The 144,179-nt window shown below is 36.6% G+C and overlaps 4 protein-coding genes and 2 pseudogenes across 4 annotated transcripts; 4 read left to right on the plus strand and 2 right to left on the minus strand.

Moving 5' to 3' along the window:
- The first annotated feature begins 3,917 nt into the window (after positions 1 to 3,917).
- Positions 3,918 to 117,716, plus strand: LOC131073067 (light-independent protochlorophyllide reductase subunit N-like; annotated as a pseudogene).
- Positions 117,717 to 117,786: 70 nt separating this feature from the next.
- Positions 117,787 to 118,665, plus strand: LOC131073069 (photosystem I P700 chlorophyll a apoprotein A1-like). The gene has a single exon (XM_058009429.2). The coding sequence runs from the start codon at positions 117,787 to 117,789 to the stop codon at positions 118,663 to 118,665; it is 879 nt and encodes a 292-aa protein (XP_057865412.2).
- A 25-nt stretch (positions 118,666 to 118,690) lies between these two features.
- LOC131073061 (photosystem I P700 chlorophyll a apoprotein A2-like) lies at positions 118,691 to 120,325 on the plus strand. Its single transcript, XM_058009423.2, has one exon. It carries the CDS (start codon positions 118,691 to 118,693, stop codon positions 120,323 to 120,325), a length of 1,635 nt encoding a protein of 544 aa, XP_057865406.2.
- A 2,874-nt stretch (positions 120,326 to 123,199) lies between these two features.
- LOC131874272 (DNA-directed RNA polymerase subunit beta'-like) lies at positions 123,200 to 123,954 on the minus strand (annotated as a pseudogene).
- A 544-nt stretch (positions 123,955 to 124,498) lies between these two features.
- On the plus strand, positions 124,499 to 125,540 carry LOC131073062 (ATP synthase subunit a, chloroplastic-like). Its single transcript, XM_058009424.2, has one exon. It carries the CDS (start codon positions 124,794 to 124,796, stop codon positions 125,538 to 125,540), a length of 747 nt encoding a protein of 248 aa, XP_057865407.1. The 5' UTR covers positions 124,499 to 124,793.
- Positions 125,541 to 134,470: 8,930 nt separating this feature from the next.
- On the minus strand, positions 134,471 to 134,887 carry LOC131073063 (ribulose bisphosphate carboxylase large chain-like). Its single transcript, XM_058009425.1, has one exon. The coding sequence runs from the start codon at positions 134,885 to 134,887 to the stop codon at positions 134,471 to 134,473; it is 417 nt and encodes a 138-aa protein (XP_057865408.1).
- Positions 134,888 to 144,179: the final 9,292 nt, after the last annotated feature.

Below are 144,179 nucleotides of genomic sequence, written 5' to 3' on the forward strand. Positions count from 1 at the left end.
CAGGGAGCTCTAGGCACTAATTCTTTTGCTTTTGATGCCTAAATAGTTGACAACGTCAACTGTTCAAGAAAATCATCATAGATGGCTCTTTCCAGATAATTGACTTTCCCAGAAAATTCTCTCTTAGGTGCCATTTTGAAAACGTAAGAAATGAATATTGGCCCCAAATAATTTTGTGACAAATCAATATCTTATCTAAAACACACCACACAGAAATTGCTACATGAGAGTACGAGAAAACCTATTCTTAACTCGAAGGAATTTGCTCTACAACTGAATTGACTTGCTCTATATCTGAAGAAAATAGCTCTATATCTGCTCCTCTGCAATAATTCTTAAGAAAGATACTTTCATCTGGTTGATAGGAAATCATATATTGTACCCAAGGTCTTAACTGCAACATTGATTCTGCATGCTTCGGCCGTCCTTTCAAAATTGAATTCATGGGAGAATTCATATTTTTTGCTCCAACGGGCCACAACGTTCCTGCAACTCTTTCCTTTCACTCTTTCACAACTTCGTGAAGCATAACCATCAGGTAATTTGGTCTTGTGAAATAGCGCCAACTGTCTGATCAAAAGAAACTTGATTGGGTGTTACACTAACTAACAGCCTTGGCTCCGCTCTGGGTCCCACTTCTTTATTGGCTACGTGCTACCACGTGGCACTCAACCACTAGGTTTGAAAAACCTTTTGCATTCAACTCAACGTCGGTCGTGTGTCTTTCCTTTATACTGCCGGTTCCACCTTCGCGGGCCCATGACTTCTTCTAAAACCATGTGCCCATGGACACGTTATCATCTATCATGACACATGGACGGTCCCCTTTTACTTTTTCTATTTCACAAGGTGTAAAGCATGAGCATCTTACCCTTGCAAAATCATGCAAGCCATCAGATCATTTTTTAGTTGCCCGACGCTTAACCATCTGAATAGACTCTGGGAGGTGTGGGCCCTCTGACTCAACTTTGAACACCTGGCGTCTAGTCACCTTCAGAGCTGACATGATAGTTTTTCATTTGCTGAGAGAAAGCACTGGACTTTGATTAATTCTTGACACCTGTATCTGCTAGGTCATCTCCTTCTTGCGACCTGACTCACCTCTGGGACCCACCTTTTAACCTTTAATCCCAGCTTGCTGACTATTGTAGCTTATGCTACGTGCTGCCACTCTATTTGCCTTCTTGACCAGCTAGACCATCTAGTTGACATGCCATGTCATTTTCACAACTTCGCTAGTTTTAAACTACGTGCAACTTCACCTAGCAAAATAGCAAAAGGCATAGATCCATCCACAAGATGCGCACTACTTACCAGGCCCGACAACTTTAGGAGGAATACACATAAGGCATAAACTTTTGCGATTAATTCACATGACTGCCTAGGTAAAAAAAAAAAAGAAGGGGGGGACACTTCCCACGATCCCACGACCCATTACTTAAGTGGATAAAGTAACAAAAGAATAGAAACCAGAGGGTTTTTATCAGACATTAGATGATTTAAAATTAAAAAAAACCCTAAACCCCTAAGACCTAACATAGAGCTGAAGTAATTGAAAATGCGCCTTACTCAAGACTTCAAAATCATAGCCAATTATGGGAAAGGAAAAGCCCATTTTTAATCAGTGATAACACAAGCAACTTAAGGTATTTTTCAAATGGCTTCCTCTTCTACTCTAGAATTTATTGAAAACCCTACTATTATGGAAGTTGTAAAATGCCCTAGGCTCATTTTCAAAATCATTCCTGAAATAGCTAAGCAAGATGATTCCATAGGTGCATTTTCAAAAATTCCTAAAGGTGTAGCTTATGTTGAAGACCCTAGAATTTACATTCACTACAATATTAAGGAATTAGGTTCTGAGGAAGTATTGAAGATGTTTAGAACCATTGTCTGTGATGAAAATGGCAATGTCAAACCTAAGCACAAAATTATTGAGACCTTAGGTTTTATGGAAATCTTGGACATCCCTGAATTTCCTAAGGAGGTAGTGAGAATTGTCCTTAGTAGGGTACATGAAGAATTTATTTGGCTAGATTCAGTTTGCAAACTCACCAAGGAAGCAATTAGGGTAGTGATAGGTTTACCCTCCACCAGTAGTATGCCAGACAAGACAAAGAAGGTACCTAACAACACAGTCATGACCTTAACAAGAGCAACATCTGATTGTAGATCCCTAAGAGTAAATGACATCAAGGATATAAATGTCAGATTCATCAGTTTGATCTTAGGTTACAAAACCACACATGCAAACTGATTCAATTCAGTTTGTAGTCTTTGCATTAAAAGTGCTTATGATATGGTAAATAATGATTCAAAAATATATGTGTGTGAGTGGCTAAATGATGAATTAATAGACAACCTGAAAAAGATAAAAGGTGATAAGAAAGGAACATTTCATTTTGGTAATCTTTTGGTATGTCTTATGTTGTATTTCTCAAAAGAAGTTCCCGGTATTGGGAAGAAAGATTTTGGATATGACATACCGGTAGGCAAACAGTTACAAGAAGCCTTCATCAGCATAGATAGTGATAAGGAAAACAATATAACTGAGTATTTCAAAACCTTCCAAACCAAAATGAAAACAAGAGAGAGACTACCACAAAGTATACTAGACAAATATGATAAGGAAACCTTCTTTGTGATTAAAAAGGATGAAATGTGGATGGAAGTAGTTCTTCCTAAAACTGTATGGGTAACTAAAGTGGGGTATGAGGCTAATGCAAATATTATTGAGACTTATGCTAAAGCCCTATTAGAAGCACCTAAAGAACCCACATAATAAGTTTTTGGTAATGCAGAAACAATTGAAAGTAGTGTACAGACATTGAAACAACAAAAGAAAAGAGAAAAGTACATAAGGAGTGCAACAAAACAAGTAAAGGAAATCAAAGAAAACATCATGAACATTACTGGAATAAAGGAAAGTGAACTAGAAGGATTACAACCGGGGGCACATATCTCACCTATTGGTACATCATCTGAATGTGAAATACCTGTTGAGTTCAAGAGAGTTGATAGGAAGAGAAAACCCTCACCGGTACCCTCTCCTTCACCAAAGAAAATAAGAAAGAAGCAATAGGCGGTAAGACTACCAACAAAGAAGTTGACACCCAAGAAGAAACAAAAATAGGTTATACCACCTTTGGATAACTTATTGAGTAAAATCACTGATGAAGGAAACTTGGCAAATGTGCTTAAACCGTATAATACATTCACTGATTCTAAGAAGGAAAGTATTGAGAACAACATAATTCTACATCTAGACATTTACAAGAAAGTGTTAACAGAAGTTGTAGATGATTTTCCAAATGAATTGTATAGAAGGTTATATGCAAAGAGGATTGCAGTTATGGAGTTAGATAAGAAACTTAAGATTGAAAAACTACTAGCTGTACATTCAGTTAACTCTAAAGAAGAGATTGATGAACTAATTAGTGAAGCTAACAAATCAACTTTTGCAAGAGGTCATTGACATGTGAGCCTAATGGCTAGAAGAGCCAATGAAATTACAAAGGAAACAATAGATAAATGGGATCTTTTTTGTAGAAAATGAAAAATAGGAAGAATTGAACAAACCCAAGAAAACCTTCAAGGTATATCAAAAGGATAGAGACAAAGGAAAAGGTAAGGTTGGTGTAATACCAAACATAAAAATAACTGACAACCTACCACCACCCTTGGCTACTTCACCGATAAACAGTGATGATATACTGGCTACTGAAAACATTGACACAACACATGAGGACACTAACCCTAAATTAGAAATTCTATTCACAATGAATATTGATACTCAAGAAGTAAACATTATTGTGGATAAGGATAGCACAGAGGTGAAGAATGATAATACTAGAAACATTGCTAAGCAACCAGCATAAAATATTGAGGTTGGAATACAAACAAAGAAAGTAGAGAAAATGGAGCAAACAGTGCATACAAAGCAACCTTTGGATAGTGGAATAAATATTGGTAGTGTAGATACTGACACAGAGAAACTGACAAAGACAAAGATACCGATAGTGGATAACACAGAGAAATTGGTAGAGGCACAGGTATATGTTGAGATAGAAAAACCGATAATCACTAAGAAACCCTAACCATTTCTAGTAGAAATGCAAACTCAGACTGATCCATCGAAGGTTGATACAAGCAAATTGGTTACTAATACTACAAGTATTGAGATAGTAAAAGTAGTTGGTCAGACATCAGGTACTTCACTAAGTGAATTCAAACCTACAAATGTGACTGAAGTACTTTTGGACTCAATCAAAAAGATAACTGATTGTAATGCTTTGGCCTACAAGGCAATTGATGATACTATATCTATTCTTAAGATGATTGCACCAAAATGCAATATAGATAACATAAAGGATTCTTTAAGTCAGTTAGACACATTGTCTAAATTCATTACTGGAAATGTAATAACATTTGATCAAATAAATGAGGAAACATTCAAAGAAAAGATAGAAAAAGAAAAATAAAAATTCTTTGAGGAAACAATAAAGAATTGCATGTAACACATTAACACACTTTTACCAGCACTAAATACAACAATTTTGGAGTATAAGGAATTGTATAGAGAAACATGCAAGCCACATCTATTGACCCAGGACATTGAGAAAGAAATAAGAAGAGTACAAAATGAAATTAATGATATAGCTGATATCATCATTGGTTCATCCGAACCTATATCAGTTATAGAGAAAGAGATAGCAAGATTTGAGGAAAAGTTGGAGAAATTGGAGAAAGAAAAAGAAAGGATAAAGGCAAATACCAGAGAGCTGAAGTATAAACTCAGTCCTAAATTGGATAACCTTATCTCTCTCTAAGGAATGAGATCTTTAAGGCATTAATTCAAGGGGAAAGGTCACTGGAGGAGCATATGCATCATCTCCCCAATACAATCCAAAGAACTGAGGCAACCATGAATGATAGCGATAGATTCATGCAAAGTTTAAACTTGGTTTTGGCTGATATATTTCAGATTGTAACCAACCGGTTACAAACCTTAAGGTGAAATTTTGCACTCATTTGACAATTTTTGACAACCTTTGTCATTGGTGTCAAAGGGGGAGTAGTGGATAGAGAAAAATGGCTAATAAGAGGAAATCATCTACTCAGGGGGAGCACACATTTTTGGTAAATTTTTGGACTTCATTTTTGGAACATTTTTTTATTTTTCTCATGAGTGTTGTCATCAATGCCAAAGGGGGAGATTGTTGGCATTCTACACTCTAGTCAGAAATGATGGTGTTGTCATTGATGGAAACCTACTGGCAACCTTGTGGAAACCTTCAGGCAACCTTGCGGGATTCATCTGGTAAACCACCGGCAAGCACTTCACCGACAGCCGCAACAATGCATACCGACACTCCAGCCAATAGGAACAAACTTTTGTTTATTGTATTTAATTGTAAATATCTTTTTGTAAAGCCGACATGGCATATTGTAATAGACTCATATATGTATGAGATCTTTTAAATCATTTTGATATGAGAGACATTAGAGAGGATATAGGAGATGAGATATATACAAATGCATATGATAGGTTTTGTATAAGGTTTATGGTTATAGTGTGAGCTTAAACTGGTACTGAACCTGACATAGAAGATGTTGATTTGAAGTAGTACATTGTATTGGATTCTCATAATCCATTTTGTAAGTCAGTGAGACTTCTATTTTGTAGATTGAGTAGTGAGCTCTAGGCAGTTGGCCTTCCTGCATGTGCACCACATTGTAAGTAATATCCATTCATTGGCCAATGAGTGAATATTGTGGATCACAATTCCCACCAAGGTTTTTCCCACACTGGGTATCTTGTGTTATGGTGTGTTTTCTATGTTCTTTATTGTTCCTATTTACTGCATTAATTCTTATTTACCGTTACACTGTTTTGGAATGCAAAATACTTAATAAGTCAAATATTCAGAAAACTAGTTAGATACTGATTCCCCCCCCCCTCTCAGTATCTTTGGGACTGTCATCAATCCTAACATGTTGTAACATAGAAATTCTTACAACTAATATAGATAGAAGATTAAAGGATTTATATGATAAGATAGCTAAAATTGCTAACTCTTTAGATGGATTGATTGCACTGACCACATCTATTGATGGATAAATTTTTTCCTTGGAGAACCAAATTTTTTCTTTTGATAAGGAGAGAGATAAAATAATGCAAAGAGAAAGAAGTCTTAAAGGAATGGTAAGTCCTAGATTAGATTCATTGGGTGTTCATAAGAGAGAGTGCATGGAAATGATATCTAAACCCACACCAACATATGTCCAAGAGAAGGAAACTCATGCCCACTTACTAAGTGGACTAGCATCCATTTATGATACTTTTAAAACCATCCGGGATACATATCTTAAGTTATTGCAAAAGGCATACCCATAAATCTTGAAGATGATTAAGCTCTAGTGAAACTAACAATATTCATTTATTCTTTTGTTATGAAATTATTTCAATTCTTTCACCAGTCTTTGGAATTAATGTCAAAGGGGGAGTATGCATATATGTGAAAAATATCAAAGAATACTAGATAAAAACACATGGGAAGGATATTAGGATATCAGATGGAATGTATTTCTCAGGGGGAGCATACCGGCAAGGAATCCATTTTTTACATGAGTGTTTCCATCAATGCCAAAGGGGGAGATTGTTGGTAATTGACACTCATTGGATTAATTTTATTGTCATTGATGGCAACAAGATCGGATGGAAGTCATATATTAGCACTAGGAGGCATATACCAACAGATACTAACTTTCAAGCATTTAGGGCTACACCGACACCAACACTGACATTGGCATCAATACTTCATTGGAAGCTGACATCAAGGATGATTTACTTAATGAATCATTCTTGCATGATCTCCACTATTGAGCCTAGAATTGATAAGGAAGAATTTGGAGATGATCATTGGGTCAAAGATATGGAGGAGGAGCTTGATCAAATTGAGAAGAACAATACATGGACCCTAGTACCCAGACCGGTGAATAAAAATGTGATAGGTATTGAGTGGGTATTTAGGAACAAGATGAATGAAGATGGTCTAGTAGTCTGAAAAAAGCTAGATTGGTTTGAAAAGGTTATGCACAAGAAGAAGGAAAAGATTATGGTGAGACTTTGGCACCAGTGGCTAGACTGGAAGGTGTCTGAACTTTACTTGTATTTTCAGCACATAAAGGATTCAAAGTATATTAGATGGATGTGCAGTCAACATTTTTTAATGGAATACTAGAAGAAGAATTATACATTAAGTAGCCAGATGGTTATGCTCTGAATGATGAAAAAGACATGGTATGCAAATTGCACAAGGAATTATATGGATTAAAGAAAGCACCGAGAGCATGGTATGAAAGGATTCATTCACACTTGATGAAGATAGGTTTTTCAGAGAACCAATGAAGATGGAAACATATATCTCAATTCTGAAGGAGATAAGATACTAGTTAGTGAAGTGTTTATAGATGATATCATATTTGCAAGAAATGATGACATGAGAAATGACTTTGCAAATGAAATGAAAAGTGAGTTTGAAATGTCTCTAGATGGAGAGATAAAAAATTTCATAGGCTTGCAAATTCGGCAAATGAAGAGTGGTATTTTCATCACATAGTCTAAGTATGTGAAAGAGGTATTAAAGACATTTGGTATGAGTGACTGTAAACTAGTTGGGACACCAATGGTTACATGATGCAAATTGTCTAAGGAAGATGAAGCCACATTTGCTGATGAAAAGTAGTATAGGTCAATGATTGGGAAATTGCACTATGTTCGTCATAGTAGATCAAATATAGCTCATGTAGTTAGTCTAGTTGCTATATTTCAGAAGAATCCTAAGGAAACATATTTGATAGCAACCAAGAGGATATTTATATATTTTAAAGGCACTATTGACTATGGATTATGGTATCCATATGAAGGTAACTTTGACTTGAAGGTGTATACAGATGCAGACTGGGTAGGTGATGTTGATAATAGGAAAAACACAACTGATGGAGCATTATTTCTTGGAGAAAGACTTGTTTCATGGAGTAGCAAGAACTAGAGTTGTATATCACAATCTTTTGCTGAAGCTAAGTATGTTACAGCTTATATGAATTGTACCCAGGCTATCCAGATAAGGCACATTTTGGAGGGTTTCAAGATATAGTTTACAAAAACTATAAAGATCTTATGTGACAATGCCAGTGCCATAAATATTTCCAAGAACCCTATTTTGCATGCACAAACCAAGCATATTGATTTGAAGTATCATTTCTTGAGGGAAAAAGTATAGAGTAAAGATGTGATCTTGGAGCATGTTTCTACCAAGGAGAAGCTTGTAGATATCTTTACTAAACCTCTACCTAAGACTACTTTTGAGTATCTTAAAAGTCAGCTAGGGGGTGTACCCCTTCTTGAAGTGAATTGAGAATGATGTAGAGTACATTAGTCCTGGAGCTCCTTGTAGAATTTTATAGTAGGATTGATGTAGGAGTGGAGTTATTCCATAGGGGGAGCACCAAGTTGCAGGTTGTTGATGTTGAATAGTTAAGTTTGACATTTCATGTTTTACTTTTACTTTGGTATTGTTGTCAAAGGGGGAGAAGAAATATGTGGTTATGGGGAGAAAAATTGTATGATTGGCAAAGAGAAGATCTATAGCCAGCTACCAGTTGAAGACAAGGAGAGTACATGGAAAAATATAAACCAAGATTCTTATTCACAATCATAGCAATCAATGGTATTGATATTTGTATTGCCATCAATTCCAAAGGGAGAGATTGTTGTCATGTGTGTGAAGATTACATTAATGAAATGTTTTGTTGTCATTGATGTCAATTAACCAGTAATGATATTGTTATAATGTTGTTTTGTAACCGGTAGGAAGAGCTAATGAAGGAAACTATAATCGGTAGGTGAGTTTGTGGAGTGAACTGGTATTGCTAAGTATTTGAGAGATGAACCGATAAACCCTACCTATTGATTTGATAAACCCTAACCGATTAAGTTTGGTGAATTGGTTGTATTTTTTTATGATCTGATGATGAGCGGTAATGATTATGATATGTATGCATATTGTATGAAGAGAGTTTCAAAGTGTGTTTGGTGGATTGAGATTATGGTTTTTGTCTAGGGAATGAGAAAGTATATTGCATGTAATGCAAAGCACGTGATGAGTTACTGAGTTTGATGAAGTTGTGATCAAGGAGTGGTCAAGGCTTTCTTGAATAATGTATAGAGATTATTATGTAATCCAACGGTCATACTGATGGGGTTTACCTAGCCTGCTCAACACTTCCTTAGTTGATGTTGCTCAATTCCACCAACTCACCAAACCTAGTTTCTCTCTATTCCTCCAAGTCCCTCTCACTCTCTTCTAGGGTTTGGTTCTTGTCCATTCTAGGGTGTTTGCTTTAGGTGTTTTGGTTAGGAATCCTATCAATTCACTATGCTTCTTTAGTGCTCAATTTTAGCCTCTTAGCCTCATCTTGTCATTTTGACCCCCAATTAACACGAGATGTTGCAGAGGTGCATTAGGGTCTTTTAACATGTTTTTGATGCATATGGATTCCTTTGGTAGTTTGCAATCTTAAGATTTCCTACCGGTTTCACAATCTTGCCCAGAAAAGGGCTACAAGGAATTAGACCTAATTGGTCCTCCTAGACTGGTTTTTTAGGGCTTGGAGGAAATTGACTCAAAGAACCCCCAAACAAGTTTTTCTTTCCCTTATTGATATACCAAGCCCAATATATTTTTGTGGTTTTAGGCTCTAGTCTGACCGTACAAGGTATGAACCCTAAAATTGAGGGTTTGTAGGGTTTTCAAGGGCTTACACCAGCAGTGAGTAGGCAATTTGAGGTTTTTCTATGAGATGGAATATTTAAGGCTCCTCCTTGTTGATAAAATTCTGTCCCAACTCCATGAACTCCTCCAAATTTAGAAATGGTGCTTTTCCTTTCACCTATGTATTAGTCAACACTTCTTCACCTCTTCTTTCCTAACCGGGTTGCCCCGGGACTTGCCTAGGAAGAGGTGTCAGTCATGATCAAACACTTCAAAAACACTTGAACCTACATATTTACACTATATAGAAGGTTGCCAACCATACCTCAACTAGCCATGATGGCAGCACGTGTGGGATTCATGGGGCAACCATATTTACAAAGAAAAGACTATTTACAAGCCAAAACTAGCTATTTGTGAATCAAATCACTTCAATAGTAGTAAAAAGTAATTACAATTATTGAAAATGAAAAGCCTACTATGAAACACACTATTAAATCTCAATCCCTCCTTGGATTCATGGATTCAATCCATTAAGCTTTCACAAGAACGCAAAATTGACAAAAACAATGTAAAAGTGTAGTCCAAAATCTTGTATTTTGATTATTGCTTTCAAAATCCAAGTACACCAACCTTGAAAAACATGTAGGAGGAGGTCTATATATTTTTTCCACATGTGGAATCCTTCCATGGCATTGAGCAATCCTGAAATCCACCACTAACCAACTTCAAAGCAAAAGTTGTCATGACAACATTTTGCAACTTTTTGCAACTTTGTGTTTTTGACACTTTTGATCTCTCCAACCTAAGAGACCTATACCTAGTCATCAGATATGACATCTTAAACATTTCTAAGGCTTACTTAACCCCCTCTAAGGCTTTTGTCAAATTTTGACACTTTTGATGAACCAAAAAGGTCAAAACTACTCAAAACACACTAACTACACAAAAATGCAAACCTAGATAAAATGAACTCCACCTAGACCCACATTTCCAAAATACTCACTCTTGGACCCTCCTAGAGTCCTTATTCACCACTGAATTGGCTAAGGTTAGTACAAGCCAAAATTTGCAAAAATAAGGAAATTAGGACCTAGGTGCTCCTACACCACATACTTGAACCAACTTGTTTGTAATCTCTATGAGAGCATTGGGTTTTTGTTGTGTTACCGACCTATTGATTTGTTGATAAGGTCGATGAGTTGTTTATTTTCAGAGTTGGAAAATTTTTAGTTGAGTGTGTGGTTGTTGAACTGGATGATGTATCTACAGTTTTTGTAAAGGCAGATATGAGCATGAAAAAGGATCTGAACAAGCAAGTGTAGTGCTATTCAAATAGATCAGCAAACCCCTATTATTTTCTAACAATTATAGCAGTTGAAATCCCCTAGCCGAGTAAGATCTAACAAGCTTAGTGTTATTCAAATACTCTAACTAGGTGGTCCATTAGCTTGGATTGCAAATCCTCTAACAAGGTTACTCCTCACAGGGTATTGCTTCTAATAGGGCATTATAGTCAATCCCTTAATTAGGTGGTCCCTAATAGGATTTGTTCTTAATTGGAATTTTTGTAAATCTTTAACAGGCTTGGCTCCTAATAGGGCGAACTTTAGAAGAGTTCAAATAGTTATCTTGTGAGTCTCATCTCACCCTGGTTTTTCCCATTTGGGTTTCCACGTCAAAATATTGTGTCAAGTGGTGAATGTTTTTGTGGTTATGTTTTCTATGTTTTATTTCCTTAACTACTTAATCCACCTTGATATGTTATGATAACCAACAACAATATGAAATAAGTTTTTACTTATATCAGTAAAAGTATTTGGATGCTTATGAGTTTAAAGTTGTTTACTGTTAATCTATTGTAATAGTCAACCGGTTGAACCTGACAGTGATATTGCATTTATAGTTAGATGGTTTAATTTGTAATTTAATATTTGGTTTTGAGAGGTTGATTATGAGATTGGTGAAAGTTAATATCAGTTTTTCTATCTCCTGATTCACTCCCCCCCCCTCTCAGTAGTTGACAAGACCCTTTTTCTTTCATCATACCATTAGAGAGAGGAGGGAGTGAGGAATAAAATAAGGGAAAGATGTGAGAGAGGGAATTAGATGGGTGTAATGATAGAGAGGGAGATAGCTTGAGGGATATGAGAATAAGGGAATAGTGAGAGATAGAGAGGGGGGGATAAATAAGAGTATGTATCTATAAGAATGAAGAGAGAGAAGAGGTAAGGGGAGAGAGATAATATGAGATCTAGTTCATAGAGAGAGATGGAAATACAAGGGAAGGGAGATAAATATGGGCCAACCTAGGGAGATTTAACTATTGAGATAGATTTTGAGATGTGAGAAACCTAGAGGAGTGAAATGGGCATTTAAGGATAGTGGGGGGGATATAGAGGTAAACATTCAAAGGGACTAAGAGACTTGGTGATAAAGGGCATATATGGGAAGGGAGTTGAGAGGTATAGAAGGGAGAGATAGGTATTGAAGTTTAAGGAGGGTGGAGGGTATACATAGGTAAATATGAAGGGAACGAGAGACTTGGGGATAAAGGACATAGAGGGGAAGGGAGGTCAAAAGCATAGAAGGGAGAGAGAGGTGAGGTGGGAGTTTGAGAAGGGTGGGGGGATAGAGAGGTGAGGTGGGAGCTTGAGGAGGGTGGGGGGATGGAGATGTAAACATGAAGGAAAAGACATATTTGTGGATGAAGAAAATAGACAAGAAGAGAGGTGAGAGGCATAGATGAGAGATTAAGGAGGATGAGGGGGATACATAGGTAAACATGAAGGGAATAAGATACTTGGGGATAAAGGACATAGAGGGGAAGGGAGGTGAGAGGCTAGAGGGGAGAGAGAGATGTGGGAGATGGGGATAAAGAACATAGAGGGGAAGGGAGGTGGGAGGCGTAGAGGGGAGGGAGAGGAGAGATGAGGGTTTAAGGAGGGTAGGGGTGATAGAGAGATATACATGAATGGAAATAGATACTTAGGGATAAAGGACATAGAGGGGAAGGGAGGTAAGAAGATCAAAGGGTAGAGAGAGGTGAAATGGGGGTTTAAGGAGGGTGGGGGGGATAGAGAGGTAAACGTGAAGAAAGTGGGGGAGAGATTGAGGGAAAGAGGTGAGAGAGGGAATGAGATGGGTGTAAGGATGGAGAGGGAGATACAACGGGATAGGGGAATAAGGGAATTTTGAGAGTTAGAGAGGGGAGGGACAAATAAGAGTAGTGATATAAGAATGAAGGGTTATAAGAGGCAAGGGGAGAGAGAATAAGAGATCTAGCTCATAGAGAGATATGGAACTACGAGTGAAGAGAGATAAAGGTTGGGAATGGGATATCTAGTTCATAGAGGAGGGTTATTGGACAAGGATGAATATGGAAAAATTGAGAGCTCAATTTGATATGGATAGAGGTGGATACCTTGACAGGTGGAGAGAGAGGAGAGAGAGACCATAATTAAGAGAGGGGAGTCAGATATAAAATGAGAGACAAAGGAACAAAGAGAAAGAGGGAAGGAGGGGTAGATGGTGATTTTTTGAGATACTTAGAGATGGTAAAGGTAGATATAGGTGAGGGGGAGGGTTCACAAAGAAAGAAAGAGGGGCAAGTACCTGTAGGGTGAGAATTAAAGAGGGAGAGAAAAATATACAAAAGGGAAATAGAGGTGATTTACTTAGAGCCTAAGGAGGGATTGATAAGAGACACAATAGGTACAAATAGATATAAAAGGAGAGAGATAGCTAATGGGATAAGAAGGGATATGTATTGAGGTGAAGAGGCAAGGAAATATGGGTATATATGGGGAGAGAGGGTGGGAGGAATACATAATGATTAAGAGAATCAATGTTAGAGTGGGGTGAGGGTAGATATGGGGCTAAGAAGAGAAAGTGAGGTAGATAGGACAAGAAAGAGAGTTTGAGTGTAGATAAAGTTCCAAAAATTCAACTAAACATTGTTTCTATGTACACATTTGGTCCTCTCCCTATTTGGCATGCGCTAAATATGAAATATGGACCACAATTGGCATGTGCCAAATGGGAAAACACATTGATCACATTTGGCCTACACCAAATTGGGAGACTGCCATATTTGGCATGCACCAAATGGCCCGCTTTGGGAAACACCAAACCTATGGGTTGGATTTGCCTTTGGAATCCAACCCAAAGGTTTGGACAACCATTTCAGGCTAGAGATAGATTTTTATTAGAATATTGAAAATTTTGACATATTTTTGGTCGTGCTCTCCGTCAGGTTTGCATGTGTTTCAATGAAGTTAAAAATAAATATCGTGCTAAACTTGAGCTCTGTCTTAGCTATCCAACAATGTAATTTATTTCAAATTTTGATTTCATTAAGTCTTTCATCTATAATTTCTTTTGTCAGTGTGTTTGTTTTTTGTCAAAAACCAACATGCACTATTTTGGGTATAGATTTTTACACGTTCATTAGATTTTGAAAAAACTTATATTTTTAGAAAGTAGACTCCATTGTACACAATTTTAAAAAAAGTTATGATTTTTTATTAGATTTCAATGATTTTAGGGGGTAGCACGCTCAAATTTCTATTTTTCAAGATGTGTCCACTTCGAAAATTAGTAAAAAATTATATATCATTAAAAAATTAGCTGAAAATCTGGCATAAACTACAAGGTGTTAGCTAATTTTTCACTGAAGTGATTTTAAAAATTAAAAAAAAAAGTTAACATTTTAGGGGGGCCACAATAGATGCTATGTTATGTTTTTTGCATAAAAATAGGACCACTTTTTGTGGCCCCCCTTTTTAAAGCCCTTAATCTCCACCATTTTCAAAATAAATTAGTAGTTTAGAAAGTAGACTCGAAGCACTCCAACTCTTGTTCTTATTGCATCTTCAAATTTGGAGTGTAATTATGTTCAATTTGTCATTGAAAATCAAACTTTGTTGATTTTAGAAAACAAGTGGCATCTTAAGACCCCCTTTTGATACCACAACTTGGCACATATACCTAGTAGAGTTGAAAGATGTTGGCCATTTGGAGGAATTGATTGTGTTGCATTGATGTTTTGTCATTGATGTCAACAGTAGCTATTTTGGCTACTTTACCGGTATCCTTCTGGTCCCAGTAGGGTGTTTTTATTGTAGTTGGATTATGATTCGCTATGTTCTGGTATTTGATCTTTTGGGTTGTAGCGTCCTAAAATTGCGACACTTGCAATTTCGACTGCATTTTGGTCTTCACGATGGCGACGCAACACGCAACCTGAATGGAGACCCCAAAACTTGCTCACGACACCAAAAACTGCATTTTTCAAGCACCATTGGCCTGAACCTCCTTGCACCCCGCTGTCCCGGAGGTGGGACCAGAGCGCCCAGCGCCCTGGTCCCTCAGGACCAGGGCGCCCAGCGCCCTGGTCCCTGGGTCCTATTTTGGGCCCGGTTTCCTAAGTGATATCGGGTCTTTTTGATTGCAATTTGGAAATATACTTCCCTGGTCGGCCTAAGGTCGGGAAAATCAGTCTATCAGCCCTAATTGACAAGTATATAAACTACATTTTTCTCTCTCATTTGGGAGAGAACATATACATGACGGAAAAAGCGTGGAAACTATACTCAAGCATTCAAGCATTCAAGCAATCAATCATTTCAAGTCTCCATTCAAGGCTAAGTGTTGCATTCAAGACAAGGATTCAACCATTGAAGAGGAGATCACTTACTTCATGCTACAACATACAACATACAACATCTAAACCTTCGCACATAAGGATACCAACATCCTTAGAACAAGGTATTAGTACTTGTTTTACATACATTTACATTTACAGCTCTTGCTCATTTCTTGGTTAATTCCAAAACCGGGGTTTGACCTAAAGGCAAACCCCTAATCCCTAACCCCCCAATCGTCTTCGCTTTTCTATGTGTAGGTTGCAGGTACGCGGCTGAGATTGAAGATCTGGAATCCTTGTGCAGAGACGAACCGATCCCCCTTTGTTTGACGGATTTTTCGGAGGACCATGGCGCCGGGCGCCATCGTCCCGACAACTTTTGCTCAAATTTGCAGGACAGTGCCGTATCGGCATTTTACTGCTAATTCCAGGTCCGCAGCTTCATCCTATAACCTAAACTCAGTTTATAAGTGAATCTTTATGACTTTCTATGCATTCTTAGCTTAATTCCCTTAATCAACATTCTTTACAAAAGAGGGTAGCCTTGCTTTCCTAACCCTTGAAGTTCATTTAGCATCCAATCTTACATTGTGTGGGATTGAATCTTATGAGTTTCAACCCCTCTTTTGAATGTAAAGTCTTCCCCCTAAGTGAAAACCCATCGAATCCTAGCGAACCTCCCTTCTCTCTCCTCAGAGTTAGAAGAGGGGAGAACAACTAGGGTTCGACCGCGATTTTCCGCTTTACATGGGTTATGATATTAAAGTTTTAATTGCTTAAGGTCTCAGTAATTTGAGACAACTGATTCACCCCCACTCTTAGTTGTCTTCCAATTATTTAAACTATCTAACAATTGGTATCAGAGCTTTGGTCCTCTCTGTAGAAGCTTAACCACTTGAGGAAAATCCTATGGTGACTGACAGTTCAGGTTCATCTAGTTCATCTACTGCTATATTTCGGAGAGATATTCCTAGGATTATTGGAACAAATTACAGAGTATGGAAGATTTAGATGGAGAATCATCTAAGATGTCTTGGCAAGAAGATTTTTGGAAATCACAGAGAATGGTGTTACACCTTATCATCCGACATCTGGAAATCCTCCTTTGGAAAACTTGGATAAGGAACTTGAGAATGATTGTAGAGCAAGAGAATCCCTCTTGTGTGCACTTTTTGATCGGCAAATAATGAGATTAACTGAAAAATCATCTTCAAAGGCTATAGGGGACAACCTGGAGACTCTTAATGAAGGTGACCCTATTGTGAAGATTGCTAAAATTGATGGTTGTTGGGTGAGATATGAAAACTTGAAGATGGAAGAAGATGGAAGGATTACTTCATTCATGGAAAGGGTAAATGCGATTGTTTTAGGAATTCAATGTTGTGGTGGAACTCTGAGTGAAGATGAAATAGTTTCTAAAGTTTTGAGATCTTTACCACTGACTTAAAAGATGAAGGCTACTACAATTAATGAATTGAGAACAATGGCTAATACTTCTATCAATAGAGATACCTTGGTTGGGAAATTATCTGCTTTTGAGCTTGAAGAATTTGGTCCTTCTGGAGCTATGAAGACTGAACCTTCTTTTCATGCATCTGCATCATCAACCAGCAAGAAAAAATGGAAATATTTCTATGCAAAGGAATTGGATGATATGTAGAGAGAAGATGATGAATTTGAGCAACTTGAAGCCCTATTTGCTAGAAGAGTACCTAAAGGATCGGTAAGAAGTAAGTATGAAGGAAAAACACCTTTTAAATGTTTTGCATGTAATAAGATAGGTCATTTTGCATCTAGATGTACTGAAAGGAATTCAAGATTTGAAGAGAGAGATAGAAGATATTTTAAGCCTAATCATGGTTATCAAAACAAGTATAAGTATGAGAAAAACATAGATAAATAATGCTACATAGTGGATGAGGAAGGTGTGAGTGATTTTGATGATAAACCGACACTTGACTCTGCTAGTGGTTCCTGCAATGGAAAGGAATGGGTCTTCTTGGCTATCAAGGAAGATGTTCTAGCACTAGAAGAGAAATGTATCTGAAGAGAAGGCACTTGCTGGTAAAATTGAAGATAAGGATGAATGGGTAATTAATAGTGGATGTTCACATCATATGACTGGACATAGAAGGAAGTTTCTATCTTTGCAAGAATTTGATGGTGGTCTGGTTAGATTTGGAGATGACAAAGCATGCATGATCAAAGGAAAAGGAACAATATCATTGGATGGTAAGCACAATACTAATAGTGTTTATTATGTTGAAGGGTTGATGCATAATATTTTGAGTGTACGACAATTGGTGGATAAGGGATTTCAATTATAGTTCAAGGATGGAAATTTTGGCTATTGACACTCAATTGGTTGGTTTCACTATGTTGTCATTGATGGCAACATGGTATTTTGTTTTGGCTTCATGTTTTGGTTTAGTTGTGTACTAGTGGGAACTTCATTGACACTACACCGACACTGATATGATAGAAGGATTTCTTTGGTTACCGACAATAAAGGATGACATGGTTTAGAATATGGTTATCGGTATTGGAGGCTGACATCTCTTGGATCTGAATTGGCAATTTTTTTGATATTCATGTATTTATGTTATCTAGATGACATGTAATTGATATTGTAATAATCTTTGTAAGCTGACATAAGGCATGATAAGTTGTATAGGATATATAGGTCAGTTGGACTAGATCATTTTGATATGGATAAGGTATTGTAATGATAATGCAGATGTGGATGTAATATGATGTGGATGTAATATGATGTGAAATATATCAAAGAGATTATGTATCTGAGGATATTTATGTAAGGGATATTCTAGTAAAGGGTTTAGGTTTTTAGACCAGAATAGACCGAGCTTAATTGGAACTATATTTTGGCATGCAAGATGCTATCAGTTGCAATTCAACACTTCTCTAGATTGTAGTCTTGATTTATATGTAGTCAGTGAGGCTCCTTTTGTGATTGAGCAGTGTGCTCTAGGTTGTAAGCCTTCCTGCAAGTGTACGCCACTTATATTTTGTAATATCTCTTCATATGGCGAGTGGATTGATATTGTGGGTCACAAATCCCACTGTGGTTTTTATTATTTGAGGTTTTCCATGTATAATTATGTGTGTTATGGTTCTCATTTATGTGATTGGCTTATTGGTTGCTTTACTTCTTTCAATTTTTTATGTACCGGTATACTGGTTGGTATATGCAAATTTTAATAAGGCTAAAATTGAACTTTCTGGTATAGCATTGTTTCACCCCCCTCTTAGTGTTATTGGATTCCAACAATTGGTATCAGTAACTTGTGTCTTGGAGGAAGTTTAATAGCTTGAGGAAGATCTTGAATCTGGAATCCATGGACATGGGTTTGGAGAAGCAACTTGAGATGGCACTTGAAGATTATGATGTTGAAAGGTTTAAGAACTTAAAGCTACAAGATGAATTGAATTATGTTAGGGAATACATTCTTTTCCTAGAGGAGAGACTATCATTTGTTCAAGCTAGGAGGAAGGAACTTTTGCAAAATTAGGATGATGAAGAGAAAGATGTGCTTAAGGAAAAATATCAAAAATTGAGTCAGGAGAACATGGTTATGAGAAATGAAATGCAAGCTATAACTATGAGAATGTCTAAGGAAATTGAGGACCGGAAGAAAAAGGAAGAAAATCTTGCTGTATCCCAAAAGAACAAATTTGAAGAATATGGTAGGCTGGTTCATGAGAATGATATGTTGAGAACCAATTTAGTACAATCCCAGAGTAATGAACAAGAGCTTGAGAGACAAATGATAATTTTGAGAGAAGATCTAACTACAACAAGTGAGTATATAGAAAAATCCAAGATTAGTTTAGCACAACTAGATGAGTTGTTGAAGAGACAAAGGTAGATTGGAGACTCCAATGGACTTGGATTTGAGCAAGGACATAGTTCTTGTATTGCTAATGAAGATCAAAACTAGAACACATCGGTAAGGCAATTTAATGCTTATAAATTTAATGGTAGATGTTTTGTTTGCAATAGATTTGGTCACATGGCTAGGCAATGTAGAAACAAAGCAAATCAAAACCCTAATTCTACTCCCAGTAAATGTTCTAAATGCAATAAGTATGGTCATAAGATAGAAGATTGCAGAATGAATGTTAAATGCTATGCATGTGGAAAGTTTTGATATATGGCTAATCAATGCAAGTCGATCAATTTCACCGATTTTAGCAAAGCAATTCAAAAGAACAATGTTACATGTTATGCATGTAATCAGGTTGGACATATTGCTAAATTATGTAGAAGTAGAAATCCACTGGTTGGCAATGGAGGATCAAATGAGAAAGGGAAAGAAAAGGTCAATGAAATCCGGCAAGATCATACTTAGAGATGGGTCAATAAAACTTAAGAACAATTAGGAGATGGAAATTCACCGATTACTTATCTAGCAGAGATGGTTTCTCTTGCACCGATAGGTAGCTCATCTGGTAACTAAGGCAGATGCCTTAGGGATAGGAAAAATTCATGAAGATACTGCATATAACCTAGTAAGAGGTTCTGGAAGATGTTCCATACATTGGAGATTCTTATCCGGCATGGATATGTTCTTTTTGAGATCTGGTATCTTTCACCGATATTCATTGATGTCAATGAAAGATTAGGGTTTTTCTTGGAGGGTAAAAAGTTGAATTCACTTCATTTTTAATCACCTTACATTCAAAGTGATTTCAATGTGATTAAGAGCAATTCAGAGTGATCAAATACATTTCAGAGCAATCAAATTTCTTCTTGAGTGATTTCACTAGTGACTAGAAGAGTTTGTTAAGGGTTTCACTAGAAGCGATTAACAGGTATTTTTTTTAATTATGGAAGTGGGATCATCATCTATTCCTATCTTTGTTGCCAATCTGACTATAGTAAAAGTCAAGGATCTCCCCAAGAAAATTTTCAAGCAGTATCCACTTGTGGCTACCCTGAAAGATTTAGTTGGAGCATTTTTTTGTGTTCCAGAGGGAGTTGTTTATGTTGAATATGTTAGGGTATACATACATTGTCACATTGAGTATTTAGGGACATCTGATATAAAGAGCATGTACATGAGTTAGCTTATTGGAGATTATAGAAAAATTAAACTGGCATACAAGAACATTCAAGACTTAGGGTTTACCGACATTCTGGACATTCTGAAATTTGAAGATGAAATAATTAGGTATGTTTTGAGAAGAGTACATGAGGAGTTTATCTAGTTAGATAGACCTTACAAGATCACCAAGGAAGCCATCACGGCAATCACTGGTTTACCACAGGTTGGGAAATGCCCAAATAAGAAGGTTTCAAATGATTATGTCAACAAAACCACCAGCATGACATCTATCAAAAGATCTATGAGAATAAGCACTATTACCGACACGAACATCAGATTTGGTAGCATGATCATCGATTATAAGGTAACTCAGTCAAACCAGCTGAATTCTGTTTCTAGCTCCTACATTTTTGCAGCTTACAAAATGATGAGAGAAAATGAAAAACTGGATCTATGCAGTTTGATGTTAGATGAGTTATTAATAAGCCTAAGAAAGATTAAACATGAAAAGAAAGGGAATTTTCAGTATGGAAACATAATTCTCTGTTTAATGTTATTTTTCATGAATGACACTCCAAGTTTTGGGAAGAGGCAATGGGCATTTGATATCCCTATAGGGAGACAATTGAAATAGTCAATTGCTACTTTAGGCAGTCAGAGAGATGATAAAGTATGGGTATATTTTAAGGGATTCTAGAAGTCTATGAAATATAGGGAAAGAGTTCCTAAGCATATTGTTGAGAAATATTCAACTGACATATGCTTCATAATGAAGAAAGTTGAAACACTTATGGAAGTGGTTAAGCCCCAAAATATTTAGATTGAGGAAATGGGCTATGAAGTTGATGCAGAGATCCTTGATGCTTATGCAAAAATATTGATTGATGCACCTGTTGATGATTCATAGAAGCCCTATGGTACTATAAATTAGAAAACACAAGAGGTTGAAATAGAGTTCAACCAGAAGAAGAGAGAGAAGCACGAAGGAAAACAAAGAAAGTTTGTAGAGAAGGTTTCACAAGACACTAAAGAATTAATTGATGTTGTCCCAGAGAAAGGAAGGAAGAGGAAAGAACTAGAAGTGTTCACTGAGTCTATTACAACTGAGTCCAAATCTGAGGATGACACACCCCTGGCATTCAAGGGGGTTGTAAGAAAGAAAACTGAGGAAACAAAAGTAGAGGATAAAAGGCAACCAGTTAGGAAAGTTACATTCAAGTAACGAGCAAAGAAGCAAGCACCAAAAGAAACACCATCAGCTCCATCCGTTATTGCAAAAAGGAAGAAGAAGAATGACATTGATGCAGCTATTCAATTTGGTAATGTAGCTATCATTCCATGAAAAACTTGTGTAGAATTAGTTGATGAAATAACTAAGGATGGCATGTTAAAGAATGTACAATTTTATTATGAACATTTAGATGATGATGAAAAAAGAGAGGTAGAGGAAGCAATATTATTATATTTGGATATTTATAAGAAAGCCTTAATAGAAATTGAAGATCAAATACTGGCAGAATTATATGATATGTTAGATGCTAGGAGACTGTCAACAATGCAAGAAGACAAACACATAAAAATTCAAGAATTGTTATCTATTTGTGTTTCTATTACTCTCAAGGAAATGGAAAGGACACTTGAGGTGGCAGATAGAAAAGTATTTAACAAAAAACATAGAATAACCAATCTAATGCTAGGAAGTATAAATGGGATAATAAAGGAGACCCAAAAGGCATGGGTTAAGTTCTTAGGAGATAATAGAGGTTTCTTTACTTCATCAGAATCAAAGATAGACACTGCAGACTGTTGGCATTTTTAGATTGTTGGCATTTTGTATATAGATTGCATTAATGATATGTTGTCATTAATGTCAATTGAACCGGTGAATGATATTCATGATATTGTTGATGTTATTGTTGTTATTGCTATTGTCTTGTAACCGATATGATAAAATTTAAGGAAGATGTTGTAAACTGGTATATGGTAGTTTGTAAGTTGAACCGATGTAAAGGGTTAAACCTTTCTATGTTATGTAACCTATAAACCCTACAGGTTGTTTTCTATTAAACCCTAACCAATCAAGTTTATTGGTTTAAGATATAATATTGAGTGGTAATGATGGAGACACATGTGACCATTGTATGAGGATTAGTTCAGATTGATTTGGTGCATTTGTTTGTTATCTTGGAAAGGAGCAAAGTGGATTGCATCTAATGCATAGCGTGTGATGAGTTACAAAGTCTGATGAAGTGGTTGGAATTTTCTTGAAGAATGTGAAGAGATTGTTATGATTTCTAACAGTCAAGATTGTACCAACTTGTTTGTAATCTCAATGATGAGAATTAGGTTTTTGTTGTGTTTCCAACCTAGTTGATTTGTATTTAAGGCTGATGATCTTGTTTTTTTAAGTGTTTGGAAAAGTTGACAAGATTGGCAGAAACTAGTTGAGTGTGTGGTTGCCTAACCGACAGATGGATTTACAGTTTGAGTAAAGGAAAATTGAAGCTTAAGAAGGATCTGATCAAGAAGATGTAGTGTTATTCAAACAAATCTTGAAAACTTGTTGTTTTCTAACAATTACAGCAGAAATTAAAATCCCCTAACCGGGTTAGCTCTAACAAGCTTGGTTACTTTCTAAATCCTCTAACAAGGTAGTCCATTAGTTTGGATTCTCAAATCCTCCAGTGAGGTTACTCCTAATAGTGTATTATGCTTTTCATCAAGGCATATTTGTAAATCCCTTAACCGGGTGATTCCTAACCAGAATTAGTTCTTAACAAGACTTATTGTAAAATCTTTAACAAGTTTGGCTCCTAATAGGGTGAACTCCAGAAGAGTTCAGATAGCTATCCTTGTGAGTCTCATCTCACTGTGGTTTTTACCTATTTGGGTTTTCCATGTATAAATATTTGTGTCAAGTGGTGAATGCTTTTGTGGTTATGATCTTATTTGTTGATTTAATTAACTACTTAACTATTCTGATAAGGCATGATAATTGGAAGCATTGAGAGATGAATATGTTGACATATGATTAAGCATTTTTTGATGTTTACAAGATTTAAGATGTTTACTATTAAGTTGTCATAATAGTCAAACCGGTCGATGTTGGTTGATGTTGAGTATTGATCTTGATAAGTGAAAGTTTACTTTGTGAGTTTGAATTTGAGTTTGGGAGTTTGTATCAGTGTTAAGTATACTGATTCATCCCCCACTCTCAGTATTCTACCGGATACATATTCTTTCATCATACCATCATTTTGTATCAGAGCATCTCAGGTCCTCTTTAACCTAAAGCCTAACAGCTTGAGGAAAAGATCTTGTAGATCATGATGAAGAAAGAAGGTTTGAAGTTCAACAAAGATAAATATAGGATATGGAGTGACAGAATGAAGATTTACATTAAGAGTCTTGGTATTCAATATTGGGATGATATAGAAACTAAGTATACTACACCTACTGGAACTTTGACTGATGATGAGAAGAAAGAACAACAAGAGAATCATCATGCATTAGAGGCTATTATCAGTTCCCTATCTGATGATGAATATGTAGATGTTCATGGTCTTGAAACTGCATAAGAAGTATGGAAAAAACTTGAAGAGATTAATAGCAGTGATGAACATGTTAAGATTGCTAAAGAGGAGAGTTTAAGAGGAAAGTTTGATGACATGAGAATGTCTGAAGGTGAGAATATCCAGTAGTATGGTCAAAGGATAAAAGAGATAGTTGGTGAAATAAAGAGTGCAGGAGGGAAAGTGGAAGATGCCACAATGATCAGTAGGTACTGAGAACCCTGCTACCGGTCTATGCTATCCAAGTTGCAGCTATTCAAGAGCTGAAATCCATTGACAAAACAAAGGTAACTCTTGACTCTATCATTGGAAAACTTACTACTTCTAAACTAAATGGATATGATGGTAGTGTACAAAAATAAGAATCTGCATTCAGAGCTTCTATCTCTAACCCATCTATGAGAAAAAGTAAAGATATCAACCATAGCTATGAATCTAGATCCAGCAAAGATGTTGATGATGAATGCAGTTTAGTGGAGCTTGAAGCATTGTTAGAAAAATGACTGCCTAGAGGCACTGAAAATATAGAGGTAAGTTACTATTGAAATGTTTTGCTTGCAATAAGATTGGTCATATAGTAGCTAATTTCCCTAATGGTGAAAATGAATGCAAGAGAGACAAATTTAAGAAGAATAAGGGTAAAGGCAAGAGAGATTGTCTTGTAGCTATTGACAGTGGTATTACTGATGAAGAATTTGATGGTGATGCTAGTGAAGATATTGTGTTTGTAGCTATTAAGGAAGAGATATCAGATCAGAAGGCACTAGTGTCTAGGGTGGATAAATTTGATGATTGGATCATTGACAGTGGCTATTCACATCACATGACCGATGATCAGATAAAATTTCTTTCCTTGAAGGAATTTGATGGCGGTGTTGTAAGATTTGGCAATGACTCACCCTATATGGTTAAAGGTAAGGGAGTTATTTATCTTAATGGGAAGAGCAGTGTTGAGGATGTCTATTGGGTTGAAGGACTAAAGCACAATCTTCTGAGTGCGGCATAACTTAATGATAGAGGATACCTACTAGAGTTTAGAAATGGTATGTGCAAAGTGCAAAATCTTTGACAACAAAGGTGAATTGATTGCAACTAGGAAATAGACCAGAGGTAATCTATTTCATCTTAATCCTATAGTTAGCAACTGTTTGATTGAAAAAATAGATGATAGCTGGCTTTGGCATAGGAGATTTTGTCATATAAACTTTGATAACATTGTTAAAGTGAGAAAGTCTAAGACAGTAATAGGTTTGCCTCAGCTAGACAAACCAGTTAATGCTCTTTGTAAAGAATGTCAGTTAGGAAAGATGAATTCTTCAACTTTCAAGGGCAAGTCCTTCTCAATAGAGCACTTGTTAGATTTGGTTCATACAGATCTATGTGGACCAATAAGAACTAGAAGCATTTCAAGTGATAGATATTTTATGATCTTCATTGATGATTGTTCAATGATGATGTGGGTCACATTCTTGAAGGATAAGAATGAATCTTTTGGCAAATTCAAGGCATTTAGAGCCTTAGTTGAGAAAGAGAGTAGCAAAAAGATAAAATGTCTGAGAACAAATCAAGGTGGTGAATTTACTTTTGAGGAATTCACTAAGTATTATGATGACAATGGTATCAAGCGACAACTTTCTACACCAAGGACACCACAATAGAATGGTATAGCAGAAAGGAACAACTGGTCAGTAGTTGAAGCAGCTAGAACTATGTTGACACAAGGAAATGTGGCAAATTTTTTTGGAGAGAAGCTGTAAGTACATCAGTCTACATAATGAACCGAGTTCTACTGAAAAGAGGTAAGAATGAGACACCTTATGAGTATTGGTATGTAATATCACCTGATGTTAGTTATTTTAAAATATTTGGTAGCAAATGTTTTATCAAAAGAGCTGATTACATAAGCAAGTTGAAGGTAAGAGTGATGAAGGCATATTTCTTGGCTATTCCACCAAGAGTAAGGCCTACAAATGGTTCAACAACTAGACACAGAGAATTGTTGAGAGTGTTGATGTTCGTATAGATGAATGTCCTAAAATTTCATAAGGAACCAGTTAAGAGAGAAAGGAAGAAGATCCTTGAATTTTGTTTTTGGAACCTGAAATTTTAAATCAGAAACTGGTAAAGCAAATCCTGATGTACTTGTTCAACCAAAACAAATAAAGCCAAAGGAAGAAGACAATGTAAAGTTGAACCTGATGAGAATGATCATGTTATTCCTAGGTATGTGAGATTGAATCACAACCTTGAGTAGAATATTAGGGATAAGGATGCTAGGGTACTAACTAGAAGGAAAATTAGAGAGAACTATTGCATGATCTCTACCATTGAACCTAGAAGTTCTAAGGAGGCATTTGGTGATGATCATTGGGTGAAAGCAATGGAGGAGGAATTGGATCAAATTAAGAAGAACAACACTTGGACCCTGGTACCCCGATTGGTAAACAAGAATGTTATAGGTACTAAATGGGTGTTCAAAAACAAGTTAAATGAAGATGGTGTTGTAGTTTGCAATAAGGAAAGATTAGTTTGCAAAGGTTATGCAAAAGAAGGAGAAGACTATGGTGAAACTTTTGCACCAGTAGCAAGACTGGAAGGAGTTAGAACATTACCTGCATTTTCAGCCCATAAGAAGTTCAAGGTATATGGATGTTAAGTCTGCATTTTTGAATGGGATATTGGAAGAAGAGGTTTATATAGAGCAACTTGATGGTTATGCATTGACAGATAAGGAAGACATAGTATGCAGATCGCATAAAGCTTTGTATGGATTAAAGTAGGCACCTAGAGCATGGTATAAATGGCTTCATACACATCTGATGAAGATAGGCTTTGCAAAAACTAGTGATGACAACAACATTTATCTCAAGTCTGAAGGAGATGAAATACTAGTCAGTGAAGTATTTGTTGATGATATTATATTTGGAGGTAATGATGTCATGAGCAACAATTTTGCAGATGAAATGAAGAATGAGTTTGAGATGTCATTAGTAGGGGAAATAAAAAATTTCATAAGCTTGCAACTATAGCAGATGAAGAATTGTATTTTCATTACTCAATATAAATATGTGAAAGAGTTTTTGAAGAATTGTAGCATGAGTGACTGTAAACTAGTTGGAACTCCAATGATTAAAGGTTGTAAATTGTCCAAAGAAGATGCATCTAAGTCTTTAAATGAAAAGGAATACATGTCAATTATTGGCAAATTATACTATTTTGTTCACAGTCGACCAGGTATTGCCCATGCAGTTGGTATAGTTGCTAGATTTCAGAAAAATCCAAAGGAAGCACATCTGATAGCAACCAAGAGAATTTTTAGATATCTAAAAGGTATAGCTGACTATGAGTTATGCTATCCATATGGAGGCAATTTTGATCTAAAGGCATACACTGATGTTGATTGGGTAGGAAATTTTGATGACTAGAAGAGTACTACTGATGGAGAATTTTTTATAGGAGGAAGGCTAATTTCATGGAGTAGTAAGAAGCAAAGTTGTACTTCACAATCTACTACGAAAGCTGAGTATGTTGCAGCTTACATGAATTGCACACAAACTATTTGGATGAGGCACATTTTGGAAGGTTTTAAGATGAAGATCTTAGAACCTATAAAGATTTTTTATGATAATACAAGTGCAATAAATATTTCTAAGAATTTTGTTTTGCATGCAAGGACTAAGCACATTGAATTCAAGTATCATTTTTGAGGGAAAAAGTTCAAAGTAAAGATGTTATCTTAGAGAATGTTTCTACCCAAGAGCATCTTGCAGATATCTTTACCAAATCTCTGCCTAAGACAACTTTTGAGTATCTTTGAATTCAATTGGGGGTTGTCCAACTTCATGAAGTCAGTTGAGCATGATGCTAATTGTATCAGTCCTTGAATTACTTGCAAAATCTTACATGGATTGATTGTTTTTGGAAGTGGATGTATACCATAGGGGGAGCATCACATTGTAGTATGTTGATGCATAGTGAGAATTTGGAATTAAATGTTTTAGTTTCAATTTGACATTGTTGTCAAAGGGGGAGAAGAATTATGTGATTGAGGAGAAGAATTATGTGTCTGATTAGGTGAACCAATGATAGATTAAAGATAGAAAGAGCATCATGAATACTTGGTAATGTAAACCAGGATTCCTATTCACTAATCCACAACAACAAATCAGAGGCATTGATATTTGTATTGTCATCAATGTCAAAGGGGGAGATTGTTGGAATTTTTAGATTATTGGCATTTTGCATATAGATTGCATTAATGATATGTTGTCATTGATGTCAATTGAACCAACAAATGATATTCATGATATTGTTGATGTTACTATTGTTATTGCTATTGTCTTATAACCAGTATGATAAACTTTAAGGAAGATGTTGTAAATCGGTATATGGTAGTTTGTAGGTTGAACTAGTGTAAAGGGTTAAACCTTTCTATGTTATGTAACCGGTAAACCCTACGAGTTATTTTCTATTAAAACCTAACCGATCAAGTTTTTTGGTATAATATCTAATATTGAGTAGTAATGATGGAGACACGTGTGATCATTGTATGATGATTAGTTCAGATTGATTTGTTGCATTTGTTTTTATCTTGGAAAGGAGCAAAGTGGATTGCATTTAATGCATAGTGCATGATGAGTTACAAAGTCTGATGAAGTGCTGATCATGGAGTGATTGGAATTTTCTTGAAGAATGTGAAGAGATTTTTATGATTTCTAATGGTCAAGATTGTACTGACTTGTTTGTAATCTCGATGATGAGAATTAGGTTTTTGTTGTGTTACCAACCTAGTTGATTTGTATTTAAGGTTGATGATATTATTTTGTTAAGTGTTGGCAAAGTTGACAAGATTGGCAAAAACTAGTTGAGTGTGTGGTTGCCTATCCGGTGGATGGATCTACAGTTTAAGTAAAGGCAAATTGAAGCTTAAGAAGGATCTAATCAAGAAGATGGCATGTTATTCAGACAGATCAAGAAAACCTATTGTTTTCTAACAATTACAGCAGAAATTGAAATCACCTAACCGGGTAAGCTCTAACAAGCTTGGTTACTTTCTAAATTCTCTAACAAGGTAGTCCATTAGTTTGGATTCTCAAATCCTCCAGTGAGGTTACTCCTAATAGGGTATTGTGGTTTTCATGAAGGAATATTTGGAAATCCCTTAACTGTGTGATTCCTAACTAGAATTAGTTCTTAACAAGACTTATTGCAAAAGCTTTAATAGGCTTGGCTCCTAACAAGGAAAACTTCAGAAGAGTTCAGATAGCTATCCTTGTGAGTCTCATCTCACCGTGGTTTTTTACGTATTTGGGTTTTCCACATATAAATATTTGTGTCAAGTGGTGAATGCTTTTGTGGTTATGATCTTATTTGTTGATTTGATTAACTACTTACATATTCTGATAAGGCATGATAATTGGAAGCATTGAGAGATGAATATGTTGACATATGATTAAGCATTTTTTGATGTTTACAAGATTGAAGTTGTTTACTGTTAAGTTGTCAAAATAGTCAAACCGGTTGATGTTGGTTGATGTTGAGTATTGATCTTGATAAGTGAAAGTTTACTTGTTGAGTTTGAATTTGAGTTTGAGAGTTTGTATTAGTTTTTAAGTATACTGATTTACCCCCCCTCTTAGTATTCTACCAAATACTTATTATTTCAGCATACCATTACAGACACCCCAGTTGGAGGAAAAGGAAAGGGTAGTTTGGGTACTTCACCCTCAATTTTGAGAAACACTAAGATAGTGAAAATTAAACCCCTGGCAGATACTAGTGTTTAGATAAATGTTGAGATACCGGCAAATACAGAGAGTGAAAAGGTTGATAATGTATAGGATACTAATGTTGAGGATAATAGTCCTTTGGATACAAATATACACGTTGAGGTTGCAGTTCCTACAAGGGAACCGATAGTTACAGATACTACACCAAGTGGTGAAGCCACCGATGTAAGTGAGGAAAATATTAAGGATAAATCATCAGGGGAGAAGAAAGGGGAATCTGGCAGGGAACTAGTAGTAAGTCCATCATTGTTGCCAATTGACACCTCATAGGTTGTAAAGAAAAACATAATTGAGATGAGTCCTACTGAACTCATGATGATGGCTGCATAGAAATTAATGAAGGAGGGATCTATAGATAAAGGGATTATTGATCAGTCTATCACTGTTTTACATAGACTAGTCCCAAAGTACAAGATTGACAAGAAAGAAAGCCCATCTGACAAGCTTAAGACAATTAATGAGCACATTTCAAAGTATTTTCAATCCTTGTGGAAAATTTCAAACCGGCAAACATTGGAAAGGTTCACACAGGCTAAAAGAGTTGCATTTGATCAAGTGATTGAATCTAAGAAGAAGAAGATTGATGAAAAGATGAAACTGATAGATAATTCTTTGAAACAATATACAAATATATTGTTGGCATTTTGGCATTAAGTTGTCATTGATGTCAACTTACATGATGGAAATTCACATAAGAGTGAGAAAATAGAATAGAAGCTTTCCGATAAGGCATAAACTAGGATGAAAGTTGTGTGTGTGTTAACATGTTGAGCAATAAACTGGTCTAGAGGTTGGCTGCCTATTTATGATGAAGAGGAAAAATGTTAAAGTTATCACAAACCACTACAGGTGAAGATGTGTTGCTAGTATAGTGTCCACTATCAGTTAGCAAAAGAAAAAGGCCTTATCGGTAAAGGCATGTACCAGTATGAGTTTGCTGAATGTTCAAGTTTGAACCAGTTATGTGTTAGTGAGAAGAGTGTTTGACCATGGTGATGCCATGTGGAACTGAGGTGGAAAATATGTTGTGGTCGATGAAGCCTCCATCGAAACGGTTGGTGAAACTGTCAGCCAATATAAATGAAATAACCACAAATCATGGTATTGTAACCTACTGATGCGGCTTGAGGAAGAAAGAATGATAGAGGAAGATTACGGAGTAGTCAGTGCCTGGATCAATACAAAGGAAATCTAGTCACAAGAAGATCTTGAAAAGGAAACACCAGAGTGTTCTATGAGTCGACAGATTTAAAAGTAGAAAATCTTGTATGCAATTTCTATCCTTAGCATGTATGCATTGGGTAATGGGAAATGTGTATAGATAGATCCTTGGAGTATAGGTGATCAACCAATGATAAACTGGACTGGACCTCATGCAGATTGTGTCATGAAAAGGAAACCCTAACCACTCCAAATTTGAACTGTTTTTGGTGGGAAACCAGGGTATAAAGAGAAGAGCTCGAGATAAAGCGGGTTTGATGGTACAAAGAAGAAGAAGAGAAAATAGGGATTAAGTGAAAAATAAGAATTTCTAGACTTAGAAATTATTCTAAGAGAGTTTCAAAGTAAGTGAGCAAGCATACCAGTGAGAGGGTTCTACCAACAGTGATTGAGTACTAGTATAACTATAGTTTCACAGTTAAGATAAACCGACAAGGTGTGGCAGAGAAGGAAATATCCAAGTGTCACATACTGTGTTGAGAGACTGTGAGAGGGAGAGAGAGATAACAAAGGCCAAGAATCAGAGAATGTAATCTCACAATCGGTAGTGTGAGATTTAGTGAAGGAGTAAAGACTATCAATCGAGAGTAGGATATTTAATCAAGAGTTGCAGAATTCATTTGCAACAAGAAGCCTTAACTATATTCAAATTGTATTTCAATATACATCGCCAAGTTAGAGCTTGGTGAAGGGGTTGGTGCCCTACAACATAAGGGGTTGGTGCTCCTTGGGTCTGTGCCTTTAATCTTTGTAATTCAGTGTTTTACTTGTGAGGCTGGATTGGAGCAGTACTCTCTAGTCTCCAACAAATTTTCTCATCGGGGTTTTTCCCACATTAGGTTTTCCTCATACATTTGGTTTTTTGAGTTGCATTTGTGTGATTGATCTCTTTGGCTTTCCTTCTTGCTCTACCAGTTTGATTGTTTAGTGCTTAAGTGGTTAACTTGTATTCTAAAGTTGATTTGAAAGTCAGAAGATTTAGGAAACACTAATTCACCCCCCTCTCAGTGGTACTTTGTGTTCAACATATATACAATGTATGTTGTAACATAGATATACTTACAATTAATGTGGATAAGAAGATAAAGGATTTTCAGGAGAAAATTACAAATATAGCTAATTCTTTTGATGGATTGACTTCATTGACTACATCCATTGATGGTCAAATTTTGGTTTTGGAAGACCTGATTTATTTTATTAAGAAGAAAGCAAACAAAATCATAAGAAGAGCCTAAAGTCTGAGAGCCCTAGTGAGTCCATGGTTCGATTCACCCAGTGTACATAAGAAGGAATGTATGGATATGTTTGGGAAGCCCACACTGACAGAGCTAAATGAGAAAGAGTTCTTTGCACATATACTGAATGGACTTGTATCTATTTTTGGCACTTTCAAATCTGGTTGGGATACTTATCTTGAGCTATTGGAGAAGGATTATCTGGAAATTTTCAAATTTTTTAAGCTCTGGTAAGATATTTTTAGGATATTCATTGTACAGTTTTGGATCTTTGACATTCTTTTGAAATTTTGATCGCATTGATGTCAAAGGGGGAGTGATATAGTTGTGAAAAAGGATAAGAAGGAGTTGTATTCATTAGGGGAAGATATGGAGACATGGGTATGGAGTATTTTTCATTGATGAATATTTAGCTCAAGGGGAGCAGGAAGGATGAAACTAGTAGATGAAACCTTGATCATTTCTCACATAAGTGTTACCATCAATGCCAAAGAGGGAGATTGCTGGCTATTGACACTCAATTGGTTGGTTTCACTATGTTGTCATTGATGGCAACATGGTATTTGTTCCAGCTTCATGTTTTGGTTCAATTGTGTACTAGTAGGAACTTCACTGACACTACACCGACATCGGTAAGATAGAAGGATTTTTTGGTTACCGGGAATATTGGCCAACATGGTTTAGAATATGGTTATCGGTATTGGAGGCTGACATCTCTTGGATCTAGCATCAACAATTGTTTTTGATATTCATGTATTTATGTTATCTATCCAACATGTAATTTGATATTGTAATAATCTTTGTAAGATGACATAAGGCATGATAAGTTGTATAGGGTATATAGGTTAGTTTGATTAGATCATTTTGATATTGATAAGGTATTGTAATGATAATGGAGATGTGGATGTAATATGATGTGAAATATATCAAAGAGATTATATATGTGAGGATATTTATGTAAGGGCTATTCCAGTAAAGGGTTTAGGGTTTCATACCAGAATAGATAGAGCTTAACTGGAATTGTATTCTGGCGTAGAAGATGTTATTCATTGTAGTTCAACACTTCTCTAGATTGTAGTCTTGATTTATATGTAGTCAGTGAGGCTCCTTTTGTGATTGAGTAGTGTGATCTAGGCTGTAAGCCTTCCTACAAGTGTAGGTCCCTTATATTTTGTAATATCTCTTCATATGGCTAGTGGATTGATATCGTGGGTCACAAATCAAACCATGGTTTTTCCTCTTTGAGGTTTTCCAGGTATAATTATGTTTGTTATGGTTCTCATTTATGTGATTCACTTATGGTTTGTTTAATTCTTTCAATTCTATATATACCAGTATACCGGTTGGTATATGCTTGTTTTAATAAGGCTAAAATTGAGCTTTTTGGTATAACGTTGATTCACCCCCCCCTCTCAGTGTTATTGGATTCCAATAGGAAAATGCAAAATCATTAATAGATCTAGTTTGGAGATTGCAACAAGTACATAGACAAAAGGTAACATATTTCATTTGAATTCCAATGAGAAGACATGTTTGATTGCACAAATTGATGAGAGTTGGCTACGGCATAAAAGGCTATGTCATGTGAATTTTGATTGCATTGTAAAGATTAGTTCAACTAAGGCAGTTAGATATATACCTAATATTGTGAAGCCCTATAATCTAGTATGTAAAGAATGTCAAATGGGAAAATAGGTCAGAACCTCTTTTAAAAGTATACAAGATAAATCTAATGATATTCTTCATCTTATTCATATTGTGTGGCCCTACTAGAGTTTAATTTTTTCAAGGTGATAGATATTTAATACTAATAATTGATGATTATTCTATAATGATGTGAGTTACTTTTCTAAGGGAGAAAAATGAGGCTTTTGAAAAATTTAAAATCATTAAGCCTAAAGTGGAAACTGAGACAGGATTGAAGATTAAATTTTTGAGGTCAGATCATCGTGGATAATTCACATCCAGTGAGTTTAATAACTTTTGTGAGAGGCATGGTATTAGAAGACAATTTTCTGTTCCCCACACACCTCAGCAGAATGGAGTTGTGGAAAGGAAGAAAATAATTATCTTGGATGCTGCTAGAACAATGATTATGGAAGCTAGTCTACCTCATATTTACTGGAGAGAAGCAGTGAGCATAATAGTCTATACATTCAACAAAGTACATATCAAAGGAGAAATTAAGAAGACACCTAATGAATTATGGTTTGGCAATACACCTATAGTTAAGTATTTTAGAATCTTGGGTAGTAAATGTCATATCAAGAGATATGATATCATTAGCAAATTTGATCCTAGATGTGATGAACACATATTTCTTGGTTATTCTAATGAAAGCTTGAAGCATATAGATGTTATAACAATATATTACAGAGAATTGTGGAGAGTGTTAACGTCAAGGTGGATGAGCTGAATAGAAGTCAAATCAGAGTTTATGAACAAGAACTGATAGTGGAAATGATCAGAACTGAATTGGTAACACCTTTATCAGAACAAAATGTTGAACCAGTTACTCTGATAGTATCAACAAATTCAACAGTAATTGAAGAACCAAAAAGAGGAATAGAGAGTCAAAAGACTCCTAGGTATTGAGATTGAATCATTCAAAAGATCAAATCATTGGGGATAAGAATAATAGAGTGATGACAAGAAGAAGACTGGCAACTAATAAGGTATGTTTAATTTCTCAACTTGAACTGATATAAGTAATTGAATCATGTAAAGATGAATTTTGGTTGAAAGCTATGGAAGATGAATTAGGTCATATAGAAAAGAATAACGCATAAACTTAAGTTCCCTGGTCTAAAAATAATAATGTTATTGGAACTAAATGGGTTCTTAGGAATCAATTAAATGAAGATGGTCAAGTTGTAAGGAATAAGGCTAGATTGGTTTGTAAAGGATATTCTCAGAAGGAAAGAATTGATTATGGTGAAACTTTTGCACTTGTAGCTAGGATTGAAGCTACAAGATTATTTCTTGCCTATGTTGCACATAAAAACTATGAGGTTCATTAGATGGATGTTAAGTGTGCCTTTTTGAATGGGGATCTTGATGAGGAAGTTTATATTGACCAACCTGATGGTTTTTCACTTTTAGATGATAAAAACATGGTTTGTAGGTTAAGGAAAGCTTTAGATGGATTGAAACAAGCACCTAGAGCTTGGTATACAAGGTTAGATAAATATCTTTTGATGCTTGGTTTCGCTAAGGGTAATACTGACAGTAATCTATATTATAAGGTCACTGATGATGATATACTGATTATTCAAGTTTTTGTTGATGACATTATTTTTTAAGGTGAAGATAAGTTATGCATGTGAAATTTTCTAAAAATGTGGAGAAAGAATTTGAAATGTCTATGATTGGGGAAATGAAATTTTTCTTAGGTTTGCAGATTACTCAGAGTAATAAAGGTATTTTCATCTATCAAACTAAGTATGCTAGGGAATCGTTCAAGAAATTTGGTATGGAACTCTAAACCGATAAGTACTCTTATGGTTACAAGTGAGAAATTGACAAGGAATGATGAATCTATATTGGTAAATCCTACAAGATATAAATCTATGATTGAAGGTCTGCTATATTTCACTTAGACTAGGCCTAGAATAATGAATGTTGTTTATATTGCATCAAGATATCAGAGTGATCCTAAAGAAAATCATGAGAGTGTGGTGAAAAGAATTTTTAGATATTTGCAAGGTACATCAGAATATGGCTTGTGGTACCCTAAGGATGATGACTTTACCTTATGTGCATATATAGATGTAGATTGGTCAGGTGATGTTGATGACCAGAAAAGTACTTCCAGTGGAGCTTTCTTTCTTGGAAAGAAGTTGGTTTCATGGATCAACAAGAAATAGTCATGTACTTCTTTCTCTATTGTTGAAGTTGAGTATGTTGCTCTTGCTACTAACTATACACAAATTATATGGATGAAGAAAAAGTTGAAGGACATTAAAGTGCATTGCATTGGACTAGTAGTTATTCACTATGATAACTTTGTTGCTATAGACATATCAAAGAATGCAACATTTCACTCTAAGACAAAGCACATATCTATCAAGTATAACTTTTTAAAGGAGAAGGTGGAAGAAAATGAGGTTAGACTAGTTTATGTGAACACTAAAGAGTAGATTGCAAACATTTTCACTCAACCTTTGCCTAAAGAATCATTTGAGTACATAAGAGATAGGTTAGGGGTTTTTTCCCCTTTGGTAGAGAACTAATTGATGCTATTTGGCATTAGTTTGGTATGCATTATCAGAGATATTATTCATTCTAGATTGTTATGGGGATGCTACTGCTCAGGGGGAGTAGTTAGCCTTGTGATTCAGTGGTTTTTGATTTTTGCTTTGATAGTTTTGTTAGATTTCTAGCATTGATGTCAAAGGGGGAGAGATATTCATATGAAAAACTTAAGGGATATATACATCAAGGTGAGTTTGGTCTTTGTTTCAACAGTTCATTGATATATCTTTATGTGGGAGATTTGTTTGGCATTTCTTGTTACTTAGATGTTTTTCACATCTAGTGTTGCCATCAATGCCAAAGGGGGAGATTGTTGGCCATTTGGAGGAATTGATTATGTGTTTCATTGATGGCTTGTCATTGATGTCAACACTAGTTGTTTTTGCTACTTTACCGATATCGTTCTGGTCTTAGTAGGCTGTTTGGTTTCTGGTTGGATTATGATCCGATATGTTTCGGTATTGATCTATTGGGTTCCAGTATTAAAGTTTTAATTTCTTAAGGACTACTAGTAGTCTAAGATAATTGATTCACCCCCCTCTCAGTAGTCTTCTGATTATTTGAGCTGTCTAACAAAAGAATCCTTACACAAACTCTATCAAATGACTATGATTGTCATTTTATGTAGAAGTGATATTCTCTTACGATCTTTCCATCATGCTTCATGCTATCATGTGCATGCATGAATGCTATGTGTACAAAAAAAAGTTACCTATTGAGAGTAGTAATATTGGGATTGCACTTAATTCCAAGGTTGTAGCATATAATTCTCTATAAAATATACAATAGAGATGATGTTACCAAGAGGAAATGTATCCTTACATATCTTGAATTTCTCATCCAACCACTGTGCTCTATGTATATGCACTATGTAGTCATAAACTAATTTATCCTAAAAAATATTCATAAATGTTTCTACGAGTATATATTGACTCACCATCTCACATCTCTTCAACTCTTTTCCATATTTAACCCCATATGTGTGATTTGTAATTTCCATAAGAGACTATTGTCTTTCCAATTTCATGTGTACTCTCTAAATGTATACATTCTGCAAGTTTTGTAAACCACCACATATAGAACATGAACCTTTCAAACACATAATCCTATAAAAGGTGCAGCCATAATCTCTTTGATATAATATGCTTGAAGTAAATTCTCTCGATGACTTTGGAGGTGCTTGTATACCACATTCTCGCAAAACATCATTAGTGTGAAGCGTATAACATATATCATAATTCATGGAAAATTCAATATGCATTCTACAACAACACGTAGTGCATGATCATTAAGTAGCAGTTCTTCTTGGTTTGCATTCAATTCATTTGATCTATTTAATTGAGTCAGTGTAGATGTCATACCTTATCCTCTCAATTTTCTCATTTCATGTAGTATTTTCACGTGCTCCCTTTGCCTTTCCTTTGTTGCCTCTTATGATTCAATGGTTCCTCGTTTGTTCCTTTCCATCATGATTATGAATTATTCTAAATAACATCATATATGTTTGTAAATATTATACAAATTATACAAACCAAACATTTCATTAAACAATGGAAATCATTGAATTTGGGAATCAAAAGCATAAATGAAACAATAAAAACATTGAAAAATCAAACTAATAATGCATTTAAATAATTTGAAATCATATAAAATAAAAGAAAGCATACACTGTCTGAGAATGTTGCAGTTGAAGACATGTGTCTAGAAGGTCCTTCACCAAAAAAGGTTTTTTTTTTGCCATTATGAAACCACCTATAGTTTAGAATACCCATTGACATTTTTATTATAAAAAAAAACCATACAGGTTATTGATAATGTAGGCAAAGGGAGGGAAGTGCTGTGATAACTATAGTGGAAATAACCTATAGGTAGTTTTGACATTATAGACATGATTTGATAGTGAAAGAAACCCATACGAGGTATTGAAACATTTAGTCACCAAAGCTCATACACAAAGAGAGAAAAGAGAGAAAATAGAGAAAGAAGGGGAAGGGAAGTTGAAAGAGAGAGATAGAGAGAAGTAGAGGGTGGAGGGAAGGAGAGTTAGGCAAAGAGGGGGAGAGGGAAAGATATTTAGAAAGAGGGAGAGAGGGAGAGATATAGAGAAAGAGGGAGAGAGGGAGAGTGAGGGAGAGAGATGGAGAAAGAGGGAGAGAGGGAGAGTGAGGGAGACAAAGAGTGAGGGAGAGAGATAGAAAAAGAGGGAGAGATGGAGAAAAATATGGAGAGAGAGAGGGAGAGAGAGAGGGAGAGGGAGAGGGAGAGGGAGATAAATAGAGAAATAGGGAGAGAGGGAGATCGAGGGAGAGAGATGGAGAAAGAGAGGGACACAGATATAGAAAGAGGAAGAGAAAGATATGGAGAAGGAGAGAGAGAAGGAGATAGAGAATGAGGGAGAGAGGGAGAGAGATGGAGAAAGAGTGAGGGAGAGAAAGGAGGAGAGATAGAGAAAGAGGGATAGGAGGACATAGAGAAAGAGGGAGACAAGGAGATAGAGAATGAGGGATATAGAATAAGAGGGAGAGAGGAAGAGAAAGGAAGAGAGATATAGAAAGAGGGAGAGGAGATAGAGAAAGAGTGAGAGAAAGAGAGAGATTAAGTGACAGAAGGAGATAAACAATGAGGGAGAGAGGGAGAAAGATAGAGAAAGGGGGAGAGAGAGAACAAGGAAAAGAGATAGAGAAAGAGGGAGAGAAGGAGATAGATAGTTAAGGAGATAGGGAGATAGAAAAAGATGGGGAGAGGGAGAGAAATGAAGAGGGATAGAGAAACAAGGAGAGAAAGAGATAATGAGGGAGAGAGGGAAATAGAAAAAGAGGGAGGGAGAGAGAGAGAGAGAGAGAGAGAGAGAGAGAGAGGAGAGAGAGAGAGAGAGAGAGAGAGAGAGAGAGAGAGAGAGAGAGAGAGAGAGAGAATATTAATGAGGGAGAGAAAGGAAGAGAGATAGAAAAAGAGGGAGAGAGGGAGAGAGGGAGAGAGATAGAGAAAGAGAAAGAGAAAGAGAAAGAGAAGGAGAGTGAGGGAAGGAGATGGAGAAAGAGAGGGAAGGGAAGTTGAGAGAACAATATAGAGAGAGGGGGGAGGGAAAGTTGAGAGAGAGATATAGAAAGAGGGAGAGAGGGAAAGTTAGTAAGAGAGATAGAAATAGAGGGAGAGATGGAGAGAGATTTAGAAAGAAGGAGAGAGGGAGATAGATAGAGAAATAGGGAGAGGGAGAGAGATTAAGAGAGAGAGAAAGAGGGAGATCGGGAGAGATATAGAAAGAGTGGGAGAGGGAGAGAAAGGAAGAGAGATAGTGAAAGAAGGAGAGAGAGAGAGAGAGAGAGAGAGAGAGATAGAGAGAGAAGGAGGAATAGAGATAGAGAAAGAATGAGAAAAGGAGATAGAGAATGAGGAAGTGAGGGAATTATCCCTCTCTGTATCTCTGACACACTCTCTCACTCTATCTCCTCCTCTCCATGGTAGGCTGGCTGTCTCTCCCTCTCTCCCTCCATCCCAAGAACTCTCTCTCTCTCTCCCTCTCTCTCCCTCTATTTCTAATTCTCTCTCTCTCTCTCTCTCTCTCTCTCTCTCTCTCTCTCTCTCTCTCTCTCTCTCTCTCTCTCTCTCTCTCTCTCCCTCTTTCTCAATCTCTCCCCCTTTCTCTCACTCTCTCAATCTTTCTCTATCTAGATATATGAATCTATGTTAGTGTACTTATATCAAATTATATATGAATACATTTTATGTTAGCATATGTGAATTTTAAAGAACATAACCCGTATGTATTATTGTACAAAATAATAACCTATACACATTATTTAAATATTAAAAAATCGTATGCATTTTATCTTGTACTTAGCCTTGGATAACAAGGTTGAGGCTTGGGAGCCTTATTTACCTCTTTTTATTTGTTTTCTTCTTCCAATTAGGTTTCTGAACTTCATCGCCATCAAGTTTACACATTATCAAGTGGGTATTTGTAAAATTGTCACCATAATTTCATCCTTCCTTCGAGCTTTCTAGCCATATAATTTTTTTAGGTTTGAACAATATTAACATATTAATGTTGAATTTATTTTACTAGTGTCTCCTGAGTTCTCTAAGATAGACGTGTACCATTTTTTAATAACTTTTGAAGTACTTGTCCAAATTTGAAAAAAAATTATATTATTGTTCTACACTTCATACTTTACACTTTTAGAAAAGAAAAGAAAATTATTACTTTGGCACAAGTTATGTGACATGCACAAACATGTACTTGATTTTTAGGATGAGTTCACTTTGAAAAATCACCAAAAAAAAAATCTCAACACAAAATTACAAAAAAATACACTTCTAGTGCACTCTTAACTATCTTTCTACCAAAGGTTATTTCAAAATACTAAATGCAACTGTAATGTTTTTGATTCATATGTCAAACACTATGTTATATTTTATTGAAAAAAATAGGAACACTTTTGTGTACATGGAAGATTTAACCCACTTAATCTTATTGAATTTAAAAAAAAAGTAGTATTTGGGAAACTAGATTCAAAGTAATCTAATCTTTTTTCTTTGGGTGTCTTCAAATTTTAAGTGGATGCATCTTAAATTTCTCCTCCAAGTTCAGGTTTAGCTGATTTTAGAAAAAAGGTGTCCACTTATACCCCTCTTTTTGTTCACCATCTTAGTGCACTTACCTATACATATACATATACATAGACATACACACATATATTAGTAAGCACACACACCAACATAATATGTCAACCAAACACAAATGTTTTATATAAATATGCAATGGTCAAATCATCATGCTACTCAAATATACTTTGACAAAAAACAAAGTAACGAAGTCGGCCTTCACTATTCTTCTACATGCTTCCTCTTTAATTACTAGACCACACTCTTCAATTACTAAAGAAAAATAAAGGTTTGTTGGACCCATAAAAAAAAATTCTAAGCATAACAACTTCCATCTTTAAGATACAAATTTCATAAATTGCAAATCATTGAACTCATAGATCCTGTTGCAATAAAAAGATCTGGATAGCAATTCAACTGTCACAACTAATACCAACACAAAAGGAAAAACTAAATACTAGATTCTAGAGAAAAGGATCTTCCATAAATTACTCTTGTAATCCATATATACCTCACTGCTCAATATCACATACATATCTAACTTCCACTACTTCTCAAAATTACATGCATACCTGACTTTCATTGTTTCTCAACATGGTATATTTAGTCCTAATTGAATCACAAAGTTTGACATCAATGACAAGATTCACATAAGTCTAATAGTGTTGTCATGTTGTACCATATTTTAAAGTTGTAGGGTTCCATGTTGAGGGTTCCACATGATTTCAATTGATTGTTGGGGTAATAGAAGTGCATATCAGACTGTCAGGAGAGAAAGAGATAAAAATCAAGGATAAACCAGTACATAGATTTGGTCATTTTGTCAAAGTTTGAGGAAATGGAATGTGAAGAGAGGTCTTAAAAACTTTTCCCAATTCATTCTTGACTATTATAGGATGTTTGGTACAAGTTATGCAATGATTGTCCTAAGAGTATAGTGTATGGCAATTTTAAGGTAGTGAATGAATATTTTCCTCAAATCTATTAAAAATTGACTGCATGTTCATGGTATATGTTGTTCGAGTGTGTCATGAAAGGCTTGCAAATAATGTTCAAGTGTCTAGGCATCGATTTTTCATTGTGTGTTTATTTGTTCCTCATAAGGGAAGACCCTCCATTGTCAAAAGTGGAATATGTCATTCATTCCCTAATTTGTTGTTGGAATATGGAATAAGAAAGATCAACTAGGTGTGGATTGAATATGTTTGGTGTTGACACAAAGTGTCTACAATCTGTCAATTGGTTTCACTATTTTTTATTAAGTTTGGTAAAAGATATATCAATTCTTTGTTAACTGTGCATATCAGATTGTCAAGATAGCAAGAGACAAAAAATTGATAAAGGCGTACTTATTTTTGGTTATTTTGTTGTAAGTTGAGGAAGGGGAATGTGAAGAGATGTCTTACAGACCTATCCCAATTTGTCACTGACCATTATATCATGTTTGGTACAAGTTATACAATAGCATTCATAAGAGGATAGTGTATCACAATTTAGGGCAACAAATGAAGATGTTGCCATGAAGGTGTTCCAAGTAAGTGTGTCCTAGGAATGTTTAAGTGGTCCTATTAATGATGGTCTATAACCAATAAAGGCCTAGTTCACCCTTGTAAGTTGATACATCCAAGAATAACCTTAGCCTAATGTTTGTTGTCTCATTCCTTCCTATGAATTACTAATGAAATTAAATGTGTCAAATGTAATTAAAACTTACAAAAAGACACACATAAACCCAACTTTAAATTCTGCAGTTAAAATGAAAGATATCATTGATGTTCTAATAAAGGAATTTTTAAACATGAAAAATGTTTTGATTCATATGACTGAAATAGAATTACAATTCTAGGGACAAGACTATTGATAATCAACATTCAAGCCATATAGAAGCATCATATGAGAATTTATGTACCTTCTTTTTTGCATTAATGGTATACTATCAAAATATTCAAAAGATGAACTATTTTCAACTCTGCAAGCATAAATTTCATTTTTTTACAAAAACCAAAGTCATATACAAGGATAGAAAAAAAAATTCTACTAGAGTAAATTCATATAGTGATTGTTATATAGTTTCATGGAGAAGACCTCCTATGTGATGAAAATCTACTCTAAATCCTAGAAAACCTTGACAATGGACAAGGACTGGTATATCACATAAAGAGGCATCTATAGTCCATAACCAATAGATTCGAAGGAAATTGTTGAGTGAAATTCTCGATATCATCATTGTTATATGGTAGTGGGACCCATCCTTTTTGCTCATTATCTTTGAGAATGCACACAAACTGAACCCATACGAGAGAAATTCACCAATATAGAAAGGCCAAATGTATCGGCCATAGTCACTCATTAATATCATTTCCCATAAAGAAACACCACTAAACATCATCAATGTGCATGATGTACCTTATATCCCTATCATATTCTTTGTACACGCAGACATGCGACCCATGTGCTATGGTCCACCAAAGATTGAGGCTCTATAGGATGTCCTCCATAAAATCACTTGACAAGAGCTGGAAAAGTTTAGCCTCTTGGTTTTGTTGCACTACATACATGAGAAAACTCTAGGTTCATATAATCAAAGAGTTATCTAGTTAAGTATATCATTCAATAAATGGAAGACATATAAACAAAATATTGCTAATAAAATGGTAGAAAATAAAATCACAACCTTGTCTTGTGGCTAGATGTGTACATCATTGCATTCTATAGTGGATGAACAAAAGGAGAAATGTGACCTACTTATAAAGATACATTACAATAAAGGTTAGGGACAACATATGACAAAGTGTGAGACAACAAACAAATCTGGTCCAAACTATTCAATATGTAAGAAGTTAAATGGATAAACATGAAACTCTAAAAATGCAGTAAATAATAAATGACTGACATGTGGTTTCAAATATTATAAAAAATATAGATTATCACCTCCCAGGTACAACCAAACACAAAACTTTCATAGTCCACATAGGATAATGCAACATGTATTTCATTCCAAAAAATGAATCAAGTGACCTAAATAACACATCTTGGTTGTCAATAGAAATACGGAAACATCATCTAATCCTTATCCACCTATATGAAATATGAAAAAATCCAAATCCAAATCTAAACAAATAATACCAATATTGTGTTACTAAGGGGAATCATGTAATCCTTGTCCACAAATATGACCTTCAAAAGCCAATTTCTAATGAGGACTCCTTTGTCTAGATGTTGAGGGTGTGTTGAACACTGTCATGCCTATCTATGGACCACTCTCACAAACTGCAAAACATAATGAATAAATAATTGCATGCACCATTCACATGTTTAGAAGCCACTTGTATGTGATACTTGAATACTAACCTATATTAGATGCAATAGAACCTATTGCAGGGATGTGTGGTTTTGATGCTTGGTCTAATCAATTCTTTCCTTTCCACCTCTTAGAAGTATGATATGGGAGCTCAAACATGTTAGGTTATTGAAGATCATCAAAGTTGTTAGTACTTGTAGTCTACCTATGTTGCAGTTGAATGTGAGCATAGTCCCTACTTGAACTAAACCAAGGCTACATGTGAAGGGTTCTTGTATCAGCTTGATTGATTTGGGGACTAAAATCAAATACCATGGCACTAGAATTGTCAAGATCAACCATGAACCTCTTCACACAACCTACAAATTTCAGTAGTTTTTCATGTGACTGTGGCATTGTTTGTGAAAACATCTTCAAATGTGTTCTTTCTTTGTTCCATATTGCAATGCCAACATCTGCTATGTGTTTTTTTGCACTAGAAATTCTATCTGCAATTGTTTGAGGTGTTGGGTCTTCATTAACATTAGTAAAAATTGGAGTTGACATAGGAATAGGATCTGCATGAAACAAATGTTGGATATTGTTGAGAAGTTTATTGGAATGATGTTTTGTCATTGATGTCAACATATACTTTTGTGTATTCTAGTGTTGCAGTCAAATTCAATGATTTGGTCTGTTCGGTGTGTCACAAATGAGTTATTGTGGTTTAATGGGTTTAGAGATACTTATCTCTAGTTGATTGGTAGAAGCTGTAATGGTTTGCATGATGTTTTGATCAAGTTGTGTGATCTAGTATTATGGTTGTTATTCAATTATTCATGTTATTTGGTATTCTAGTTTGTGCTTCACATTGCTTCAGATTTTCTATATCTTGGTTTGCATATTTGGCTTAGTGATTGGGACATTCTGGTGTATCCTCGATTCAGATGGTTCATGATTTGGAAGCCTGCAAGTGAATCTTTCAGTTTGACAGACAGTTAAGTTTATGTTCTTAAGGCTCAATATAATGGTGATAAAGATTCTAGTAAGTGGTGATGTTACAGTTGTTTCTTTGGTGATTCAAATTTCTTGTGGATGTTTCTAGATCATGTTATATTTGTTAATCTTAGAGGATCCAGTTAATATTGAGAGGGGTGGTGAATCATTATGAACAATAATTTAAAATAAAAAACTCAGACTCATAAAACTTTTACCAAATCAAATATAGATCAACACTAGAGTCATTTACCAGTATCAATATCTATTGATAAACATCTGCTAGACTGATATATCAAAGCTACACATTAAGTGCTCATTAACCATGCATAAACTAAAAGTAAAGAAAACCATCACATCAAAAATATTCACCATATGAACACCATGATTTTCATGTGGAAACCCAAATAGGGAAAAACCATGGTGAGAATTGGTACCAACAAATATTTTGCACTTTTTCAGAATACACCCTGGTAGGAGCCAAGCCAGATTAGAAGCTTACAATGATACCCTGTTAGGAGTCACCCAGTTAAGGGATTTACCTCAACCCTATTAGGAGATTTGATCTATTAGGATCAACCTTGCAAGAGGATTTAGAACTCAGATATTGAGTCGCCCTGTTAGAGTATTTTACAATGTGAGGCCTGTTAGGACCTACCCGATTAAGGGATTTTAGCTGTTGTAATTGTTAGAGAACAAAAATGAATGATCTATGTATAGCACTCAATTGCTTGCTTGATCAGATCCAATTAATTTATAAGTTTGCATCACTCTGGCATATCTTCTCACGCACCCTAGTTCATCTTAACACACTTCTCAAAATCACCAACACACCAAAACATCAACCTTATTGACATAAATAACCTTTACAACGAGGTCAACATCAAAACCCTAAGACTTACTACATAGATCATCATATGGATCATTACAATCAATTACAAATCAATATAATTCATTCAACGATCATAAATTGTCACAGTAAGTCGATGTGGTACAAAGTCAAACGCTTAGCTCATTTCGCTAAGCATTTTGCACATTCCCAAGAAATTCGCTCTCCAAACGCGCCAAAAACATCTTTCAAAAACATCACACGATTTGTTCTGTGTAATCATCAACATGTGAACTTTATGTAGATCACTGCCAAATCAAAAATTCATTACCAGTCAAGAGAACTCTTTACCGGTCCTTAAACCCTTCTTAAACTTTGGCAAACAATCAACATAAATTATAAACATAACTTCTAGTTATCACAACATGATGCAGTTCCAGTCAGATACATGTTACAATGATAGAAACTTACATTCAAAACCACAAAGCCGGAATCATCACCAATCGCCAAATAGAATCAAAATATATCCTCATTTACTGGTTAAGGTCCTAATTCTAAGTTTCTTGATTCTTTACCGGTAAGCCCTCTCCGGTAGACCAAAAGATTTAAATGACACAATACAACATAAGTAAACATCAATAGACATGAATAAACATTAGTGGCCATCAATGATAACATAAATAACTAATCAAAGTCATCCATCATGCAATCTCAATCTCTTCATCACAATTTCATCTCAAACAGTCTTGTACTTGTTCAGTCATCATTCTCCATTTATATTAGTTATGCCAAACATTCCAACAATATCCCCCTTTGGTATTGATGGTGACACTAAATATCAACATACTCAGCTCATACTATTCTGCTCTATTTTGGACCTTCTCTGCAACTCTTCTCTTCTCTGATGTACCTCATCTGTCAGTTACACTTTATCTTCAACTACACATCCTCATCTATCGGTTACACTTTATCTTCAACTACACATCTTCTCCTTTTGATCATATGTCTTCTCTCATGACCAATCATATTTATTCTCCCCCTTTGACATAAATGCCAAAGGTGCATAAGCATCACAAATCATCAAATCTGTTACTGCTATCTTCAAAATGTCTACAAACTCATCTAGGCTGCTGCCCCTATGAAGTAGCCTACATCTCATCAATCCAAAGTGAAAATAGTCACAAAGCCCACTAGATTGATGCATCCATCATTATAGTTCTTTTGAGTAATGGTATGACCCCTAATTTACCTTTGAGATACCAAAAGGTTGTCTCTGGCAATGGTTTTGTGAAAATGTCTGCTAGCTACTCTTTGTTAGGCCCAATATGGAAAGCTAATGTACTGAGAGGGGAGGGGTGAATCAGTACTCCAAAAATTTTCCTTGATAATAACCTTACTATTATGCATAAACAGAATAGTGCATTAACATAAAATAAAACTAAAATCAACAAATAACAATCCTACATGATTCACTCCATAACACATATATTTTGGTCACATAGAAACTCTTGGTTAGAGAGAAAAACTGCAGTGGGGATGGCACCCACAACTTCACTACTGCAATAATAAAGAATGCTCGGTTAGAGCCACATTTAGCTATTTTTGATAGCTTACCCTATTAGGAGTAACAAGATCAGTTAGATCTACCTTACTAAAGGATTTCACAACACTATATAAGTGTAGCACCTGGTTAAAGGATTTACAATTTATAGACTTGGTTAGAGTCTTTTACCCTGTTAAAGGTTTCTCTTACAACTTCAAATAATACAATAAAATCATTACAAATATTTGCAACTTTACATCTAAAATGATATAGTAGATTCTATGTGCTCTAAATAAGATTACCTAGCTTGTAGCATACCTCGGTAACCCATAATGAAACTCAGTAAACCCTTTTGTTTACTCTGTTCTTCGACTGTTCACTGATAACCTTCTTGGTGACCTCTCTGTGTCTCTGTAACAGTCCTCTTTCATGCAAACACACACCCTTGTACCTCTTTGTCTAACCCTAGAATCATGCTGTATAAATAGATCTGTTACAGTAGTGATCTAATTCATTGCTTTGATCTTACAAAAATATTCCTTGAATGAATAAATAAACAAAATATCTCATTGGTTAGATTGACCTTGTAATCATACACAATCTCATAATGCAATTTCCAATGCAAAAAAAGTTAGATGTGCCTCGATCTTGTAACATGTTTCCATGTGCATGTCCAGGTTCAATGTATCTGGTAAAATGTTTCACTCGGTGAATATCAACTCGGTGAGTTAACTTTACCACTCGGTAGCCATGAACCATTACTCGATAAACAACTCAGTGAATACTGTGTTTTGTGACTACTTTCTTCTGTAACTGACTTGACTGTTCATGCCGACTTCTCTGTGTGTACCAACTACATGATTTGGTAATACTAACCGACTAGAATATATAGTATGACTTTGGATATGAAACTAATGGCAATGTGATAATTAGTAACAATTTCCCCTTTTGACATTAGTTGAGATGTTTGACAAAAAATACTACTTACAAAGTCATAACTCAAAAACTATATACTTTCAAAATGACTACTTGACAATAAATACAATAGTCAATAAAATAGTATATGCAGATATACTCCCCTTATCATTGTTATGTACATAACTCTACATTTTTCATGTTCAGTTCTGTTATGTACTTGTGTGCTCTGAATTCTCTATATATTCTACTCGGTATACTCCCCTTGTATACAGTACTCAAAATTGTGTTATCAAAACTGTATTACTCTCCAAATGTAGAATTACTTCCCCTTTGCTGGGTATTACTTTGCTCTATGTAGTATCATAATAATACTCCCCCTTTTTGACAAACATTAAAAACTTAATTTCCATCTGGAGGTGGTAACTAATCAAAAATAGTCTTATACTTGGTCCAAGAATTGGTGAGGGCAACTAAGAATGAGTCCTTGACACTTTCCATTAATGAGTTTTGTGCTTGAATATCAGATAAGAATGATATCAAGCCATCAAGAGTGCTTCCCTCTTGTGTAGCTGATAAGTGTGTAGCTCAGTTGATCTATTCCTGTACTGATGAGAGATGAGGAAGGAATAATGTTTGAAGGGTCATTATATCCATCCTGATTTTATGCTCTTCATTCCTTAGTTCTAACTATTGAGCCATGAGCTGTTGTAGCTTAGTGTAAAAATTCTGAACTGAATTTGGCTTAGTGGTCAACTTAGATGAGAGATCAGTGATCTCTTTCTCAATTGCATCAGTTTTATTTTTGATATCTTTAATAAATAAAGAAAATGTACACAATTTCTAGAATAAATAAAGAATATGCTTGAGTTGAGGGGACAACTCAACAATGAATTTGACAAGTTTTACCTTGCCAACAGCAATTGATTTTTGTACTTCCTCTATCATTTTTGTTGTAAGCTCTTTATCCTTGAGCTTGCTTAAGTACTTAGATGCATCAACTCCAAATGTTTCAATCTGATTGAGGAGTTCATCCAACAGAATATGGATGGCTACATCAGTTGACACTGTTGCTGATGGTAGCATTTCTGTGAGTAGTGTCCTAACCTTCTGAAGTACTTTATTCTTTTTCTATATGGCTAGTTGCTTCTCCTATTTGGCCTTTGCTTTGCATAGTTCACCGAATTCAGTGAGTGCTTTCCCTTTCAATTTGGAAATGTCTACATTGGGCAACACGATCGGTTTACATAAGTCAAATTTAAAACCATGCTTTCTCACCTTCTTTTCCTTTCCTTTGGTCTGTGGCACTAAGACAAGTGCTTGTGAGGCTTGCTGACCCTCAGTAGGTTTCTTGGTAGATGCAACACTTTGGTTTGTTCCTGTAGCAATTGCAGTGTCTTTGGGTGTCTCAGTGATAGGGGTATCAGCTGTAACATTTGTAGTGCTTGTCTGTGCTTGAGACATCTGATCTTTGGTTGTATCACCTGTAGCTTCAGATTTGTTACCTTCAGTGCCTTGCTCGGTGTCCTGGGAGCTTTGGTTGAGACTAATGGCTTCACCGGCAGATAAGGCTGAACTTGTTCTAAGATAGATTCACTAGAGACAAGTTTTGCATAAGTAGTGCCTTCAATCATTTCCTACTCCGGTGCTACTTCATCCATTACATCTTCATCGATTTGTCTAGTGTCAACCAGGTCTGGATCTTGCTCGGTGACATCTGGATCTTGCTCAATGACATCAACAATTTCAATTTGAGATTGTTCACTAACATCCTTTTGTTTGAAGATCTCTTGCCACTTGGCTTTAGTCTCATTCTCCACATCAATGTATAGCCCATTCATCAATTTTAAGGCTCTCTATTTCACAAGAAATTTAGAATTGTATGTGGTCAGATGCTCCTTGATTTCAGCTATGGACATGTTAGGAAATAGATGGACTAGACTTCTTTCTCTTATTTGTTTCTCCAAATCCATTGCATATTTCCATATGTTATCAATGTGTAAGTAGAGTTCACTCGGAAGTGACTTTGCTAGTTCTAATGGTGCTAACTGAAACTTTAGAAGTGTACAAATGAAAACTTCTTCAATCTATCATTTCTCATCATTATTCCTAGTCTCATACTTAACATATCTAAATCCTGCAAATCCACCGTATTCTTTGAGATTGGCACAAAAGTATTCAACACTATTAATGTTTACCTTTTTGCTTTTCACATCTGGAATTTGTTTATATCATCAGACTCTGTATCACTCAACTCTTTTGCCAAAATGAGTCTCTGAGTAGATTTCTTATAAGTCTTAGTTACCTTAGGAATGACAATAGTCTTTTGTTTCTTACTCGGTGATGCAGCTGATGCTCTGGTGTTGGGTCTCTTTGTTGGTGGAGTCAGTAGGGCCTTTGTGATGTCCTGTTTCTTTCTTTTTAGAACTTTACCCTTTGGCAACTTTGTGCTCAATGTTATTGCAGCCTCCTGTGCTTCTGATTCCTCTTTGATAATGGCAAGATTGCCTTTGATAGGTGTAGAGGAGGATTCTTCTCTGAATTTCTTAGATAAAGCCTTTATCATCTTTGTAGCTTTTCTTGTAGCCTTAGGTACTACAATGCTCATTTTTACTTTCTCCTTCACCTCTTCATAGGTTCCATACCTTAGTTTAGTTGCATGCCTTGTCAATGATAGATAGGCACCAATTTGTTGCTGTGTAATATCATAATCAATCTCATAACCCATTGGTTGCAATGATTGAGTCCTCGGTTCAACAACATTTACATAGCAATAATCAGTGTCGACTTCAAAACATATATTGTCCTTGTATTTTTCGACCAGCTGTGGTGGAATCCTGTACCTGTTGTGCATTTTCTCTTTGAATTTTCTGAAGTAATCATCCATAATATCATTAAAGTTATCTCCTAACTTCTTTATGTAGTCATTGATCTGATGGGTGATAGGTCGGTGTAGCTCCCATACTACTTTACCGACTGAGGGAAAGAACTTCTCAAAATAGAAAAACATACATACAAGTAATGAATCGAACTTTAGTGTGTTTTCTGAGTTGATCTTCTTTGGATTCCTTATTATGTTCAGGTTCTCAAACAAGTTCTTTAGTAGTACTTCACACAAGTCTACTTCAATTCCCTTCTTCACTATTTTGTAGGCCAGGTCCACTGCAGCACATGGTACACTATTTTCCCTTGCAGATTGGAAGAAACAGTAACCAATAACTCTAATTGCAAACTTCAGTTCTACATCAGTGACATTATTTAGTTTCAGTCCTCAGTAATCAAATTCTACTCTAATTAGACTGATTAGCTCCTTTTGTGATATCATTTTCTATGCATGAGCATGGTGATAGATGGGATATCCAGTGATCAGGTGAATGAATTCCTTCATGATCTTGAACGGTTGCTCTTGTAGCCACATGAAATCATCATGTACTTTGCTCAATACAAACTTAACCCACTGAGGTTTGAACACATAGGGGTAGACTAGGGCTTTAGTTAATCCCTTGATTTTGATATGCTCAAATTTTCTATCCAGTTTTGCATCAGTGCATAGTTCATCATATGTGTCACTAATCTCTACATGACTGAGTTCCTCAACACAGCATTTGGTAAATAATCTGACATCTTCCACTAACAAGACTTGATTCGAGATGAGTGAAAATGTAGTTTTGTCATTCGGTTCTGAGGCAACTTTAGGAGTTAGAGAATATTTCAGCGAGGGCTTCTCCACATTTTGGACAAATACAGGGTCTTGGATCTTGGGCACCATGGTAGATTTTGGGTAAGATTCAACAAGTTATCCATAGGGTTTACAAGTGACTGACGCTTCACACTCGGTAGACAATAGCAATTTGACTAGATCAGAAACTAGCTAAACAGTGTGAATAGATTGATGTAAATACCTCAAAATTTGCTCTGAATGAAGTTTGATCACTTTGATTTGCTCTGCTCTGCTTCTCGAAAACTTGGGTGAATGAAAATGGCCACGAAAACACTTTTAAGTACTCAAAAATACCTTATCGGGCTCCGTGCAAGTTAGGTCAAGATATTAAATGCACTCGATTCACCTTTTACCGATTTACTCATTTTTTTATTTTAACTAAGTACCCAACTTTGCTTCATTAACCGACTTGATAGGTTTCCTGTATACACCGACTTGACAGGTTTCCTATATAGTATATAAACTGACTGATTGCATCTTAATTATGCAGATTTTGAATTTTGTACATAATAGAATAGGAATTGTTATGATTTAACTTTTAAAGAATGCAGTCCCTTCATACCTTTTCTTGACTAATTTGAAATAGGTGCACCTAACTCGGTAGGTAAGGTGATTTCTTCATCAGACATAATTTCTTTCTTTTTCCAAATCATCTTGAATTTTTCTTTTATCTCTTCAATGTCTCTTCTTGGTTGATCTTTGCAATCTCTAGCTAAATGTCCATCTTTGTGACAATGAAAACATGCCATACTAGGATTTATCCATGATCTCTGGTTGTTCATTCCAAATCTTATAAAACAGTTGGCACTTATATGTCCATATCTTCCACAACATTCTCACCATATCCTTGTATTGTAATCCCATGGTACTGCTGCATATTGTTGGTAAGGATCTGTGTGAGTTTAGTAACCTCCAATGTTTGCTCGGTGTGGATACTTCATGCAGTTCTTTTGCTTAAACCAACACTTCTCGATACTATGTCCATATCTATTGTAGTTTTTACAAAACCCTTTGAATTTTGCCTTCTGATAGTTGTTAATAGACTTTGTCCTACATTGATTAGGTGTGTGACCATATTTATTGCGATTATAACAATATCCATTAGACTTAGAGATATTTGATTGCTTACCTTTTCTAATTTGGCATATGTTGGCAGTATGACCTTGATTTCCATAGTAGTAGCAAATAGGCTTCTTCCTTTTGATGTTACTCCTATTTCTAGCTTGTTTTGATGATTCTCCTCTCTCAATAGTATGAATTCCTTTCTTGGTTGATTCTTTTCCTTTGTAACCGAGTCCTCCATCTTTGTAAGGTCTTGTTATGTTCAATTGCTCATCCAACATCTTTGATGCTTCATAACTTTTCTCCAATGATTCTTTGGATTTTTTCTCTATTTCAAGTTCACCAGTCAACCTTGATACTTCAAGTTTCAGTGATTGATTTTCATCATTCTTTAGAATTGCTTCATGATGTGCATAACCTATTTGATTTGTCATATTTTGTTGAATACTAGTTAACCTTATGATTTCATCATCCTTATCAGATACTAGAGCTTCAAGTTGTTGTTTCTCTCTTTGTAGATCTCTTGCTTTATCCTCAGCTATCCTTAATGCATCTAGATTTTCAGTCATTTGTGTACTAAAATATTCATGTTCTCTTTTCATTTCTCTTAGTTGATTAGCCAATGCTTTGTTCTTTTCTTTCAACATTCCAATCATTTCTTTAGTCTCTTCAGATATACTGTTCTCAAATGATGTCTCGATTTGTTCAACTAGCTCTTGAGAATCCTGCAAGTCATCAGATAATCTTCTCCTTACTTTCAGAGATTTTTGCATTTGCCTCTACATGTCTGCAATCACTTGATTTGCATTATCTAGCTCTTCTTGAAGATGCACAATCCTCTGAGATTGTTTGTAGCCTTCCATTGCTAAGATCTTTCTCTTTAGGTAGTTAAACCCTTTTCCAAGATTCAAGCTCTGATACCAATTGTTAGGCCCAATATGGAAAGCTAATGTACTGAGAGGGGAGGGGTGAATCAGTACTCCAAAAATTTTCCTAGATAATAACCTTACTATTATGCATAAACAGAATAGTGTAGTAACATAAAATAAAACTAAAATCAATAAATAACAATCATACATGATTCACTCCATAACACATATATTTTGGTCATGCAGAAACTCTTGGTTAGAGAGAAAAACTACGGTGGGGATGGCACCCACAACTTCACTACTGCAATAATAAAGAATGCTTGGTTAGAGCTACATTTATCTATTTCTGATAGCTTACCATGTTAGGAGTATCAAGATCAGTTAGATCTACCTTAATAAAGGATTTCACAACATTATATAAGTGTAGCACCTAGTTAAAGGATTTACAATTTATAGACTTGGTTAGTCTTTTACCCTGTTCAAGGTTTCTCTTACAACTTCAAATAATACAATAAAATCATTACAAATATATGCAACTTTACATCTGAAATGCTATAGCAGATTCTATGTCCTCTGAATAAGATTACCTAGCTTGTAGCATACCTCGGTAACCCATAATGAAACTCGATAAACCCTTCTGTTTACTCTATTCTTCGACTGTTCACTGATAACCTTCTCGATGACCTCTCTGTGTCTCTATAACAGTCTTCTTTCATGCATACACACACCCTTTTACTTCTCTATCTAACCCTAGAATCATGCTATATAAATAGATCTCTTACAGCGGTGATCTGATTCATTGCTTCGATCTTACAAAAAGATTCTTCGAATGAATAACTAAACAAAATATCTCATTGGTTAGATTGACCTTGTAATCATACACAATCTCATAGTGCAATTTCCAATGCAAAAATAGTTAGATGTGTCTCAATCTTGTAACACGTTTCCATGTGCATGTCTAGGTTCAATGTATCTGGTAAAATGTTTCACTCGGTGAATATCAACTCGGTGAGTTAACTTTACCACTCAATAGCCATGAAACATTACTTGGTAAACAACTTGGTGAGTACTGCATTCTGTGACTACTTTCTTCTATAACTAAGTTGACTGTTCATACTGACTTCTGTGTGTGTACCGACTGCATAATTCGGTAATACTAACTGACTAGAATATATAGTATGACTTTAGATATGAAACTAATCACAATTTGATAAGTAGTAACACTCTTTTCTTGTCACATACTCCATTCTAACTTGTTTTTCCTATACTCTTTCCCTTAGAAAATGATAATTTTATTCTATGTGATTTGTTATTGCATGTAACACATGATTTTTTGAAATATTAATTGCACTAGTATTATCACAGTAAATAGTTACTGGTCCAAATATATCAAATATGAATCTTTCAAGCACATGTCTCATCCAGATTGCCTTTGTGCAATTCATTGATGCTCCAACATACTCTGCCTCTACTATTGACTGAGAAACACAAGTTTTTGTTTCACTTGTCCAAGCAATCAATCTTGCTCCAAGAAGAAAATCTCCACCGGTAGTGATTTTTCAGTCATCAACATTGCCTGCCCAATCTGGATCAGTAAATGCATTCAAAGAAAAATTTCCTTTATAAGGATACCATAAACCATAATCTACTATGTCTTTCAGGTACCAGAATATCCTTTTCACCACTACCAAGTGAGTCTCCTTGGGATCCTTTTGAAATATAGAAACCAATCCAACAACATGTGCAACATCCAGTCTTCTACGAACTATATAATGCAATTTACCAATCATAGACCTGTATTATTTCTCATCAATAGATGGTGAATCATCTTGTTTAGACAACTTGCAGCCTATCACCATCAAAGTACCAACTAGTTTACAATCCTCCATGCCAAATGTTTTCAACACCTCTTTGACAGATAAAACTTCCACCATCCAATTGCTGGACCTAAAACCTAATGAAAAATTTAATTTTACCAATAAGAGACATCTCAAATTCCCTTTTCATCTCCTGAGAAAAATCCATGCATAAGTCATCATTACCACAAAAAATTATGTCATCCATAAATACTTCAGCTATCAATACTTTCTCTTCATCAGTCTTTAGATATATGTTACTGTCTTCATTGGTACACTGGAATCCTATATTGATCAGGTGTGCATGCAACTTTTCAAACCATTTTCTCGATGCTTGGTTCAATCCATACAATGCCTTATGTAGTTTGTAGACCATATCTTTATCTTCAGACAAAGCAAATCCATTTGGTTGTTCTATGTATACTTTGTCTTCAAGGATGCCATTAAGAAAAGTTGAGTTAACATCCATCTGATAGACTTTAAATCCTTTAAATACAGCATAAGCAAGTAGCATTCTTACTCCTTCCAATCTCACCACAAGTGCAAAGGTTTCACCATAATCTTCTCCTTCTTCTTGTGCATAACCTTTACAAACCAATCTTTCTTTATTTCTCACAACCTTGCCTTCTTCATTTAACTTGTTTCTAAATACCCATTTAGTTCCAATCACATTCTTGTCTTCTAGTTTGGGAACAAGTGTCCATGTCTTGTTCTTCTCTATCTGATCCAACTCCTCATTCATTGCATTAATCTAATCATCATCCTTTAATGCATCTCTTACTGTTTTTCAACTTAATAGTAAAAATCATACAGGAATTTTCTCTGATTTTCCTCCTTGTTTGTACTCCAGCATTTTTATCTCCAATTATTTTTTCTTTTGAGTGATTTAGCCTAACATACCTTGGAATAAATGGTTCTGGTGTTGTGCTTCTTGCATCATGTTCTTCATGTTCTTCATCGCTCTTTGCATTTACCAGTTGAGCATGTATTTTTGCAACATTTTGCTCATCAGTCTTCTGCACTTCGGGTTCTATAAACACAAGTCTTTCTTCATATTTCTCAAGCTCAAATCTGCTGGTCTCTCCAAATTTATTAAAGAGTTCATCTATCTTCACATTAGCACTCTTAATCATATTCTTCGTTCTCTTGTTATAACATTTAAATGCCTTACTCTTTGTAGAGTAACCAAGAAAAATGCCTTCATCACACTTAGCATCAAACTTTTCACTGTTATCATCTCTCATTAATATAACTTTTACTCCCAAATTTTATGATATAACTTACATCAAGATTCTTTCCATGCCATAATTCATAAGGTTTTTTGTTATTACCTTTTCTGACAAGTACCCGGTTCAAAGTATAAATAGCAGTGTTGACTGATTCTCTCCAAAACATCTTTTGTACTTCACCTTGAATCACCATTATTCTAGCAGCATCAACAAATATTCTATTCATTCTCTCTGCTATCTCATTATATTGTGGAGTTCTAGGAGCTGACATCTGCCTCTTAATTCCCTGTTCATCACAGAACTTCACAAATTCATTAGAAGTAAATTCACCTCCCCGGTCAGATCTCAAACATTTTAGATTCTTCTCGGTATCTTTCTCAACAAGAGCTTTAAATGCTTTAAAATTATGGAATGCCTCATACTTTTTTCTCTGAGAGGTTACACACATCATTTTGGAATAATCATCAATAAAGATCATAAAATACTTATCACCAAAATAGCTCTTAGTCCTCATAGGACCACAAAGATCAGTATGAGCCAAATCAAGAATACACTCAAGAGAAAGACTTAACTCTTAAAAGATACATAGGTCATCTTACCCATCTGACAATCCTTACATAACACATTTTCTAGTTTCACAAGCTGGGGCAAACCTCTAACAATACTTGAGTTACTAACTTTAATCAAATTGTCAAAATTGACATGACAAAATCTCTTGTGCCACAACCAATTGTCTTAAATATTCACCACCAAACAATTATTTTCATTAGTATTAAGATTTAATAGATTACCTCTAGTCTACTTCTTAGTAACAATCAATTCTCTGTTATTTCTAAGAATCCTGCACACTCCACTTTTGAATTCAAGTAGATATCCCTGATCATTAAGTTGTCCAACACTCAAGAGGTTATGTTTTAGTCCTTCAACCCAAAAGACATCATCCGTATTACTCTTCCCATTTAATGAAATTCATCCTTTACCTTTGACGATGCAGGGAGAGTTATTATCAAATCTTACAACACCTTTATCAAACTCTTCAAGGGATAAGAATTTACTTTTGTCACCAATCATGTGGTTTTAGCAACCACTATCTATTATCCATTCATTGTTGTTATCCGTGTGAGACACCAAAGCCTTCTCATCAGTCAGATCCTCCTTCATAGAAACAAATACTATCTCCTCATTATCATCTTCTTTTGATTCACCATCGATCACACCTTCATCCACTACCATATAACAATGTTTCTTGCCTTTTTCTTTGAATCTCCTAAAATTCTCTTTCTTATTAGTTTTAGGGCAGTTAGCAGCTATGTGTCCAATTTTACTACAAGAGAAACACTTCAAGGGTAATTTACCTTTATATTTATCTGTTCCTCTAGGGAATCTTTTAGCCAGTAATGCCTCAAGTTCCATTAGATGATCTTCATCATCACCATCACCTCTGCTACTTCCATGACTAGACCTGCATTCATGATTGTGACAAACATTGTTTCCTTTCCTTGGTGATGTACTGGTTATAGAAGCCTTAAAAGAAGATTCAAAAGGTTTGGAAACACTATTATCAAAAAAAATTTGTTCAAATGCAGTTAACTTTCCAAATAGAGAATCAACAGTGAATTTATCTTTTGAAATGGATCTCAATTCTTGAATAGCAGACACTTTGATAGAATATGGTAAAAGAGTTCTAAGCATTTTACTAATAATAATATCATCTTCAATCTTACCTCCGACACTCTTTATACCACCTACAACTTCCTTAATCCTTTTTCCATATTGAGCTATGTTCTCACCATCAACCATTTTCATATCATCAAATTTTCCTCTCAAACTCTCTTCCTTTTCCCTTTGTACATGTTCATCTCCTCCATAAATTATATTTAATTTCTCCTATAACTCATTTGCAGTTTCTAATCCATGAACATCAATATACTCTGAGTCAGAAAAAGTACTTACAATTTCTTCAAGAGCCTGAATGTTTTCCTCTTGTTCTTTGAGTTCATTCGATGTCAAGGGATTGGTAGTAGGAGCAACATACGTGGTTATCACATGATTCCAATATTGTGAACCCATTCCTTTAATGTAGATCTTCATCCGATCACTCCATATCCAGTAGTTGCCCTTGGTAAACTTGGGACCCTCCTTCTTCTTCATCTTTTACAGAATCTTTCCCTCAAGTTGTTAGGCTTTCTACACACAAATGACCAATGCTCTGATACCAATTGTTAATCTTATAGGATCCAATTAATATTGAGTGGGGGAGTGAATAAATATTAACAATAATTTAAAATCAAAAACTCAAACTCATTAAAAATTTCACCAAATCAAATATAAATCAACAATAGAGTCATTTACCAGTACTGATATCTATTTGATAAACATCTACTAAACTGATATATCAATGCTACATATTAAGTGCTCATTTTTTTATGTATAAACTTAAAGTAAAACAAACCATCACATCAAAAACATTCACCATATGAACACCATGATTTTCACATGGAAAACCATGGTGGGAATTGGTACCAATAAATATTTTGCACTCTTTCAAAATGCACCCTGTTAGGAGCCAAGCTAGGTTAGAAGCCTACAATGATGCTCTGTTAGGAGAAGACCCTATTAGGAGTTACCCGATTAAGAGATTTACTTCAGCCCTGTTAAGAGATTTGATTTGTTAGGATCAACCTTGCAAGAGGATCTGGAACTTAGATATTTAGTCACCCTATTAGGGGATTTTACAGTGTGAAACTTTTTAGGACCTACCCGGTTAGTGGATTATAGTTGTTGTAATTATTAGAGAACAACAGTGAATGATCTGTGTATAACACTCAACTATTTTCTTGATCAGATCCAACTAAGTTCTAACTCTGCATCACTCTAGCAGATCTTCTCACACACCTTGGTTAGGCTTCACACACTTCTCAAAATCACCGAAACACAAAAATATTAGCCTTACTGACATAAGTAACCTTTATAACTAGGTCGGCATCAAAACCCTAAGACTTACTACATAGATCACCATAAATCTTTACAACTTATTATAGATCATCATATGAATCATTACAATCAATTACAAATCAATATCATCCATGGAATGATCAGAAATCATCACAACAAGTCGATGTGGTACAAATTCAAACCCTTAGCTCATTTCGCTAAGCACTTTGCACATTCCCAAGAATTTCTCTCTACAAATGTGCCAAAACATCTTTCAAACACATCACGCAGTTTGTGCCGCATTATCATCAACATGTGAACTTGATGTACATCACCGCCAAACCAAAAATTGTTACCGATCAAGAGAATTCTTTACTGGTCCTTAAACCCTTCTTTAACCCTAGCAAAAAACTCAACAAAAATTCTAAACATAACTTCTGGTTGTCACAACATGATGCAATTTCGGTCGGATACATGCTACAATGATATAAACTTACATTCAAAACTGCAAAGCCTCAATCATCACCAATCACCACATACAATTAAAATATTTCCTCGTTTACTTGTTAGGGTCCTAATTCTTAGTTTCTCGATTCTTTACTGGTAAGCCATCTCTAGTAGACCAAAAGATTTAGATGACACAATAAAACATAAGTAAACATCAATAGATATGAATAAAAATTAGTTACCATCAATGACAACATAAGTAACTGATCAAAAGTCATTCATCATGCAATCTCAATCTCTTCATCACAATGTCATCTCAAACAGTCTTTTATAGGTTTAGTCCTCATTCTCCATCTATATTAGTTATACCAAACATGCCAATAATATCTATGTTATTGGACTGCATTGATCATTGTCCATGGTGTTAATCATTTTCTTGATTTGGTGGTGTTCTTTATGTTATGGAGCATTTATGGTGATTTGTAGCATGTTGCAGATGATTGAGGCATAATTCTTGTAGGTGTTTCTTGGTTGTGATGGTGATTTGAGTCTATACTATGTCAAGTAGTGAACATTGTTTTGGTCCGCATGTGTATTGGAGATTGGATTAAGATGACTTGGTAATATTACATGTTTCATTTCTGTGTTATGCATTTTTGGGCCGATATGTAAATGATCTAATTTGATGTTGCAGATATATAAGTGTTGGCCATTTGGTGGAATTGATTATGTGTTGCATTGATGTTTTGTCATTGATGCCAACACTAGCTATTTGGATGCTTTTTCGACACCCTTCTGGTCCCGATAGGTTGAGTAGTTTTTGGTTGATTTGGATCCAGCATGATTCGGTAGGCTCTGATATAGTTTGGTGATGTAATTGGCTTGTTCATGATACTTGATAAGTTGATACTTTGTCATGTTTTTATCATCAAAACTCTTAGGTTTTTCCATCTTTTGGGTTGCATTGTGGTAGTGAAGTATTGTGAATTGACTATATGTATTCCATGTGTTAAACATAAACTTATGAAATCATGTTTGAACTTTGTCGGTCTATTCCTGCAACCATGCCAATTTATTCCTCCAGCCAAGTGATTTGTTCCTATTGTTATGTGAATTATTTTGGATAGTATCATATGTGAGTTAATGAATGTATTAATTAAGTAAAACACATATGCATGTCCTTGTATGTTGTTTTTGTTGTAGTGCAGATAATAAATGATGTCATAGTGGACATTCTCCTTTCACGCCTGAAGAATGAAGAATCACATATGTGATAACTAGAGATCAAATTGAAGAGGAGTCGAGCGAGCACAAGGTATGGCATAACTGGAGCAGCCATACATCACTATGGGAGTTTAACTCTAGTGGGCATTGAATTCACAAAATATCGCTATGGTGTGCAAAGACTGTAGTTCGGTTTGGATCCACGTTTCCTGTAGCCAAGCTCTAGTTATCTTCCTCATCCGTCAATCATCCACCTCTTCTTCTGGGCATGATTTGACTTGTCCATTGTAGTTGATCTTTTCTTTATAATAAGCTCTTCCTCTTTCTTTGAGGTTAGACAGAATAGAAAGGAATAGAGCAGAGAATTTTGACAAGCATTCTAGAGTTTTTCTTTTAGAACATGTAATCATTTTCAGGAAGCAATACATGAAAGATATGTTGTTTTGATCCGTTAAAAGTATTTTTCTAGAAGCCTGATATCACTCATCCAAGGGGGCCCACTTGGTGAGTGATCATGTGTTTATGTTCATTGAAATTAGATCTTATTTAGTTACAGTAGAAGTTCATGCCTTGATTGTTCATGTAGCCACTGGAAATAGATCCACTGACTATTCCTACAGCCAAGCCAGAACAAAGTGATTTCTGTCATTTACATTAGATCATTCCAGCATTGTTTTTATAAGCTTTCATGTAGTCTTCTATGATTTCCACTCTTGCCTTTCCTTTCTGCATAATGTTAGTTACTGCAGCAATGCAGAATAGCCATTGAAGGACATTAGTGCATATATAGTGTAGACCCATTTCAAGTTTTACGTCCCTAGGTTGATAACTAAATGAACACTAGCCATGAAAATAGTAACTTTACCAAATGAATGTCCAAACTTTGGATTGAGATTTCAATTAGAGTTATTATTATTATAGTTGGAGTAGACATTTTTGGTGCCATTGCTGAGGATGGTGTCAAACTAAGAACCTTTTATGGTTATTATAATTTCTAGTTAATTGTTTGAAAATTTCATGAATCTACATGCATAGCAGAAGAAGAGACCCCAGAGGTAGATTTTTGCCAACTCACCCTAATCATGCAGAAGAAAATTTCCTAGATATAAATCCTTTTGCTAAACTTTACCAAGCCCCACAGAATTTGAATCACCCTGAATCTAAATTTCTGGAAGGTAGTCTTCAATTCCTTTTTGGTCCACAAGAAGAAGAATTGCCTATGGTAACAACCCCCACAAGTCCAATGAAAGAGAACCCTCCTCCTAGTGGGAATAATCGACCACCACCACTAGGTCCAACGTTTGAGTTTCCCATCTCTGATTAGCATGATAATGCTAACCTTAAGAACATTCTAGCATCTTCACTCCCTAAATTCTATGGGCTGGTGATAGAAGATCCAGATACATTTCTATTTGAGTTTGATGTTCTCTGTAGGAGTTTTGACTATACTACAGATGCCAATAGACTCAAAAATTTTCCTACCACTTTGAAGGAGTCATCATGTAGATGGTTTATGAGCTTGGGTAGTAGCACAATCAACACATGGGATGAGATGAAAAAGTTGTTTCTTGCAAAATCCAAAGATTATTGTAGAGGTACTGATCGTCATGGAAATGATATCTTTAGAATGATACAAACTGAAGATGAGAGTCTTGAAGATTATTTGGAAAGGTTTCTATTTAGAGTCAAAAAGTTCAAGCATAGAACTGCCAATGAAGATTCCCTCAAATTGATATTTTTGAGGGGTATCAGTGATGAATGCACCAATTCCTTAGATCTTATGGGAGGAGGTGACATTATGCAATCCACTAGGGCTGAAATAGGACAAATTTGCAAGAAATATTCCAAATCTACTTCTAAGAAGAATGAGAGATTTAAGCCAGTGGCACCATTATCAGCATCTGGAACTAGAGTTTCTAGATTGGAACTTAGTCATTTGTTAAAGGATTTCAAGGAGGACATTATAAACAATATGGCTACCTAGTTGGATACACTGGTAGCTAAGAAGAAGCATGAGGAAGCTGATACATTTCTTGCAGAATTCTGTCCTTATTGTAAATAGCGGAAAAAAGATTGCAGATGTAAGATTGTTGCAAACATGGAAGTACCTAACTTCAAACACAGTTCAAGGTGAGGACAAGCAAGTCTTCTATGTTGCTCAAAGAAGACCAAATTTTCAAGACAAGGTATACCACCTAATCCACTTTCTTTTTTTAGTTTTAGTGGTAATTCTTATGCACCAAATAACCAATGGTAACCATAGTATTCTCAAAATATTGGTAACTATTCACATTGGTATGGTTCACAAGGCCAAGGGTAGCAATTTGCTAATCAAATACCATAGTGGTAGAAACCACAAGGGAATTGGTATCCACCTCAGGGTCAAGGAAACCAGTTTCAAGGGAATTGGAAACCTACCTCTCAATGGAGGGGAAACCAATCCTGGCCAACCCAATCTTCTGGATATCAACCTCCTATTCAATAGCCAGAACCTCCTACTTTAATGCCTCCTCCTCTAGCTATGACTACATCACCCAAACCAACATAGTTGCCTACTCAACTGTTACCAAATCCAAATATCAAATCTTAGTAGCAACAACAATAAGCTTATTCAGTTGATGTTAATCAGTACCCAGCCTATTCTTTATCACTAGATAGCATTCACCTCCGGTCTAGAACAACTTTACCTAATCCCTCTCATCTAGTTATCACTGAGGTATAGGAGGAGCAAGAAATCTCTAATCCAATAGATACAATACCCTAGAATCAAATATTGCCACCATTTCCCCATAGACTACAATAAAAAGAGGTCCCCATTGAACAAAAGCAAAGCTTTGATATTATTGATCAACTGAAGCATATTTGTGTTAAAATTTCATTGTTGCAAGCAATAAAGGATGTTCCTATATATGGTAAGGCATTGAGAGAAGCATGCCTAAAGAAACCTGGTAGGAAGAAAAAATGACCCACAAATAGTGCATGTTATGGGTCAATTGGTTGATATTATGTTAGGTAAAATTTCTATTCCAAAGTATTATGATCCGGGTAGTCTTGTTGTGAGTATAGTCATTAATGGCAGTCAAATAAAAAATATTTTGATTGATCTAGGGGTAGCCATTAATGTAATGACAAGGGAAGTAATGAAACATCTAGAGATAAATAATTTAAGGGCTACACCCATAGTTCTCCAACTTGCTGATTGTTCTACAGTGAGACCTGACAGTATCATAGAGGATGTAGTAGTTATTCTGGATTCCTAGGAATATCTTGTAGACTTTATGATTTTATCTCCAAAAGCAACATCGGGAGGATATTCGGTCATATTGGGTAGACCTTGGCTTGCCACAACTGATGCATACATTGGGTGTAGATTGGGGGACATGACTATTTCAGATGCGAGTTCTACAAAAACATTAGCCTTGTATTCTGCAACACAACCTCAGCTTGAGCATCAACAAGATGTTTGGCCTATCTTGGGAGATGAATCTAAAGAAATTGACTCTATTAATCACCTTATGATGATTAATTGAGGACCACTCATGCAGTTATATGATGAGGAATCAATTATTTATAAAATACTAATAAATGAATTTATATAAGAGCAAAAATTGTAGGAATTGGTTCCAAATACTATAGGTTTGGACTTTCCTGCAGCCACTGATATTTTGCATACTCTGTTGCCATATGAATTATCTTTTTCTCATTTTTTTGATATAAACCAGATTGATCTTACTATCAAGATAGAGGTGGAATTGAATAAATATTTGAATATCAATAGAGATCTATCAGATACTCAAAAGGAGGGCCTTGTGGACTTGCTGAAACTTCATAAAAATGCTTTTGCATGGGATTACAAGGATATGAAAGGGATTGATCTAGCAGTTTGTACTCATTGTATTTACATAAAGGATGAGTGTTGCCCACTCAGAGAACCTCAAAGAAGAGTCAATCTTGCCTTGAAGAAGATAGTTAAAGAAGAATTACAAAAACTATTGAAAGTTGGGTTTATCTATCCTATCTATGACAGTCAATGGGTATCACCTCTGGTGATAGTACCTAAAAAAGGAGGAAAATGGAGGGTATGTGTTGATTATAGAGCTCTGAACTTAGCAACAAGAAAAGATCATTTTACATTTCCATTTGTGGATCAGGTATTGGATTCTCTAGCTGGTAAGATATATCTTTCATTCCTTGATGGATTTAGTGGTTACAATTAGATACAAATAGCCCCCGAGGATCAAGAGAAGACAACATTTACTTGCCCATGGGGCATGTATGCATATGTTGTTCTTCCTTTTGGGTTGTGTAATGCTCCAGCCACTTTTCAAAGAGTAGTGATCAGTATTTTTTCTGATATTTCTCAAGATATTATGAAAATTTATATGGATGACTTTACAACTTATGGTTCTGAATTTGATCAAGCATTGGATAATCTGAAGAAAGTTTTGCAGCAATGTGAAGACTACAATTTGTCTTTAAACAGTGACAAGTGTTTCATCATAATGGAAGAAGGAATAGTCCTTGGTCATCATGTATTTGTACAAGGCATACAGGTTGATCCAGTAAAGACTGAGGTCATTCAACATATTAATGACCCTGTGAAGCAAAAAGATGTGAGAAGTTTTCTTAGTCATGCTGGATACTACAGAAGGTTTATCAAAGATTTCAGTAAAATTGCAAGTCCCTTATATTCACTGCTTACTAAAGATGTAGAATTTAAATGGACCCCAACATGCAATCAAGCTTTTTTAAAGCTTAAGCATGTTTTGACTCAAGCACCTATCCTTAAAGGGCCAAATTGGTTTCTACCATTCCAAATCCATACAGATTCATCTAATTATGCAATAGGAGTAGTGCTAGGACAAAGAGTTGACAAATTGGAAAATGCAATATATTATATTAGCAAGAATTTGCAGGGAGCTGAATTAAATTACACAGTTACTGAAAAGGAAATGCTAGCTGTCATATATGCACTTAATAAATTTAAACACTATATCATAGGGTATCCCATATTTGTGCATATAGATCATACTGCAATTAGATATCTCATGAATAAGCCATCAATCACCTGTAGATTAGCTCGTTGGTTATTATTGATGCAAGAATTTGATATCATAGTTGTTGATAAGCCAGGGAACTCTAATGTGGTTGCAGATTATCTTTCACGTCTTCAATTGCAAGAAGATTCTACAATAATAGATGACACTTTTCCAGATGAACATTTGTTTTTCATTCAGGCTCACACTCCTTGGTATGCTGATATTGCCAACTATTTAGCTACAACTAAGATGCCAATTTATTTCTCTCCTAAGGAAAGAAGGTTGCTAGTTGAAAAAAGTTTTAACTTTTCATGGATTGCTGATTGTCTATTTATACTGGACTTGACCAAGTCATGCAAAGATGTGTCAGAGAAGATGAAACATATGACATCCTGCATGCATGTCATGATGAGCCATGTGGAGGTCATTTTTCTGCCAAAAGAGCAACGCTGAAAATACTCAATACGGGATACTATTAGCCCACATTACACAAGGATGCAACTCAGTACACAAGGAAATGTGACAGATGTCAGTGAATGGGAAACCTACAAAATCTAATGAGATGTCACTATATCCTCAAATATTAGTTGCACCATTTGACAAGTGGGGATTAGATTTTGTTGGCCCAATTGATCCACCTTCTAATGGCAAATCTTATATCTTGGTATGTACAGACTATGTAACAAAATGGGTAGAAGCTCAAGCCATGAAACATGCAAGAGATAATAAGGTGGTTGAGTTTCTCTATGAAGAGATATTTACAAGATATGGAGTACCAAGGGAAATTGTCTTAGACCAGGGACCTCAATTTACTTAAATATTGATAAAGGCTTTGGTCAATGAATACAATATAAGACATAGGAAATCTACTCCATATCATCCATAGTCTAATGGACAGGTAGAAGTTACAAATAGAGAGTTTGAGGCTATTCTTACAAAAACAGTGTCTCTTCACAAGAAATATTGATCTCATTGGCTTTCAGAAGCAATTTGGGGATATAGAACAACTTGGAAAACATCAATTGGTTTCATACCTTTTGAGATGGTTTATGGAAAAACAACAATGATGCCTATTGAATTTGAGCATAAAACTTTGAGGACAACTTTGCAATTAAATATGACATTGTCTGAAGCATAGAAAGAACACATTCAACAATTAAATGCTCTAGATGAATGGAGAAAGATAGTTGTTCAACAAACAGAATTGATTCAAAATCAAAGAGCAAAATGGCATGATAAATATATCAGGGAAAAGAAATTCAAAGTTGGTGACTGGGCACTACTATATGATTCCAGATATAAAGATGGTATGGGAAAGCTTCAAACTAGGTGGTTAGGGCCTTATGAGATAGAAGAAGTTTTCTAGAATGGAGCAATCTGTTTGTCCACAATTGATCCTGTTCGATTTAAAATCTTAGTAAGTGGACACTGACTATGACTATATCATAAGCTAGCTATTAGAGAAGAGTTCCTACAGCAGTTTGCTCCACAAAGTGACACAGAGGTTGTTGAAGAAACTAACAAGGTTCCTACAGTAATTGACAATGACTCTGCAACAAATCATGAGCTTCTTGTTGCAATTGAGCAAGGTAATAAAGGTAATGTTCCTACAGCCTTTGCAGTGAACATATTTGCCATTTCATAATAAAATATTTCCATTTTATATGGGGATATTCTTCTCCGTACATAAAATCCCATCCATGACATTCCATCCCAAGTTCTTACTTGTCATTTCATTTCATTTTGCCTTCATTGTCGTGCAATTGCAGGTACATGTATATTGTATTTTATTTTAATTATGCATTTATTAGTTCATTATGATTATATCCTGTTTAAATCTGCTCCACTAACCGAAATCTTTTCAGCTTGTGTGGACACATGCTAGGTTAAGTTGGGGGGGTACTTTATGGTTCATTTTCCAATATGATTAATTATCGGTCCTTCTTGGTACCCCAAATTGATTTTCTCCCCATCATTACTTATTATGTTATTATTTCACGCAAGTGAATAATAAAGTCTGCCACCAGAAGTAAGATATGTAAGGAAATTCCATTTTTAACAAGACTATCAAATATTTTGGTTCAGCTACAGAGAGAAAAAATATCAGAGTAAAATATGGGTGGTGATCTAATTCGACATGAGCCAACAATCCATGAGGGGTTGTTGTAAGATGGTCTTTGTGAGCATTATTTCTGAAACTACGACTGGTTGGATTACTTCTTGAAAATTAGGGATTACAACAAAGAAATTGCTATAGAATTTATGCATTCCTTTAATGAAGGAGAAGCTACAGTTAAAGGTTTGAGGGTAATTGCTATGGAGTAGCGAATAGAAGAAGTAACAGGGTTGCTGCAAGAAGGAGAACTCTTTTCAAAATCAAAAGACACAAGGAGTGCCAAGGCAGAGTTCACAATTCCCACTGACGAACCCTTAATGGTGGATAGACAATGAACTAGAAGGGTTTCTCTACCAACACATTGGCCTCAAGTAGCTTTGTATGTTATGAAATACATTACATGTGAAGGGAAGTATTCAAATATTCATTCACCTCATTTTAAGTTACTTATTCATATGTGGCATGGCCGGCAAGTTAATGTTCCTAATTTCTTATACCATCTCATTTCTACAAGTGCTAAGGAGATGCGAAAAAAATGGAAATTGTTCCGTTAGCCATCATGGATTGGTTCAGCTACTTGTACAATGGTCCCTGAGAGATGTTTCACAAATGGAATGGGGTGTATTTGAGGATATAAAACAATTTAGGGTTGATGATGCCACTATTGCAGATAACCTGCCTGTTGAAGAAGAGAATGTTGTAGATAATTTGTTTGTTGAAGATGAGGGTTTGCTTGTTGTTGAAGGAGCCGTAGTTATTATGGAAGAAAATATTGAAGCGAAATCAATTGAAGAACAACCCTCTACTTCTCTTAAAAGAGATTTGCTAGTTTTGTGAAGGAAAGGAAAAGAGTTAGAAATGAGTGAAACAGATGAAGAACTTATTACCCAGCCGTAGGTAACTCAGATTCCTCCTGCAGCCAAGAGGCATAGGACAAAAATAAAATCTCCTATAGCCATTCCAAAAGTGTATGTAAGAAGAACACAAAGGAGGACACAGAAGACTCATCCTATTGGTAATCCTGCAGAGGTTATTGCAGTAGAAACTTTGGAAGAAGGAAGCCCTGCAAAGGATGAAATTCAAGAAAATGTTGTTGAGGATAAACTAGCAAATCTTGCTTCTGTGGCACTACAATTTGAAGAAATTATTGAAGATGTTCTACAACAGCTTGAGGAAAATATTGGAGATATGCCAGCTCAGAATGAGGAGGTTATTGAATAAATCCCGCGATCTAAGGTAGTACCTATTAGACCACCTTTTTTTTTTTTTGAAAAAAGGGGGTAAAGATTTATTCAGAAATCATAGAATTACAAAGAAGAGGCCTTAGGCCCACCAAGACAACAACAAAAACTAAAAGGAACCACTAGCACCACCACTACAAATTCTAGTGACCATAGAAATAGACCCGACTGTCAGATTTCCAAATATAATACCTTTTCGGAAAGCCCTAAAAAAGATGATGTGGCTACTTTGGAATTACACAAAAAATCAGGCTCATTTGGAGCCTCAAAGGGCCTCAAAAATGACAATGAAAATGAAACAAAAATAAAAGGGAAATAAATCCTACACCACAAGGTGCTCTTGCAACATCCTGTCTTCCAACATTAACCTGTCTAAAGTTTTTAGATAATATTGAGGTATACCATCCCTTCCACTAAAATCCCAACCATCAACATGCTCTGAAGCCCACTTGGCCAAACAATCAGCCACTCTATTCCACTCCCTGGGAATATGACAAAAGGAGACAAATTCCAATGTGTTACACATTTGCAAAATCTATCTGACCACAGAAGCTAATTGCCAACTCACATCATTCAAATTTTGATTGTTTAACATGTCCACAACAATCTGAGAGTCTGAATCACAAATAATCTTCCTCCATCCTAAAGAACAGCCCCACTCAACAACAATCTTAATAGCTAGGGCCTCCATAAGATTGTTGGAGTGCTGCCCTATATAAATAGAGAAGAAAAAAACTGCACAACCATCCTCACCTCTACCTATACCTCCAATACCTGCATGTCCAGGATTCCCATGAGAAGAGCCATTAGTATTAATTTTTAAGATTCCCACAGGAGGGGGAATCCACCTTCCAACTCTACTTATCTGTTGCTTTGCATGATGAGATCTATTTCTAGCAGTACAGTCAATTTTAATGTTTTACAATTGTAGATTCCTTACAATAGCATAATCACCTGGATCAACATTTACAAACAAATTGCATTTAGCCAAGATTGTCTCTTGAAGCCTATTAGCTATCTTCTACCATAGCTGAGAACTCCCTATATGTGAATCACAAAAGACCCTCCGATTCCTTTCCAACCATAAATTCTAGATAATAAGAGATGGCCCAATAGCCCAGGCCACTTGAAGAAAAGAGGTCTTTGTTGGGGGTCTGCCTAAGCTATCCCAAAATTCAATTAAGGAGGTAGCATGAAAACAAGCATGTTGCCAAGCCTCTCACCACTTGTGCCAAATATCCCTAGAGAAAGGGCATAGAAAAACCAAGTGGGAGCAGTCTTCCTCATTATGCATACAAAGATAGCAGATAGATGGTCCATGGAAGCCTCTCTTATGAAGATTCTCCCATGTGAGGCATTTTCTCTGAGCAACCAGCCATATGAAGAAATTACATTTCAGCCAAGAAAAGCTATTCCATACCTTCTTCCACTAGGGAACATCCGTCAGGCCATGCAATTGCCTATCAAGCTGAGCATAACCTTCAGCAATAGAAAACTTGCCTTTTGGATTAGGACCCCAAGCCAGAATATCTCTCTCCTTGAGGGAACTACATAACCTACCCTCCAAGATATTAAACAACACTACATGCTCTTCATCTGAACCACCCAAGGGCCATTCAAGAGGATCTTTCCAACAAGTCATGTCAACCTGTCCAATGCACCTAACCATTTTAAAATTCTCCACCTTAACCCATCCAGCATCAGTGAAAATGTTGGAAAGAGGCTGAAGCTGTGGATAACTAGACAAAATAGGATGGTGACTATCCCAAGAGTCCTGCCAAAAAAGAGCTTTAGAGCCTCTATTACAAATCTAGAAAAGACCATCTTTAATAAGTTGGGCACCTTTTTTAAGAGTATCCTAGATACAAGAGCCCCTACCCACTAAACTAAGATGAGGCACCTCATGATCATTAGTACCAAGGAGATACTTGTGGGTTAAAATCTTGGCCCAGTCCTAATCTTGACTATTACACCACCTCCAATACAACTTAGCTGCCAAGGCCTTGCTAACCAATGCAATAGATCTGAGGCCAAGACCCCCAGCATATCTTGCTCTACAAACAAAGTCCCATTTAACTATAATCCACTTAGAAGAAATAAAACTACCAGACCAAAGAAATTGATGAGAAAGAGCATCAAACTCTCTCACAAAGCTGGAGGGAGAAGCCTGCACAAAACACCTATAAATGGGAAGTGATTGCACCACAGTCTTCAGAAGAATCACTCTTCCAACAGAGGATAACCACCTATAGGTCCAATGATTAACCTTACAACAAAATTTATCCAAAATTCCTTGCCAAAAATCTTCGTGTTGACCCCCCAAATATAAAGGAATCCCAAGGTACAACAAAGGAAGAGACCCCGTCTGAAATATGAGGATCTTGGCAATCCTATTCTGAATAAGCCAAGGGGTATTAAAGAAATATATGGATGATTTATCTTCATTAATTTTCTGACCTGAGGCTTTACAATAGATATCCAAAGCTCTCCTAAAATTCACTGCCTCAGTGATTCTGGCCCTGCCCATCAAACCTATGTCATCCACAAACTGAAGACGGGAGTAGGGAGGTAAAGAATTATTCCAACTCCAGCCCTGAATAAGACCATGTCTCACCTGGGAAGTGAGAAATCTGCCAAGACCTTCAGCCATGAGAATAAATAAATAGGGAGATAAAGGGTCCCCTTGCCGAAGCCCCCGTGAAGCGCTAAACAACTTTGAGGGTTCACCATTAATAAGAATAGAGAAAGAGGTAGAAGTCACACAACTAAGAACCCAATTCTCCCATTCTTCTCCAAAACCAAAAGCCAAAAGGATCTTCTGTAAGAAATCCCAACTCACCCTATCATAAGCTTTGGCCATGTCAAGTTTAATAAACATAGCCTTCTTCTTAGAGGAAGCCATCGAATGAATAGCCTCCATTGCTATCACAACTCCATCAAGGATTTGTCTTGCATTAATGAAACCGCCTTGCTCCTTAGAAACCAAAGTGCAGAGGAGAGGTTTGAGTCATTTAGCAATCAATTTAGTGATTATCTTGTAGACAACATTACATAGAGAAATAGGCTTGTATTGATCCAAGCTATTAGCCCCCTCCTTCTTAGGAATGAGAGCCAAGAAGGTAGAATTCATAGATTTGAGCATTTGTTTATTCCTATGAGATTCTTGAACCACATCTAGAAGATCATACTTTATAATCTCCCAAAATTCTTGAAAAAACTCAATAGGAAACCCATCAGGGCCAAGAGCCTTGCCTTTTTTCATTTGAAACACAACCCCCTCAAGTTCAGACAACAAAATGTGGTGCAAGAGAGCATCATTCATTTCAACAGAGACAAGAGGGGAATACAATTCAGGATGGCCCTCTCTTCCACCATAGCTTCAGGATCCTCTTTGGTAAACAAATTAGAAAAAAAACTGATAGCTTCCATAGAAATTTCTTCTTTAGATTAGAGATGAACCACTTCTGAAGAAATGAGAGAGGTAATAGAGTTACCATACCTATGAGCCTTAACAAAATTATGAAAAAAAGCAGTGTTTCTATCACCTTCTTGGAGCCAATCCACATGAGACTTTTGTTTCCAGAAAATCTCCTCATGCAACTCCCACTCTTCTAAGTCCTTTAGAGAAAGGGACTCAGCCATACTAAGCTCCACAGTCATCCCTTGATCCCTTATTTGACGCGTAGCCTCATCCAGCTTAGATTGAGCTTCCATCTTGTGTTTATGCAGGTTCCCAAAACATTGTTTATTCCACCTTTTTCAGCCTATATTTTAAATGTTGTAATCTGTTCCCAAAGGAGTACATAGCCCATGTTAGGCTTCCCACAGATACTGAGGGGGGGGGGGGTTGAATCAGTATCTAACCGGTAATGAAATTTTCTTAAAATTGAATATGCAGAATAAAAAGTAATAGTATACCGGTATGCAAGAATTAATGCAAATAATAGAATCAAAAGCATCCACATGAAAAGATCACCATAACACAAGATGTTTAATGAGGAAACCCGGTGTGGGAAAAACCTCGGTGGGATTTGTGACCCACAATATTCACTTACTGGCCAATAAGAGAATATTACTTACAATAGGGGCCTGCACATGCAGAAAGACCAACTGCCTAGAGCTCACTGCTCAATAAGAAGTCACACTGACTTACAATGAGGATTTACACAAATCCAATATTCTGTACTGCTTTACAATAGCATCTTCAATGCCAAATTTAGTACCAGATCTTGCTCTATTCTTTACATATACCCTTGACCTACAATTCGCACATTAGGTCTGCCTTGTAATTTATTTATTACTTTCTATCCATATCCTACAAATGCCTACAATGATCTCTTTTATATACAAGAGTCATTTTACAATTTGCCAAGTTAGCTTACAATGATAAAAAAAATATTACATATCAAAAATCCTGTCAGCCTCTGTGCCGATATACATATTTCGTTCTGTGCCGGTGTACATCTTCTATGCCGGTGCTGATGTAGATTGATTTTGTTGATGCTGGAGCACTGTTTTGTTTGAGTAATGCTTTGCCGGTATAATGTCTTGCCAGTGCCATAGGACTGCAAGGTTGCCTATGTAATGCTTTGCTGGTATAATGTCTTGTCGGTGCCATAGGATTGCAAGGTTGCCATCAATGACAAAACCTTCAATCACACACAATGTCTCATTAGAGTGTCCATATGCCAACAATCTCCCGCTTTGGCATTGATGGCAACACTCATGAGAAATTTCAAAAAGATATCCAAAAATGTGTAGACCAAAAAATGTTACCAAAAATGTGAGATCTCCCCCTGAGCATGTGATCCCTGTGTTTTGAATTTTCTCATCTACTACTCCCCCTTTGGCATCAATGACAAAGGTTAGTAGATTTTGTAGTTGTACCAATTCATAACCTCAACCTTGTAGTTGGGTAGTTATTATTTGAAGAATATCTCCCAAAATTAAGTTTATACCATCCATAAACTTCTTGCTCTCCTTTATTGCTATCTCAGTTCTATATACTGTATCGGTGAGATGCTGCAAGTGCTTTGCTGGTGTTTTGCTACCCTGTGTTAGTGCCTCTGAGATTTCCTTATGCAGAGATGCTAAATAGTCCAATCTTGGACTTAGTTTAGATCTCAAAAATTTTGCCTTGTTTATTATTTTCTCTTTTTCTCTTTCTAATTTGAGCAATTCTTCCTCAAAATTTGTTATCTTTTTCTCAAAAACTGATAATGTATCAGGTGAGTTAACAAAATTATCAGCAAGTTTATTGATCTCTTCCTGTACCTTGCTCATATTTTTGTCTACATCCGTGGTCAAAAAGTTTATCTTATAGGTGTCTTTGTACAAAGTTTTGTACTCTTTCAATAAATTGCACAGTTCCAGTAGAAGTGTGTCAAATTCCCTGTTACACTTCTTTATTCCTTCCTCAAAGAATTTCTGTTTCTCGTTTTCTACACTTTCCTTTACAGTTTCTACCTTTGTTTGCTCAAAATTTCTAGAAATATATTTACAAAGTGTATCCAACTGGCCTAAAGAATCTTTGTTGGCTATATTACAATTGGGAGCTATTGATTTCAAAACTGGAATTGAATCATCTATCACTTTATAGGCTTGTGAGCTATAATCAGTTATTTTCTTCATAGATTCGAGCAATACCTCTGTTACATTTGATGGTGACCGAATAAACTGAGTGCCGGTGGAAGTGATCATACTGGTATTGACCTCTGGTAGGTTTGTTTGTATCTCCATCTCTTTAAGCACAGTTTTTCCTGCATCATTTCTTACCGGTGGCATTTGTTCTGGAGCCTTTAGCTTTGTTGGTTGCTTTGTTTGTGTTCCAGATTCCATCTTTTTCTCTGAATCTACTACTGGTTGCTCTTTGTTTCCTGTTGCCGGTTGCTCTTTGTTATCAGATTTATCTGTGGTATCCTTATCTACCACTATGTTGATTTTTTGAGTATCAACATTCACAGTATATAGGACTTCAGGATTAGGATTATTATCCTCTATGTCCATGCTCTCAGCTGTCGGTTGATCTTTTGTAGTTGTTGTTTTTACCGGTGGAGTATTTAAAGGAGGTGGGGGTAAGTTGTCTCTAATCTTGATACTTGGTGGTCCACCAACTTTACCTTTCCCTTTGTCCTTTTGATATACCAGAATGGGCTCTGATACCAATTGTTAGGGTTCCCATAGATACTAAGAGGGGAGGTTGAATTAGTATCTAACCAGTAATGAAATTTTCTTAAAAATGAATATGCAAAATATAAAGTAATAGTATATCGGTATGCAAGAATTAATGCAAATAACATAATCAAAAGCATCCACATGAAAAGAATACCATAACACAAGATGTTTAATGAGGAAACCTGGTGTGGGAAAAACCTCGGTGGGATTTGTGACCCACAATATTCACTTACTGGCCAATAAGAGAATATTACTTACAATAGGGGCTTGCACATGCAGGAAGGCCAACTGCCTAGAGCTCACTTCTCAATAAGAAGTCACACTGACTTACAATGAGGATTTACACAAATCCAATATTTTGTATTGCTTTACAATAGCATCTTCAATGCCAGATTCAGTACCGGTTCTTGCTTTGTTCTTTACATATACCCTTGACCTACAATTTGCACATTAGGTCTGCCTTATAATTTATTTATTACTTTCTATCTATATCCTACAAATGCCTACAATGATCTCTTTTATATATAAGAGTCATTTTACAATTTGCCAAGTCGGCTTACAATGATAAACAAAATATTACATATCAAAAATCCTGTCGGCCTCTATGCTAGTATACATATTTCCTTCTGTGCTGGTGTACATCTTTTGTGTCGGTGCCGGTGTAGATTGATTTTGTTGATGCCGAAGCATTGTTTTGTTTGAGTAATGCTTGGCCGGTATAATGTCTTGCCAATGCCATAGGATTGCAAGGTTTCCATCAATGACAAAACCTTCAATCACACACAATGTCTCATTGGAGTGTCCATATGCCAATAGCCCACCCATGGGCAGGCACCCCTTCATACCACCAATCAACCATAAGCTCCGTCAATGACTGATCATGAAGCCACATTAATTGAAATTTGAAAGAGGGATTTTTGGAGGTTCTAAAAGATGTAATAGAAAGCTTAATAGGCCAATGATTAGAACCCCTCCAATCAAGAATTTCTGAACTGGTGGACCGCCAATCATGCACCCAAAAGAAAGAAACCAAAAATCTATCAAGCCTTTTGGAGATAGCCTCAACACCACCCCTCCTATTATTCCAAGTATAGATACCATTAATTGGCTTCACATCAATGAGATTCAAGAGACCAATATTATCTCTGAGTAAATTTGAGGAAGGATCAAGACTAAATAACCCACCTCGCTTTTCCTCCAAACTAGTAACGACATTAATATCTCTAGCCAAAATCCAGGGTAGAAAAGGATCCTGAGCCTGAAGAAAATTGATGTGAGCCCAAAGATTAGACTTAACCACAAGATCCGTAGGAGCATAAATATTAGAGAAAAGGCATCTTTCTCTTGTCTCAAAGCTAGAAGTGACCATAGAAATGGAAGACCTGCTAGAAAACCACCACAAAGGGGAAACTTTCCTTGGGTTCCAGAAGCAAGAAACCCCCCCTGAACTACCATGAGAGCTCACTCCCTGCCAAAGGCCCTGCGGCCAGACACGGCAAGCACAATTGGCCAAACCATCCACTGAAAGCTTGGTTTCCTGAATAAAAACAACATCAAGAGACTCATAGTCAATTAAACTACGAACAACCTTTTGTCTAGGGATGTTGTTCAACCCCCTTACATTCCATGAGAGCACAATCATTTATGTGGTTGAGAGAAGTTAGAATCAATGGGCTTTACAAATCCTGACTCAACCAAAGTATCACCAATAAGCTTAACCTTTTCCTAATCCATCTTTTGTCCACTCCTTAAAGGTTTGTCTAAAGAACCCTTTTTGAGCATCTTTTGCTGCAAGCCTAAAACATGTGGTGCTCTGTTACTCTTCACTGAACTTGAGGCCACAATAGTGGAAGGAGGAGTAGACGCCATGACCACTGCATCTTTAGGGACTTGTGACTCCCTAAGACACCATGACCACTGCATCTTCAGGGACCTGTGACTCCCTAAGATCTCTGTTGTCTTGAACATGGAAAGGCAAATCCGTAACCATTTGAACATCCTGTTGATTCTCCAAAGATAGGGCCTGACCCTCTTTCTTGGAATCCCCATCCAACACCTCATGCTATAACTAGGCACCCAAGGATATTTCAACTGGAACTCCTTCCTCTTGGACCAAATCCTCTAGAACCTCAAACCTATTTAGGGTGACATCATTTTTCCTATCCAACCAGGTTCTCTTCTTTCCCTTTTCTTTAGTTCGAGGTTTCACAGGAATGAAGCCATCTTTATTAGCATAACCATTAGGCATATGGGCTTTCCCCTTATCTTCCCCCAGAATAGAGTGAGGAGGATCAGATATAGTTAGTTTAGAAGATTTATTTCTGGGGAATCTCCGCTGTAAATTACCATATTCATGACAAATTCTACATCTAAATGGTAGGGTTTCATAGTCCAACTATTGGATCCAAGAAGATGTCCCCAAACAGATTTCCATAGAGTCTAGCAAAGGATTATTTAAATCAACTTCTACACATATGCAAGCATAGGAGATTACCTTTTGATCTTGAGTTTGTGAAGCCGAACCCACAGGTTTACCAATAAGCAGTGAGATTGAGTGAAGAATATCTTCTCTCCAGAACTCCATTGGAAGCCTCAGAAATTGAATCTACATGGGCACACGAGAGGGAAGCTCCTCAGCAGAATTAAAGCCAATATGCTAAGGTTTGATAAAGAGTCCCACCTGGTTGAAAAAATAAGGGCCACCTTCAAAAGCCTTGCTCCTGTCTGCCAGGTTGGAAAAAATAACTAGAAAATAGTTATTGGCTACCATAAGTAGCTCCATGTCTCCTTTAGGATTCCAGACACAGCATGCCCAAGACTCTAAAATAGGTATAGAGAGGCAAAGACTAATGAATTTGCATATGAGAGCATGGTTGTACCAATATTCAACATCCTCTAAAATTTGCTCAGGCTGAATAACCAAAACTGGACGATCTTGGGATCTCTCCAAACAACCATTCACCTTTTTCATGCAAAAAGGCTCTTTCGAAGAAGAAGGACCTGCCCCTGATTGGGAATGACCAATGTGTTCCTTTCCACATGCATGCATCAAATGAGATGGATCTACCATATCCAGATCTCCAAAGAACATTTGAGAAGAGGATACTCCTCTATTCTCCATGGATCTAGAGAAAATACCAAAACAAGAAAAATAAAAGGGGCGGAAAACCCAACCCCAAAACCCCACAAACCCCAATGACAACCTAGAGTAGAAGAAATAGAAGAGGGTTGCAAAAAAACCCTACGGTAGCCCAAAAAACTTGACCACGGGTAAGCAAAAGTTGACCCCCAGCAAGCAAGAACTCCCCCCCCCCCCCTAGAACGAAGCAAGCAGAGCACAAATCATAGGCTAGGGCACTTCGGCCCTAACAGGACATCCACGCACACGCAGAGCCATCTCCCAACTTATTTAATCCACCTATTAGACCACATTCATCCCTAAGTAGTTTATCTATTGCTTTAACATTTTATAGATAATGGGAAATAGAGAAGGATAGGCTGCAGGGGATTATTGATAAACAACAAAGAGAGATTGAAAAGATAGATAACAGAATTGAGGAATTAGAGGCTAAGGTAGAAATAATTTATGGTATGGTTCCTGAGTTGATGCAGTGTAGGGAACCTCCAAGAGTTTATGCAGTACATTTGAAAGAGCGGTATCTGAACTTGAAACTAAACCGCACTGATAAGGACCTTAATCCTTCCTTAGAAACACTTGAAGAATTCTTTTATGTTTATCAAACCTCTCCACCTACTATGAAGAATTTTCTATGTGAATTATACTTACATAACCATGTTGTACCCTCAGATAGGGAGTGTAATCCTTTATTGTATATTGGAGATATCCATATCAAAGCTTTAATGTCATGGATCCAAAATGAGATTATCATAGGGCCACAAGCTAGGGAGTAAGAAAATTTAGAGCTTGACTGTCCATTACCATTAAGAAGGGAATCACAAGCACCAAGGGTTCTTTATTATGATTGGAAAAAGTTTCTAGTAAGAGATGATGTTAGTAAATTAGTGCTTCCAATGAGAGAGGAAGTCTATCATGCATATGAGCAATTGGTTCAAACTGATAGGACAACTGCAATAGAAGGGTTAACTTAGCGCTGGAATAATCTACTGGAACATTTAAAATAGGGAGAACCTTACTCAATACAAAATTTTCATGCAGCCATACAAAGAGACCCCAGATACATACAGTTAGGGAGGGAGAAAGCCAACAACTGGCTACCATTGATCTTTCAACCTCCAATCCTTATGTGGCCACTTTTGGCATGCCAGCCAACAGAGAAGAACTATGATGCAGTCATAGAAGAAACAACTAGATGGTCCAGACTAGAAAAAATGAAAGGATTTTATTGGAACTTGGCTTCAGGGTGGACAGGTCAGGGCACTATTGGTAATTTAAGAGTTACAACGAGAATCGGAAATTTTCCTTTTGTTACAAGATAAGCAAACTCTTAAAATTGGGGGGCATGATAAGTTGATACTTTATCATGTTTTTATCATCAAAACTCTTAGGTTTTTGCCATCTTTTGGGTTGCATTGTGTTAGTGAAGTATTGTGAATTGACTATATGTATTCCATGTGTTAAACCTGAACTTATGAAATCATGTTTGAACTTTGCTGGTCTATTCTTGTAGCCATGCCAAATTATTCCTGTAGCCAAGTGATTTGTTCCTGTTGTTATGCAAATTATTTGGGATAGTATCATATGTGAGTTAATGAATGTATTAATTATGTAAAATACGTATGCATGTCCTTGTATGTTGTTTTTGTTGCAGTACAAATAATAAATGATGTTGCAGTGGATATTCTCCTTTCACGCCTGAAGAATTAAGAATCACATATGTTATAACTAGAGATCAAACTGAAGAGGAGCTGAGCGAATGCAAGGTACGACATAACCGGAGCAGCCATACATCAATATGGGAGTTTAACTCTAGTAGGCATTGAATTCGCAAAATATCGCTATGGCGTGCAAAGACTATGGTTCGATTTAGATCCACGTTTCTTGTAGCCAAGCTCTAGTTATCTTCTTCATCTGTCAATCATCCACCTCTTCTTCTAGGTGTGATTTGAGTTGTCCATTGTAGTTTCTCTTTTCTTTATAATAAGCTCTTCCTTTTTCTTTGAGGCTAGACAAAATAGAAAGGAATAGAGCAGAGAATTTTGACAAGCATTCTGGAGTTTTTCTTTTAGAACATGTAATCATTTTCATGAAGTAATAAATGAAAGATATGTTGTTCTGATCCGTTAAAAGTATTTTTCTGGAAGCTTGATATCACTCATCCAAGGGGGCCCACTTGGTGAGTGATCCTATGTTTATGTTCATTGAAATTAGTTCTTCTTTATTTATAGTAGAAGTTCATGCCTTGATTGTTCCTATAGCCATTGGAAATAGATCCGCTGACCGTTCTTGCAGCCAAGCTAGAATAGAGTGATTTCTGTCATTTACATTAGATCATTCTAGCATTGTTTTTATAAGCTTTCATTTAGTCTTCTAGGATTTCCATTCTTTCCTTTCCTTTCTGCATAATGTTAGTTACTACAACAATGTAGAATAGCCATTGAAGGAGATTAGTGCATATATAGTGCAGACCCATTTCAAGTTTTACGTCCCTGGGTTGATAACTAAATGAACACTAGCCATGAAAATAGTAACTTTACCAGATGAATGTTCAAACTTTGGATTCAGATTTCAATTAGAGTTATTATTATTATAGTTGGAGTAGACAATACTCATGCTCATATTTGGTCAGTTGGTTTTGGTATGATGATCAGATGCTATCCTATTTGCTTAGAAGCTTGGCTTCTGGTTTCGGTGAGGGTTTCATCAGTAGAGCTTTTGATGAAGATCTTTGATAAACTACGTTAGTGGTGTTGGTGCAGCTTCTAGTAGATTTCCAGGATGTTGTTGGTGATCATGTTTGAGACTTGGCAGATGAAGATCATTGTTTTAGCGTGTGGACCTATATTGGGTCTCAGTTGATCTAGGTTACAGACTGGCTTTAAGGAAACGTGTGGATTGGACCTCTTGATGTATTTCAAGGATGTCTTATGTGTTGGATATTATTTGTTTTGTCTAAGGCCGACATGGCTTGTAATTATGTAATTGTTTTATTGTTTGGTGGCTGACATGATTGTTTATGGTCAAGGGTTTGTATATATAGATGTAAGATCTCATTGTAGATCATCATAATTATGTTAGAGGTCATGGTCAAGGAATGTAATGTGCGAATTGTTAGGATTCCCACAGATACTAAGAGGGGGGGGTGAATCAGTATCTAACTGGTGTACAAAATTTCTTATCTTAAAACATGCAGAACATATTATAACAGTGTACTGGTATGTAAGAAATAATGCAATAAATAGAATTAAAAACATCCACATGAAAAGAACACCACGACACAAGGATTTAACAAGGAAACCCAATGTGGGAAAAACCTCGGTGGGATTTGTGACCCACAATATCCACTTACTGGCCAATAAGAGAATATTACTTACAATAGGGGCCTACACATGCAGGAAGGCCAACTACCTAGAGCTCACTGCTCAATGGGAAGTCTCACTGACTTACAATGTGGATTATACAAATCCAATATCTTGTACTGCTTTACAATAGCATCTATAATGCCTGATTCAGTACCAGTTGCTTCTCTACTTCTTACATAAACCCTTTAACCTATATTTAGCATAATAGGTCTACCTTAATATTTTGCATACATCACTTTCATCACTTCCTCATCTCATTACAAAATGTCTACAATGATCTCTTTTATATATAAGTGTCATTTTAAAACATGCCAAGTCGGCTTGCAAAGTTTTTACAATAATAAACAAAGTATAATATAACAAAATCATGTCAGCCTCTGTGCCGGTATACTTCCTTTCTTTGTGTCGGTGTCGGTGTCCTGAGTGTCAGTGTAGAGTGTGATTTGTTGATGCTAGTGCACTAACTTGCCGGTGTAATGCCTTGCTGGTATAATGTCTTTCCGGTGCCATAGGATTGTAAGGTTGCCATCAATGACAAAACCTTCAATCAGCTACAATGTCTCATTGGAGTGTGCATATGCCAACAATCTCCCCCTTTGGCATTGATGGCAACACTCATGAGAAATTTCAAAAGTGTATCCAAAAATGTGAAGTCAAAAAATGTTACCAAAAATGTGTGTGCTCCCCCTTAGTATATGATTCCTATGATGTTGAATTTTCTCATCCCACTACTCCCCCTTTGGCATCAATGACAAAGGTTGTCAAGATGTCAGTAGAGTTTTTAGTTTCAACCTTGTAACTGGGTAGTTACAATTTGAAATAGATCCGCCAAAATCAAGTTTATACTCTCCATAAATTTTTTACTGTCTCTTATTGTTGTCTCTGTTCTTTTAACTATACCAGTGAGATGCTGCAAATGCTCTACCGATGTTTTCTATCCTGTATTAGTGCCTCAGATGCTTCCTTCTACAATGATGCTAGATAGTCCAATCTTGGAATCAATTTTAATCTCAGATGCTTTGCCTTATTCACTATTCTCTCCTTTTCTCTTTCCAATTAAGTAATTCTTCCTCAAAATTTATTATCTTCTGTTCAAAAACTGATAATGTATCAGGTGAGTTGACAAAATTATCTACAAGTTTATTGATTTCATCATGTACCTTGCTCATCTTCTTATCAATATCTATAGTCAAAAAGTTTTTCTTACAGGTGTCTTTGTACAGAGTTTGGTACTCTTTCAATAAATTACATAGTTCCGGTAGAAGTGTGTCAAAAGCTCTAGTACACTTCTTTATCTGCTCATCAAAGAATCTCTGTTTTTCAATTTCTACTTTGTCCTTCAATGTCTCCTCCTTTATTTTCTCAGTGTTCTTTGTGATATATTTACACAAGGTGTCAAGTTGTCCTAAAGAATCTTTATTGTCTATATTACAGTTAGGAGCAATTACCTACAAAATTGGTATTATGTCATCTATTGTCTTATAAGCTTGTGAGTTGCAATCTGTTATCTTTTTAATTGAATCCAATAGTACCTCAATTACATTAGTTGATTTGTAGCCTGATGATGAACCTACATTCTGAGTACCGCCAGTGGAAGTAACTGTAGTGTCATAAATTGTACGCACTTGCTAGAGTGGTACAATTTCACACCTAGTTTAGCACCCGCCTTGGCGCATTTTGCATTTTGCATTGCATTTCCCCTTTAGCACTTAATTAGTTAAATTAATTAGGTCTAAGGTTCTATTTTATCATCTCCCATATCATAAATTTGGGCCCTTTCATTAAAGTGTGCCCCTTTCATTTTATTCTTCCAATACATCATTTAATCTAAAACCCTAATTGGGTCCTATTTTGAACTTGGGGGCTTGATTTTGGGGGTCAAAACATCTCGAAATCACCTATAACTTTAGGATTCTCTCTAAAATCATCATATCTGACGACCCTAAAAATTTGGTGAAAAGTTGCCAGGACCATGGTGCCCGAAGTGCACATGGTCTCGGACATTTTTCCTAAAATTTTAGGAGCTCGATCCAATCATAAAATAAAGCTTAACCCCAAGAAATTGGTGGGAGATTCAATCTCTAGGTCGGCCAAAAGTTGAAATTAAGACCTAAGGTTTCATATATAAGAGCTCTCTTTCTTCATTTGAAAGGAGCCAAAATTTTGGTTTCAAGGACCTTCTATGCAGTGAAAGAGCAGATCTTTGAGGACTTCAACAACATTCAACATCCATCCATCAAGCATTCATCAATTTCATTCATCCATTTAGGGCTTTGAAGGCATTGAAGAGCAATAAGGGATCACCGACTGAAGATTGGCTTGTACCCCTCCCTTGGGGTTGGGTATGATTTCATGTTGTTTTCATGTCTTTGCATAAGCCTCGTTATATCATTTATATTCATGCTTTAGATCACTTTGCATCTTGATTTAGAGCATTTACATTATCATTTGCAAGCAATTAGGGTTTACTTTCTAGGTTGCTCTAGTTTGCTTACTTGCATTTTAGGATCTTGCACACACACTACTTTTACAATACAACTTGGCTATTCATGGAGGTGGAAATCACCAAAGCGGGGGTTTGACTAAGGCAAAACCCTATATAGCCACCCACCATACCTTTTCAGATATAAGTGCAGGTTTCGGGATTCGGACGACGCCGCAAGTTGCAGATCCGATGGAAGCAGACGGAGACTGAACTTCACACCAAATTCCAACCCAGAAAGCTAGGACAGGGGCGTGGGGTGCCTTGGTCCTACCAGGATAGGGGCGCTAGGCGCCCTGGTCCCTGGGACAGGGGCGCTGGGTGCCCTGGTCCTTCTGTCAGACAGCAAGTTTTCAGTACTTTCCGACAGCTTTTCAGGTTGCAAAACAACAGTTTCAGGAGCAGAATTAGGAAAGTGGCGCCCGCACCCCCATCCCAAACATTTTCACTCAGATTTTTACTCTGGGTAAATATCTGCATTCTTATCTTGTCCTTGTGTTTATAGCTTTCCATTGTTTAATCTCAATTTTGCAATCTTGTTACTAGTTCATACTTACACTTTAGGGTTAATAGTTGAACTTGCATCATTCTATCTATCATTTGCAACAAAGGAATAGAAATCCTAATAGGTAGCCTGTGGCTCTCTCTTCCACAAAAAGAAGTAGCCAATTGTGTGATACCTCTAGGCTCTTTTGTATTCCACAAGTGTGTGATTGAAAGTGAAATTAGGGCACGTTTGCTTAGTGTCGCTTTTTCCCCCACACATTTTGGTGAACCCGATGTGAATCTTATTATTGCTTTCTCTTGCATTACATTTGTTAGATCTAAATCTAGATTTAGCGTGTTTCATTTAAGTTTCATTTTCAAAAAAAAAAAAAAAAGAAAAAAAAAAAAGAAAAGAAGGAAAAGAAAGATTGTGTTTTGTTTCTTTGCATTGTGTGCAATTTTTATTTCAAAATGTCAGATTTTTATTTGCAAGATGTTCATATTTGTGATGATTATGAGTTAGATGAAGCTTTAGATGAGTTTTTGAAACCTAAAGATACCAAACCTTCATTTTACCAAAAACTAATAAACATTGTTACTATGCCATTTCGTTGTGATGAGAAAGATAAGTCGAATGATTCCTCTCAAGGGTACATTCCTATCAACTCTTCCACTAAATCTAGTAACATGGTTGTTTTCAATGATCCCCTCTATGAAGAGATATCTCCTTTTGAATCAAAAGATAAACCTTTTAATAGATATGATCATGCTTTGTTGGATGATCCCCTTGATGACTTTGTGGCTCCTAAAAAATCTCCCTTCATGAGGATCCTTTTGTGCAAGAAGATGACATTATCCCTACATTTCCTAGTGATGGCATTTCCTTTTCCAACAAAATTCCCACTAGAGATGATGAATTAATGATAAATGATTACCCTTCTCCTAAAGTTTGTCTTACCCATAAGCATCCCTTAGAGAAAGAAGATGAAATAAAAAGCAATTTCCTTAATTCTCTCTCCCCTAAAGATCATATTGAACATATTTTGAGGAAAGAGGATGAGTTTAACACATCTATTGATGCTCTCCCTCCTAAGGATGAGGAATTAATAAACAATGTTATCTTCTCTCCTGAAATTGACAATACTTCAAACATTCCTTTCAACAACCTCACTATTTGGGATGAACCATTAGAAGAAGGTATAGATTATTATCTGCTCCTAGCCAAAGGGGATGAAATCAAGATTGAAAACTCCCTTGATAGTTTCTCACCTTCCTTGAATCTCAATCATTCTCCCTCTAAAAATAAAGCATCTCCCTCTCCTCAACTTGGTTCTACTCATAAGGAAACCCTAGTTCAAAACAAGATGGTTAACATCTCTTTCAAAGATCTCCATCTCAAAAGTGAGACTTTAGAGAGTAATTATGATCCTTCTCCTAGAGAGTTTATTCCCCATGTAGGTCCTTTGATGATAGAGGATGATATGACCTTTCCTAGTACTACTCTTCCTACTGGAACATCAATGCCTACCCCTTGTCTCTCTCCTAAAATTGATCTAATCTGTGATAAGATTTTAGTGCAAGAGAAGACTATCAATAATTCTTCCAACACTTTTGTTCATTCCTCTAAACCATCCTCAATTAATTTGATATGTGTGAATGAAACACCTAACAAACCTCTCTTCATTGTCCAAGGTGCCTATCCTTCTCAAAATTCTCAATCTTTAAATAAGCCTATCTTAGTGGTCCAAGGTGGTTATGGTAATGATTCTTTTTGCACTCCTAAGAAACCTATTATTACTGTGCAAGGAGGTTATTCTACTAAGAGCCCTTATGAGTATGCTAAGCAACTGACTAAAGAGAGTTATAATGTAGTTGCTCATACCTATGACACAAGGAATAATAGGCAACCTAATCCTCCTCCAGTTATCCCAACTTCACTTCCTCCTTCCCAACCTATTCTTCCTCAAGCTCCATGGATTTCACAAATTCTTGGTAAGGAATATGATCTCATAGAACAACTTAAAACTACTCCTGCTAAGATATCCCTTTGGGATTTGATCCAAACTTCTTCCGCTCATCATGGAATGTTACAAGATGCCTTGAAAGATTTGAACGTTCCTCCACCTAATGCATCTAGTAATATAGTGTCTTTGGTTAACTCTGTGATGAATCCTAAAGCTCATATTGTGTTTACCCAAGATGAATTGCCTACTAGCGAAATTCAACATCAATATGATCCCTTGATGATTGTGGTTATCATAAAGGACACTGCTATAAGACTAACACTGGTAGATAATGGCTTTGGCCTTAATGTGTGTAGCATTAATCTATTGCATAAGATGAATGTGGATACATCCCTTATTGAGCCTGACTCTCGTCCCATTCGAGGCTTTGATAATGTGGCTAAGTCTTCATTAGGTATTATCACCTTACCCATCACAGTGTTACTTTGCCTACTCCTATCCATGTTATGTTGGGAAATCTAACATACAACTTGTTATTAGGGAGACCTTGGATTCACAGTATACAAGCTGTCCCCTCTACATTGCATAGACAAGTTAAATTTATTTATAACAATAAGACATATACCGTGATAGGTGATACTAATTTTCAAGCTTGTTTGCAAACATCTACTTCCAAAGGGAGTTCTTCTAAGCCTTCCTCTTCTAGTGATGACTCGTTAAACAAGATACCTATGGATGAATCATCACCCTCTGATAATCAAAATTCTTTGGATGAGTCTAAAGTTCCTGAAGAAGATTCTTCTCAACTTGAATCTACACATGAAAAGGCTTTTGATCCTGAGAAGGTTCTGGCAGAAGATGATTGGGGATCTCTTGATTTCAATCCCAACTTTGTAGGTGAGTATAGGGTTCCTCCTAGAGAGTTTAAAGTTAAAAAGAAGGAAGAAACTAGAGATCAATCAGTCTTACCTGAACCTATGAGCAATAATTTTGTGGCTGCTTCTCAAAATTCTTCTCCTCACACCTCTAATTCTGAAGAATTTGATTCTTTGTCTTATGAAAAACCACCTTTTCTTTCTGAAATGGCTAATCGTTATGGTTGTGGTTTTCATATTTTGGCTAAGAGTGGCTATAGTGGAAATGGTTGTGGCACAAATGAACAAGGAATTAAAGTTCCTTTAGAACATAACATGCATGAATATTCATTTGGACTTGGATATAATCTTTGTAAGCCCACCAAAGCATCTAAAAGACCATCTCTCAATGTGAATGCTATATTTAGTAGTGATGATGATCTCACTTCAACTAAATCATCTTCTACTTCTATCAACTCTCATTCCCCTCATAAGGAAATCTTGGCGATGAACAAATCTCTTTATGACTCCCCTCAAATTTCTAAATCCACTTATGAATCTTTATCTCCTATTCATCATAAAGTCCTTTCCTCCAGGGATAAGGCTCTAATAAATTACACTCATCTTTCTTCTGAGATTTCTCGTAACTTTCCTTCTTCAATTTTTATCACTTTATACATGTTTTTGATCTCACTTATAGTTGAGCATTTAGCATGTCATATTCAAATACCTCAATCAATCTATCATGTCTTTAAATAACATTAATGGCTATTATGTTGCTCATCATTATGTGACATTGGTAGCTCATTTGCTAGGGGCTCATTGTCATTCATGATGGTACAATTTCAAGTGCAATCATATTTTTGAAGCAACATAATAGCCTAATTTTTCTATGTTATCCCTTGTTCCTATGGGGTAATAGTGTGGAAATATTGATCATCTTTTCTGTAGAATTCTCTTTTCCGAGATATGGGAGAAGATGTGTATTCTCTTTCTTATCCTACCCACTTCTTGTGAGGAGCATTTTACATACACTAATGTCTTGCTTGCATGAACTCATGTGAGTATGTAGTACATTTTGCTTATGCCTAAATCTCTCCCTAGAAGATTGTGTAAGTCCTTCTCATTGTCCTTATCCTTGGGAGGCAATGATCTTTCCTTATTTTTATCTAAGGATCCACTTTTTCCTATTTTGTGGATGGTGTGGACTTTATTACTTGATGTTATGCCTTGTACAAATTTGTTGTTGTTTGTTCAAGGGTTCTCTCTTACAAGAGGTGTAAGTCCTTGACTACAACCTCTTTTGCACTTGGTAAAATACATCCATAATGAATTCACTCTCCCAATTGGGTTAAAAAGAGCATCATCCTTCATTAAGAATCACTTTCACCTCGCAAAAGAAGGAAGTATTGCATTCTTATTCTCTTCTTTGTCTTATTCTAGAAGGTGTTATATTTGTCTAAAACAATTCCTCTTGGGGATAGGTGTCTTTTGTACAAAGATCTCTTCTCCTCTAAGGATCTCCTTTACACATACTACAAGATATCCCTTTTCAACTATCTTATCCTTGCTTAAAGAGTGCAAAAACTCCCTTGCTTGGATCTATGACATTGTTGCATTTTTGGGGTATCTTCTTTTCTGATGAAGGTAGGTATCCTTGTTCCACTTTGCTTATGACATAAACATTACATTTTTTGAGCAATGGGTCATTCTCGGAACCAGACCATAGACTCTTAGAGCGAGATGTCTCCATTTTTCTTTTATGCAAGGTGATTGTTCTCAGAACCAGAGCACAGACTCTTAGAGTGAGATGTCACGCTTTTGTACTATACATATACAGGTTGTAGCATACTCGAGCATAGACTCCTATGAGGTGCTTCTAACCTCACTTACACACACATGCATGAGGTTGAGTGGAACTAGCGGCATAAGGCTAGACTTTCTCACTCTCCTCCCTTACATGGATCACCTAGACAGACTCTAGGGGCTAGTTTTCCATGTCCTTTTTCCCATGGATCACCTAGACAAGATCTAGGGGCAAGAAGTCCATGTTTTCTCTCTCACTATTCTTCTCATGGATCACCAATGTGTGTATTCATGCTTTTTTCCTTTCTTTTCTTCTCTTTGCATTTTGTTTCCATTTACATACTTCATCTTGTGTTAGAGAACTCTCAAATCCTCACACTCTTTGTTGTGTTGGAATTGAGATTTAGTCCTCTTTCTTACCAAATGATTCTCCATTAGTTTTTGATCTCATATCCAATCTTCTTGTGAGCATTTGTCATCAATATTCTTTAACAATTCGAAGTGGTAAACATGATACCCTGTTTCAACTCACTAAAATTAGCAAGCCGAAACAAGGGGGGGCATATAGCTACCCTCGAATTTTCATCACCTTCCTTAGTAAGCATTAGGTGATTTTGTGATCTAACATGTGTTTTGTAGGGTGCAGTTCCTAACTCTGTACTGTAGATACTGCTGTGGGGCTTCGTTCGACAAACTTATGGATATATCCTTTTTCAAATAATGTTTACTTTTCTATACTTTAGCTTGCATATGCACATAGTGTTCATATGACCACTAAAGTGGGGGCTAAATGTAGCGTCATAAATTGTACACACTTGCTAGAGTGCTACAATTTCACACCTAGTTTAGCACCCGCCTTGGCGCATTTTGCATTTTGCATTGCATTTCCCCTTTAGCACTTAATTAGTTAAATTAATTAGGTCTAAGGTTCTATTTTATCATCTCCCATATCATAAAGTTGGGCCCTTTCATTAAAGTGTGCCCCTTTCATTTTATTCTTCCAATACATCATTTAATCTAAAACCCTAATTAGGTCCTATTTTGAACTTGGGGGCTTTATTTCGGGGGTCAAGACATCTTGAAATCACCTGTAACTTCGAGATTCTCTCTAAAATCATCATATCTGATGGCCCTGAAAATTTGGTGAAAAGTTACCAGGACCATGGCGCCCGGAGTGCACATGGTCCTGGACATTTTTCCTGAAATTTTAGGAGCGCGATCCAATCATAAAATAAAGCTTAACCCCAAGAAATTGGCGGGAGATTCAATCTCTAGGTCAGCCAAAAGTTGAAATTAAGACCTAGGGTTTCATATATAAGAGCTTTCTTTCTTCATTTGAAAGGAGCCAGAATTTTGGTTTCAAGGACCTTCTATGCAGAGCAAGAGCAGATCTTTGAAGACTTCAACAACATTAAACATCCATCGATCAAGCATTCATCAATTTCATTCATCCATTTAGCACTTTGAAGGAATTGAAGAGCAATAAGGAATCACCGACTGAAGATTGGCTTGTGCCCCTCCCTTGGGGTTGGGTATGATTTCATGTTGTTTTCATGTCTTTGCATAAGCCTCATTATATCATTTATATTCATGCTTTAGATCACTTTGCATCTTGATTTAGAGCATTTACATTATCATTTGCAAGCAATTAGGGTTTACTTTCTAGGTTGCTCTAGTTTGCTTACTTGCATTTTAGGATCTTGCACACACACTACTTTTACAATACAACTTGGCTATTCATGGAGGTGGAAATCACCAAAGCGGGGGTTTGACTAAGGAAAAACCCTATATAGCCGCCCACCATACCTTTTCAGATATAAGTGTAGGTTTTGGGATTCGGACAATGCCGCAAGTTGTAGATCCAACAGAAGCAGACGGAGACTGAACTTCACACCAAATTTCAGCCCAGAAAGCTAGGACAAGGGCATGGGGTGCCTTGGTCCTACTAGGATAGGGGCGCTGGGCGCCCTGGTCCTTCTGTCAGACAACAAGTTTTCAGTACTTTCCAACAGCTTTTCAGGTTGCAAAACAGCAGTTTCAGGAGCAAAATCAGGACAGTGGCACCCGCGCCCCCATCCCGAACATTTTCACTCAGATTTTAACTCCCGGTACACATCTACATTCTTATCTGGTCCTTGTGTTTATAGCTTTCCATTGTTTAATCTCAATTCTGTAATCTTGTTACTAGTTCATACTTACACTTTAGGGTTAATAGTTGAGCTTGCATCATTCTATCTATCATTTGCAATAAAGGAATAGAAATCCTAATAGATAGCCCATGGCTCTCTCTTCCACAAAAAGAAGTAGCCAATTGTGTGATACCTCTAGGATCTTTCTTATTCCATAAGTGTGTGATTGAAAGTGAAATTAGGGCATGTTTTCTTAGTGTCACTTTTTCCCCCACACAGTAACCGAGCTTGTATTGACCTTCGGTAGGTCTATTTGTGTTTGCATTTTCTTAAGTAATGGTTTTTCTACTTCTCTAGTTGTTGGTGGCACTGTTTCCTTATGAACCTGTTCCTATTTCTGTTGCTATTCCTGTTCAGGATCATTTTCCTCTATTTGTTTCTCGGTTTGTTGCATTGTCTCAGTCTAAGTCTGAGTTTCTACCTTTTTCTCTTTGTCATCTATCGGTTTCTCCTGTGTGTTATCAGTTTGCTTAGCTACTGGAGGCTCACTAGCCATTTCAGTCCTATCAGCTGTATCTTTGTCTACCACAATGTTGATCTTTTGAGTATCACCATCCACTGTATATAAGACTTCAGGATTAGGATTGACATTCTGTACATCCATACTTTAAACTATCGGTTGATCTTTTGTAGTTATTGTTTTTACCGGTGGAGTAATAAAAGGAGGTGGGGGTAAGTTGTCTTTAACCTTGATACTGGTTGGTCCACCAACTTTACCTTTACCCTTGTCCCTTTCTTTCTAATATACCTTTATAGGTTTGTGGCTCATGTATTCTTCTTGTTTTTCTTTTTCCACTAGGAAAATGTCCCATGCATTTTCTATCTCCTTAGTCACCTCATTAACTCTTCCAACCATTAAAGCAATGTGCTAGTGTGCAATAGAAAATACTGATCGGTTGGCTTAAGCAATTAAGTCATCAATTTCTTTGGGTGAATTCACTGGATATACAACAAGTAGCTTTTCTATCTTTATTTTCTTGTCAAGTTCTACTACTGCTTGTCTCCTTGCTTCTAGTCTTTTAAACAGTTCATCTGGTACTTCATCTACTACTTCCATCAAAAATTTCTTATACATATCCATATGCAATATAACACTATTTTCTACTTGTTCTTTTTTATCAGCTGTCAGAGTGTCATATAGTTTCTCTATATTCTTCAATTTCCCTTCCTCTATAATTTCATTCAATAGTATGTCAAGAGGGGCCAAGTCCTTATTTATCCTCTTCTTCTTCTTGGGTGTTAGTTTCTGTATATGGTGAAAATGGATAACAAATAACAACAATATTGAAAGACTAAAATGGATTCAACCACAAAACCCTAGCCTAACAATGAACAAAGATCCACCATAACATATGAAGATAACCTAAGACAATGCAAAATAACTCAAAATCACAAAGATTATACCATCACATGTCCAATAGGGTTTTGGTCTCCATTCTTCCTATCTCCATTGATCTTGCTTGATATATTTGCTCTCAGATTTTTGTATGCACAAGAGCTCAACAAAGAACGGAATGTGGTTGCAAGTAGGATCGTAGTGTAGCCAAGTACTCCAAAATCAGTCATTAGGGTTTGACAATGAAGAAAGCATCTCCTTAAATAGAAGACACAATAAGAAATGGAGGGATAAGATTGAGAGGTGTAAAAAGAGAGGTCGGCTAGGATTAGAGGGTAGGTATAAGAAATACCAAAATAATGAAAAGGGTAGGTAGTGTAGGAAATAAGAGATGAATGACATGTGTCATGTGTAGAAAAGGATAATGAATTAATTAAATAAATAAAGATTTATTTAATTAATAGAAGAAATAGGATAATTAAATAAATAAAATATTTATTTAATTTAGGAAAGGGATAATTTAAATAAATAAATGTATTTATTTAAATTAGAAATAAGGCTAGAAGAGGATAAATGAATTAATTAAATAAATAAAGATTTATTTAATTAATAGAAGAATTAGGCTTAGATAATTAAATAAATAAAATATTTATTTAATTAGACATGACAATTTTAGGTGTCTACATTTTGCCCCTCTTTGAGACAATGTGGCTTGTCGCATTGTTTCAAAGAAGATAAGATGAACTGATACAGAGTTGCCCCAAGATGGGAATTATATGCCCCTCGAGAGATTGGATGAAAATGTCTGAAAAGATTGCAGACAATCTCTCGATAAGAAAGATGGGAGAGAATGGGTTGAGCGAATAAAGTGACAAAGTCACGGGATGAAGAAAACTGACCCGGGAAATGAAGACGAGGGCTAGGGTAGGCTATAAGATAGGCCACGGGCAAAAGACATCCTCATTGTCATCCACACCCTTAGAAGATCATAGTGCAGAGCGAGAAAAGAGCAGCACCAGTCAGCAGCGATGGCATCCATGCATAGATTCGACCGTGTTTGCCGATTCCAGCGACCAGCCGATGCAGGAGAGCCGGTAAGTACCCGAAAACCTCCTCGTACTTTCACGCATTTCAAGTTTTGTCATAAATGCATGTTTAGGAGCAATAAATGCGCTAGGAATAGGATAGTTTAAATATGCAAAAACGCACAACCGCGTCTGTGTCAGTGCTAGGCGCATCTGTGTCGGACAGGCGTGTCTGTGTCGGGTCCAGGCGCGTCTGTGCCTAGAACCGCGTTTGTGCTGAATGCGGACGCGTTTGTGAAATGTAAAAGCGTATGTGCTTTGTAGGAGCGTTTATGTCATGTAGGGACGTCTGTGTTCCCTAGTCGCGTTTGTGCATGGCATAGGCACGTTTGTGTTCAGAAAATGCGTCTGTGTTGCAGAAGCACGTTTGTGCAGTCTATAAGCGCGTTTAGGTGTTAAAAGCGCGTTTGTGTGTTAAAAGTGCGTTTGTGTGTCAAAATGCATGGTTTTAGTCTTTTAGGTCAAACCGGCAGTTCTGTGATGAACATACGCTGTCGATTGGATAAGCTGCTGAGAGGATACACTCAAGCAGGTCCTCTAGGAAGATTAGGATAGATCAAGGCACTTTGTGATGAATAGGGAGCACCAAGATAGGCAGCACTTTGTGATGAACAGGGAGTGCGAATGTGAGTGACACTTTGTGATGAACAGGGAATGTCACACACATAGTACTTTGTGATGAACAGGGAGCACTACTAGGGTAGATAGAAACACTTTGTGATGAACAGTGAGTGTCACTAGGATAGATAACCATATGCATTTAGATAGCAAGTAGCATTGTGTGATAAATAGTGAATGCCACAATAACTGACAAAATTGATTGTGTGACTGCAGGAGTATTTGCCGATGTTAGAGTCACGGGAGAGATTCCCGTCGACTCAGAGACTGCGACCAGAGTTGTCGATTCAGGATAGGATATCCATTGAGGAGATGGGTCTGACACATGTGCTATTTGTGCCTAAGTTTCGGGCAAACATGGGGTTGCTGACTGCGTTAGCTGAGAGATGGCACTCGGAGACGTGCACGTTTCACCTGCCGATGGGTGAGATGACAGTGACATTAGAGGATGTCTATAGGATTCTGCATATCCCTATTGATGGAGAGTTGATTCCCTATGACCGTGACGGTGACAGGGAGGCATTGAGACGGGTCTTCCAGGATCCCGGGTTGGAGATGCGAGCAGGTCATGTAGCCTGGGATACCATGACTGCCACAGGTTTAGCATTGCCGGCAGTTATTGGGGGAGCCATCAGTGGGTATTTGTGTCCAGACAGGGCCACACGAGGATTGGCAGTGGGCTGGGGAGGGGCCTTGGAGACACTGATGACAGAGCACACTAGGTATGCATGGGGGCCATGTGTCCTGGCACATTTATATTATGAGCTGCATCAGCTTGTATACCACGGATCAGTGGGTTTGGGCTGCGACGTGACTCTCTTGCAGGTGTGGGCTTATGAGCACCTTCCCATCACATGACCCATTCATTTCAGAGGCAGAGGATAGGGACGGAGCTTCGTGCACTTGTACGACATGATTACTTCCCAGCCTCGGATTGGTAGATTGGAGCATTGGAGGCGCGTCATAGATGATATAGACATGGTCATCTGGAGGCCGTACCTGGGATGCGAGGAGTGGGATGACGACGCATTGGAGCTACCCTATGTTTTCAGGAGCAGGTATCTGATGGGGCGGACGCCCTATATTTTGGAGAGGCAGCTTGTTGATAGGGTGTGCAGGCAGTTTGGGCGGATCCAGCAGATGCCACGGGGCTCAGGCATGTATGCCCGTACGGTCAGAGATCAGGTGCAGTTTGGGCCGCTATTATCATATGATCAGGCGGTGACACAGCTAGCAGAGATGATGCCGATGCCTTGGGACATGTGGCCAGAGGTAGATGATGCAGGGATGGACGCAGAGTACTCTGCGTATTGGGCAGAGCATCCGTTTCCCAGGTTGACAGATCCGGTAGAGCCACTGGAGGGAGAGGGTGGAGGAGATGATGATGATGGTGGAGGGGATGGAGGCAGGGGCCGACGGAGGCAGAGGGGAGTGGTGGGAGAGAGGCAGGTGGCACCTCGGAGGGAGGGAGGATAGGAGAGAGCAGCTCCGGTGGTGAGGGGTCGGGGTGGACTGCCCCTACAGGTGCCAGCAGCACAGGGTCCTAGAGCACAGGGACCCATACAGGTGCAGGCAGAGGGACAGAGACAGGTACAGCCACAGGTACCTAGACAGGCACAGGGACAAGTGCAGGCAGAGGCACAAGGACAGGCACCTGCAGGGGAGGAGCCACAGGCAGAAGCTGAGAGCGGAGATTCTGAGGAGGATGAGGTGCTGAGGCTACGAGAGATCTGCCAGGGCCAGGCAGATGAGATTGAGGATTTGGTGCAGGAGAGAGATCACCTCAGGATCAGGGTCAGAGACATAGAGCGGGAGAGGGATCAGGCCATCCAGAGATACACAGAGGCCGAGACAGCTCTGAGGGCAGGGAGGCGGGCAGCAGAGGATGCAGGGGCAGGCTACGCATATGTCTTGCGAGCCGGAGAGGAGATCGCCTACTAGAGGGATCTATACTATGCAGCCGTGCCAGCAGATCAGCGGGCTAGGAGCTTCCACAGGTCGTCGCGCACAGCGACAGCTACGGGAGGGAGTCGTAGGAGACAGGCATCCAGCGGTGGGGTCATGGGGCCTCCACCACCACCAGAGAGACAGGGGGATCCTGGAGCGGGTCCATCTATAGCTCAGACTCCGTCGAGGCCAGGCAGCTCCGAGGGAGGGAGTTCCTCATAGCTATATTGGGCTCCCATTGTATCAGTATATGTACCATTGTTATATTGTAGACACCTGCGGGTGATTCTTTTGTAGCCATATGATTCTTTTGACATCATTGTATCATGACACATTTTGATTATATATGAGATGATTCATTTTGCGGCAGCTATATGCATGTGTACCTTATGTGATGAAATGTTCTTATGTGATGCATGTTTTATGATATGGATGCTTATATGATGCAATGCAATATATTTTTGTTCTTTTATGTTGTATATGTGATGCATGATGCAAATGTGAATGTATGTAATGCAAATGAATATGATAATGCAAATGATTATTTACATAATGAAAATGTGAGATGTGCTAACATGTGTTGTATGCAGGATGTGATGCAATTGTGATATCTATATGTATGTATGAAATGCTTATATGTGGTGATGTAGGTGTAACTATATGAAATGCAAATGTTTTTGGTGTGTCATTATACTCAGTCATGTGATAGCGGGCTACACGGACTCGAGAAGGACAATGGAAGTCAATCAAGAAAGGGGGATGGAAGACAGAAGATATGAACGTGAAAGAGCTTCTTGTGCGTTATCATCATTGAGCTTTATTATGGCAGAATAGGTTATGACAATCGAGGCATTTGTTTGGCCCAGAAAGTCATTGTGCCTATTTGCATGGAGATAAGACAGTCACAAACAAGGAATGCCCCAGTTCATACTAGACTCACAGTGTCCTCATATCCTTGGACAAGTCATAGCATTACTAAAAGACAATCCACAGACAGCAAATGCAAATAGGTGACGATACCCCATCCTCGCCTTTCTAGTCAAAGACATCCTGGAGATAGAATCTCTAGTCAAAGACATCCTGGAAAAGCTAAAAGACATGTCACCAAAAAGATAAAATCAAAAGAAAACCAAAACTCGACACCAACATCCACTGTAGTCCTCAAGTTTAGTGTCTCTTGTCACTTGTTTAAGTCTTATTCGATTGTGGTCACAATGTTCACTTTCACAAAAAGGATAGATAGCACTGAACCATATGTTGTCTAAGTCTGTTGAAAGATTTGATTTTGTTGAAGTTCATTGTTGCTGCTGTGTCTCATTTGAAACTGACTGAATCCATGAAACTGATACTTTATTGTGGAGAAGATGGAACTTTATTGCGGATCTGTGATGCAAATGCTGCTTTATTGCGGATTGTGCGCGGATAGACTGGAAGGAAGCTGGAAGAAACTGTACTCCTCGAAACATGTGATGTTCTCAGTTCCACACCCATCACTAGACGTAGGAATTAGCCGTAGTCACAGATAGGATCTGATTTATTATGGATGGAAAGGGAGTGAAAAGGGAGGGTTATGGATGGCTAACCAATCTTAGGTAGATCAATAACAAGCCATGATGGGAATGGGTAAGTTTATTGTGAATAAATAGGTTGTGAGTGTGTGCAAAATGAAAGATGAAAGAGAATCCTGAAGGAGAGAGGAGCAATGTCTCTACGCATGGCGCTGGTGACCTAGTTTTCACCATGGTACTTGCCCAGGGCGCCACCGAAGTGGTTTTCACCATTGGACGAAATTATTTCTCTTTACTTTTTTGGATTTTTCAATTTTTTTGTTGTCACAAGGCGCCTGTTTGCCAGGTTTTCACCATGTAACGATTTTTTTTGTTTTATAATTTTTTTGTATTTTTGAAATTTTTGATTTTTTTGTATTTTTACATTAAGATGCTCTGAAAAGCTATGTGTAGAACCTGCGAAGGTGCATGCTGTTGATAGGATCATCCAAGGGTTCACCTTCTGTAGTTGAGAGCTGATATGCCCCAGATCCATATACTGCTGTGATGATGTAAGGACCAAGCCAGTTGGGTTCAAATTTGCCCTTCTTATCTCTGTCTTGCTGATTCTTGGGGTTCTCTCTGAGGACTAAGTCACCTACCTCAAATGTGTGAGGCTTGACCTTGTGATTGTAACTGCGACTCATTCGTTGTTGGTAAGCCTTGAGATGATTAAAAGCAGTGTGTCGTCGTTCCTCCAGCAGTTCTAGTTCTTGTAAGCGAGAGACCCTGTAGTCTTCATCGTTGATTATGTTTCTCAAGGAGACCCATAAAGAAGGTAGCTCGACCTCAATAGGCAAGATGGCTTCAGAGCCGTAAACAAGTGAGTAGGGTGTAGCTCCTGTAGGTGTGCAGACACTTATGCGGTAGGCCCAAAGTGCAGGATTGAGTTGGACATGCCAGTTACGGCCAGCGTCGTCGACTGTCTTTTTAAGGATTTTAAGAATTGTTTTGTTAGACGCCTCAGCTTGGCCATTACCTTGGGGGTAATATGGTGTGGAGAAATGATGAGAGATATGGAAGCGCTCACAGAGTTCACGAACATCCTGATTCTTGAAAGGACGCCCGTTGTCAGTGATAATGGAAGTAGGGATCCCGTATCGGCAAATGATGTAGTTCAGGATGAAAGTAGCGATTTGTTTCCCAGTAACTTGTGTGAGAGGCACGGCTTCAATCCACTTTGTGAAATACTCTGTGGCTATGATAATGAATTTATGTCCATTGGAAGAAGGAGGGTGAATCTTGCCTATGAGATCGAGTCCCCATTGACAAAAGGGCCAAGGAGATGCAAGTGGTTGTAGTTCCTGTGCTGGTGCATGTATAAGGTCTCCATGAATTTGACACTGCTTACACTTCTTGACAAACTGATATGCATCTTTTTCCATAGTAGGCCAGTAATATCCAGTCTTGATGAGTTTCTTGGCCAAGGTAGGACCACTAGTATGCGGACCACATATCCCTTCGTGCACTTCTCGTAACGCAATCTGAGCTTCGTCACTCTCTAAACATCTAAGGAGGGTGCCATCTAGACCTCGTCGGTATAGGATATCAGCTAGGATAACGTATCGAGAGGATTGGCGAATGAAAGTGCGGCGTTGGTTGTTCGATAGATTGGGAGGTAAGATATTGTCGCGAAGGTATGTGAATATGGAACCATATAACTGGGATTCAGGACCAACAACACATATCATTTCTGTAGGAGTGATCTCATATGACGGAATCAGCAGGTTGTCAACCAGGAACTCATAGCGAGTCTCATTTTGCGGTAGATCAATGAGCGAAGCAATTGTAGCCATGGCATCAGCAGCGCGATTCTGTTCTCTTGGTATCTGCTCAAACTCTATCTTTGCAAAGTGTTGTTTCAGATCATCTACCAGTTGTTTGTAAGGCATTAGCTTTTCATCTTTTGTTTGATAATCATCAGTTGCTTGACGGATGACAAGTTGAGAATCGCCAAAAACACGAAGCTCTTGGATCTTCCACTGAACTGCAATTCTTAGCCCAGTTGTTAATGCCTCGTATTCCGCTATATTGTTGGTGCAAGGAAATGATAAGCGGTATGACTTTGGTATAGAATCACCTTGGGGAGTTATAAAGAGTATACCCGCTCCTGCCCCATGCCGTGTGTATGAGCCGTCAAAGTATAGTTGCCATGGCTTAGCAGGTGATATCGTTAGAATGGACTCATTTGGAAATTCTGACTGTAGAGGAACATCATCTATCATGGGAGCATCTGCCAATTGATCTGCAATTGCTTGTCCTTTGATTGCTTTTCTATCCACGTATTCAATGTCGAATTCACTCAAAATCATTACCCACTTGGCCAGCCGCCCAGTAAGTGTAGCCTTGTTGAGAAGATATTTTAGTGGATCAATTCTGGCAATCAACCTATTCTTGTGAGTGAGCATATAATGTCATAATTTTTGTGAAGCAAAGACCACAGCGAGACATGCACGCTCAATTGGTGTGTAGTTCAGCTCATATCCCACCAATGTGCGACTGATATAGTAGACCGCTTTTTCCTTGCCGTCAGGTATTTGCTGTGCTAAAAGTGCCCCCAGTGCTGTTGGAGTAGTTGATATGTAAAGTAGCAATGGCTGATCTGGGATTGGTGGCATCAAAACTGGTGGGTTCAAAAGATAGTCTTTGAGCGCCTGAAAAGCCTGTTGACAGTTCTCATCCCATTTGAACTTGATGTTTTTGTGTAGCAGGTGCTGGAAAGGATTGCACTTATCTACAAGTTGTGCTATGAATCTTCGTATGGACTGGAGTCTCCCTTGTAAAGATCGAAGTTGACTGATATTCTTGGGTGGCGGCATGTCCAAGATAGCCTTGACTTTTGTTGGATCAGCTTCTATTCCTCTTTTAGACACAATGAATCCTAGGAGCTTCCCGGAGGTTACTCCAAAGACACATTTCTTCGAGTTTAATCTTACCTTGTACTTTTCCAACCGATCAAAAGCAACTGAAAGTATGTCCAAGTGTGTATTTCTGTCTATTGATTTAACCAAAAGGTCGTCAACATAATCTTCCACCATTACATGCATGAGATCATGAAAGATAGTGGTCATAGCTCGTTGATACGTGGCACCTGCATTTTTCAGCCCAAAGGGCATGACATTCCAGCAGAAGGTTCCCCATGGACAAGTAAATGATGTTTTATGTTGATCTTCGGGTGCTATCCTGATTTGATTATATCCAGAAAATCTGTCCATTAAGGATAACATCTCATGGCCTGCTGTGAGATCAACAATTAAATCAATGTTTGGTAATGGGAAATCGTCCTTTGGACAAGCCTTGTTGATATCCCTGAAGTCTGTACATATTCGGATGCTGCGATCTGGTTTGCTAATAGGTACTAAGTTGGAAATCCATTCGGGATAATCAATTGGGCATATGAATCCGACATCCAGTAACTTCTCCAGCTCTGCCTTGACTAATAATGCCACTTGTGGATGCATTTTCCTCAACTTCTGCTTTACTGGTTTTGCCCCCGGTTTGACTGTTAAATGATGCATTACTAAGTCAAGGTCTAGTCCAGGCATATCAGCATAAGACCATGCGAAGTTGACTTGTCATTCCTTAAAGAAGCTTATGAATTTTGCTTTCTCGGCCTCTGTCAATGATTGAGCCAAAAATATGTTGTGTGGAACCTCTACTGTACCAATGTTTGTCTTTATAGTCTCCTCTACCAACATGGATGATTTTTTCTCGTATGATGCTGGGAGAATGTCAAGCCTTCCATCTTCGGGCACCTCAGAGAGGTTTTCACCCTCAGATACGTCCTTTCTTTTTACTTTTTTAGAGTCAGATAGCGCCACAGTGTGGTTTTCGCCATAAGACCCTTGTTTTATTTTTATTTTCACATTTTTGCGACTAGAAGGCCCGACACCCTCACCAAAGTATGCCATGTTATTAAGCTCTATGGCGTATCCTGCTTTATGGTCTCCAAGAGGAAGATCATCGCGAATGCCAAGATAATCGACAATAGCTTCATCATTTTGAAATGTATCAAGCTGTGCTGGTCCATCCTGATCCCAGTCAATGAGTTGGGGGTGAATGAGGGGAAGGTCTTTAGTGTTTTTAGAGTCCGCAAGGCTAATAGTGAAGATGTGGTTATATTCAGGTATGTCCAGATAGTCATCGAGGTCGTCAATGGCACTCTCCTCATCAGTTTCGATCGTGAGTGAGTCCAAATTATCATTACTAGTAGCACCCTCAGGGACAGGTGTCCTCATCCTATGTGATCTTGACCTAGGGCCTTGAAACGACGACTGCGCGGGATCCTTATGGGTCGGTTCTTGGCCAACTCTGAATTTCTTGTAAAATTCCTCCTCCTCTGTAGGTTCCTCTGGCTCTCTAAATGTCTCGTTGAGCTCATAGTCGCTGGAGGATTTGTCTGAACCCCATTCCCATTCGTTGGAATCTGTAGAATAGTCATCTTCTTGTTGAACTTCAGCCACTTTGACTCGCCATATCTGTTTTGTTCTTTTATTTTGAATCTTGGGATTTAGAAAACCAAGCCCCTTGGAGCGTTCCCTTCTTGCAGTTAGCTCAGGTTGTAAAGGCTCCATGACACCTTCTTTGCGTAGTCTAAGAGGACTTTTTTCATTATACCCGAATCTTTGCAGAATTTTGAAACCTTTGCCATAGTCTTCACAGGGTATTATAATTTGATCATGTGTATCCTCTTCAGCGTCCTTATATAGCATTTTATATAAATTTTCTTCCTCTAGTTCACCCCATTTTTGAAAGACGGTAGGATCCCATTTGAGTAGCATGATGGAGATTTGCTTATTAGGATGTGGCCTCCCATATTCCTTGGGGGAGTTCATGACTTGTCGTAAGAACATTGTTTGATTCAGAGTGTATTCTCCCATGCCTTTGTCTTGAAACTTGGCTCTAAGTTCACCTTGTTTGGATGTCGAGGGCTTTAATGACTCAGGATCAATATATGCTGAAGAAGGAGTAGCCTCACGATTGCTGGGAATGATAGTCTCTGTATGTGATCTCAAGTTATTGCAATATATGAATGGATTTGGATCACCATTGACCGTTACCTCGACTCCATTATGAGGAAACTTTATGCACTGATGGTATGTTGATGGGACTGCCCTCATTTCATGAATCCACGGGCGTCCTAGCAATATGTTATACGTGAGGTCTAGATCCAGGACTTGACAAACCACGTCCTTTGTGACTGGCCCTATTCTTAGTGGTAAGATGACCATGCCCTTGGACGAACGCTCTTCATCATCATAAGCCTTAATAGTGATTTGGTTTGTAGAATTCACAGCTTTGTCAGAATATCCCAATTGTCTGATGGTGCTCAATGTACAAATATTAAGACCTGCTCCTCCATCTATCAGGACTCGTTTTATTCGGTGTTTATGTATGAAGGCTTCAATATGTAGAGGTGCATTATGAGGCTGACTTATGGAGGCATCATCGGCTTCTGTGAATGTGAGGGAGTGTGGAACGGATAGGTATCCCACCATGGCTTGAAACTGGTCCACGTTCAGATCAGTAGGGATAGCAGTATCTCTCAAGGTTTTATCAAGGATAGCTTTATGTGCAGGAGATATACGTAAGAGCTCAAGAATAGAGATGAGCGCAGGTGTCTTCCCTAGTTGTTCTATAAGGTCGTACTCAGGCTTAATTGATAAAGGATTGGTATTCTTAGTGGAGGCACCTGGCAATGTAATCTTACCTCGACGGGTTGTAACATGACATTCAGAGGTAGATGCAGACGAGGATCCCACACCTTTTAGGACAATTTTGGGTCTCTGAGAAGAATTCTCAGGATTTTTGTTCTTGATGGTAATAGTAGAGATATGATTGTCCATGGAGATGTGATTGATAGTAGAATCATAATTGTAAGATGCTCTAGTGTAATTGGCTTGATCATCTGTGACTTTGCCTTTTCCTTTGTCATGTTTTGGGAATGGTTCCTTAAACACCTCATGCTCTTGATTAGATGAATGTCCCTCAATCTCAATGTCGCCTCTATCAATGAGATCTTGCACAATGTTTTTCAATCGATGGCAATTACTTGTCTTATGACCCTTGCTCTTATGAAATTCGCAAAACTCATCATCATTCCACCAATTCGGTTTGACCTTTGGTTCATATGGAGGAAAATCTGGGACCGTGATCACTTTATTTGCTACAAGCTTTTTGAATACTGATTCAAGTGGTTCTCCCAATGGAGTATACTTCCTTCGTGGTTTAGCAGCCGTTTGATTGTTCACTTGATTGTTGGTAGAACTTGATCCAGAAAAGACGAACTTTGGTCTTACTGTGTTGGCATCAACAACACCATCATTAACCGTGTTCTTGTTCTTGCTCCAAAATTTTGGTTTGTCCTTTCCTTTGAAGTCCTCTTTGTTTTCTTTGAATAGCTTGATAACTCCTTGTTCAATTAAGACCTTTTCTGTTGCTAGGCCCTTTTCAATGACATCCTTGAAAGTAGACAAACAAGCTTTTCTGAGATCATAGCCAATAGCTTTATTAACATTTTGTGTGAACATCTCCACCATTTGTTTCTGCGGGATTTCACAAGAGCATCTGCTAGCTAAGTTTCTCCATCTCTGTAAAAATGACGCAAAAGATTCTCCTTCCTTTTGTTTCGTATTGCACAAAGTAGTAACTGAGACATCTGTTTCAATGTTGTAAGAGAAATGTTGAATGAATGCCTCTGCCAAGTCGCCCCATGAATTAATACCGGGAGGTAATTGAGAAAACCATTCCATCTCTTGATCTCCTAAGCTCTGTGGGAACAACCTCATTAAGTATGTTTCTTCTGCGGCTACCTCAATGCAAGCTGTGAAGAATTGTCTTATATGTGCCTTGGGGTCTCCTCTCCCTCTATATTTGTCAAATTTTGGCGTTACAAAGTGTGGAGGAAATGGAGGCATTGGAATGCTCTTATCGAAGGGATAGGGGCATCTATCTCTCATAGTATATGTGGGTTTTGATGTGCCCATGTCTTTCACCTTCTTTTGTAGATCTCTAATTTGTTGCTCCAAATTATTTTTGGGAGGAGATGGATTTCTTGTAGCATATCCCATGTTTGAAACACCCATTTGAGGAGGAACTTGTTGCATATATGGATGATACTGATCGTAGACATGTCCATATGGAGGTCTATATTGTTGCGACATATATGGAGCACTTGGCATAATTTCTTGTTGGGGGACCCCATATCTGTTTTGCGTATATAAACCATATTCAATAGGCCTTTCATTTTCCATTGTGTTGCCCCCAATTTTGACATGAGGTCTCCTTGTGTCAAAATTTTGAGGATGTCCTTGTGTATCCACTTGTCTTAATTGACCCATATCTTGAGCATGTGTTTGAGCATAAGGCCTCCATGATGGTCTTTGAGTGTAAGTATCATATATTTGAGCTTGTGTATGTGGGATTGCTGGTTTTTGAAGCAAAACTGATGGTGACTCCGGCATCATATTATTTGGTCCTCCACTATTTGGTCTCCTTTGATCCATGTTATGTTGAGTTTGTTGTGAAGGTCTACTTTCCATAAGTTGAGATAAGTCAAAATCATGCGGTATTTTGGCTCCACTTTGTGCCATCATGTTTAAAAAGTATTGATGATCTCTCCTCATTATCTCTTCAACCAATCTATTGAATTGAGGATCCATTATAGATTCTTGTATGTCTGCTGATAGTATTGAAGAATTGTCAACTGTGTCATTGTGTGTAGCATTGTTTATAGTATTTGCGCTTTCCACATTTGGATTGTGTCTATAAACATTCATGTCTGGTAATGTAGTGTGCTCAGGATTGTAGAATACATCATTGTCATACTCATAAGAACTCATGTTTACGGATTTTTGAGCTTCTTTAGCTTTTCTCCTAGATTTTTGAAGATGGGTTTCAACCATGAACTAGGCATTAGACCAAGATGTGAGAAACTAGACGAAAATGACAAGAGTATGGAAGACCAAGAGTTGTATGGAGTGTAAATGAATCTTGAGGTGTACTTGCAATGTCCAAAGTGTAAGACCAAGTATGTAAGTAGTAGAGTAGGTGTGACTTCCAAAGAGAGGATAGTTTCTCTTGATGAGGTAAGCTGACCTTGACTCTAAGTAAGACCAAATGAGACCCAAAGGTAAGAAACCTTGATGAGGGACCACTTAGCAAAGTGCAGTAGTATGTAGTGTGTTGACCACGTATGATGAGGACAAGCAAGTGACCTTTTGACTCAAGTTTAGACAAGTATGAATGTAAAATGAGGTATGAAGCAATGATGGACTGTGTAAGACCTTAGAACAGGCTGAATGCTAGATGAAACCTAGAGAGACAACCTAGGAAGCTCAAGTATGCCGAAACTGATTTTCTTTGTTTGCTTGACTATTAAAATTTTCAAATCCTAACACAGACGCCTCTGTATACTTCACAGACGCGGTTTTAAGACACAGACGCTACTCTGTTTGGCGCAGACGTGATTCTGAGATTTTCCTGTTGATGTTTGCTGGGACTGTAACAGTTTTTGCAATTGTGGACACAGACGCGCCTGTATACTTCACAGACGCGATTCCCAGACACAGACGTGTCTCTGTTCGACATAGACGCTGATAAAAACACAGACGCTATTCTGTACTTCACAGACGCGTTTATCCGACACAGACGCGGTTTGAACAGACACAGACGCGTTTCTGTAACCTTAGTGCAATCTTTCCTATCTGTGAATTTGTTTTGCTGTGACCAAATCTGATTGTTCGACTATTTTTCGTGACAAGAGGACATAATGTTGATGAGAACTCAATGTTTGCTAGTGTTTAGACTCCAAAATGACTCCAAGAAAGTGTGTTGTTTGATGTGAAATTGTTTTGCATACACTTGAAGACACAAAAGACACAATGTTTTGCTGTTTTGTTTTGAGTGTTTGAATGTTTAACATAAGTCAAGCACAATTCTTATGGCTGGCCAAGACAATAGTTGTTGATCCCACATGGGGTTTTACCCCCGAGGCTACGCTATTTAGAGCGGATACTTAGATGCTTGACCTCACTGGCTCCACCCTCGGCACTCACTTCTCGGGTTAGCCAAGCATCAGTCCCCATGAAAACTCCCCATGGCAAACTTTTTATCTCTACTAAGAACCGTATGTATGTGGGCCGCTACCAGAGGTCTGACCTCCTGCCTCAACAACTAGAAGGATTTGGGCATCTAAAACAAAATGGTGCTAGTAAGGGCATCCGCTCGTGTGGCCATACATGCGGCACTTTCAGCTCTATAAATACAGAAGGCTCCCAGCCGGTAGGGGTTACGCCCTACAAATGATCAAATAAATTTGATCAAACGGGTTTATGGGGAGACATAGTGTCGGTATGAACTAATCAGCACACGTTATTCATAGTTTTCACCATGAATACATTGAATTATAGTGGTTTGGATGAGGTGGGTTTTCCTCGCTACCACTTGGGTCGTTCTCTTCTCACTAGTAGTCCTAATGACCACACGGGAAGACAGGCCCTCTAAAGAGTAAACAAAAAGAGCCTATTGCTCAAGACACAAAAGACAATGATTCAATTTTAGTGCACCAATTGAAGTGTTTGCTAAGCTATGAAAACAAGGCACACAATAAAAATTACAAAACCCTAGCTAAGGCCCTGCAACAAAATTGTTAGTAGTTTGGGTTGTTTCAAATGATAACCCCTTCCTGCAAGCACACAAGTTAGGTAAATTTTAGAAAACCCAAAAAGACTTTGTGAAAAGGGGCCTTCAACAAAAACGTATTTGCCTCCAAAGCAAGATGCACAAACCAGGTTAGCTAGATCTGCAAAGGTTAGCCGAAAATAAACCAGATCTGAAACCCTAAGTACAAAATCCGAAAACCCGAATCAAAGAAACTTGAAAAATTTGCAAAACAGAAAGCACAGACGCCTTTATACCAGACACAGACGCGTCTGAACTACACAGACGCGGTTCTGTAATTCACAGACGCGATCAAAGGTCATAGATGCGACTCCCGAACGCAGACGCGATAAGATCAGTCACAGACGCGATTACAATTCTCAGATGCGATTCCAGAAACCTGCAAAAATAAAAATCTGGCAAAAACACAGGCGCGATTCATGATATCACAGATGCTTCTGAAACACAAAAACGCGATCCGAACACTCACAGATGCGAAAAAAAACCTAAAATGTCGTCGAAATCGTCCGATCTGCAACTTCAAAAATGCCAAATCTGCAACAAAATGTTAAATGCAAAGGGACAAGAGTCCCACTGGGCGTGCCAAAATGTATATGGTGAAAATGGATAACAAATAACAACAGTATTGAAAGACTAAAATGGATTCAACCACAAAACCCTAGCCTAACAATGAACAAAGATCCACCATAACATATGAAGATAACCTAAGACAATGCAAAATAACTCAAAATCACAAAGATTATACCATCACATGTCCAATAGGGTTTTGGTCTCCATTCTTCCTATCTCCATTGATCTTGCTTGATATATTTGCTCTCAGATTTTTGTATGCACAAGAGCTCAACAAAGAACGGAATGTGGTTGCAAGTAGGATCGTAGTGTAGCCAAGTACTCCAAAATCAGTCATTAGGGTTTGACAATGAAGAAAGCATCTCCTTAAATAGAATACACAATAAGAAATGGAGGGATAAGATTGAGAGGTGTAAAAAGAGAGGTCGGCTAGGATTAGAGGGTAGGTATAAGAAATACCAAAATAATGAAAGGGGTAGGTAGTCTAGGAAATAAGAGATGAATGACATGTGTCATGTGTAGAAAAGGATAATGAATTAATTAAATAAATAAAGATTTATTTAATTAATAGAAGAAATAGGATAATTAAATAAATAAAATATTTATTTAATTTAGGAAAGGGATAATTTAAATAAATAAATGTATTTATTTAAATTAGTAATAAGGCTAGAAGAGGATAAATGAATTAATTAAATAAATAAAGATTTATTTAATTAATAGAAGAATTAGGCTTAGATAATTAAATAAATAAAATATTTATTTAATTAGACATGACAATTTTAGGTGTCTACAGTTTCTTCTTCTTTGGTGTAGCCTTTCTTACCAAAGATCTCACTGCTTGTTGTTTTTGTCTTGTCCTCCTAGGTGAGGGTGTGGTTGCCGGTGAGGGATCTCTTTTCCTTACAACTCTCTTGAAAGTTGCAGGCATGTCATTCTCTGAAGATGTACCTACCAGTGATAGGTGAGTTTCAGGTTGTGGAGTTGCTAACTCATCCTCTATCATACCAGTTTGTTCCATTACTCTATCCTTGATCTCCTTTGCTTGCCTATAACCTTTTCTTACAACTGCCTCAACCGTTTTTACTCTTTTCTTAGATTGTATTTGGCTTTCAATAGTTTCTGCACTACCAAATATTTCTTCCTTAGGCTCTTTAGGGGCTTCCAGAAGTGGTCTAGCATATGTTTTAATTATATGATCATCTGTTTCATAGCCCATCTCTGTTACCCAAACTGTCCTAGGGATGATTGCTTCCATCCAGATCTCATCCTTCTTGATTACAAAGCATATTTCATCCTTATATTTGTCAACAATCTTTTGTGATAATCTGATTCTTTTCTTCATTTTGGCCTTTAGTGCTTGAAAAAAATCATGGATATTGCTTTCCTTATCTTCTCCCATATTATTGAATAGTTCTGTTAACTATTTACCTACCGATATATCATATCCAAGTTCTTTGTAGCCTATACCGAGAACCTGTTTGTTTATATGTAGCATTAGACATACTAACAGATTTCCAAATTTAAAAGTTCCTTTCTTGTCCTTCTTAATCTTGCCTAAGTTGTTAATTAATCCGTCCTTCAACCACTCACATACATCAATCTTTGCATTATTTGTAACCATATCATAAGCACTCTTAATGTATAGACTTGAAACTGAATTAAGTCTATTTGCATGAGTAGCTTTATATCCTAATATCATGCTGATAAATCTCACATTAATATCTATTACATCATTTACTCTTAAGGACCTTTTGTTGGATGTGGCACTAGCTAGGTTTATAACTAGGTCATTGGAAACCTTCTTAGTTTTTTCTGGCCTTTTACCAGTTGTTGGTAACCTTGTGACAACTTTCACAACTTCCTTGGTGATTTTGTGAATTGCATCTAACCAGAAAAATTCACCATGTACCCTACTTAAGACTATCCTAATCACATCCTTGGAGAATTCAGGAATGCTAAGGATCTCTATAAATCCTAGGGTTTCAATGATCTTGTGTTCATCTTCTACATTGCTGGATTCATCACATATGTTAGTTTTAAACATGGTTTTAATATCTTCATCTCCTAGTTCCTTAATGTTACAATGAATGTAAATTCTGGGGTCTGCAGCATAAACAACTCCCTTAGGAATTTGAGAAAAAGCATCTAAGGTATCATCTTTCTTTTCTACCTCGGGAACTAATTGAAATACGGGCCTAGGTCTTTTTATAACTTCAACCTCAGTAGGGTTTTCTATATATTCAAGTGCAAAGGTGGATGCCATGATAAAATACCTTTTATTGCCTTTAGGATGGATGATTGCTTGAAGTGTTCTTGCCTCTTGCTCGAAATGCCTTAGCTTGGAATCTTCATGCTCTTCGTAGGTTTGAAAACTCAGTGAAATATAATGGAGCCATGATCGTCATGAATTAAATTATGATCATATTGCTTTAGGATGTTTACCAATATCGGTTGTTGAAGATTTAACAATTCAAACAATTCCGAGCTGAACATATTAACTTAGTATGTCTGAAGAAACTACGAACAAATTTTATGTTTTAATCACTTCTCCGATTATTTAGATTGAGCTCCGATCAAAGAGTATCTGATAAATAAAATATTTTTTTTTGACAAATTGGGAATTAATAATATTCCATTAATAATGTCACATGTGTGATTGATCAGAATCTATTATTGATCTATAGATTAATTAATCAGTGCCCATATCAAATGAAATTATAAATCCGGTATAGCATATAGGTAAATGGGGTAACTTTTTATTTAGTGAATGGGAGGAAATAATATTCAAACTTATTGTACACATAATGAATCGACCTGAATCAATATATGATCTTCTTTTGGCTCCTCTAATGCTAAGTCTTATATTCGGAGGTATAGGAGTAGTATTACTTACTAATATAATTTATTCCGCTCTTTCATTGGGGCTAGTTCTTATTTGTATATCCTTTTTCTATATTATATTGAACGCGGATTTCGTAGCTATTGCACAAATCCTGATCTACATAGGAGCTGTTAATATTTTGATTCTATTTTCCGTGATGTTGATGAATAATCCGAAATATCCTAATTATGCCCCTCCCTGGACCGTCGGAGATAGCATTAGTTCAATAGTTTGTACGAGTCTTTTTTGTTCATTAATTACTATTATCTTGAACATATCATGGTTCAGAAATTTGCTTATTTTCAAATGCTTTATTTAAAAGCGCAAACCTATAGAATTCATTTTTTATTTTTTGACATATTTCAAATAGTGCAAATTGAGCTATTTTCAACCCTGTATCAATAATATCTTGTAGTATCTTAATAGTTTCTTTTGAATCTAAATTCAAATATTTTATGAATTTCGATCCTAGTGCAACCTTAAGGATATTAACAAGAGTATTGTTGTATGCTACTAATATTCTCAATGCTTTATTGTAATATTTATTTTTAAAAAATTCTTTGTAAAAATATTTGCCAGAAATTACTTTGTACAATAAAATTGAGACCTTTCGAACCATTTTGATGTCAAACGTCGTATGTTTTTTCTCTAAAACATCTATACTAGATAACTTCGTGTTTATAGAACACCAAGTGCCATTATCAATTAATAGTTCAATTCTCTCTAAACTAGTCATTTGCATAATCCAGCTAGATCCAACGAACTGCACTTTGTAGATAGAAAAGTGCATGATCTCAACGAATTACTTCTAAAAGGGAAAAAAATATTTAAGAACTATAGCATTTCGTAATTGATTGGGAAATTTTACTACCAATCCCAACCAACAAGAGAAAATCTTTAGAATGATTAAAGCTAAACTGCTTGAAGTCCAAGCAGAACTGGGTACTCTTTCCACCGCTGTGCTAATATGAGAAGGGTTCAAAGGCATAGTTGGAGGTTGATCCGATATATAACATTCATATCAATGGAATTATTCAATCTATCTACTGAAAAATAGTCCTAATCTCCTGTCCAATTTTTTGGGTTTAAATGCGGAACCGACGACCTACACAAAAGAGAATTTATTCAAGAAAAAGTAAATAGGAAATATGAATGAAAAGAAAAAAAGAAGAAAAAGAAAAAAGAAGAAAAAGAAAAAACAACTTTGTTGATAATAAAAAATCCCTTTTGGCAAAAGAGCCCTTCGTAGATTTTGGTCTTTGATAGATTGATTTTATTTTTATACATAATATGAACGAAAAGGGCAGGCTCGGTAAAAAAAAAGTCAAGTGGGAGAGCCGAATGAATTGAAAGGTTCATGTTCGGTTTGGGAAGAGATTATCCATTCCTTCAACTTATGAATAGATAATCTACTTTCATTAAGTAATCTATTAGATAACCGTAAATAGAAAATATTGAGTACTATTCAGAGTTCTGAAGAACTATGTAAAGGAGCTGCTAATCAACTTGAGCAAGCTCGGGCTCGCTTACGAGAAGTAGAAAGGCGGGTACGCAAAATTCGGGTAAATGGATATTCTCAAATACAACAAGAAAAAAATGATCTTATCAATGTTGCTTCTATTAATTTGAAACAATTAGAAAATTTAAAGAATGAAACCATTCACTTGGAACAAGAAAGAGTAATTGAACTGGTTCAAAAACAAATTTCTTACCAAGCTGTCCAAAGAGCTCTAGGAACTCTAAATAATCGTTTGAATAGCGAGTTACATTTACGTACGATCGAGCATAATATCAACCTGCTCCTAGCCATGAAAAACATAACTGATTAACAGTATATATAATATAGTAGGTCTTATTTTTCAAAAGAGAATTAACTAGTGTTAATGGTAACTATTCAACCCAATGAAATCAATAGTATAATACGTAAATAGATTGAACAATATAATAACGAGGTCCAAGTTGTTAATATTGGTACTGTACTTCAAGTAGGGGATGGCATTGCTCGTATTCATGGTCTTGATAAAGTAATGGTTGGGGAATTAGTAGAATTCATAGATGGTATAGTAGGTATTTCCCTAAATCTAGAATCAGATAATCTTAGCTCGAAGGGTCTGTAGGGGCACTCTACCTTGCATAGCTGATTCTTTTCGGGCTCTCTCAATTTCATTAAGATGCCCTTTAATTTGTATTTTAATACCTTCTACATCTGCCTTTTCAGCTAGTTCAATAGCTTTTTTCATTATTTTTCTTATTTCAACTCTCTCCTTTAGTTGTAGAGCAATATATTCCGCAAGAATTTTGGGTTCTCTATAAGGTTTCAACACTTTTTCTATAGAAATGACAAGTTTTCTATTTACAGAATCAAGCATACTTTGTACAAGCATATTTTGTACTTCCTTTCTTAATTGCTTAATTTCTTGTTCGTCATCTTTTTTTTTCTTTTTTTCTTGGCCCTTTTTTTCGATAAATAAGTCGACAAATGCAATATATATATTTACCGAAATCAATTCGGTCTATTTCAGAATCTCTATACGTGTAATTCCTCCATAACTAGAATTTATGGAACTTTTTATATGTTGTACATAATTTTCAATACAATTATATATTCTCTCATCTTCTCGAAGATCTTCGGAATAATCCCTTTCTTCAAACCAAAGGGAACAATGGTTTTGCGTAAAACCAAGTCTAAAACCAAGTGGATTTATTTTGTTTCCCATACATATTTTTTTAAGTACTTTTTTGCAAGTAGTAGTAGTATATTTGCGACATAAATGGATTATGCTTCGATCTATTTGGATATTTTGTTTCTATTTTTTTACCATAATTGAGTTAGAGTCAGTTACATCCTCCAATGTAATACTTATATGACAAGTGGGTTTCTGTATTGGATAACTGCGTCCCCGAGCTCTAGGTTGAAATCTTTTGAAAATAGGACCTTCATTCACTTCAGCCATAAGGACAAATAAAAAGCCCTTATCTATACCCATATTGTGATATGCATTTGCAACTGCAGAATGAAGTACTTTTAATATGGGATAACATGCTCTATGAGGCATCCAATTCATTTTCGAAAGTGCCTCCATATAGGTACAACCACAAAGTTGATGAGCTACTCTACGTGCTTTATTAGAAGACATACGTACATGTTTAGCTACAACTCGTATTTTTCTAGTCGAAGCCCTATTTATAAATTTCATCTTCATCCTCCACAATGAATTAATGTATACTATTTACAACGATACTTTTTTCTCATTTCTCTCTTTTATTTTATTTTATTTTTTTTTCGTTTTTTTATTTTTTATCCTTTTTCGCATGTCCCTAGAAAATGGAAGTAGGTACAAATTCTCCTAATTTGTGGTTTATCATACCATTTGATATAAAAATGGGTAAATGTGACTTTCCATTATGAACAGCAATGGTATGACCGATCATTGCGGGTACAATGGCAGATCTCCGGGACCAGGTTACTATTATCTTCTTCTCTTTATTCATATTTAGATTATCTATCAATAAAAGGAAAGCTAATTAACCATGGCACGTTCACTAAGAAAAAATACTTTTGTATCTAATGATTTGTTGAGTAAAATAGCGGAAGAAGAATTGGTAGCGGGTTATCAAACTGAATATTCGGGTATCAAATTTGGTTTATTTTACGTTGCTTCTTACCTAAATCTATTAGCTTCTTCATTCTTTGTAACAGTTCTTTACTTGGGCGGATGGAACTTATCAATTCCATTCATACCCATTCTGGAACATTTCGAATGGGATTCTATTTCTGGAATTAACGGGGTCGTTAATATAACAATCAGGATCCTAATTATATTAGCTAAAGCCTATCTGTTCTTATTTATTTCTATTACGACAAGATGGACCTTGCCTAGGATAAGAATGTACCAATTATTGGATCTTGGGTGGAAATTTCTTTTACCTATTGGTTTGGGTAATCTGTTACTAACAGCTTCTTTCCAACTTATTTTATTGTGACTAACTCTCTTTTCTTCTTCGTGAAGAGGGTTGCAATATATCCAAATTTGATAGATCAAATCTATGAAGAGAAAGAAATTTCTATGAACTGAGTATTGAAGGAGATTTTACACATGTTCTCCATGGTAACTGGGTTTATGAACTATAGTGAACAAGCAATACAGGCTGCGAGATACATCGGTCAAGGTTTTATGGTTACCTTATATCAAAAAAAGAGGAATTGGTTGAATATGCAAATCACCCCTCCTTAGTTCTTTTTGGATCTTTGGCGTCCAATGTGGCTTCTCAACTAAATCTAGAATTAAAACGTCAATCCATCAAGGTATCAGGCTGGTTACCTGCTCAAAAATACACCGATGTTCCATCATTGGGTGATGGAGTTTATGTTTGTGGTGTTAACCCATTTTTGAGCCGGATAGCTACAACTTTGATAAGACGCGAAAAATGTCAATTAATTGAAGCTCCTTTTCCTATCGATCCAGACGGAATGCGTGCTTGGATTGAAAAGATTTGTCCTATATTTGGTATTGAACCCCAAGGTTTGGAGGAAAGGGAGGAACGGATATGGGAAAGTTTAAAGGATTATCTTGATTTGGTATGTGATAAGTCTATCTTTTTCCTGGGAGATAATCTGCTAGAAGTATCTCTAGCAAGATTCTTAATAAGATGTGGAATGATTGTTCATGAAATTGGCATTCCATATATGGATAAATGATATCAAGCTGCTGAATTATCACTTTTACAAGATACATGTATGAAAATGAGCGTACCAATACCACGAACTGTGGAGAAACCAGATAATTCGAATCAAATACGATGTATACGTGAATTACAACCCGATTTAGCTATCATGGGAATGGCTCATGCTAACCCACTAGAAGCAAGAGGAATTAGTACTAAATGGTCAGTTGAATTTACTTTTGCTCAGATTCATGGGTTTGCCAATGCAAGAGACGTACTTGAATTGGTTACCCGACCTCTACGGTGTCAGAAAAATTTAGAAGACTTGGGTCCAACCACTTTGGTCAGAAAATAATAAGTTGAAATTCCAGTAATTGAAAATATCAACATATAGATAATTTTGTGAAATAAAGATCCAAATTGATTCAAATTCATATTATTTTGAATGTTATTTGTGGATGTGAGCCACACCTCAACTGGGCATGTATTTTCTTAGGTTTCCATAGTTTTGGTCTATATATTCATAATGATACTATGAGTGCTTTAGGACGTCCTAAAGATATGTTTTCAGATACTGCTATACAATTACAACCTATCTTTGCTCAATGGGTACAAAACACTCATGCTTTAGCACCCAGTTTGACAGCTCCTGATGCAACAGCAAGCACCAACTTAACCTGGGGAGGCGGCGATTTGGTAGCAGTAGGTGCCAAAGTGGCTTTGTTACCTATTCCATTAGGAACTATGGATTTTTTAGTACACCATAGTCATGCATTTACTATCCATGTGACTATATTAATATTACTAAAAGGTGTTTTATTTGCTCACAGTTCTCGTTTAATACCCGATAAAGCGAATCTTGGTTTTTGTTTTCCTTGCGATGGGCCTGGTAGAGGAGGAACATGTCAAGTATCTACCTGGGATCATGTCTTCCTAGGATTATTTTGGATGTACAATGCAATTTCGGTAGTAATATTTCATTTTAGTTGGAAAATGCAGTCTGACGTTTGGGGTAGTATAAGTGATCAGGGAGTGGTAACTCATATTACAGGAGGAAACTTTGCACAAAGTTCCATTACAATTAACAGGTGGCTTCATGACTTTCTATGGGCACAAGCTTCTCAAGTAATCCAACCTTACGGTTCTTCATTATCTGCATATGGCCTTTTATTCTTAGGTGCTCATTTCGTTTGGGCCTTTAGTTTAATGTTCCTATTTAGTGGCCGTGGATATTGGCAAGAACTTATTGAATCTATTGTTTGGGCTCATAATAAATTAAAAGTTGCTCCTGCTATCCAGCCAAGAGCCTTGAGTATTGTCCAAGGACGTGCTGTAGGAGTAGCTCATTACCTTCTGGGTGGAATCGTCACAACATGGGCGTTCTTCCTAGCAAGAATTATTGTAGTAGGATAATGACTAGGAGGATTTGAAAAGCATTATGGCACCAAGATTTCCAAAGTTCAGCCAAGGCTTGGCCCAGGACCCAACTACTCGTCGTATTTGGTTTGGTATTGCTACTGCACATGACTTTGAGAGTCATGATGATATTACCGAAGAGCGTCTTTATCAAAAGATTTTTGCTTCTCACTTTGGTCAGTTAGCTATAATCTTTCTGTGGACCTCTGGTAATTTGTTCCACATAGCTTGGCAAGGCAATTTCGAAGCATGGGTCCGCGACCCCTTACATGTAAGACCTATTGCTCATGCAATTTGGGATCCTCATTTTGGTCAACCGACCGTAGAAGCCTTTACCCAAGGAGGTGCCCCCGGTCCGGTCAATATTGCTTATTCCGGTGTTTATCAGTGGTGGTATACAATTGGCTTACGCACTAATGAAGATCTTTATACTGGAGCTCTTTTCTTGCTATTTCTTTCTGCTCTCTTTTTAACAGCGGGTTGTTTGCATCTACAACCTCAATGGAAACCATGTGTTTCATGGTTTAAAAATGTCGAATCTCATCTCAATCATCATTTGCCAGGGCTTTTCGGAGTCAGTTCTTTGGTTTGGATGGGGCATTTAGTTCATGTCGCTATTCTTGAATCAAGAGGAGAACACATAAGATGGGATAATTTTTTAGATGTATTACCGCATCTCGAAGGGTTGGAACCACTTTTTACAGGTCAGTGGAATCTTTATGCTCAAAATCTTGATTCCAGTAGTCATTTATTTGGTACTACTAAAGGGGTGGGAACTGCTATTCTAACTCTTCTCGGGGGATTTCACCCACAAGCACAAAGTTTGTGGCTAATTGATATCACGCATCATCATTTAGCTATTGCATTTGTGTTTTTCATTGCTGGCCATATGTATAGAACCAACTTTGGGATTGGACACAGTATAAAAGATATTTTAGAAGCACATGTTCCTCCGAAAGGCTTATTAGGACGCGGGCATAAGGGTCTTTACAACACAATCAATAATTCTCTTCACTTTCAATTAGGTCTTGCTCTAGCTTCTTTGGGAGTTGTTACTTCCTTGGTAGCTCAACACATGTATTCTTTACCTGCCTATGCATTCATAGCACAAGATTTTACTACCCAAGCTGCATTGTATACTCATCATCAATACATTGTGGAATTCATTATGACAGGGTCATTTGCTCATGGAGCTATATTTCTCATTAGAGATTATAATCCAGAACAGAATAAGGATAATGTATTGGCGAGAATGTTGGAGCATAAGGAAGCCATAATCTCTCATTTGAGTTGGGTTAGTTTATTCCTAGGTTTTCATACCTTGGGACTTTATGTTCATAATGATGTTATGCTCGCTTTTGGTACTCCAGAAAAGAAAATCTTGATTGAACCCATATTTGCTCAATGGCTACAATCTGCTCATGGTAAGACCTTATATGGTTTTGATGTACTTTTATCTTCAGCAAATGATCCAGCATTCAATGCTGGCAAAAGCTTATGGTTACCCGGTTGGTTGAGTGCTATTAACGATAATAAAAATTCACTGTTCTTAACAATTGGTCCCGGAGACTTTTTGGTTCATCATGCTATTGCTCTAGGTTTGCATACAACTACATTGATTTTAGTAAAAGGTGCTTTAGATGCGTGCGGTTCTTAAGTTTTCATGTTATATTATATCTCAATAAATGAAATTGGGCAAGAAAAAATATTCTCACTGCTCCTAATTGAAAAAGTAATTAGAGAATAGAACAGCAAGTACAAAAATAAGTAACAACCCCCAATAGAGGCTGGTACGATTCAATTCAACATTTTGTTCATTCGGGTTTGATTGTGTCACAAATAGCTCCATGATTTAGTTTATAAAAAGTTTATCACTGTATGAACTGCATTGCTGATATTGATCCCAAGAAAAAAATAGTAGGTACAGCTAGCCCGTGAACGGCCAACCATCTAACTGTAAAAATCGGATAGGTTCTATCTATAGTCATTAATACCTCCTAAAAACTAGATCTTGTAAATTCATCAAGTTGCTCTAATGAATCGAAATGGCCAGTGACTAATGGAACCTCTTGTCGGCTTTCTGTGAAATACTCATTTGGCCGAGGGCTCCCGAATACATCATAAGCTAAACCCGTACTGACAAATAACCAACCTGTAATGAATAGAGAAGGTAAAGTAATGTTGTGGATAACCCAGTATCGAATACTAGTAATAATGTCAGCAAAAGCGCGTTCTCCCATATTCCCAGACATGCTAAGCTCCCTATATTATTGTAAAATCAAGGGTAAATTGATCCCATGAAAGAAAGAGATCAGGAAATGGAAAACTACTGATATCTTCTACAATCTTTGCTTGATTGTCAATATGATACCAAGGGTATATTTGAAGTATACTAAGTATAGCTAGCTTGCTTCTAACATAGCAATATAATTTTGCTTAACATTAAAAGAGAGTAGGATAGAACCATCCTGCTAGCTGCCAGTTACTCCAGCCCTGTTTGATGAACTTAATTCAAACATTTTTTTTTTTACTGAATATCCACTTGATCTTGATCTGAAGAAAAAGGTACTACAACAGATTCATATATACTTCCCGATAATACCCATAAATGAGTTTTCTCTAATATCAAATTAGACATAGGGATACTCTGTGCATTTCTCCTGTCAAGTCAAAATATATATGTTTCTTTACTTTTTCTTTAAAGGGGGATCTTTTAGCACGAACCTCGGCAATTACTTGTTCTGATTCGACGAGTTGATTATTCTGAATGAATAGAAAAATTTCTAGTGGAATCATTAAGTTTTGTACTTCATATTGATTATTGATAGTCATGTCTAAACTATTATGACATATATAAGTAGGATGCCCATGACGGGTACGGGTAGGATAAACCAAATTTTCATTGAATTCAATTTTTTCGGTGAACGGGGCTCGTACATGTTCTGCAATATCACCCGTGAATACTCCACTAGTATGAAAAGTCCTTAGTGTTATTTGAGTTCCCGGTTCTCCAATTGATTGGCCTGCAATAATGTCGACTGCTTCTCCTAATTCGATTAAGTTGCTATGAGTAGTATTCCGACCATAACATAATTGACAAATCCAATATATACTTTTGCAAGTAAAAGGGGTTCGTATATATATTGGTTGTACTTGGAAATAATATAATTGATTGGCAAGTTTAATTCCAATGTCTTCATTGCACGTGGCAATACATCTCCTGTGTATATATACATCATCTGCTAATACACGACCAATTAGTGTTTGCAGAACAAATTTATTTTTGATTGTTTCTTGATCTTGAATGAGATTTACAAAAAGACCTTGGATAGTACCACAATCTACTTTACGTACAATGAGGTGTTGTACTACTTCAACAAGTCTACGTGTGAGGTATCCAGCATCTGCTGTTCGTATAGAAGTATCCACAACTCCTTTACGAGCACTATAACATGAAATAATATATTCCGTTAAAGAAAGTCCTTCGCGGAAATTCCCTTGAATGGGTAGATCAACAATTTTTCCTCGAGGATCTGACATTAATCCTCTCATACCTACTAATTGGTGAACCTGGGATGTACTTCCTCTAGCTCCTGAAAAGGACATCATATGTACTGGATTAAGAGGATCAGTCATCCTAAAATTCAGATTCATTTCTCATCTCAAATATTCACTGGTAGCATGCCATACCTCAATCAATTGACGTAATTTTCTATTGTATGTACATTCCCATAATCATGATGTCTTTCTGAAGCAAACCCTTGTTGCTGTGCATCTTGGATAAGCCATGCTTTAGATGGTGTTGTTAAAAGATCATCAATTCCTAATGAAATAGTTGCGTCAGTAGCTTGCTGGAAACCTAAAATCTTCAGTTGATCTAATATATGTGATGTATATGTCATTCCAAATTGATTTACGAATCTTCTAATAAGGTGCTTCATAACAAATTTATCCATCCCTTTATTAAAAAAGGGCACTTAAAAGGGAAAGGGATGGACAAATTTGACGGGATTTTGTGTCATAAGAATAAGCTATCCCCATTTTATTTTGGGGAGCAGAATTAAGCAATGGGTTTAAGCTGGGAGGCTCCCTTGATCTTTATCTTTGCATCAATGAGATAAGTGTAAGATTAATAACATTAAATTCTGAATAGTAACATTTCTTATCGGATATCATAAGTCCACAAGCCTTTTATAACTTCTTCTATTTCTTGATTAAAATGAATGCGACCAACGGTTGTTCGAATGTATTTATTAAGTATTTCTCCCACTCTACCTTTTCTTATTCGAAAATGATCATAGATTTCGTAGAAGGTACCTAAACATTCATATTGAACTTCGATAGGAAGTTCTCGATTCACTGAATTAATAATAGAGGTATCTATCTCTCTCCCCCATCGGAGCCATAAAGGACTGTCTAAATCAATTTGTTTTTGTTCATAAGCTTTAAGCGCATCATCATAGCTATAAAATGAAGGAGAGACGATCTTCTTTTTTGAGCTATTTGTATGGTACCTATTTTCATAAATACCCTAGTTTTTTTGAAGAGTTGATCTATAAAGTCCTAGAAGCATATCTTGAGTCAGTACACAAATAGGATCTCCTATGGTTGGAGAGATAAGATTGAGATGAGAAAACATAAGTAAACAAGCTTCTACTTGAGCTTCCATAGATAAAGGTACGTGGACAACCATCTGATCTCCGTCAAAGTCCGCATTAAATCCTGCACAAACCAATGGGTGTAACCGAATGGCATGTTCGTTTATTATAACAGGTATAAACGCTTGTATTCCTAATCTGTGTAAGGTGGGTGCTTAATTTAACAATATGGGATGTTTTTGCATAATCTGTTTAAGTACGTTCCATATAATAGGTCCCCTATCTCGAATTAAAAATTTAGCAGCTCTTAGATTGGGAGCAATCTGTCGTTCAACCAGATCACGAATTAAAAATGCTTGAAAAACTCTATTGCGATTTCTCAGGGCAATCCACATTGATACAATGAGAGAAGGGGACCTACCACAATAACAGAATGACCTGAATAATCGACCCATTTTCCAAGTAAATTTTCACGGAATCTTCCTTCTTTACCTTGGATGAAATTTGAGAATGATTTATAAGGTCTATCATGACTATCTCTCACCAGTTGTGTCCCTATACTGTTATCAAGAAGTGCATCTACGGCTTGTTGGACTAATTTCTTTTGGTTAGGCAATAAATCCGGTATTAGAAATGCACTAGTGGTTTCTATGAATTGTAAAACATTATTATTTTGACGGATAACCATTTGATAAACAGGATGATCTACACACTAGTACAAATAGTGTTGATTTATTTCAACAAATAAATCTCTTGTTCCATCACAAGAACAATGAAAAAGATTGTGACAATAATTTTTTGTCGTATACTGAAAATACTAAGGGAATTTATTTCTGTTTGCTAGAGATAATGAAACAATTTTCTACATTAACACTAGATTCCAAAGATAAATTTCCTAAGAAAAAAGGAAGAGATACTAAAGATACTGAAGATATTGAAGATATTGATGAGGAGGATATTGAAGAAGAATATCCTTTAACTTATGACTCTTTAACTAAAGAAGAAAAAGAATATGTCGACGCTAACATAGAACTAATTAAGAGTACATTTAATCTAGGAAAGGAAGAATTTATAGAAATAGAAGAACAGTCTTATCAAGACTATAACACTTCCTATAAAAAAGAAACAGGTTTACCCGACGCTATTCAAATAGGCGTAGGTGAAATAAATGGTATTTCTGTTGTGGATATCCCAATCCTAGCCAATGATGATGGTAGAGGACCAATCCGCCTGATCCTAAATAAATTAATTTTAGCAATTCACGCGGGTAGAGAATTGTACTATAAAAAGTGAATTCAAAATAAAAAAAGAGAACCTATAACTAAGTTGGCTACTATTCCCAAATCTTATAGAATAGATTAAGATAATCTATTTTGATAGAAATAAAGAAATCTTCTTAATCAATCAAATAATCATTCCATTATTTTATTTCGTAGCCTGACTGATGATAGTGTAAATAATTGAGGAATCGGTCATTGAACCAAAATCATTTCTTTTTGAAGTTTATCTTTCTATATAAAGGGTAATATGGATATTTTACAATTTCCTATTAACATGCTGAATTATTTCTACGAGATATCCGGTGTGGAAGTAGGTCAGCATTTTTATTGGCAAATAGGGGGGTTTCAAGTTCATGCACAGGTACTTATAACTTCCTGGATTGTAATTGCTATCTTATTAGGTTCAGCTACTCTAGTTGTTCGAGACCCACAAATCATTCCAAACGGAGCACAAAATTTTTTGGAATATGTTCTTGAATTTGTTCGGGACTTGGCTAGAACTCAGATTGGTGAAGAAGAATATGGTCCCTGGGTTCCTTTTATAGGGACTATGTTTCTATTTATCTTTGTTTCTAACTGGGCAGGTGCTCTTTTTCCTTGGGGAATTATTAAATTACCTCATGGGGAATTAGCCGCACCTAAAAATGATATTAATACCACAGTAGCTCTAGCTTTGCTCACATCAGTAGCTTATTTTTATGTAGGTTTTACAAAGAGGGGTTTAGGCTATTTTGGTAAATATATTCAACCAACCCCAATACTTTTACCAATTAACATATTAGAAGATTTTACAAAACCTCTATCACTTAGTTTTCGACTTTTTAGAAATATATTAGCTGACGAATTAGTAGTTTCCGTTCTTGTTTCCTTAGTACCTATAGTGGTACCTATACCTGTAATGTTCCTAGGATTATTTACAAGTGGTATTCAAGCTCTAATCTTTGCAACTCTAGTCGCAGCTTATATAGGCGAATCCATGGAGGGTCATCATTAATTCAATTAATTGGACTCAGTCTTTTCTAACTTTTCATTTTGATTCTCCCTTGTATAATCATAAATGAAAATACTTCATCTCTAAGATCTTAGTAGAAAAATTAAGGATCGCTAATCCCGTCGATAAAATTCATAGATAGAATAGATCCTATTTGTATATTCATATCTACATAGTAAAATGAATAGGTTTACTAATGGGAATTAGTTTAGTAAACTGTGTACCCCGGTGTGGAACAATGCATTTTTCGATTTTGAAGGGATACATACATTTTATGTACATAGTTTGTATTATGTTATATAATTATATATATACTAATATATATATATATATAATTATTTAGAATTAACCATAAAAAATAGGCTATTACGTAGAATATTTCATTTTATAAATGAAAAAAAATCTGTCTCTATTTCATCTAAAAAAGAATATAATGTCAGGGTAGAGAATTGGTAATATCATAATTTTGAATGCCATTTCGTCAGAGTTTAGTTGTTTCAAAGAAATTGTTCTCTAGTTGAACATGAACAATCAAATCAATAGATAAAACTATCATATTATCCACACCTAAGAGGAGATTACCATGAATCCTTTGATTTCTGCTGCTTCCATTATTGCTACTGGATTATCCGTAGGCCTTGCTTCTATTAGACCTGGCATTGGTCAAGGCATTGCTACGGGACAAGCTATTGAAGGTATTGTGAGACAACCAGAGGCGGAGGGTAAAATACGAGGCACCTTACTGCTAAGTTTAGCTTTTATGGAAGCTTTAACTATTTATGGATTAGTTGTAGCTCTGGCACTTTTATTTGCTAATCCATTTGTTTGATCTTGGAGACCAAAATCCATATTCTTCGGGATTTTAAAGATTGGGTCTCTATGTTGGGTGTTCTGCCTATAGCTTCAGGAGGTATTCACGTTTGGCATATGCCTGCTCTGACCAAGATCTTTGGGGATGATTCCGTATTACAGTTCGGTGGAGGGACTTTGGGGCACCCTTGGGGAAATGCACCTGGTGCAGTGGCTAATCGGGTCACTTTAGAAGCTTGTGTACAAGCTTGTAATGAAGGACGTGATCTTGCGCGTGAAGGTAATGAAGTGATGCACAAAGCTACTAAATGGAGCCCTGAACTAGCTGCTGCTTGTGAAGTATGGAAAGAAATCAAATTTGAATTTGATACGATTGATCGCTTGTAATCGAGTGACTTTCGTCTGTTTGGTCCCTTAATCAAATCAAACTCGGCCCAATCTTTTCTTTTAAGATTGAGCCGAATACCGAATGGATGGGAATAGATAATTCGGCTAGAGGAAAGAAATTTACCTCTTACCTACTAATATAGAAATATATTTTTTGGATTATTTGATCGGGTTGGTGGATCACTAGATCCAGGCCCAGGGAGCAAGGGCCTTCAATCTCTTCTAGCCATGCGCTCAAAGGAGGTTCAAAATTTGTTATCTTTAACAAATTAAATCCCACTCAAATCTCTTCTAATCTATATCTATATAAAAGCTCATTTTGAATCGGCTTTGTCCGGAGCTTTAGTAAAAAAAAAAAAAAAACTACAATAGCGTATTATGTAAAAATGTAGTGCAGGAATACAACAATGCATTGGACCTGAATACGCCAGTCCTTTGGGAATTATTCAAGCCTTGACAGATGGAATAAAACTACTGCTAAAAGAGGATATTATTCCATCTAGGGGGGATATTTGGTTATTTAGTATTGGACCAGCGGTAGTGGTCATACCTATTTTTTTAGGCTATTTAGTAATTCCCTTTGGTTGCCACATTATTTTAATGGATCTTAGTATAGGCATTTTTTTTTGGATTGCAATTTCAAGTATTGCTCCCCTTGGACTGCTTATAGCAGGATATGGATCAAATAATAAATATTCTTTTTCAGGTGGTCTCCGAGCTGCTGCTCAAGCTATTAGTTATGAAATTCCTTTAGCTTTATGTGTGTTATCTATATCTCTATGTGTGATTCGTTGGAATATGAGATTCATTTTTCCCTCTTTTTATTTCTACTAATAACTAAAAAGGGGGAAAAACAGAAGTGAATGGGATTCCTTCATTCTGATCAAAAAACTAGATAGTCATATGGGTGAGATCAAACAGTTTACAAATCTTGCAGTAAGATGATTAAGTCCCATCCCCCATGTACAAGAGTGAGAGCATGCACAATCAGTGAAAACTGTGTACCCCAGTTCATATATTAGCCATTGGGGCCCAACAGCGGGGAGGAAAAGGAAAAAAGTATGAAGTTACTGTCCTATATACCAAAAATAAAGCAAAGGTAGATGGTGAGAAACACCAAGATATAAAAAAGATTTGTGAAGAAAAAAAAAAAAAGAAACTGATATCTAGACCAGAGATATTTCCATAGAAATGGGATAACAATAAGGACTTGACATTGGTAGGGATGATCAAGTAGTACTTCTCTAGAACCCCAATCTAGAATATCTTTCTATCTACTTTAAAAAAATGGCTATCCAGAACGAAGTAATCCTTTCCACAGTTTTCTTTCTCCCACAAAAAAATACTGAAGGTTGAGATAGGTTCAAAAGCTCCTATTATTTGTAGCAGATGAAATCTCATTGGTTCGATTTATGAATATTCTGGTGCTTTTTTATTCTGTTCTTTATTTCTTAATGACCATTGAGAAGCCGTATGAAGTGAAAGTTTCATGTACGGTTTTGGAATAGAGATGAAAACAGTGATGTTTCTGTCAACTATAATTATCCAATAGTTCAAGTACAATTGATATAGTTGAAGCACAATGCAGATATGGTTTTTTAGGATGGAACTTGTGGCACCAACCTATAGGGTTTCTAGCTTTTTCATCTCATCTCTGGCAGAATGTGAGAGATTGCCCTTTGATTTACCAGAAGCGGAAGAAGAATTGGTAGCGGGTTATCAAATTGAATATTCGGGTATCAAATTTGGTTTATTTTACGTTGCTTCTTACCTAAATCTATTAGCTTCTTCATTCTTTGTAACAATTCTTTACTTGGGCAGATGGAACTTATCAATTCCATTCATACCCATTCTAAAACATTTTGAATGGGATTCTATTTCTGGAATTAACGGGGTCGTTAATATAACAATCGGGATCCTAATTATATTAGCTAAAGCCTATCTGTTCTTATTTATTTCTATTATGGAAAGATGGACCTTCCCTAGGATAAGAATGGACCAATTATTGGATCTTGGGTGGAAATTTCTTTTACCTATTGCTTTGGGTAATCTGTTACTAACAGCTTCTTTCCAACTTATTTTATTGTGACTAACTCTCTTTTCTTCTTTGTGAAGAGGGTTGCAATATATCCAAATTTGATAGATCAAATCTATGAAGAGAAAGAAATTTCTATGAAATGATTATTGAAGGAGATTTTACACATATTCTCCATGGTAACTGGGTTTATGAATTATAGTGAACAAGCAATACAGGTTGCGAGATACATCGGTCAAGGTTTTATGGTTACCTTATATCACATGAATCGTTTACCTATTACTATTCAATATCCCTATGAAAAATTGATTCCATCAGAACGATTTCGCGGGAGGATCTACTTTGAATTTGATAAATGTATTGCTTGTGAAGTATGTGTTCGTGTATGCCCGATCAATCTACCTGTTGTGGATTGGAAAGTCAGAATAGATATTGGGAAAAAATGATTGGAAAATTATAGTATTGATTTTGGAATTTGTACCTTTTGTGAAAATTGTGTGGAATATTGCCCTACAAATTGTCTGGCGATGACTGAAGAATATGAACTTTTGACCTATGATCGTCATGAATTAAATTATGATCATATTGCTTTAGGACGTTTACCAATATCGGTTGTTGAAGATTTAACAATTCAAACAATTCCAAGCTGAACATATTAACTTAGTATGTCTGAAGAAACTACGGACAAATTTTATGTTTTAATCACTTCTACGATTATTCAGATTGAGCTCCAATCAAAGAGTATCTGATAAATAAATTTTTTTTTTTTGACAAATCGGGAATTAATAATATTCCATTAATAATGTCACATGTGTGATTGATCGGAATCTATTGTTGATCTATAGATTAATTAATCAGTGCCCATATCAAATGAAATTATAAATCCGGTATAGCATATAGGTAAATGGGGTAACTTTTTATTTAGTGAATGGGAGGAAATAATATTCAAACTTATTGTACACATAATGAATCGACCTGAATCGATATATGATCTTCTTTTGGCTCCTCTAGCACTAAGTCTTATATTCAGAGGTATAGGAGTAGTATTACTTACTAATATAATTTATTCCACTCTTTCATTGGGGCTAGTTCTTATTTGTATATCCTTTTTCTATATTATATTGAATGCGGATTTCATAGCTGTTGCACAAATCCTGATCTACATAGGAGCTGTTAATATTTTGATTGTATTTGCCGTGATGTTGATGAATAATCCGAAATATCCTAATTATGCCCCTCCCTGGACTGTCGGAGATAGCATTAGTTCAATAGTTTGTACGAGTCTTTTTTGTTCATTAATTACTATTATCTTGAACATATCATGGTTTGGAATATCTCTAACTCAAAAATCAGATCAAATGTTAGAACGAGATTTAACAAACAATATTCAACGTATTGGGGCTCATTTATCCACTGATTTTTTCCTTCCATTCGAACTTATTTCTATAATTCTTCTAGTTGCTCTTATAGGAGCCATTACTATAGCTCGTCGAGAAGAAACAGTTTGAAAATGAAAGCTCTCCTGCGCATTAGTAGCAGAAATACGCTGTTTTATCTTCATAGATCGTGAAAGAATCATTTTCTTCTTTTGTTAATGGAAAATTAGAAACTTATTATAACTTTTGTTTGTATCTGAAGAGGTTAAGGTATGAGGAGTTTCTTTATTATGCTCGAACATGTGCTTATTTTAGGTGCTTATTTATTCTCTATCGGTATTTATGGACTAGTAACAAGTCGAAACATGGTTAAAGCACTTATGTGTCTTGAGTTAATACTCAATGCGGTTAATTTAAACCTAGTAACATTCTCAAATTTTTTTGATAGTAGGCAAGTAAAGGGGGATATCTTCTCGATCTTTGTTATAGCTATTGCTGTTGCTGAAGCAGCTATTGGATTAGCTATTGTTCTGGCAATATATCGTAACAGAAAATAAACTCGTATCGATCAATTTAATTTGTCAAAATGGTAATAGAGGTCTCCTTCCATATGAGGAATTTATATACCTATTTCGATTCAAATAGATACTAGACCTGTCTCTCTAAAAATAGATCTAGATCTCTGTTTTATCTTTATTTATTATAAGTATTATGATCAATCAAGAGCATAATTCATATTGAACTCATTATCCAAATTATCTGTCTAACACGATTAGACCAGATTCGGTCAAATCTGTCTATTTTATAAAACAAACAGCTAGAATCTGAATCTATTCATTATATCACCGATAATACAATTATTGATTTGCTTGATATTCATTCATAATATATTGTCATTTACCATATATTAAAAAATATTATTCAATTAAAAAAATTTTATATAATAATGGAGTTCTTAGATTCAATGGCACATTCAATCAAAATTTATGATACATGCATTGGTTGTACCCATTGTGTACGAGCGTGTCCCACAGATGTATTAGAAATGATACCTTGGGAAGGATGCAAAGCTAAGCAAATTGCTTCTGCTCCAAGAATAGAAGACTGCGTAGGTTGTAAGAGGTGTGAATCGGCTTGTCCAACGGATTTCTTAAGAATACGTGTTTATTTATGGCATGAAACAACACGCAGTATGGGTCTAGCTTACTGATCCATGAAAAAAGAAAGATAGTTAGATTCATCCCATACATATTTTTCATTCTCCTTTTCCTCTTTCACTGATCAAAACCCATACTCGACCCAAAATTGAAAGCATGGGTTTTGATATCGAAAGTCTCTTTTCTCTTCATTATGAGTAATTTACCTTGGTTAACAATAATTGTTATTTTGCCCATATCTGCAGGGTTATTAATCCCATTATTTCCCCATAAAGGAAATAAAATGATTTGATGGTATACTCTAGGTATTTGCTTATTAGATCTTCTTTTAATGACCTATATATTCTGTTATCATTGTCATTTTGATAATTCATTAATCCAATTGGAGGAGGATTATAACTGGATAAATCTTATCCATTTTCATTGGAAACTGGGAATTGATGGATTTTCCATTGGACTTATTTTATTAACGGGATTTGTAACTACTTTAGCTACTTTAGCTGCTTGGCCAGTTACTCGGAACTCTCTAATCAAAATTCATTGAGAGCTTCTTTTTACAAAGCAAATACATTTGAATTTTTAGATTATTTACACCGTCCTCGTTTAAATTATAAAAAAAGATTAGCTTCTTACATGGAGAGGATTCATATCAAAAATAAGAATGTAACATATGGACAATTATTAAATTTAGTTCCCAATTTAGTTCCGATTCATAACAATTTGTTTTCTTTGTGTATTGGTGAGATGAGAGCGTGTACTCAGAGAAAGAAACTATCTCACTCATAAAGTCACAAGTAAATCGATTATTGGATCAATATTTATGTGACCAAGCTCTAATCCACGATTTGCATAAATCGTCTAATTTACTTAATAAATTGAACTCTATTATTCATAGTAATATAGATTTTTTATCAATTGAAGATATTTATAAAACTCCTTTAATAAGCCCACAAATTGTCAATTTTGACAAAAACTCTTGCCATCCTTTTTTAAATAGTTCAGATTCAGAAGAAAACACCTGTAACCAATTTTTTAAAAACAGTTTTAGTTCCAACATAGATCTTATTCAAACTTCTTACCAAGATGATCTACTGTCTGAAATATCTTTGCAAATGAATCAATTTGCAGAAAAAGAAAAATATAGTTCAACAGAAAGTTTGAACCACATAATGGAAGACAAAACCATAGGTGACTTTTTCAATAAAGAAAAAATAAAGTTTTTCTTTTCAGAACTAAAGTTCTTAGTTTCTTTTAAGACCCTTCAAATAAATATTCTTTTTGAGAAATGGGGTTTGTTTCAAACATATAGGGCATGGTTATGGCTTTTTACTTCCACAAGTTGGAAATATACTAAAAATATGTTTTTAGCTACTTTTCCGAAAATACCAATAAATAGTAGTGATCAGTTGGTATCAATCCTGCACAATATTAGGCAAAATTCAGATCACAATTTGGATATTTTGTGGGCACTTTATCATCAATTTTGGAGACTTTTAAAGTGGGAATTTAGAGAGAAAATTCTCCCAAAATTGAATCTTTTGTTATCCCATTTGGATGTTTCCAATTTATTGAAATCAATAAATAAAACAGTAGTTGAGGGAAAGGATACGTCAATATCATTTGATACATGGAAATATATACTCAATGTTTGGGAATATGATATTTTTCTTTGTATCTTCATTGGATTTTTCTTTTATATTTCTTGCATAATTCCCTTATTGTTGGTTCAGTTTTATAGGAACTTCTATCTCATCAAAGTTTTGCAGTATAATTACTCCTGCTTTAACGAAGTAGGAGAAATGATTAGATCTTTTAGAATGCTTAGAAATTTTTCTAATTTAAATTGGTATGGTTCTTGGCTTACATTTCCGGACTATATCGAGATGGAATCGGATCTTGATGATATAGGATTATTGCTACTATTGAAAATTTGGTATGTCAAAAATATTAAATGGCGTTTAAAATACTCTAGTCAATTTCACTCAATTGTAAAAACAATTTTGTACGAATTTGAAGTGGATGATTTCCTTTTGAGAGAAAATAGATTGTTTTTAGTACAAGAACAAATCTCTTACTTTGAATCGAAGTTAACTCCCCCTATTGGTTTCTTTGATGAATATTTTGAAAAAAGAGAACAGCCGGGACTTCTTTACTTTTGATATTTAGCTAAATTTATTTAGCTAGGCCTAACTCATAGAATAGGCCTAATGAACTCCGAATTAAATTCATTGTTTTTAGCAGAAATGCCAATCTTCGCTGCTTTTTATCAGAAGATTACTTCGATGCCAATTCACTCAACTTTATCTGACCAAGTGAGATTTTACCCACTCTACGCGACACCGTCCCTTTCGAATCGAATTTTGCTGATAGGGCCTAAGGAAACTGGACGATCATACTTGGCTAAAAGTTTAGCAGCAGATTCTTATTTAACTTTAATAAGAATATCTCCTAAAAGTTTTTTGAGGCAGCAGAAACTTTTGTCTCGTTATGAACTCGAGTATACATCTTCAGCTAAAAAATCATACCTTGAGCATGAAAATATCCTTAGGTCTCTCGGTTGGTCAGGCAGGCCAAAAGACATATATGAAAAAGCGCATTATGATAGAAAACCCCATAAGTTTTTGTATGACCGAGTAGGGGATCCTAACCCTCCAAAGTATTTTGCGAGAAGAGTAATCCAATTCGTGTTTGCACTCAAATTGGCAAAATTGATGTCTCCTTGCATCATATGGATTCCAAGCATTCATGAACTGAATGATTATTTCTTCCTTATTGCATTATTGATAGAACTCCTCGGGGATCCATATAATGTGATTGATGGTGAAAAAGAAGCCACCATCAAACAAAATATTGTTGTTATTGCTTCAACTCATATTCCAAAAAAAATTGATCTAGTTCTAATAACTCCTCCTCGTAGTAAACGAAGATTCGATACATTTATTAACACTAAAAAGTTGCCTGCCCCACATCAAGAAAAAGAATTTCCTTTGCTTTTACGTAACAAAGGGCTCTACTTGAGAAAAGAGTGGAACTGCTATGATGAATTTGGATTAACTACCAAAGACTTTACTATGCGAGATCTAGCAAAACTTGCTAATAAAATATTTCTAATTAGCAGTGAATACCATGTGGTGGGCCTTGGAAAGTTTTTGAATAAGCAGAAGGAATTCATAAATCTTCCAGACGTAGAGCCCATAAGGCTTTGAATCCAAATACATTACCTACAATAGAAGTGAATAGGTTAGTAACAAAACCTTCTTCAAAAAGATCTAAAGGGTAAGCCACATAGGCAATAAATTGACTTTCCTCTCCAGGAATGGGTTCAATATCATAGCATCGCCCCTTGTAATGATCAATACTGGTAAGTCCATCAGTCCAAACAGTCATCCACGTACCAGTGGAAGATTCGGCGGCTACTACTGCTCCCGCTTCTTTGGGGGGTACTCCAGGTTGAGGAGTGACTCGAAATGCTGCTAAGATATCAGTATCTTTGGTCTGATATTTCGGAGTATAATAAATTAATCTGTAATCTTTAACACCAGCTTTGAATCTGACACTTGCTTTAGTCTCTATTTCTGGTGACATAAATAAGTCCCTCCCTATGATTTATTGGTTAATAGCTCTTACAAGAATGAGGTCTACTCGACCTGGGTGTCAAACGTAAAGAATCACTTTTGTATTACAAAATTTTTTGTAATACAAAATACTCATTTTGTAGCCTTTATTGTCAAAAAGGATTTTCTTTCAAGTGATATTGTATCATGTTATGTATGTATGATGCAACCTAATTTCTTATTTCGATTGACCTGAGGAACTTTCCACAATTCTCATTTTATATAGAAAAAAAATATAGATTTTTTCATTTTAGGCGAAAAAGAAAATGAGAAAAAAATTGTTGGGAGAAATGGTGTCTCAACCTTGCATTTATGCGAGGTTACTATTTATAGTAAGTTTTCATTTGAACATGAAATGGTGTGAAACTCTCCCTGAAGCTTCTGGTTGGCTAGATAAGCATTCCAGTAAAGTTGTGTCGCAAGGTCATAGCTAGTTTTGAAGATATTAAAGTTTTCGTCTTGGAGGGGTGCGATAAAATGTTTAAACTTAATTTTGGGGGCTTTAGAGGCTCCAAAATGCCCTGAAAAGTGGCCATAACTAGAACAGTTGGTTACGAGGTGATAGAGAACTTTGCGAGCTTTCTGGCACTTCAAATGGTTCGTCAATCGAACACCCAGTTCTCAAGTTATGGCCTCCGGAAGTTTGTACTCCTAAAATAGGAAAAATAATTTGTATCGGATACATAAATGAGTTGTAAAAGGGAGAAACACATGTTGATGTGTGCTTTAACATGTCATAGGGCATCTAGAAGGGAGATAAGGTTGGCTACACCTTATTGGGTGGTTTTAGCCCATGGTTTTGTAATACCGTTTGACGGTTTCTTGTATTGTATCTCCTATTTATGAGGTGTGTGAGATAGAGGTTGGGTGTAAGAGTCTTATGGCTATTGAGTTGCCTCTGAATCTCTGATTAGTGGTACTCCTGCAAAGAGCTTGCTCTGCAAGTATGTTGTAATCTATTTTTGATTGCTGAATAAAATATTGAGCTACTTTTGGAGTGTGGGGTTTTTCTCCTGAAAGGGTTTTCCCCACGTAAATCACTGTGTTGTGGTATGAATGTTATTATATCTATTTTTATTTTCTGTAACTGTTGTAATGATCTAAAAAAGTTTTGCATTACCCTCCTCTCAAGGTTAGTGTAGGAAGTTGTTTCTGCTACTTAACTTCCTTACAAGTGGTATCAGAGCCTGATCACCTTTGGTTTCAATTGTGGGCAGTTGGGTTTTTAGAACTAATCCAGATTTGAGTGGGAGCTTGTGCAGAAGACACTTTTTGATCTTGTTGCAGGAATATTCAGATGGCGAGTTCGTCAGCGAGAATAGAGGTGGAGAAATTTAATGGAAGTAATTTTGAGATGTGGAAGCTGAAGATGGAAGATCTGCTAATAGATCGAGATCTTTGGGATGCTGTTGATGCGAATGTCCAAAGGCCCTCAGATCCTACTGCGGCAGCTCAGTATTATGTTATGGACCGAAAAGCCAAGGGTCTAATCAGACTATGCCTGGTAGACTCTGTTCTAATCAATGTCCATGAAGAAAACTCTGCAAAGAAGCTATGGACTAAGCTTGGTGAGATGTATCAAGCGGAATCTTTATTAAATCAAATTTTCTTAAGAAAGAAACTGTATTCCTTGAAGATGGAAGAGGGTGGATGAATTGCAGACCACTTGGAAGCATTCAATATGTTGGTGGCTCAATTAGTATCCGTCGGTGTTAAGATGGACGAGGAGGAGAAATGTCAGATCTTGCTTTGTTCTTTGCCTGATTCATGGGATTCTCTTGTTATGGCTATCGGTAGTACTTCTGTTGTTTTGAAATCTGAAGATGTGGTGGGTGCCCTACTCGGTGAAGAGATGCGAAGGAAGGTATCCATCAGTTCAAAGGAAGCCCTAACCGTTCATGGAAGACCTAAGGAGAAAGGCAAGAAGAATGAGAAGCACGACAAGTCCAAATCCAAAGGGAGATCGAAATCTCCTAGAAAGTCCAAAGTCATTTGCTGGAATTGTGGTAAAACGGGTCACATCTGTAAGGACTGCAAAGAAGAAAAGAAGAAGAAGAAAAAGAAAAAGTTCGATTCTGATTATGAGTCCAACAAGGAAGATGACGATGCATTTATTGCAGATTTGGCGACTCATGCAGGTAATGATGCCTGGCTAATTGACTCAGGTGCATCTTTTCATATGACTTCCAATAGAGATTGGTTTTCTGAATATGAAGGATTTAATGGAGGTAAGGTGTACTTGGGTGATGATTCACCTCTAGACATTGTTGGTCGAGGTAAAGTTAGAATCAGGTTTTCTGATGGTAGAATAAAAAGGATTAATGGTGTGCTGCATATCCCTGGATTAAAATGAAACCTGTTATCTGTGAGCAAACTGATAGATGCGGGTGTGCAGGTAGTCTTTTCTGAAGCAGGATGTAAGATGATTAAGGGTGCTATAGTAGTTGCTAGAGGTGTCAGGTTTGGCACTTTGTATAAGCTTGAAGCATACACTGTTGAGTGTAATAGCACTTCTGTAAAAAGTAAATCTGTGGATACTTCACTGGAAGATTTGAAGGTTTCACCTTCAACAGATGGAAATGGTTTTTGGGTACCTAAGGGTGCTCTTTTGTTTGAAGCAAAGTTACCTACAGAGAAGACTATGTTATGGCACTAGAGACTTGGCCACATTGGAGAAAAGGGTCTAAGGACCTTGAAAAATAAAAACCTTGTTGAAGGTTTGAATGATTGTAATCTTGACTTTGATTTCTGTGAGCATTGCATTTATGGAAAACAAAACCGCATTTAGTTTTACTCAAGTTCTCATAAAACTTGTGGTGTTTTGGATCTTATCCATTCTGATGTGTTTGGTCCAGTAGATGTCTCTTCGATTGGAAAATCCACATATTATGTTTCATTTATTGATGATTTTAGTAGAAGGACATGGGTATATTTTCTAAAGAGTAAATCTGAAGTTTTTAGTCATTTAAAAAAATTTAAAGCAATGGTTGAGTTGCAGACTGGAAAGAAAATAAAATGTTTGAGAACTGATAATGGCGGTGAGTTTTGCTCTAATGATTTTGATAGATTCTGTAAAGACTGTGGAATTAATAGGCAGAAGACAACTCCGTATTCTCCACAGCAGAATGGAGTTGCAGAAAGAATGAACAGGACACTGATGGAGAAGGCTAGGAGTATGTTGAGTGGTGCTGGTCTCGAACAAAAGTTTTGGGCTGAAGCTGTTGCCACTGCTTGCTACCTGATTAATAGGTCTCCTACATCAGCTCTTGTTGATAAAACGCCTATGGAAGCATGGTCAGGTCACAAGCCTTCATTGAGACATCTTAGAGTTTTTGGTTGTGAGGAATATGCACATGTGCCAAAGGAGAAGCGAACAAAGTTGGAGAACAAGGCTGTGAAATGTATCTTCATCGGGTATAGTTATGGTGTGAAAGGATACAAGCTTTGGGACCCTGCTGCACAAAAGGTAATTCACAGTAGAAGTGTTATTTTTAGAGAAATTAAGTCTCCTTCTGTTACATTGCAGCCAGAACAGACTAAAAAAGAAAATGTGATTCAACTTCCTTCTACACCTGAAAGAGTTGAATCGAGACCCCTAGATAGGCAAGAAGTTGAGTAGAGCTCGTCTAGCTCTGAATCTTCAGAAGAGGAGGAAGAACCTCCAACTCAGCTTGTTCGAAGGTCTACAAGACATAGACAACCACCTGAAAGGTATTCACCTAACGATTGGAGATGTATTTTTGCTCTGAATACTAGTGTGGATGAACCAAAATCTGTAGAAGAGGCATTAGGTATAAATGATGCAGAATCCTGGAAGATTGCTATGGAGGAAGAAATGGCAGCTTTGAAAAAGAATGATACATGGGATCTTGTACCATTGCCTAAAGGATGAAAACCTGTTGGTTGTAAATGGGTGTTCAAGAAAAAGATTGGTTCAGATGGAAGCATTGAGAAGTATAAAGCAAGGTTGGTTGCAAAAGGCTACTCTCAGGTTGAGGGTGTTGATTACGGTGAGATATTTTCTCCTGTTGCAAAAATGACGTCCATTAGATTTTTGCTTTCTATTGCTACTGCTTATGATTTAGAGGTTGAGCAAATGGATGTGAAAACTGCTTTCCTTCATGGTGATTTGGAGGAAGATATTTATATGACACAGCCGGAGCACTATGTGGTGAAAGGCAAAAGTAATTTGGTCTGTAAATTGAAGAAATCTTTGTATGGCCTCAAACAAAGTCCTACGATGTGGTACCAGAAATTTGATACATATGTGTTGAGTTTGGGATTTGAACGTTCTAAATCAGATCACTGTGTTTATTATAAATCTGATGGTGATCATTTCTTATTCATTGCATTGTATGTTGATGATATGTTATTCATTGGTAAAGGGAAAGGTATGATTTCAGAACTGAAGTCTTAGCTCGCTGCTAAATTTGAAATGAAAGATCTTGGTGCAGCAAAGCACATTCTTGGGATGGAAATTAGAAGAGATAGGGTGAACAGAAAGCTATGGCTAGGCCAAAATAAGTATGTGAATTTATTGTTACAGAGGTTCAACATGCAGAATTGTAGACTATTGAGTGTTCCTTTTACAGTTGGAATGAAACTATCTATTTTAGATTGTCCTACATCCCCATTGGAGATGGAAGACATGAGCAGAGTGCCTTACCAAAGTGTGGTTGGAAGCTTGATGTATGTTATGGTCTGTACTAGACCAGACATTGCCCAAGCAGTGGGAGTACTTTCTAGATATATGTCTAATCCTGGTAGTGTTCATTGGGATGCAGTCAAAAGAGTCTTCAGATATTTGAAGGGTACTTTAGAGTATTCTTTGTGTTATCATGGTAATTCAGTTGGAGACATGACTTCCCTTGATATCCATGGTTATGTGGATTCAGATTGGGCAGGTGATATTGATAGCAGAAGATCCACCAGTGCTTATGTGTTTACTTTGTTTGGTGGTGCAATTAGTTGGATGAGTAAGCGACAGGCTGTGGTTGCTTTATCCACTACTGAAGTAGAGTATATGGTAGCTACTCATGCTTGTAAAGAGGCCATTTGGCTTAAGAGACTGTGTTCAGATATTGGAATAAAACAAGGTACAGTGACAGTTAGAGTGCAATTAGCCTAGCTAAGAACCCGACATTTCATGCCCAGACCAAACATATTGATGTTCAGTATCATTTTGTTAGAGATATGGTCGAAGATGGTAGGGTGAAGCTGGTTAAGGTGGAAACTTTGATGAATGTTGCAGATGCTTTAACTAAGGCTGTGAGCACAGAGAAATTTAGATGGTGTTTAGAGTCTATGGGCCTTATGGCCCCAAGCAATTGATTCATTGTGTTGACATTCTCAACCTTGCATTTATGCGAGGTTACTATTTATAGTAAGTTTTCATTTGAACATGAAATGGTGTGAAACTCTCCCTGAAGCTTCTGGTTGGCTAGATAAGCATTCCGGTAAAGTTGCGTCGCAAGGTCACAGCTAGTTTTGAAGATATTAAAGTTTTCATCTTGGAGGGGTGCGATAAAATGTTTAAACTTAATTTTGGGGGCTTTAGAGGCTCTAAAATGCCTTGAAAAGTGGCTGTAACTAGCACAGCTAGTTACGAGGTGATAGAACACCTCGCGAGCTTTTCGACGCTTCAAACGGTTCATCAATCGGACACCCGGTTCTCAAGTTAGCCTCCGAAAGTTTGTACTCCTGAAATAAGAAAAATAATTTTTATCAGATACATAAATGAGCTGTAAAAGGGAGAAACACATGTTGATGTGTGCTTTAACATGTCATAGGGCATCTAGAAGGGAGATAAGGTCGGCTACACCTTATTGGGTGGTTTTAGCCCATGGTTTTGTAATACCGTTTGACGGTTTCTTGTATTGTATCTCCTATTTATGAGGTGTGTGAGATAGAGGTTGGGTGTAAGAGTCTCATGGCTATTGAGTTGCCTCTGAATCTCTAATTAGTGGTACTCCTATGAAGAGCTTGCTCTGCAAGTATGTTGTAATCTACTTTTGATTGCTGAATAAAATATTGAGCTGCTTTTGGAGTGTGGGGTTTTTCTCCCGAAAGGGTTTTCCCCACGTAAATCACTGTGTTGTGGTATGAATGCTATTATATCTATTTTTATTTTTTTTAACTGTTGTAACGATCTGAAAAAGATTTGCATTACCCTCCTCTCAAGGTTAGTGTAGGAAGTTGTTTCCGCTACTTAACTTCCTTACAAAAATTGCAATAGCAGACCATATGGGCATAGGTGAAAATGTGCCCAGTTATTGGCTCAGGCAAATTGAAGACTTCTTTATGATCGTTATCCATTTACTTCCAATTTCATAAATTAATATTTCTTTATCTGAACAAAAGAGCATCAGCAGCCTCTAGTCATGTTCTAGCTCTTTTGAGAGCCACATCAGCCTCGATTGCTTGTCTCTTGCCTTCAGCTCGCGCACAATCAGCTGCAGCTAGTCTAAAACTTTCCTGAGCCTCTTGAAGATCAATATCAATACCTCTTTCTGCATTATTTACCAATAATGTGATTTCATTATTGTCTATCATGGCAAAACCACCCATCAAAGCCATAGTGGACCACTGAGCATTGAGTTGTATCTTCATGACTCCTATATCCAAAGCTGTTACAAGTGCAGTATGGTTTGGTAATACACCCATTTGACCATTATTAGTAGCTAATATTATTTCTTGAACTTTTGAATCCCAAACAACTCGATTGGGAGTGACTACACGATGAGCTCTTTGGGCCCTGGAGGATTGACAAGTCGAATGTCTACTTTTCGTACACGGGATATTTATCCTAGTCATTATGGACGTATTTGTCTGATTACAACATCCGAAGGAATAAATGTTGGGCTTATTGGATCGTTATCTATTTATGCAATGCTTGGTCATTACGGCTCTTTACAAAGTCCATTCTATAGGCTATCTGAGAGATCGAACGAAGAACAAATGGTTTATCTATTACCGGGAGAAGATGAATACTACCAGATAGCTACAGGAAATTCTCTGGCATTAAATCAAGGGGTTCCAGAGGAACAATTTACTCTAGCTCGATTTCAACAAGAATTTTTATTTTTTGCATGGGACCAAATTCATTTCAGAAGTATTTTTCCTTCCCAATATTTTTCCGTTGGAGTTTGCCTTATTCCTTTTATCGAGCATAATGATGCGAATCATGCTTTAATGGGTTCTAATATGCAGCGTTAAGCAGTTCCACTTGTTCAACCTAAGAAGTGTATTGTCGGAACTGGATTGGAGGGTCAAGCAGCTCTAGATTCAGGAAGTGTAGATATAGCTAAGCAAGGGGGAAAAATAAAGTATATTGATGGTGAAAATATCACCATAACTTCATCTGTTGCTCGAAACAATATAGAAACAGAATTGATTCTATATCAACATTCTAATAGCGATACTTGTATGCATCAAAAACCCCGAGTTCGCCAAGGGGAGTATGTAAAGAGGGGACAAATTAGAGCAGACAGTGCAGCTACAGCAAGGGGAGAACTTTCTTTGGGAAAAAACATCTTAGTGGCCTATATGCCATGGGAAGGATACAATTTTGAAGATGCAATGAGTAGGATCGCCTAGCCATGATTCATAATTGGAGAAGCGAGCACCGTGAAAGTACATCCCACTTAGCCAAATAAATATTATTGCTAATTGACCAAAATGAGCACTAAATACTTTGTGGGAGATCTCTTCCAAATTATTGGTATGGCTATCAAAATCGTGAGCATCAGCATGTAGGTTCCAGATCTAGGTGGTAGTATTAGGTCCCTTGGCTAGTGTCTTTGAGAAATGACCAGGTTTAGCCCATTTTTCAAAAGAGGTTTTAACAGGATCCCTATCCACTATGATCTTTACTTCTGGTTCTAGTGAACGAATGGTCATTGAGTTCTCCTCTTTCCAGACGAGACATGAGAAAAAACCCGCCGAATAAAAAAAAAGATATATTCTCAACTCGTTCCTCTCTTTATTTCCCAGTTCAAAACTAGAGTGACTATTATAGGGAAGTCGATTTGAGACAGGTGTTCATATTTATTATGACATATCTGATAGGTGCTTAATGGACCGTTGCGAGATATAAAACGTCTTTCTCGTCGAGTGGTAAAAAAAGATATCAATATTAATACAATCATTATCTTCATATCCAGATTTATTTATCCATATCTCTGGACCCATATGTTACAGATCACTTTTATAATTCAAAAGAACTTTGAATTGATAAATTATTAATGAATCTTTAATAAATTATATCTCTAGATGGGATTTGCCCATAGAGAAAAGATTTTTTTCATTAACGATCCATAGAAAGTATTCTTTGTTTTATTTTAAACATATTTTTTTATAATGACAATGCAATAAGAGAAGCTAATTCGCTCGAATAGTATGAAAAATGGATCTATCATGTCTAGATAAATTTCATATTCTTGACGATTTTGCAGTATAGTAATCGAGACATTTTCATTCTCCAAAACGTCCTATAATCTTTAACTGATTTTGTGCTTCGATATAATTGCTTGGAGCAAGCGCTATAGCTTGTTTCCAATACTCAGCAGCTTGATCAAACCAAGCTTCTACAATTTCAGGATCTCCCTATTGAATGGCCTGTTCTCCTCGGTCGGGATAGATCAACTTCTAAAAGTTTTCTTCCCTTAGAACCGTACTTGAGAGTTTCCTACCTCATACGGCTCAATCAACTATTCTTTAGTCCTTTACCCAAACTTCCAAAATAGAAGAGATACGTTCAGGTTAACTGTACAGATTGTGACCTAGATCTCGTAGATATCCCAATCCCAGCCAATGATGATGGTAGAGGACCAATCCGCCTGATCCTAAATAAATTAATTTTAGCAATTCGCGCAGGTAGAGAATTGTACTATAAAAAGTGAATTCAAAATAAAAAAAGAGAAGCTATAACTAAGTTGGCTACTATTCCCAAATCTTATAGAATAGATTAAGATAATCTATTTTGATAGAAATAAAGAAATCTTCTTAATCAATCAAATAATCATTCCTTTTTTTCTTTTTTTTCTTTCTCTTGTCTACGTTTTTCAGCTTGTCAAGCAGCCTGTCTTTCAAGCTGTCTAGCTTTTATGGCTTTTTTGTGCTCTTGGAACCTTTTCTTTAGTTCTTGCATTCTCTCTAAGTGTTTCTGCCCATCTGCTAGCTTGAACGCCCTTTTCAGGTTCTTCACTTCTTCTGGAGTAGTCGCCAATTCTAATTTTTGCAATCTTTGCTCTTTCGTCTTTTGT

This window comes from Cryptomeria japonica, chromosome 3 (assembly GCF_030272615.1).
Source record: "Cryptomeria japonica chromosome 3, Sugi_1.0, whole genome shotgun sequence".
Taxonomy (NCBI): Eukaryota; Viridiplantae; Streptophyta; class Pinopsida; order Cupressales; family Cupressaceae; genus Cryptomeria; species Cryptomeria japonica.

Coding starts and splice junctions, on each gene's coding strand:
- LOC131073069 (XM_058009429.2), top strand. CDS start 117,787: ATGAGTGCTTTAGGACGTCCTAAAGATATGTTTTCAGATACTGCTATA.
- LOC131073061 (XM_058009423.2), top strand. CDS start 118,691: ATGGCACCAAGATTTCCAAAGTTCAGCCAAGGCTTGGCCCAGGACCCA.
- LOC131073062 (XM_058009424.2), top strand. CDS start 124,794: ATGGATATTTTACAATTTCCTATTAACATGCTGAATTATTTCTACGAG.
- LOC131073063 (XM_058009425.1), bottom strand. CDS start 134,887: ATGTCACCAGAAATAGAGACTAAAGCAAGTGTCAGATTCAAAGCTGGT.